At 54.1% G+C, this 121,667-nt stretch overlaps 6 protein-coding genes across 10 annotated transcripts; 2 read left to right on the top strand and 4 right to left on the bottom strand.

Annotated features, from left to right (window-relative positions):
* The first annotated feature begins 14,077 nt into the window (after positions 1–14,077).
* On the top strand, positions 14,078–75,396 carry Rfx2 (regulatory factor X2). 2 transcript variants are annotated; one of them, XM_041669905.1, is made up of 18 exons: positions 14,078–14,301; positions 44,922–45,013; positions 47,787–47,876; positions 49,347–49,417; positions 49,982–50,243; positions 55,395–55,469; positions 59,115–59,296; positions 60,165–60,284; positions 60,921–61,036; positions 61,343–61,461; positions 61,682–61,794; positions 62,276–62,430; positions 63,492–63,589; positions 64,962–65,111; positions 65,758–65,966; positions 72,766–72,919; positions 73,255–73,297; positions 74,178–75,396. In XM_041669905.1, the coding sequence occupies exons 2-18, from the start codon at positions 44,930–44,932 to the stop codon at positions 74,288–74,290; spliced, it is 2,154 nt and encodes a 717-aa protein (XP_041525839.1). In that variant the 5' UTR covers positions 14,078–14,301; positions 44,922–44,929; the 3' UTR covers positions 74,291–75,396. The 2 variants fall into 2 exon arrangements, with proteins under 2 accessions (XP_041525839.1, XP_041525838.1); XM_041669904.1 differs by lacking the exon at positions 55,395–55,469 and having other exon boundaries at positions 14,079–14,301.
* Positions 75,397–79,426: 4,030 nt separating this feature from the next.
* Positions 79,427–81,143, bottom strand: Prr22 (proline rich 22). The gene is made up of 3 exons (XM_041669973.1): positions 81,015–81,143; positions 80,872–80,934; positions 79,427–80,524 (listed from the first exon to the last, which is right to left on the bottom strand). The coding sequence occupies exons 1-3, from the start codon at positions 81,124–81,126 to the stop codon at positions 79,443–79,445; spliced, it is 1,257 nt and encodes a 418-aa protein (XP_041525907.1). The 5' UTR covers positions 81,127–81,143; the 3' UTR covers positions 79,427–79,442.
* A 382-nt stretch (positions 81,144–81,525) lies between these two features.
* On the bottom strand, positions 81,526–85,990 carry Dus3l (dihydrouridine synthase 3 like). 2 transcript variants are annotated; one of them, XM_041669223.1, is made up of 13 exons: positions 85,764–85,990; positions 85,031–85,316; positions 83,990–84,487; positions 83,642–83,683; positions 83,381–83,443; positions 83,134–83,250; positions 82,902–82,967; positions 82,710–82,820; positions 82,452–82,548; positions 82,262–82,337; positions 81,945–82,133; positions 81,725–81,853; positions 81,526–81,650 (listed from the first exon to the last, which is right to left on the bottom strand). In XM_041669223.1, the coding sequence occupies exons 1-13, from the start codon at positions 85,856–85,858 to the stop codon at positions 81,578–81,580; spliced, it is 1,842 nt and encodes a 613-aa protein (XP_041525157.1). In that variant the 5' UTR covers positions 85,859–85,990; the 3' UTR covers positions 81,526–81,577. The 2 variants fall into 2 exon arrangements, with proteins under 2 accessions (XP_041525157.1, XP_041525156.1); XM_041669222.1 differs by having other exon boundaries at positions 83,381–83,533; positions 85,764–85,986.
* Positions 85,991–88,880: 2,890 nt separating this feature from the next.
* On the top strand, positions 88,881–97,646 carry Nrtn (neurturin). Of its 2 annotated transcripts, none has more exons than XM_041669483.1 (3): positions 88,881–89,254; positions 96,530–96,711; positions 97,133–97,646. In XM_041669483.1, the coding sequence occupies exons 2-3, from the start codon at positions 96,543–96,545 to the stop codon at positions 97,555–97,557; spliced, it is 594 nt and encodes a 197-aa protein (XP_041525417.1). In that variant the 5' UTR covers positions 88,881–89,254; positions 96,530–96,542; the 3' UTR covers positions 97,558–97,646. The 2 variants fall into 2 exon arrangements, with proteins under 2 accessions (XP_041525417.1, XP_041525416.1); XM_041669482.1 differs by lacking the exon at positions 88,881–89,254 and adding an exon at positions 91,589–91,944.
* Positions 97,647–105,057: 7,411 nt separating this feature from the next.
* LOC121459599 (3-galactosyl-N-acetylglucosaminide 4-alpha-L-fucosyltransferase FUT3-like) lies at positions 105,058–106,239 on the bottom strand. Its single transcript, XM_041669491.1, has one exon. It carries the CDS (start codon positions 106,237–106,239, stop codon positions 105,058–105,060), a length of 1,182 nt encoding a protein of 393 aa, XP_041525425.1.
* A 3,960-nt stretch (positions 106,240–110,199) lies between these two features.
* On the bottom strand, positions 110,200–117,162 carry LOC121459471 (3-galactosyl-N-acetylglucosaminide 4-alpha-L-fucosyltransferase FUT3-like). Of its 2 annotated transcripts, none has more exons than XM_041669278.1 (2): positions 117,129–117,162; positions 110,200–114,490 (listed from the first exon to the last, which is right to left on the bottom strand). In XM_041669278.1, exon 2 carries the CDS (start codon positions 114,477–114,479, stop codon positions 113,391–113,393), a length of 1,089 nt encoding a protein of 362 aa, XP_041525212.1. In that variant the 5' UTR covers positions 114,480–114,490; positions 117,129–117,162; the 3' UTR covers positions 110,200–113,390. The 2 variants fall into 2 exon arrangements, with proteins under 2 accessions (XP_041525212.1, XP_041525213.1); XM_041669279.1 differs by lacking the exon at positions 117,129–117,162 and adding an exon at positions 114,824–114,862.
* Between the last annotated feature and the right edge of the window lie 4,505 nt (positions 117,163–121,667).

Below are 121,667 nucleotides of genomic sequence, written 5' to 3'. Positions count from 1 at the left end.
GTAGAAATCCCGACTCACCACACCTGCTATCTGCACCCCCAGGACGGGTCCACGGGGAGCATGGGGGAGGGGTGCTGAGCGCAAGCACAGCACCTATAACCCACTCTAAGTCAGCTGACGCCTTGTCTTGAGACTGAGGCGCGGACCGCCCAGGAAGGAACACCACAGCTGAGCCCCAGTCCACCTCCATACACGGACAGAGCTGTGTGTGTGTATTTTGAGATGGGGTCTCCCGCTAGCCTGGGATTTGCCAAGTAGGCTAAGTGGGCTAGAGAGCCAATGTGCGGGGGGGTACGAGTGTGCACCACAGGTAACTGGCTCCTAGCTCCTCTCCCCCGCCCCTCCCTCTCAAGTTTGCTGAGTCTTTACCCACTGAGCCACCTCATCTCCTCAGCCCTTTTTAAGGACACTGTCAGACTGGATTAGGGCTCACCCGCTGGTCATTTCCAAATAAGGTCAGTGTGAGACGGGGGCTCCGGCTGCACACTGGCCCACAGCACTCAGCCCTTAGGTTCGCTGCCAGGCAGAGCAGGGTGCAGGGTGCAGCTCACAGAGAGCTGCCGGGCAGAGAATAGGAGCTGCAGAGCGCAGCAGTGGCAGCCGGGGCTGTTCCCACCCACGTGCATGCGCAAACCCCTTCACCTTGAAAGGCTCAGCCTAAAGGTTTAAAGGGATAACCGAGGTCAATATTGGTCAAAGAGTGTGTGAGAGAGACGTGCAGGCCAGAGGGCTACATCAGGCGCCCTGCTCTTTCTCTGAGACTTTACTCCCTTGAGACTGAACTAGGCTGATGGCCTACAGCGCTCGTCACAGGCAGGAGCAGCCCTCCTACCCACAGAGTCATCTCCCTAGCCTGCCACTGGATTGTGACTGCAGACGGTGTCCACGGGTGTCCACGGTGTCCACATGGCTGTTCTCTCAGGGTCGATGGATGCTCTTTCCCTCCAGAGCAGTTACTGCCTAGAGCCTCAGGGTGTCCCACCAGGGACCCCACAGACTAACTCGGCTCCCTCCTCTCCAGCCTCCCCCAGGTAGACCTCATCTTAATGGGCGACTCCCCGCCTAGGAGCCCCCTCCTGTGCAGAAGAGGCCAGATGTCCCCCGCTTCTCTGTCGGTGCTGCCTTAGCTTCCGAAGCAGGACGCCCACAAAGGAGACACCCCAGATGACAAACCTTCCCGGCTGTGAGAGGCAGTGCGGCCACAGCAGGCTCTCCCTCCCCTAGGGCTGTGTATTCGGAAAAGAAATGCTTCAGAGGTGTGAAGAACCGGACCTCAAACACCTTCCGGAGAGCAGCATGGAAACCCTCAAATAAGTTGTGGTCAGGCTCCCCGCTGCCTTGAAGCCTCATTCTTCCGAGGTGCAAACGCCGCTCCACTTGGTGTGAAGAGCAGGGTGCTGCAGTCAGCTGTGGGCTCACCCTCCTGAGATTGGAGGCTTGGTTGCCTGGACTCCTTGTGTGGTGATTTTGGTGTCTGTTGTAAATATGTTTGTGTGTGTGCGGTGTAAGGTGTGTGTGTGGTGTGGTTTGTGTGGTGTGTGTGTGGTGTGGTTTGTGTGGTGTGTGTGTGTGTGGTGCAGTGTGTGTGTGGTGTGGTTTGTGGTGTGTGTGTGTGTGGTGTGGTATGTGTCATGTGTGTGGAGGCCAGAAGTCAGGTGCCTTGCCCTAGGGCTTTCCACTGCAGTGTTTAAGACAGAGCCCCTCACCCCTCTAGACTACCTATCACCCAGCCCCAAGGATACCTGTCTCTGCCCCACTGGTTGGATCAGAGAGACACATCCCCAGGTCCAGCTTTTTACAGGGTTGCCAGGGATTCGAACTCAAGGCCCTCACAGTACTGCTGCAGAGGACAATGCTACCCTGTTCTTCCTCACTTCCTTCGGTCAGAAATCGCTGGAAACACCACTGCTGGGTGTAATGGCACATGCCTGTCGTCCCAATAAGAGGTGCAGGACAGAGGGTCAGGAGTTCAAGGTTACCCTCCACAGCTTGAAGATTTGGGTCCAGCCTGGGCTATATGCATCCTTATCCTGAAGGAAGGAAAAAAAAATAAAGAGCACAGGGCAGTTTGAGGACTTGATAAGAGGCATAGCGGATCCTGTTAGCTCTGTTATCTTCTTGTTATGAGGTTGTCAAACTCCAAAGGGCAAAGTGGACGCAGAGACACTAGCCTGGCCAGAGTCACTGGATACTAAGCCTCTGGGACGCTGGTGTCTGCTTTGTGTGGACGGAGGTCGCAGGTGGTCTCTAGCGCCCTCTTCAGGTGCCCGTGTTTTGTATCCCAAAGGCTGACTCCAGCTTATTTCCTATATTTAAATATTTTAAATTTTACCTTGTAGATGGCCCAGCCTTCTGGAGAGTTTTTGAGACTATGTTTTCTGGCCTCCGGTATGTTGGTGTGTCTCTCGATTCTCAGACTGTCACAGCTGTCCACAGGGCCCCTTGATACTCTCAGGAATATGAGGGAGCCGGAGTACAGCCCCAGAGGTCACCGTTAGAGACCAGCCCCTGTCGGGCGGTGGTGCACGCTTTTAATCCCAGCACTCGGGAGGCAGAGGCAGGGGGGTCTCTCTGAGTTCCAGGCCAGTCTGATCTACAGAGCTAGTTCGAGGACAACCAGAGCTACACAGAGAAACGTTGTCTCGAAAAACAAAACATAAAAAAGGAAAAAAAGAAGAGGAAAAAAGAGAGAGAAAGAAAGAGGAAGGGAGGGAGGAAGAAACCTGTCCCGGATTAACCCGGATGCCAAGCCTACTGGGCACAGGCCCTGGGCAGTGGGCTTTGCGGGGACTCATGCCTGTCAGGCTGGCCTCCAGATCACTAGTGGATGATGACCTTGAACTGACCCTCCTGAATGCTAGGCTGACAGGGGGCCACACTCAGTTTATGGGGGGCTGGGGACAGACACAGCTTCATGAACCCCACAAGTGCTGAACCAATGGGCCACATTTCCCCCCACCCCAGGTGGTTTTGTTGGTCTTTCTCTTTCCTTGAGACAGTGTCTTGCGATGTAATCCAGGCTGGCCTTCAGCTTGCTACTCTCCTGCCTGAGTCTTCCAGGAACTGGGCAAACAGATCTGTGTCTCCATCCCTGGCTTGAGCTATTTACAGGTTACCTGGTCTCGTTTTCATATGAGACACAGTCTCAGGTAGCCCAGGCTGACCTAGAACTTGTTACGTAGCTGAGGATGACCCTGAATCTGTGGGGAGCCGTTCCCACATACTCCATTGCAAGATGACACTGACCATCAGCACCACCACTGTAATCAAGCCAGTGCGCATGTGCATGGTAAATGACAGTTTACCTTGTCAAGCCAGTGCGCATGCACATAGTAACTTTCCATCCCTTGCTCTCTGCCTCTCCCGTGGCGTCATAGGGTTTGGCAGGCTGCAGCCAGTCAGAGTTTGACACGTCCGAGGCAAGGACTGTTAAGCTATATAAGGGCCGGGTTTTTGACCCTTGAGGTCTTCGCTCCATAAGCTTATGCTCTCCCTCTCAAGACGCATAAAGCTTTTCTGCAGAAGGATCCTGAATGTGCCGCGTCGTTCTTGCTGGTGAGACAGTAGCGCAGGACATCTGGTGCCGAAACCTGGGAATCTTAACATCGTCAGCACCGCCGGAGACCCCTTGGACTCAAGGAGGATTCAGAACTGCAGGTGAGTACGTTCAGAGAGGCATGTCTTTTTTGGATTTCAGATTGGACCTTTCATTGCCCTGAAGAGTAGCGTGGAGGCCTTAGTGATCTTCTGAGAGCGCTTTTGATCATCATTTTGGGACCACCGTTATAACTGTTAGGTACGATAAGTCCTACGTAGATAAGCGGCAGTACCTTACTGTGCGCTTCAGTCTCTTGTAGATAAAAGAGCCGCGCGCAGATACTTTCGTTTTCGGATACTTTCGTTTTTGCCGCACTTGTAAGAGGGACGTAGATAAGCCGCGGGTGCCTGCTTGTCATCATGGGCTCCTCGCAGTCCGTTATCACAGCACTAGAGTCGGTGTTAAAACAAAGAGACATAAAAATTGCCCATCGGATGCTGAAAAACTAAGTAAAAGAGATTGGTCGAGTGGCTCCCTGGTATGTTTGCTCCGGATCGTTGACTTTTGCCTCGTGGAACAAACTAGGTAAAGACCTCGATAAAAAACTAATTGAGGGAGACTTAAGGCAAGGAACAAAGGCCATTTGGAAGTTGGTTAAACACTGGAGGATGAAGCCTGCAAGGCTATAGTGGCAGAGGGAAGAAACGTCCTAGAAGAAGTCCAGGACAGTATGTCAGAAACTGAACGTACTGAGAGGTTGGGCGCGCGCAGAAAAAAATTAGCCCCTATTAAGGAAAAAGACCTCCCTGGTAAGTCTAAGGATGAGGGGATGAATACTTCGGACCCTAATGGTCCACAATGCACCATGATAAAAAAAAAAGTAAGGAGAATGGCTCTAGCCGGTACCCTCTGCAGGAACTTAAGGCTTTAAGTATAGATAGCTCTAATGACTCTGATAGCTCTGGGGATGAAGATTTAGACCCCAAGAAAGAAGTTGAACTAGATGAGGAAGCAGCCAGATATGAGAAGGAGAGATGTTATCCCGATGATCGCTTACAAAACGACAGAGGACAGCTTTACACAGCCTCTTCACAGGTGGTTCCTTCGGCACCCCCTCCTTATGAGATGCGCCCGAGGGCCTTTTCCATCCTTCCTGAGAAGGTAAAGAGAAAATTGTGCTTGGCCTACCCTGTCTTTGAAGACGTGGAAGGAGGACGGGTGCACGCACCTGTGGAATATAGCCAAATAAAAGAATTGGCGGAATCGGTTAGAAAATAAGGCGTTACCGCTAATTTTACCCTAGCCCAATTAGACAGATTGGCTATGACTGCCATGACCCCGGTTGACTGGCAAACGGTCACCAAAGCATCACTTGTTAGTATGGGTCAATATATGGAATGGAAAGCCCTTTGGTATGAAGCGGCCCAGGAGCAAGCCAGAGCCAATGCCATGGCTCTGACTCCAGAACAACAACAATGGACGTTCGATCTCCTAACTGGCCAAGGGCGTTTTACAGCTAATCAGACTGATTATCATTGGGGTGCATATCTACAGATTGCTGACACGGCCATTAGGGCATGGAAAGCACTCTCTAGAAAAGGAGAAGTGAATAATCAGCTCACTAAGATCATTCAGGGCGTACAAGAACCTTTTTCAGACTTTGTGGCGCGAATGACAGAGGCAGCAGGACGTATCTTTGGCGATCCTGAAACGGCCGCACCTTTTATCGAACAGCTCATTTTTGAACAAGCCACCCAGGAATGTCGCACAGCCATAGCCCCCAGAAAAAGTAAGGGACTACAGGATTGGCTTAGAATTTGCAGAGAGTTGGGAGGTCCCCTCACCAATGCTGGGCTGGCCGCTGCTGTCTTACAAATACAAAAACCCCCCTTTAAGGAACCAGATAAAAGGGTCTGTTTTAACTGTGACAAGCCAGGACATTTAAAGAAAGATTGTAGATTGTCAGAAAAGGAGAGGGCTCCCTCTACCCTCTGTTCCAGGTGTGGTAAAGGCTACCACAAGGCTGAACTATGCCATTCAGTGAGGGATATAAAAGGCAGCATTCTTCCTCCATTAAGGGTACCTATTACTGAGAAATCAAAAAACGGGGCAGTGGGCCCCCGGTTCCAGGGCCCACAAAAATATGGGAACAGGTTCATCAAAATGACCGACGAGGTCTCTCTAGGGACGGAGCACGAATGGACTTGTGTGCCTCCTCTGACTTCATACTGATGCCCCAAATGGGAGTACAGCCCATCCCTGTTCGGGTGCCTGGGTTTTTACCCCAAGGAAGTGTGGGCCTTATCCTGGGGCAAGGATCGCTTACCTTACAGGGACTTACTGTCCACCCCGGTATTATTGATGACCAACATACTTCTGAAATTCAAGCATTGTGCTCCAATCCAAAAGGAGTCTTTTCTATTAGCAAAGGAGACAGAATAGCTCAGCTACTACTCCTTCCGGGTGAAGCCCATCAAAAACCAGGAGATGGGATCCTCAGGTCAGGACTCGGCCTATTTGGTTGTCAGTCTTCAGGACCGACCAAAACTATCCCTCTGGGTTAATGGCAAGCACTTTGAAGGGATTCTGGACACTGGAGCGGACAAGAGTATAATTTCCTCCCACTGGTGGCCAAAATCTTGGCCAATCACTGAGGCATCACATTCACTACAAGGTTTAGGATATAATGCTCACCCAACCATTAGCTCCTCGGTCCTTATCTGGAGAACCATGGAGGGACAACAAGGACGGTTTACCCCGTATGTGCTCCCCCTGCCGGTTAACCTATGGGGAAGGGACGTTATGCAAGACATTGGATTAACATTGTCTAATGAATATTCACCACAAGCTACTGATATAATGAGAAAGATGGGGTACGAAGCAGGAAAAGGGCTGGGTCGCCTAGGACAAGGACAGATAGAGCCGGTAGTGCCCAACCCCAACCAAGAAAGACAGGGCCTGGGTTTTTCCTAGGCGCCACTGGGGCAGCATGACCTATACCATGGAAAACAGAGACTCCAGTGTGGGTTCCCCAGTGGCCACTGACCTCTGAAAAATTGGAAGCGGTGACCAAGCTTATTACAGAACAATTAGCTTTAGGACATATAGAACCATCAACCTCCCCTTGGAATACTCCCATTTTTGTCATTAAAAAGAAGTCAGGAAAATGGCGTTTGCTACACGATTTAAGAGCTATCAATGAGCAAATGCATCCTCTCGGAGCAGTGCAATGGGGGCTCCCCGTACTTTCTGCCCTGCCCAAGAATTGGAGCCTAATAATAATAGATATTAAAGATTGTTTCTTTTCTATTCCATTGTACCCTGCTGATAGACCTCGCTTTGCATTTACTATCCCTTCAGTTAATCACATGGAGCCTGATAAACAATTTCAATGGAAAGTTTTACCCCAGGGTATGACCAACAGTCCTACTATGTGCCAATTGTATGTACAGGAGGCTCTAAGACCACTACGAGAGCGTTTTCCACAGTTGCTTATGGTCCATTATATGGACGATGTGCTTATGTGTCATGTGGATTTAAAGGTCCTCGAAAAGGCCTATCCATTACTACTTAAAAACTTACAGCTTTGGGGCCTCCAGATAGCTGCTGAAAAGGTTCAAATTGCTGATACTGGCCAATTTTTAGGTTCCATTGTTCTTCCAGATAAGATCCTCCCACAAAAATTAAAAATTTATAAAAAAGATTTACGAACATTAAATGATTTTCAAAAATTATTAGGAGACATTAATTGGCTACGACCTTTTTTAAAGATTTCCTCCGCTGATTTAAAACCCCTGTTTGACATCTTGGAGGGGGATGTTCATATTACTTCCCCTCGGGCATTGACACCAGCGGCAGAGGCAGCCTTAACACTAGTGGAAAAATCCATTGAGGAGGCACAATTGTGCCGTATTGATGTGACCCAACAATTTTCTCTTTGTGTGTTTAAAACAAGGAAATTGCCCACTGCTGTGTTATGGCAAAATGGACCGTTGCTGTGGATTCATCCACATGCTTCCCCTCAAAAAATTATTGACTGGTATCCAGCAGCTATAGCTCAGATTGCCCTTAAAGGACTGAAAACATATGTTAGTCATTTTGGTAAACATCCAATGGTTATGATCGTTCCCTATACTTCCCTTCAGATACAAACCTTAGCTGCCACTTCTGATGACTGGGCCATTTTGGTCACCACCTTTTCAGGGAAAATCGATAATCACTACCCCAAACACCCTTTGCTACAGTTTGCTGCATGTCATCCCATTGTGTTTCCCCGGGTAACATCTTCCATCCCGCTAAAAGACGGAATGGTGGTATACACAGATGGCTCCAAAAATGGCATGGGAGCTTATGTTATGGGTTCCAAAGTGTTTTCAAAAAATTTCCCTGCCACCTCACCCCAGGTGGTGGAATGCATGGTGGTATTAGAAGTTTTTCAAAAATTTCATTGCCCCCTCAACATCGTTTCCGACTCTGCCTATGTGGTCAATGCTGTCAAATTACTTGAGACAGCTGGAATTATAAGAACTACCAGCACAGTGGCATTTCTTTTCCACAAACTGCAAGAATGTTTATTAAACAGAAGAGCTCCATTTTTTTATTACACACATTAGAGCACATTCAGGCCTCCCGGGTCCTATGAGTTCGGGCAATGATTTGACTGATCGCGCTACACGACTAGCTGCGGTGGCCCTTGCCTCCCCATTACAAGCTGCAAAACTCTTTCATAATAACTTTCATGTTATAGCTGAAACCCTGCGTAGGCGCTTTTCTCTCACTAGAAAGGAGGCTTGTGACATTGTGACCCAGTGTCACAATTGCTGCCAGTTTCTCCCTATTAGACACACTGGGATAAATCCCAGAGGAATTTTGCCTTTACAGGTATGGCAAATGGATGTTACTCATATCACTGCTTTTGGAAGACTTCAATATGTGCATGTGTCAATTGACACATGCTCTGGCATTCTTCATGCCACACCTCTCACAGGAGAAAAGGCTTCTCATGTCATTCAGCATTGCCTTGAGGCATGGAGTGCTTGGGGCAAGCCCACATTTTTAAAAACTGATAATGGGCCTGCCTATACCTCTCAAAAGTTTAAGCAATTTTGTTTGCAAATGCAAGTTACACACAATACAGGCCTGCCCTATAATCCTCAGGGACAAGGCATTGTTGAGCGAGCACATCGCACACTTAAGTCTTATCTAATTAAACAAAAAAGAGGAATAATGAAGGAGTTGCCCCCAAAGCCAAGAGTGGCCATTGCCACTGCTTTGTTCACTATAAATTTTTAAAATTTGGATGACCATGATCAGACCGCGGCGGACCGACACTGTTCGCAGCCACGGCGGCCAAAGGAACTTGTAAAATGGAAAGATGTGTTGACTAATGAATGGAGAGGCCCGGATCCTATTTTAATAAGATCCAGGGGAGCTGTTTGTATTTTTCCACAGAATGAAGAAAATCCTTTCTGGGTCCCTGAACGGCTAACAAGAAAAATCTTGGAATGGAAGGATGGCGGGGATCACTCTCATGCTGATCGTGTCGACCTTTCTGTTGCTGATGCCGGTGATGTCTTCGCGAGTTGAGAGCCGCCATTGTCCAGATCAACTCTACCTGCCTTGATCTGTCCTTCACAGAGGGACTGTCTGCTGTTTCATACTTCAAGGAATGGGTGGGGGTGGAATTATTTGGTGCAGTCATTTGCTGTGGATTGGTGTTACTTCTCTGACTGGTCTGTAAGCTCAAAACCCAAAACAAAAGAGATAAGGTGATGATTGCACAGGCTCTGGTCGCCCTAGAACAAGGGGCTTCCACTGATATTTATGCTCAAGCAATAGGCCACCGACTGAACAGCTCTTGCACACCTGGAACTCAGGTTCACTGCACAAGGTAGAGTGTTCAGCCTGACCTCCCAAGAGGGGTGTTGAGCTAAGGGCATCGCACAGAGAGTGGTTCTCTCTGAGAGACATGTTGTCCTGCATAAGGGTTGCCTGCCTCATTTTCCCTTTCCCAGAAAAAATGGCAGAGGGCAGGTCGAAAGCAACCCGGGTTCAATGAATCTAGGGATAGATTTTGTACACGTCTTACATATTTTTACATTGGGAAGTACAACCACTGTCTCTACCCTCATAGCCTGGGAAAGCCTGATTGCTTTTAAAAATGATCCTCCTGTCTCCACCTCCTAAGTGCCAGGATGGCAAGTGCGGCCGACCACGCCCACTTTGCTCCCCCACCCCCATCCCTTTCTCTCTCGTTCCTATCTCCTTTCTTTCGTTTGCCTTTAGGTCTCCATCTTTCTTCCTTGGTCCTCCCAACCGTCCATCCTCCCTCTCATTTCCAGTCAGCTTTTCCTTATTTCCCCAGGTTGCCTGGAAGGGGTTAAGGCTGTCCGTGGCTGGGCAGGTCTTTGTCCACCTGCCACTGCCACTGCCGCCTCCTGCGGCTGGATCAGGTCACAGAGGACGGTGGGGACTGGTGGAGAGGAGATGCTGAGCCCCAAGTACCCTCTGTCCACACAGTGTGGGCCCTGGAGGGTCCAAGGCAGTTCATCAGACTAAGCCATCTCCCAGCCCTCAGGTAGCCCAGGCTGGCCTTGAAAACTGTCAGCAATCCTCCCGCCTCAGCTTATTCCCACTTTGGTAGCATCCTCTAATACCTGAGCATGTTCAGCTTTGGTGATGTCCGGTTCACTTTACTTTTGGTGTGTGCAGAGCCTGTGGAGCTCAGGACTGGGATCCCCTGCAGCGGGAGCTGCAGACAGTTGTGCGCTGACAGATGTAGGTGGTGGGAATTGAACCCTGAGCCATCTCCCTGGCCAGGGAGTCAAGCCCACCTGCCCACCAAAAACCCGCCCCATGGTGAACTTCCCAAATGCAGTCTGTCTAGGCAGCATCCTGAGTGCCCACCACCCTGAGTACCCACCACAGTGGGCAGAGCAGAGCCAACTAAGAAGGCACAGCCAGTTCACAGCCCACGCCTTTAATCCCAGCGCTCGGGAGGCAGAGGCAGGTGTACCTCTGTGAGTTCAAGGCCAGCCTGGTCTACAGAGCGAGATCCTGTCTCAAAACGAAGGAACAAAACAAAACCCAACTCACCAACAAACAAAATGAGTCTGCCCCAAGGGGATGGTTATTCAGATCAGACCTCACATTCAAGCTGGCCAGAAGAGCACATGGGCATCAACCTTGGTGAAACGGAAGCACGGCAGAAATCTGGCTGAGTGCATGGCCTTCTCCATTTTCTGATGCTGGCACGAAATCTCTGGGGCTGAGGAACAAAGTTCAATTAGCTCACAGTTATGGAGGCCGAATTCCAAGATCCTGTTGATGGAGCCCCCCTCCCCAGGAGTCACTGGCAAATGGCTAACAAGGGGCAGGAAGAGACAACTGGCCCGAGCTAGGCTTGGACTCAGGATCCTGCCTCAGTCTCCCCAGTGCTATTGTGGCAAGTGTGTCTCACCACCAGGCTTGACCTAAATCCTTTAGTTCCCTTACATCTGGTGCACTCTGTGTGTGTGTGTGTGTGTGTGTGTGTGTACTTGTATGTATATGTATAAGCCAGTGGACATTCCCCTTACCCTGGAGCCACTGTTTTGGCTAGGCTGGATGCTGGGAGCCTCTAGGATCTACTACCACCTACCACAGTGCTGGGTCACAGGCCAGTGTCGCCTCTCTGGGCTTTATCCATAAGCGCTGGGGGTGGGGCTTCCGTGCTCACTCACTAAGTCATCTCCAAACTCCTAAATTCCACTCTTTTCTTTTACTTGATTTGGGAGCGGTCTCCCTATGTAGGCCAAGATGACTTTTGCTTCCTGATTATAAGTAAAGTCCTATGCTCCCAGGGCTGGCCCACAACCTCACTTTTGAAGGTCTGTTGGCAGTAGTAGTGAGAGAGAACCCCAGCTCCATACAGCCACCACAGCAGCCTGAGCATTTTGCTTAATATTTGGGGGTGTTGGCTCAAGCACACCAAGACTCACTGGTCCAGAACAGAATTCCAGGATGAGGCAGCAGGCTGGTACTAGAAGACACTGGAAGGACGTCTGTTGATTGATCTATGTATTGGGGTACAGGTGGAGGTTGGAGGACAACGTGTGTAAGTCGTCTCCCTCCAGCATGAGAGTCCCAGGGATCGAACTCAGTTCTTCAGGCTTCGTGACAATCACTTTTACCTGCTGAGCCATCTTGTTGGCCCCTAAAAGATTTTTTTAATTTAAATTTAAATTTTTGAAAAAGACTTGTTTTTGTTTTCTGGGCATGTTTGTTTTTCTTGTATGTGTATTTGGGCACCAAATTCATGCCTGGGTGCCCACAGAAGGCAGAAGAGGGTATTGATCCCCTGGAACTGTATTTATTTTTGGTTGTGAGCCACCCTGCTGGGAATTGGACCTGAGTCCTCTGGAAGAGTCAGTGTTCTTAACTGCTGCCATCTCTCCAGCTGACACTTTAGAATAAGACTTTAAAGCTAGACATGGTGGTGCATGCCTTTAATCCCAGCACTGGGAAGGCAGAGGCAGGCGGATCTCTGTTCGAGGACAGCCTGGTCTACAGAATGAGTTCCAGGGCAACCAGGGCTACACAGAGAAACCCTGTCTTGATCCCGCACCGAAGACTTCAAGCACAGGGGTAAGAGAGAGAAAGCCAAGAGCATTCAGGGGCCAGCTTCTCTGATGTGGGCCATGGCTCCAAGTCTTCACAGGATCTGGTTGGGGTCGAAGCTCCTGAGTTCACAGGGGGATCCCGGGGCATCCACAGGAGAACAACCAGTAAAGAAAACACCTGGCTCCCGGCCACAGGCTGGTCTGACATCTTTATTCAACAAAGGTCCTCCTTGAGGTTCTCAGAAACTGTCCAGGCTGACCAGGGAAACGAGGCCCCGTTCAAGGTCACACACAATGAGGACTTCAGCCTGACATGAAATATGTATATGTGGACAGAGGGACTGGAGAGAGGGCTCAGAGGCCAAGCTAATGACCTGAGTTGCTCCTCAGAACACTTGAGACAAAAGGTAAAAAGTGACATCTAAAAAAAAAAAAAAAGTGACATCTTCAGGTTGACATCGATGTGTGTCGTGACATGTGTGTGCCACATTCTAAAGGATGTAAGAAATGTACTGACTGCCGTCTGCTAGCAAGGGGCCCCTCTGTCCTCCCTGCCCTCAAGTGTTTCGGGTCTTTCTATGCTTCTGAGGCACCATTTCCCAGAGTCCCCTTGCCAAACACCCGGCTTCCAACCATGGACCCTCGGGGATGCACCCTTAGTCTCCAAAGCCGTTGACTGGTGAGGGGCTCCGTTTGGTCGAAACACAGATTGTCGTTCTCGCCTGTGCAGCCATTTGCCTGCAAGAGCAGTTATAGGTGAGTTTGTGGGAACCGGGTCTCTCAGTAGGGTGTGCAGCCAACAACCTGGCACCATGGCCTCAGGCTTCCTGAGGAAGGGAAGCTTCAGTCCTGGGAACAGAGTCTGTGGTCTCTCTCAGGCTCACTTGTGTGAAAACGCTTGGCACACGTCTGTCACCCCAGCAGTCGTGGCTAAGGCAGGAAGATAATGAGTTTGAGGGGGATCTAGTCTAGCTCAGGCTACTTAGCCTCAGAGAAAAAGTAAAGCTTGATTGCTTTGGGCACGTAAACACAAGCGAGCCAGTGTTCACCAGCGCAATTACCTGTTCGGGGAACGAATGAATGAAGAGTGGAATTAAAATCGAAGGGGCCTCAACCTCCTGCCTGTCCCTGCTCACAGCTTGTGTCCCTGAGTTGTCGGTGTCACCAAAATAAAAGCTGTGACGGTCCCACGTTTTGACCTGTTCTTAACATGCATACATATACATAAATTGTGTGTGTGTGTGTGTGTGTGTGTGTGAGAGAGAGAGAGAGAGAGGGAGGGGGAGGGGGAGGGGGAGGGAGGGGGGGGAACGGGGGTTCAGTTTAGCGCGCACCCCTCATCCCAGCACTAGGGAGGTAGAGAGGCAGGAGGATTAGGAGTTGGAGGCCAGCTTCCGCCACATAATGAGTTTGGGTACAGAACACTCGTCTCCAAAAAACGAGGAGGCCGGAGAGGTGGCTCCAGGTGACCAGCAATTTCTGCTCTTGCCCAGGACCCGAGTTCCGGTGCCGACGGAGCCGACGCCCTCTTCGGGTCCCCGTGGGCATTGCACGCACACTCACCGACAAAAAACTATCCAAAAAGAAAAAGGTTTTCAGTTTGTGAGTCGTGGAAGAAGGGAGGAAAGCCGGAGTCCGCTGCTCCTCTTAGATGGTCAACGCCTTCGCGTCTGACCCAGTCACCGCAACTTGGAAAACGCGCGCTCCACCGCCGCGCTCAGCCCGCCGACCCTCGCGCGCCTCCTCGGAGACAATCCGGAGCCGCGCGCCTCCCGCCAGGCCCCGCCCTCCCCACAACGATTGGCCAGGCTTTTACTCGAGGGCCTACCGGTTCATCCCTGACGGGCATCACGAGCAGCCAATGGTAAGAGCGCCCGCCCTCTCAGAGGCCGTTGGAGGCGGGCCGTTGGAGGGGGCGGGGCGCGCAGCTTGGTAACCGTTGCCGGGCGCAACGCCCCGCCCTGCAAGTGCGGCGCGAGGCCGAAGCGGGCGGGCGCTAGGTGCGGGCGGGCGGGCGGCGGGAGCCGGAGGAGGAGCGGCCGGCGCCGCCACCGCCGCCGCCATAGAGACTGTAGCCGTGGAGACTGTTACTTGCCAACGCGGAGCGACACGCAGCGGCCGCCGCCGCGGGAGCCGCTACCAGAACTCCCCGCCGAACTCCAGGTGAGCGCTGCGGGCCCGGGAGGGGGGCAGCGACTGTCGGGGACCCCGCTGGGGGAGTCGCGGGGGCGGGCGCAGCGGGACCCAGCGCCCCAACTTTGCAGACGCCAACGTCGCCCACTTCTGGTCCTTACAAATGATTTGGGGATCCCTGGACTGAGGGGAACACCGCTCACACTCTTCAAAGTTTGTGAAGTGTAGCGATCTCTTCTTGCGTTTGACGCACTAAATCTAACTTTGAGGGGTGAGGACTCCAGAAGACCCCCTTGTCTCTTATTTTTTTATCCCGAAACTCCGGGAGCGCGGAGGCACCCCCCAAAGTATTCCTCACTCTCACTAACCCCAAAGCCTGGATTGGAGACTCCCCCAAGTCTGCTCCTCACTGTCATATCCCCGAAATCTGGGTTGAGGGCTCCCACAGAGCCAGCCATTCTCACCCAACTCTGAAAATCAGGGGCATCGTCTCCCTTTTACACTTCTGAAATCGGGGTACACTGGGACCCCGGCTGTCATCCCTGAACTTGACTCCCAGGGGATCCTTCTGTTTGCCCCCGAAATTCGGAGCATCCGGTTTCCTCCTTGACTCAGGCACACTGGTTTGGGGGACACCGCCCCCGGCACCCCTTTCTTGTGCTTTGCTTTGACCAAAATAGTCAGTGTGTTTCTTCTGGAAAGGATTCTTCTCCGCCCTTCGTACTCTATTGTCCATCCCAAACTCCTCGGCGCCCCAGATCCTCGGATCCCCTCCCCTGCCGCGTGGAACCCACAGTACGCGTTTGGGGGTATCTCGGGACCCACGGTCCTTTCCCACGCTGCCCCGGGATCTCACGCGCATCCGCAGCTTCCTCTTCGTCGCGGGGATCCGCAATCCAGAAAACTTTCCCGAAGGAAAACATTGTGTGACCCGTTTGCAGAAAGCCGGGAGGCCGGCCGGGAGAGTGCGAGTGCGTGCGCGCCGGTGCGTGTGGACCCCACCCGTGCACACGCACGCTCACTCCAAAACACCCGTGTTTCTCCTCGCCCCTCCCCATGGGCCGTGTCGGCAGTCGGGATTCGCTAGAACCTCTGTTGTCTCCTCCGCTCCCCCCTCCCCAGCTCAGCCGCCTCAGGACAGACCTCAGGGGGATGACGCCCGCGGGGGACGGGGCGGGAGGGGGGGGGGACACTGTTAAAGCAGCTGGCGGCTCCACTCCGGAGACCTCATCCCTACTTTAGCCCGTCTAGGGGACACTATAGTCCCCAGTCATTGCCTTGCTTTGCTCTCAGCTTAACACGGGAATCCTGTTCCGCCGAGAAAAATCCTACGATGATTGGGTGTTAAATAATTTTATGAGCTTGTATTACTTGTGCAAGTGTGGCCTCTGACCGTTACCTTCATGCATGTGTTCTGATCATACCCTCCACCACTCACCTCTCACTCCCGCCCACTCCTGATGATCCCTCCTCCCAGACCCTCCTCTACTTTTTGCCTTTTTTTCCTTGAAGAGAGTTGTAATGAGCATGGAAACAGATCCCTCTGAATGAGTAAAAAAAGGGGAATCTGTAGTGTAGGTAAAGTAAGAAATCTATAGTATAAGGATAAGTATAATATAGAAAATAGAAAATTAAGTAAGAAATTGTGTGAAGTAGAAAATTATTAAGGAGAAATATTAAGAGAACATTTTTTGCCCACTTAGAGGCTGCCACACCCATCTGGCCCTGCCAGATAGGAAGGCTGCATCCAGTAACCTTGGTAACAAAAGTAATCTTGCCACACGAGAAGGACCCCACCCTTCTGTGTCCAGTCGATACCAATAGCCTAGGACATCTGGCTATCAGAAGGATGGAAAGGGAGACAGGTTCAAAAGGGAGACAGGTTCAAAAGGGAGACAGGTTCAAACGGGGGACAATGGCTCCCTCTGCAGCAGCTGCGGTAACTGCCTAAATGTCCTCAGGGATCAGATGATTATTGTCAAGTGATTCACTTTTGTTTAACTTTTTACATGCATTTATTTATTGAGTGTGACTACACGCGTGCGCTCACACACATGTGGGTACATGGGTTCCGGGACCTCGGTTGAGCAGGCCTGGCCGCAAGAGCCCTTACCTGCCTAGCCACCTTCGGGCTGTGGAATGAGATTTAATTGAAAGTGAAGTAAAGATACTTCCAAGAGCAGTCATGGTATTAATAATAAAATAACGACACAGAACTTTTTAAAAATCTTTCCTGTCGTCCTTTTAACCTCTTTGGCCAGCCTGTGGAGTGTGCTTGTTTACTGGGAGGGCTCAGTGAGTCTGGCGGCTGACCTACCCTTCCTCCCGCTTGGGTTCAAGGACTGGAATGGACTGGAAAATCCACCCGGGCATGCCGCACCCAGGTGTTCTCCACTTCCACTGGAGAAGAGCGAGAGCTCGGCCTCAGGGAAAGGAATCTAAGGCTCCTACCACCAGGCAGCCATATCCAGGGGATTACACACTGAGTGGCAGGAGCCAGAGAGAGGATTTTGGATACTTTGAATCAGTGATGGTTTAACAATGCTACAATGTTCTACTGCCTGTCAGGTTGGTCTCTGTGTGGATCCCTGAGCCCTAGGGAAACAATAGGGTTATAAACGATGTCACCACTCTCAGCCTTTAAAATACAGCTTTTAATTCCCTTGCTGCATGAAGGGTCCCTGGTGCCTTAAACTGCATTAGTCGCCGGCTTTTTTCCTTCTTTTCTTTTTTTCTCTTTCTTTCTTTCTTTCTTTCTTTCTGACAGGGTTACTCTGTAGCTTTGGAGCATGTCGTCCTGGAACTAGCTCTTGTAGACCAGGCTGGCCTCAAACTCACAGAGATCCGCCTGCCTCTGCCTCCCGAGTGCTGGGATTAAGGGCGTGCGCCACCACCACCCGGCTGGTAGTGGTATTTTTAATCTTTATTGTTTAAGTGAGTGTGCAGCACCTGTTGTGCATACGTGCGGAAGTCTGAGGATCACTTATGAGAGTTTGCCCTTTCCTTCACTTGGGGATCAAACAAAGGTTATCAGGCTTGGCAGCAAGCCTCTCCCAGTCCCAGTGGTGATACAAATATTCATATATGCTTATTAGCACATGCTAATATATTCCTATATTCATTAGTTCATCTATAAACTAATGATTGCTTAGCTTGTTAAATCCTTAGCTAGAAGGAATCGCATGTTATATGTTTTGTTTTCTTTCTTTCTTTTTTTTTTTTTGCCCACTTATTTATTGAGGTGCTGGGCTTTGCATATGCTATGCAAGTATTCCCAGCTGTTCTTTTTATTTTTACTGTATTTTTTGAGACAGTGTCTCACTTTTAGACCAGGCTGTCCTAGAACTTGCTGTGTATACTAGACTGGCTTCGAATTCACCGAAATCTGCTTGCCTCTCTGCATCCCAAGTGCTCAAATTAAGGCATGTGCCACCACCCCAACCCTTTACCGGGATTTCAGTGCCCACCTACGTCCAGCATTAATCTGTGGATGGGTGGGTGACTGCTCCTTTGTAGATTGCTCCTGATACCTGAGGTGCCAAGTCCAGCTCCCCACGGTCCCCCAAGTCCATTCCTCCCATTCCTTACTCTTCTACTAGTGAGCAGCAGCTGGGTACTCAGGTTGTGAAGCCCTCCAGCTGACCTAGGGACCACCAGCTGCTCCCAAGACATGTCATCCCTCCAGTGCCATTTGTCTCCATACTGGAAAATGACAGTGTTTCATGTTGCTACGTCTCTCCGGGGTTCTGCGTGTGCACAGTTTATCTGCAGGGCTGAGGACTGAGTCAGGACCGCAAATGAGCCGGTCAGGTGCTCACCCCTGAGCCATGGCCCCAGCTACAAAAAAGCTACTGGAACTTAAACCTCACCACCAGTGCTGAGTGTCCTCCCCCCACCTTCCCCCCTGGCCTCGGGCATCATGGTGACCATAAGTTTGCTGGGTGGCCAGCCCACTCAGCAGGGCAGCTTTGACTTCTGAGTTTACCAGCTTTCAGTGCCAATACTGTGATGTCTGGAAGGGAGCCACGGCGAGGCAGGGTGGCTGGCTCATGCCAGGACTTGAACTCAGCCCCCAGGACCAGGCACCAAGCCTTGTGCACCTCAGCTCTTTCTTAAAGCCACATTCCTGTCATATGAGGTGTAGGCCTGGCAGGTTCTGCCACCCTGCCCAGCATCCTGGCAACTCTGGCTTCTTCTTTTGGACTCTAACGAATCCTGTGATTTCCTGCCAAGATGGCTGACTGGCCCCTAATTCCTTATAGAGTCAGGGCCTGCTGCTGCTGCCGTGCGCACCCAAGGATGCCCTGATTAACTCAAGGAGTAGTATACAGCCATTAGAACAGGAAGAATGGAGGACAGCTCGGGGTTAAGAGCACTCACGTACGTGCTGCCTTTGTGGAGGCCCTGGGTTTGGTCCCTGCTTCCACACACAACCCTTTACAGTCCCGGGGGTCTGATGCCCTCGTCTGCCCTCCCTGGGCACCAGGCATGCTCTTGATGCACAGATGCAGGCAGGCAAAGCGTCCATGCACATAAAGTAATAAAGTGTAAAGATAAAGTACCCAGTGGGGCTCAGTAGGGGGATCATTTACCTGCCATACACAAAGCCCCGGGCTCCAGAAACCAGGTGTGTGGAGCATGCCTGTTAACCGGCACTGTGGAGGCAGAGGCAGAAGAATCAGGGGTTCAGGATCAACTTTGATTAAATAATGAAGGCCAGCCTGGGCTACATGAGACCACCCCCAAGATAGAGGTTTTGTGGCCTCACATGATTAGATATTACACATTAGGTCATGAAGATCAGGAAGGGCAAAAGCCCTGGGGTAGTGCTGTGTTGGATCCACTGGGGGGCTGGGGACCACCTGCTGATTGGAGGCAGGTGGGGGAGGGGTGGAGCCATGGAGATCGGCTGGCATGTGTGAGGTGGGGGTGTTGAGCTGTGTCCCAGAAGGGCTCATCAGATGCCAGCCACCATTCTGCCTAGAGGACCAGGACAAGTGGGAAGGTAGCCAAGGCTTCAGCAAACCTCACAGTGGTTGCCAGTGGCTGATGGAGAGAGAGGACATAACCATGTTTTCAGGAAACTTCCCAAACTGCCTAAGCAGGAGTTGTTAATGATGACTCTTGGGTCAAAGCCTGGTGGTTATTTTTAAATTGTGTGTGTGGCAGGGTGGCTGTTGTATAGCAAGGTAGCCTCAGACTTGCTGTGTAGCTAAGGATGACCTTCGACTTCCTCATCACTTCCTGGGTGCCGGGATGACAGGCAATGCCACCACACCCTGTTTAGGGCTCCTTACGTGATAAGTACTCTACCACGGAGCCCCAGACCCCAGAATCCTTCATGTAAGAGGCAGTGACAGACATGAGCATCTGTGACACAGAAGAATGTGACCATCCGGCCCTTCGCTGTCTTTGTGTCTTGCTGGGCTGGAGGCCTCTGGGGTCAGAGCTCCTGCTATCCGCACTGGAGACTGCAGCCACAGTGGGAGAGGTGACAAGGACCAAGGTGTCAGTTCCCAAGGGCTCTCCAGGGTCTGGGTGCTCACCACGGTGTCCCAGACCCTGAGGAAAGTGACCTCCTGGGTGTTTGGATTCAGGGCCAGGCAAAGCCTATCAATTCAGTGACCTCAAATGTGGAGGGATGGGTTAGGAGCCAGCAGGGGCCATGCAGCCAGCTGTGTGCTCAGGACACTGAGGGGCAGCAGTGATATAGGGAGCTGGAAGGGGGGGAAGCATCTATAGGGTGAGGGATATCCAAGCCAGAGGTCAGGCTTCAGGGGTGTATGCTGATGTGCACGAGGTTCCAGAATGGGTGGACAATGAGAGAAACAAGGACGGAGGAATCAGTGACTGAAGTAATAAGGGCGGCGGCGGGGCTGCGTCCCCAACACCCCAGCCGCCTGCCCAGCTAGCTTATGCCCCGAAATAATTACACGGACACTGTATTCTTTTAAACACCGCTTGGCCCATTTCTCTCTAACCTCTTCTAGGCTAATTCTCACATATTAATTTAGCCCATTTCTAATCATCTGTGTTGCGCCCCTAGGTGCGCTTACCGGGAAGATTCTAGCCTATGTCCATCCTGGGTCGGAGCTTCTTAGCGTGCGTCTGCCCAGGAGCCAGGAGCATGGCGTCTCTCTCAGGCGTCTGCTCCCTAGAGGAAAGCGGTCGAGTCTCTGAGCTCACTTCCTCTTCCTCCCAGCATTTTGTTCTGTTTACTCCTCCCACCTATCCTCTAACCAATAAAATGGGCCAGGGCAGTGCCTTTATTAGCCAATGACCTTCCTCCATCAAGTGACGTCCACCCACCTCACGGCAGGCCCATGTCATCGCTGTGACCACCTTCATCCTCAGAGCCCCCTTCTGCCCTGATGAAGCTCGAAAGCTCAGCACCAGCTCTCAGCCCCTGTCTCTGTGGATCTGGGGATGTTGCCCCCCCCCCCCCCGAGGCAGGCTCCTGTGTCTGGCTCATTTTAAATGAGCATTGTGTCCTCAAGGTTCCTCTCTGCTGGCCGGATGGCTCGTCTTGTTAACTCGACTGCAGCTGAAGCTGATTAGAACCTGAGCAGCTGGGCACCTGTGAGCTCAGACCCACCCTGAATCTGGGCCAAATCTTCAGGTAGCACAACATGTGAAGGGACTTGGGGCAGAATGGCTGTTCTTTCTGTTGCTCACCCTCAGACTCGTTGGCAAGTTTATTTATCTTGATGGTTCCTCTGATGGTGTTGGAACCCACTTCTTCAGGATCCCATGGACTGAAACCTGGCAGCTCTGGGACCTCCCTGGCCTCCAGCACCAGATGTCCGGTCTCGGGGACCAAAGAACTACTGCGGCCACATCAGGAGACAGCACGGTTGGACGACTCGGACCACAGCCTGTGAGCAACTCTAATCAATCCCATGTATGTGTGTGTTCATTCTGTCAGCTCTGTTCCTTAGAGAACCCTGGGAAATCGGCTGGATCAAGTGTAAGACTTCTTCATTCTCATGGTTGAGTGTGGATGGGCTACATTATGCCTGTGCCTTCGTCCATCCACCCACCCTCTGCTCATCATTTCACAACCCACACATCCATCCATCAGTCATGCCCATCGGTCCACCCGTCCATCCACCACTGTTTCCACCCGGACACTGAGTCACGTTGAACCGAGGTCTCTGACCGGAAGGAACTGAGTAGAGTAGATGGCAGAGGAAGGAGGAGGAAATCTCTTCCTGGACTGAACACCAAGAAGACCAGAAAGATCAAAGCAGAGAAATCTCCAGAGGGGAAGGGGCTTTGTCCCAAAAGACAAGGTGGCTCGCTTGCCACAGCCCTGGCTCACTTGTGGAAGTCGCAGGTGTCAAGCTCCTCCTAGCCCTGCCATCTTGTTCCTGCAAACCGTTTACCTCTGAGAAACACCACATTGTCCAGAATACATTCGGTCCAAGAGGTGGTCTGTAGGCTAGGTTCTTGAAAGAAGTTTCTAGAAATGCGTGCTACTTTCTCCGTGTACCTGCCTCTTTCCTGTCCCTCCTCTTGGGGCGCCACCAGCAGATCAGAAATGCATAGGAGCTTTGGGTTCCCAGGACGGTAAAGTTCTGATTTGAACACATTTCCCCCCTACTTTTCTAGAAGACTCCTTCGGGCCTTTCTTTTCTGTCCAGTGTTCTGAAGCCAGTGTCTGTTCAGCAAATATTTGTGTGCCCAATCAGCCATCATCTGAGGTCCTTAAATTGAGTGACTGCCTGTGTTTCACCGTGTGGCAAGCTAAGGGCAGAAGGTGCTTGGGGAGGCGGTTGCGTGTTAGCAACCCCTGTGAGAGCCGGGCCTGTGCTACAGGAGTGCGTGCTGTGTGCGCCCTTAAAAGACCTGCAGAAGCCTAGTCTTCCCAGCCAGGGACTGCCAACCACGCTCCTAGCCTCTCATAGGCCAAACATGGTGCCCCCAGCAATTTCCTATCTGACCAGTCTTTCCGCCTCAAATGCGCGCATGAGTACCAGAGGCCAGCAGACCTGTGGGTCAGGGCACCTTCCACTCTGGGGACCAGGGATGGAACCCTGGGTGTGAGGCTTGGCGGCAGGCACCTTTATTGATGAGCCCTCAGTGGCATATGTGCTCATGCCCACACCGTGGAGGGCAGGCACCCAGAGTTACAAGTTCTTTTTCCAAAAAGTTCCCAGAGTCTCAAAGCGCGTATGAAGTCCTAGTATGCGAGTACAGAGGTCTGAGCATACAGTGGAGGCTATTAAGTGCTTGGTTATGCTTGGCCAATAGCAGTGCCCACATTCCACTTGGTCTAGGTTGGGAGTTTCCGGAGATTTCACTTTGTTTAAAAACTGAACGTGGGACAAATGCAGACCTTGGGCAGACAGAGCAGTTCTGTCTTCTGTCTGTCCACGCATCTGACATCCGTCCATTCCGAAACCAGGGGAGATTTTCTTTTGACTTGGAATCAAAAGAAGTTGGGAGGAAACTCCCAAGGATTTCAGTTTTATTTCTTCATTACATCTTTTCCATTTATTTGTTGACATTGTAATACTTTATTACATTTTGAAAGTTCTTTTGGTGTCTGTGTGTAGAAGTCAGAGACAGCTTTTAGGAATTGGATCTGTCCTTCCATCATGTGGGTCCCAAGGCCAGAACTCAGGTCGGCAGGCTTAGCATCAAGCGTCTTTCCCCCTGAGCCCTCTGGCAGGTTGGTAAGAGCTGCAGGGTCATCTCGGAAGTTGGTCCTGATTCAGGCAGTGTCCTGGGAGGAAGTAGCTGCTGGACTGGAGAGAGCTGTTTAAAGTTCTATTTGATTTTGTAAATCGGAGTTCTTGGGCTATGCTACCAGATCTTGCCCCTGGCTATGTACCCCTGGATCTGAACTCTCCCTCACCACTCAGCTCTCTCTTGCCCTGCAGTGTGGGTCTTGGGGACACACAGAGCCCCCCTCCCCACCTCTCTCTCTCTCTCTCTCTCTCTCTCTCTCTCTCTCTCTGTGACTCCCTGTAGAGCTAGATGTCCATTATGAAAGAAAAAATCTCTACCGAGTGTTCATATTGCTGTAAAGTTGCTTGAGTGTCTGGTTTGCTGCTGTTTATAGACCTCAAACCCCAGCATCTGCTGCCTAGTGAATGCCCACTCCAGATCATAGATAGCACACAGCCCAAGGCTGACCTCTGTATTGCTGAGGATGACCCTGAACTCTTTGCTTCCACCTCCCAAGGGCCAGACGTAATGCAAGGCGGTGCTGGGGATGGAAGCCAGGGTCACACACATGCTCGCACATTCTCTCCCCATGGGCCACAGCCTGTGATACTCAAAGTAGAAAACAGTTAAAGAGATGGGCTGAAGCTGGGCAGTGGTGTCACACAATTTTAATCCCAGCACTCAGGAGGCAGAGAGGCAGAAGGATCTCAGGGAGTTCAAGGCTACCCTGGTCTACAGAGTGAGTTCCAGGACAGCCAATGCTACAAAGAAAAACCAAAAAAGGTAGAGATGGGTTTAGTTCAGAAGTTGAGCAACACCCCTATAATCCCCCAGTGAGAGGCTAGGGGCGTGGTCAGGGTGGTGCCCCACCTAGAATCCCCCAGTGAGGGGCTGGGGGCGTGGCTCAGCAAGGTGGCCACCTAACAAGTGAGGCCTGAGTTCTGTCTATAAACACAGCAAAATAAACAAACAAGAAACCTCAGCAAGTTCAAGGATAGCACTGATTGTTTTCCAGTGGCGCAGGAGACAGACTCCTACAGCTGGCCCTTGGCACCCCTGTGCCTTGTGGCTCCTGGCGTCTTGTTGGTCTGGCTTCTTAAAGTCCTCCATGGCTGTTAGCAATGTTCCTGGGTCTTGGATGAGGTGCTGCAGCTGGGTATCTAAGACTGACTTTGTGACCCTCTGCCTCTTGAGCTGCTAACCAGAATGGAGGAAATTATCTTTTCATGGGGCAGTGTCTCACTAGGTTGCCCAGGCTGGCTTCAAATTCCTGTCCATCCTCCTGCCAGTGTCCACTGCCCATGGGCCATACCACTGCCACTGGTGTTTCTCAGTTGTAGCTAAAAGCAGTGTGTGTGGCACAGCCAGGGCCATGTGCCAATAAAACTTTATTTGTGGATGCTGAACTATGAGTTTCCTTTATTTGAACTTGTCACAAAACGTTTTGATTTTTGATGCCTTCCAACCACTTGAAAGAAATGTGAAACCCTAAGTAGCTGGCAGATGATACAGAAACAAACAGCTGGTGGCCAGATTTGTACAGCAGCCATGGCTCCATGGTGACCGTGTCCATGGTGACTGCGGATCAGACGGTGGGTGACTGTGTCCATATTGATGGTGGGTCAGACTGTGGATTATTGTGTCCATGGTGACGGTGGGTCAGACGGTGGGTGACCATGTCCATGGTGACAGTGGGTCAGACTGTGGATTATTGTGTCCATGGTGACGGTGGGTCAGATGGTGGGTGACCGTGTCCATGGTGACAGTGTGTCAGACGGTGGGTGACTGTGTCCATGGTGACAGTGGGTCAGATGGTGGGTGACTGTCTATGGTGATGGTGGGTCAGAATCTTGGATCAGAATTCATGATCTCCCTTAACTCCTGAGCCACATCCCAGGGAAACTTACACCTTTCCCCCTCTCCCTCCCTCCTTCCTTCCCTTCCTCCCTTCCTCCCAGGCTGGCTTCAAAGCCCCTCTGTGACTGAGGCTGACCTTGAACTCTGCCTCTGCCTCCCGAGTGCTGGATGACTGGCATGGGCCCCATCATTAAGTGGTGCCAGGGATGAACCTAAGAGTTCATGTGTGCAAGACTCTACCCACTAAGGGCCCTCGGCCTAACATTCCTGCTCTAGGCCCAGCTCAGTGGCTTTTGATATAGTCACAACAATTTTGTGTAACCATTACCACCATTTAATTCCAGAACATTCCATCACTCTCAAAGAAACCCCATCTCCTGAACAGCCCTCTCCATCCATCACCCCATGAATCCACTTCCTGTCTCTGGGTTTTCCTGGACATGTGTCGCAGACCCCCACACCCTCTGGCCTTTGGTATCTGAGTCTTCCTAAGCCGATGTCCTTGGGGTCACCAAAGGCTGAACTGATACTGCCTTGTTATTGTGCATGGAAAGAATGCACCTCTGGCAGCCTGGCGGCCGCATTCCTACCCTCTGTCCTGGCTGTTCTGCTGATTGTGCTCCAGCCTTGCTGCCTGTGTTTCTGCTGTGCGGATGTGCCCTGGGGTGGCCAACCAAGCTCCGGATCAGAGGCAGCTGTGGCACTACCTGTGTCCAGAAGGAAGCAACTGATTCCGGACCTTCTTGCCTTGGCCCACCTCCTCCTCCTGCCCTGCAGATGAGGTGACTCCACTGCTGCCTTGCCTCCATGCCCACTCTTATTCTTAAAAAATATCCCTGGGTGGGCTGGCGGAGCCCGCCATGAGAAAAAGCGCCGCGGGAGGGCCCGCGCTGCGCTGGCGGTGGCGGTGGCGGCAGTAACAGACATATAAACACAGGAAATAGCCATATAAGAATTTATTAACAAGGAGAGAAAGAAAGAAAGGGAAAGAGAGAGAGAAAGAGAGAGAGAGAGAGAGGAGAAAGAGAAGAAGGGAGAGAGAGGCAGAGAGGCAGAGCCCCCTGTGTACACAGGGGAGAACACAGGGAGAGAGACCAATGGTGGGCGAGGTCAGGGGTTAAAAGGAGTGGGCGTGGCCAGGGCAGGGACCGAAAGAACACATGTGTGTTCTTTCCCGTTCATGGCCTCCCTGCCCACCACATGTGTGTTCTTTCCCATTCATGGCCTCCCTGCCCACCACATGTGTGTTCTTTCCCGTTCATGGCTCCCTGCTTTCTTTTTTTGTTGTTGTTGTTTTTGTTTTTTGTTTTTTCGAGACAGGGTTTCTCTGTAGCTTTGGTGCCTGTCCTGGAACTAGCTCTTGTAGACCAGGCTGGCCTCGAATTCACAGAGATCCGCCTGCCTCTGCCTCCTGAGTGCAGGGATTAAAGGCGTGCGCCACCACCGCCTGGCTGGCTCGCTGCTTTCTACCTGTTCCAAAATGTCAGGTAACAAGTCCTGTGACCGGCTCGTGAAAACTTGTGCCATCCCCAGCAAGGCACAAGAGAAAGTTCTAGAGCCCTTGAGGCCCCTCCCTGAGGCACACCTCACCGTGTCAGGTCCACCCCACCCACTCATGGTCCCCACGTGCCTGGCTACATTCCTCAGTAGGAACTGCACCCCTGCCAGGCTGGTTCCACGCCACAGGCCTGTACTTGTCGCTTTGAGTACACCAGAGCTGGAGGAGCAGCCAGGCTTCCTGTCCCTCCAGTCCTCCTGTGAGTGCGGTCACCTGCAGCCTGCGGACCCTGCCACAGTGTCCTGCCCAGTGACGGGCTCTGCACAGATGCGCCTGCTGCCCCAGGTGACAGAAACACAGCCCTAGTGTCAACTGTCCCCTCTCGTTTTAAAAGTCAATTGATAATATTTTGAAAATACGTTCATTCTAAGACACTAATCTCAAATATTTTCTTCTGACTTGCCCATAAATAACCTAGAAACTTTTAGAATCTTCCAGAAACTTGTAGAATCTTCCAGAAACTACCAGTTTCAATCCCCCACCACTGCCACTCCAGTGGTAAGGTTCACTGCAGCTTGACCCAGAAGGCTGGAAATCGTGGCTTGTCTTGTTTTGGGATCCGCATTGTGCAGTACCCCCTCCCCCTCCACTCTCCTCCCCATTCACCCCTTGGGCTAGGCTATTTATGGGCCTTGCCTAAGCAAGTGTTTGGCAGCCCAAGTGGCCTTTCTAAAACAGGTCAGTCGCCCCCCTCCTCTCCCTCCTCTTCTGCAGGAGACCTCCCCCAAGACCTCTGCACTTGTTTGGTCCCCAGGTTCATTGCTGCAAAGGTCAGAAGGATTTTGACTCTGACTTCTCTGAGGAAAACAGCTGCTCTGGGGGTTAGAGATCCTCAACACTTAGTCAACATATGGAAATAAAAATCCATATAAAATAAAGTTAACCTTTAAATTATTTCTGCATTTGTGCATCCACATGTGTGCAGAGGTCAAATGACAACTTACTTCAATTCATTCTCTCTCCTACCATGGGGGTCCCAGGGATTGAACTCCCACCCCTCAGGCTTGGCAGCAAGCCTTTTATCCATTGAGTCAGTTCCCTGGTCCTTTTCCTGTTTTGTTCTGTGACAGGGTCTTACTATGATCCTCCAGTCTTTCTCTGCTTTCAGATGCCAAAGTTACAGGCATCTACCTCCTCTTTACATAAAAAGTACTGTGCACACAAATTTTTTAATTTTCGAAAGACATTTGAAATACAATCAGGTATTTAACACTGAATTAATAAGCTCGCTAATGCTTTGTGCTGTGATGATTTTACCGTGAATGTAATCACCCACATTAAAACACATAGCCGCCGTTGCTTCCATCTAAGTTCATGATTAGTTACTTCACCCTTAGCTGGCTGCCCTGTAGGATGCTGAGGGACAGGCCTTGGCGCCTGGTGGTGCAGGTGTGTGGCCTCACCTAGGAGACACTTGAGTGTGAATTTAGCCTCCTGAAGGCTTTCCTGGCCCTTCAGCATCTTTATTTTTTCCTGTGTTTACACTTCAGCTAGTAGATTTCCATATCTCAAGACAAACTGAATGAAGCTTCCAAAAATGCAATGCCAAGTGCAAATCCCTGACTCGTGAGGAACCACGGTTTTCCAGGTTTCCTCTAAACCAAGTTTTGCATTGTGTTTGTTTCCAGGGAAACTCCCAGACAAGATTCACTTAGGTATCTGTAACACAAAGGATGGATTAGGGGCTGGGTGCTGACTCCAGAGCTAGGCCAGCTATGGCCCAGCAGGGATTGTGGCTACTGGATAGAGAAAGAAGCTTGTTTACCCTCCAGCGCTAGCCCAGCAGGACTCTCTGTTACACTGGAGAATTCGGAAGACCAGCCTGGGCCAGGTGGTGGTGGCACACGCCTTTAATCCCAGCAGAGGCAAGCAGATCTCTGTGAGTTCGAGGCCACCTGGTCTACAAGAGCTAGTTCTGGAACAGGCTCCAAAGCTACAGAGAAACCCTGTCTCAAAAAAAAAAAAAAAAAAAAGACCATCCTGGGCCATTTGGTTAGATGCTATGTCATGATAAAAAGAAGTCTGGGGGCGTGGTCAGGGGTCCCACCTAGCACACTCAAAAACTTTTTTGTCGTTGTTTGTTTGTTTGTTTGTTTGAGATAGGGTTTCTCTTGTAGCCCTGGCTGTTCTGGAACTCTCTCTGTAGACTAGACTGAGCTAGAACTCAGAGATATTCTCCTGTCTCTGCCTCCCAAGTGCTGGAATTAAAGGTGTGCACCACCACTCCTGGGTCCCATATATGTATTTTTCAAAGCAGATTTGTTGCAGCCAGCAAAGTGTCTCAGTGTGTATGGGTGCTTGCCCACACTGGCTACCAGTTCAGCCCCAGGCTCCGCATGGTGGAGGCAGAGAGCCAGTTCCTGAAAGTTCCCATGCGCAGAGACACAGAAGCACACACATGCACACACAAAATATAACACAAAAAAAGACTTATGAGGTATATTTTAGACCACAAAATTCAGCCATTTGAAATATATTGCTCACTGGGCAGTGGAGGTTCATGCCTTTAATCCCAGCACTTGGGAGGCAGAGACAAGTAGATCTCTGTGAGTTCGAGGCCACCCTAGTCTACAGAGCAAGTTTTAGGACAGGCACCCAAGCTACACAGAGAAACTCTGTCTCAAAAAACAAAACAAAACAAAAAAAGAAATATATTGATCATTGCACTTTTGTATATTCACAAAGTCATGTGCAGTCTTCACCACTGACCAGAATATTCCATGATCTCCAAGGAAACTCCATCCCTATGAGCTGCACCTTCCTGCTCTCCTCTCTCCAGCCCCAGCCCTACAGGTCTACTTCCTGTTCTGAGGTTGGTCTTTTGTGTTTGGATCTCTCACTGAGTGTGGTGGCCTCAGTGTTGGCTGCCCGTAGCTGTGTATGTCAGGGCCTTGCTGTTCATGGCTGAGTGATATTCCAAGTGGGGATGGAGCATACTGGGTGCCCTTCCATCCTCCAGTATTGGCCCAGTGTGGAAAGGCACTCTGGTGAGCGTGGCCCACATCTCCTGGCCAGTGTGTTTCTTGGGGTGCATCCCTTCCAGCTGACTCCTCCCATCTGGCTTAGGGCAGCTCCTGAGTGGTGGAGTCATCCTGGCTCTTCTGGCAAAGGCTCTCTGATTCCACCTGGGATCAGTGGGGAGGCAGGGGCAGAATTCATTTGGAGAGAGGAAGTAAATCCTTGCTCTCCGTGGGCTCTAACTCCCTCTGCCCCGTGTGTTCTCCTCCCTCTGTTGCAGATGGGACAATGCATGCTGTCCTTCAGAAAAAGGGTCCCTCCAAGGACAGCTTGGTGCTCTGCACTTGAGTGGCTGCTGTGAGCCTGATGCTGGGTGAGAGAACGCTGAGGGAGTCCATGTGGATGATGAACTACACCAATATCCACTGGCCAACCCTTTATCAGGATGGTTTGTTTTTGAAATTGCCTTGTGGCTTCGAGAACACGTCCTGTGTGTGTTGGGGTGGGGTACAGTGGATGAGCTGGGTTCCAGCACTGAGGACTGAGTTTAGTTACCATTGGTGTCCCCAGCATGCACTCACTGGGCACCTGCTCTGTGCTGAGCCCGCAGGCAGCCTCTGTGCTGTGGTCATGTGCTCACCGCCTCCCATGCACTTCAACCCCCAACTCCAACCCCCAAAGCTGGCTTTATTTTCTCCACTAATCAGGAAAGAAGCCGAAGAGACAGGAGTTTTGAGACACTGGCCAAGGTCACCTAGCCGAAATGCAGATCAGGTGACCTTGAGCTGTGCATCCTCTGACCCAGGGTCCAGCTCCCCATGGCCATAGTTCTCCTTATTCCCTCCCATCTTCCACCTCCTCTTGTCAGTTTCTAGCCGCTGCGCCATTGGCTGGGAGGAACACTCTCTTCTGGGTCCTTTGCCTTATTCTTCTGGGGACCCCATGGCTCCCAAGAAGCAAACCGGCCTCTTCCTTAAGTTCAGCCTCTAACCTGGCTTGTACCCAAGTTCCAGACTCAGTGTCTACCCCTTGGGCAGCTACCCTTGAGTGTCAGCTGACAACACTCTAGGCTCTTGCTGCTGCATGGGTGCCTGGTCCCGCCTCATCTGTCTCTCCATCCCTCTAATGTCTGGTGTCAGGGTAGCCTCCCCTGCTTTCTCCCCCTGCCTGGGGCCTTGGAGTTCCTGGAACCAGAGTATGGCACTGCCAAGGTCCTGTGGGCTCTGGACCAGCCAGTGTTCTCCGCATGGCAGCTGCTGATACTTCTAAATGTGTACCACAGTGTTCAGTGGCTTCTCACCACACCCATGGCGGGGGGCGGGGGGAACTTTCATGGGGACCCATGTATGTCCTTCTATCTTATCCTCCATCTCCCTGTTCTCTCCTCCATCTCCTCGGTCTCCCCCATCTCCTCGGTCTCCCCCATCTCCTCCTCCTCCTCCTCCTCCTCCTCCTCCATCTCCTCCTCCTTCATCTCCTCCTCCATCTCCTCCTCCATCTCCTCCTCTCCTCCTCCTCCATCTCCTCCTCCTCCATCTCCTCCTCCTCCATCTCCTCCTCCTCCATCTCCTCCTCCATCTCCTCCTCCATCTCCTCCTCCTCCTCTTCCATCTCCTCCTCCTTAATCTCTTTCATCTCCTCCTCCATCTCCTTCTGTCTGCCATCTTTTTTTTTTTTTTTTTTTTTTGCAAAGCATGTATGTCACCTGACTTTCCATGACCTTGGTGTCACCTGCCTCCTCCCTGGAATATCACAAGTTCAGGATGGTCTGCTCTATTCCTATCAGGTTTCTGTAAACTTGGAGCAGCACATGGCAAATACCTGCCGAGTGTGATGTGCTGTGGGAGGTCTTAGGGCTCTGGACACGCAGGGACATAAGAAGGTTTTGCAATGACACGAGTGTGTGAGTGGCAGGTGCTGATGTTCTGCCTCCTGGTGAGCAAAGCACAGGGTAGAGGCAGGGAAAGATGACAGACTGCTCCTTGTGTCCCTTGTGTGTCCATCCCCATGTTGACTTCAGCGACAGTCTCGGGTGTCTGTGTGACCCACTGTCTTGCCATGCTCACTCCCTTCACTGCTGACCTTGACATGAGCAGTTGGCGTGACTGCAGCAACAGAGCCCAATGCCAGCTCCCTGGCCAGTGCTGTTGGAGATGCTACAGTGCTGAATTGTTATCCATGGCAACCCATGTGTCTGGACAAAACCCACACAGGCCATTAGGAGGTGGCAGGAGGATGGGCAGCCAACAGCCAGGTGAGAAGCCTTCAGCCCCAGTGAGTGTGAAGACAATCATGTGTCAGCCACAGTGCTGCCATTCTTGTGTGGTGCCTGGAATCGAACCCGGGCCCTGCATGCCAGTTGAGTGCTGAGCCCTAAGCTGCGTCCCCAGCACTGTGTTGTTGTTGTTGTTGTTGTTGTTAGAGACAGGGTCTCTCTTCACAACTCTGGCTGTCCTGGAACTCACTCTGTAGACCAGGCTGGCCTCAAACTCCTGCCTGGCTGTGTAAAGTTTTAAATGTGAACTGAACATGGTCAGTGGAGGAAGTTTAATGTGCATGTGCACACCTGTCATCCGGACACTTGGGAGGCAGGGGGTTGGTTCAGTGTCATCCCGGGCTATGTGGAGAGTTTGAGGCCAACCTGTGCTATGTGCGACACTGTCTCAACATGGAAACAAACAGCATTTTCCAGTTATATTTCTAAGAATCCCCATGTCTCTCTCTGACTTTCCAGAGGCTTAGAACATTTTATCCCATTTTCCCCAAATTATCCTGAGCTCCTCTTTGGGAGCTGACTTAATACAGAGCTAGAAATGGAGTCACCAAAAACAGAACAAAGCAGACCTGAGCCTGCCCTGGGCAGCACAAGGGTCACACAGTGTGTCCTGCTTGTCCTGGGGAAGGTGGAGCAGGGGAGATGTCTGTTCTCAGATCTACATGTAACCAGGTTCCTTTTAAAATAAAGTGTTTGTCGTGATCACATTCACTCCAACTCCTCACGGATTCACCCCCACACTAAGCTCACTGTCTTCTTGTGTGCTGCTCACGCATTCCTGGTGTGGGGCCGACTGCAGGGCATGCTGGCCTACTGGGTGTGGAGCTGGCCGCAGGACATGCTGGCCTACTGGTAGCCACATCCCTTAAGGAAGCTGTCTCTTGCTCCCTGCCATCAGCTGTCCATAGTTCCTCAGTCAGGAGTGTGGTCTTGAGCCCCTCTCCCCCACTGTGCTTCAAGGCTGACTGGCCTGATTCAGTGCAGCAACCACAGCTGCTGTAGGTCCCATCCTGTCCAGAACACATCAGTTTGCTCTGGTCCTACCGGACCCCTGGCTCTTGCTGTCTTCTGTGGTGGTCCCTAGAGGGGAGGGGTGTGGCATAGATGTCCCATCCCTAGCTGAGCACCCCTTGCTCTCTTGCTCTCTGTGCTTTGGCTGGTTGTGCTTTTCTGTGATGCCCACTGTCCGCTACATGAAGACACTTCTCCAATGAGGTCTGAGAACTGTCCTCATCTCTGGGCTCATGTCTGCAAAGAGAAGGCTGCTTGTTATGGTGCAGGTTGATACTACATCCATGTAGTAGCAAGATGATAGAAATAGCTTGCCCATGAGGCCTGTAGGCACCCAGCCATGGGTCTTTGGCCAGGTTTACCAGGTGTGAGTTGGTAAACTTTAAGGCCTGTAGAACTGGCCTTACAGCAAATCAGAGAGCAGGTGACTGCCCCTGTAAACCCCTGTGCCATTCCTGCCCCATGGGTGGTCTGCCTCCTTCATGGCCATCATTGTCCCTGCTCCTGGTCCCGTCCTCCTCCTGTCCCTGCTCCGGGGCCCGTCCTCCTCCGTCTCCTTCCATTAAGCTGTCAGCCTCGGGCTGCTTACGGTGCCAGTCACACCTGCTCACTTTGATTTCACCCTGAGTTGACCTGTGGTGACATTCTGATCCAATCTGCTCTGCTTAGTAGCCACAACCCTCCACCAGGGCCATCCCTCCCTCAGCTCCATCTCAGCTCTTGTGTCTGTTCCTGCTGCTCAGGAAGGCAGCAGGCCACCCTTTGGGCGCTGAACCCCAACAAGCCCACTATGCCCTACACCAGCTCCCTTCCCCTCTGCCACCTAGCACTGTGGCTTTTGTCACCTGCCTCAGTGTCTGCACCACACTGCACACAGAGGCACGTGCGTGTGCAGCTGTCTGTCTGTGTGTTCTCATCTCAAGTCAAAGCCTGGGTCATGCAGACATTCAGATTGTATTTATTGTAATTATTCGTGTATGCATGTACATGTGTGTCATGGTTCTGTGTGGAGGTCAGAAGACAACTCTCAGGAGCTGGCTCTCTTCTCCTGCCATGTACTTCTTCTGGTCAAACTCAGTTCCCAGGCGTGGCAGCAAACACCCCTACCCTCTGAGCCACCTTGCTGCTGCCCCAGTCCTGGTTTTGGTGGATGTCTAAGTACAACTTTGTTCCTCCTTTGGGTCAGAAGTTGAGGAGCCTCACCACTGCACTTCCAATGCCTCTTTCCCAGTGCAGAGCAGCAGTGACCCCCAGCCTGTGACCACCCCACATTCACTGAGCAGCGCTTCAGCCCAGATCTTTAAAGGGACAGCCATTCCTTCATGTATATTCATCTCCCAAGAGGAAACTTAAAGATACTTCTCTGTGCCGGGAGCCATAGGGATGCTCAATTGGCCCGTGTCTACTGGGGGGTGCCTGAGTCAGCCTCGGCCAGGAGGCGGGGTCCCTGCCTCTGTCTGACTGGAATGCTTTCAGGGATGCAGAGATGGCTCATGGGTAAAGACACTAAAAGACCAGAGTTTGATCCCCAGAATCCCCTTAGTGGAAGGAGAGAACAGACTCCAACAAGTTCTCTGAGTTCCACATGCAAATTGGATGCATGCATGTAAGTAAATGTAATTAACAGGGAACAAACAGGAGATTGCTTTAAAGCCTTGGCCCTGTCCCTGAAGACAAGCTCACTGGGCGTGGAGCATGGGTCAGGGCTGTCCCTCATGAGGACCTTCAAGACCGTGCCCTCGAGCCTCCTGTCCAGTGGGAGCTCTGAAGTCACCCAGTTCCTCTCTCTGGGAGGGTGGAAGGTGGAGTGACAGTCCCCACCCTCGTGGTGTCCCCTGGGGCAGGGCCACCCTGAGCCATGGGTGCTGAGTGACTTTTCCCACACTTTTGGGCTCCCATGGAGTCCTTCATGTTAGACAACTGCTCTGCTCTCACGCTTTTCTCAGATAGAAGCCTGGTTCTTTGCCTAGAGAACAGTTGTGTGTGATTTGCTTCCTCCCCCGTCCAGGGCTAGGCAGGGTGGCAGCCCGTTTGTCCCGGGATCCTTGGGAGCTGCCTTGGTCGGGTTCCTGGGTTTCTGGCCTCAGAACAGATCTGGTGAGCTGTCGGCCTTCCCTGGTTACTATAGAGAAGAAATTATTTGTCTTGCTGTTCAGGCCTCTGAAAATAATAGATTACATATTTGGAAGGGCTTTCTTTTTATTTATTTATTTTTTTATTTTAGATCTGGTTAACGTGAGATAGAGAAGTTGCCCTGGGGATGACATTGTTTGGTTTGGGAAGTATTCTCTTGGTTGCTGAGCAACGGGCGCTTGGAAACGGGAGTGGACTGCGTTGCCCCTGGCAACTGTTGTTACTCAGCAAACAATGAGGGCTGGGCACGCGGCGCCAGAAGCCTGCCCGGTTCCCATCCAGCATCTGCATGTGTTTTTCTCTGATTAGATGATGTGGGGGTTCGGGGGTGGCAGGTAGCTGGTGTCTGCCGGGGTCTGTGCTGATGTCCCTATGCACACTCGAGTTTTTGCCCTGCCCTGCTGACTTTGAAGTTAAGTTTTTGGTGGAATTTTAAAGAATATCTAATTCCTGGTGTTTCTAGAGCCTCCATCAGGGCCACCCCGATGGCAGGCAAGGCAGGTCCCACTCAGGACTGGCTGGTGTTGGAATCCGAACCCAGAGTGACCCCAGACGGCATGCTGAAATGCTGGGGACAGTCTCGCTGACAGGTGCCCCTTGCAGGCCACTTTCCAGCCCTGGCTAGATCAGGATCCGATCCTCCCACTCGCTCTAGCTGGATATGGGGACTATTTACCCGGCCCCGTTGCTGAGGTAAACACTCGCTGTCCCAGAGCTTGGGCTGGCGACACAGCTGCCGCCCTCCAGCCACTCTGCCCCCGAGGGGGGGGGGGGGGGCTATAAATCGATACTGCAGAGCAGGGCAGGGTGCGGGGCATTTACCTGCGTCTCAGCTGCTTCCACAGTATCCCCAGGGCCTGTCACCCCCTTCAAAAGACACCATTTGATGGCTAAGTGGGGGCTGTCCCCAACCTTTATGCAAGTGGCTCAGCTCCTGTCTTGGGACATTTAAAAGCAGCCTTGCAGGAGTTTCTCAGCTTTCAGGGTTGTTCTTACTGCTGAACATGGCAGTGTCCTATTAAAAACCCAAGCCAGCTTGTTGCATGAAAAACTAAAGGGCAAACCAGCACCTCTGTGTCATATACTATGGTTAAGGTCTAGTGGGCTGGGCTTGGTGGTGCGCCCCAGTCACCCCAGCACTTGGGAGGTGGAGTGGAGGTGGGGCACCTGGGGTCACACCCAGCCTCCCCTACATCATGAGTTTGGGGCCAGCCTGGGCTGTGTGAGCCTCAGTCTTAAGGAGGAACAGACAAACAAAACATCATCATTATTATTGTTATTATTGATTTTTTTTTTTTTTTGCATTTTGGGCTATGTGAGAGTCGGCCTTGAAGAGGAATAACCAAATAAAACATCATTATTATTATTGTTATTATTGATTTTTTTTACATTTTCTATTTATGGTAAGTGTGTGTGTGTGTGTGTGTGTGTGTGTGTGTGTGTGTGTACCCGGGCATTCCACAGTTCACCTGTAGGGGCCAGAGGGCCACTTTTGAAAGTTGGTTCCCTCCTTCCACCATGCAGGTCCCAGGGACTGAACTCAGGGTGTCAGGTCTGGGGAAAGTATTGAGCCATCCCACTGCGTTTGATTTTTGTTTTTCTATTCCCTGTGGAAATTCTTGTTCCTTGTGAGTCCGGCTTTGCCACTTGCATAGACCCTGGGTTGCAAAGTGTCCCCACGTGTTTAGTAGTGGAGTCCACGTGTCTAGTGGTGGAGCCCGCGTGTCTAGTGGTGGGGCCCGCGGGTCTAGTGGTGGGGCCCGCGTGTCTAGTGGTGGAGCCCACGTGTCTAGTGGTGGGGCCCGCGTGTCTAGTGGTGGGGCCCGCGTGTCTAGTGGTGGGGCCCGCGTGTCTAGTGGTGGAGCCCGCGTGTCTAGTGGTGGGGCCCGCGGGTCTAGTGGTGGAGTCCACATGTCTAGTGGTGGGGCCCGTGTGTCTAGTGGTGGGGCCCGCGTGTCTAGTGGTGGGGCCCGCGGGTCTAGTGGTGGAGCCCGCGTGTCTAGTGGTGGGGCCCGCGTGTCTAGTGGTGGAGTCCACATGTCTAGTGGTAGAGCCCGCGTGTCTAGTGGTGGGGCCCCCCGTGTCTAGTGGTGGGGCCCCCCGTGTCTAGTGGTGGGGCCCCCCGTGTCTAGTGGTGGAGCCCGCGTGTCTAGTGGTGGGGCCCGCGTGTCTAGTGGTGGGGCCCGCGTGTCTAGTGGTGGGGCCCCCCGTGTCTGGTGATGGAGTCCGTGTGTCTAGTGGTGGAGCCAGTGTTACAGGTGGTTGTGAGTCACAATGTGGGTGCTGAGAACTGAGTCTCTGCAAAAGTAGCCAGTGTTTTTTTAGCTAGGGTCTCATCTGCAATCCAGGCTGGCCTCAAACTTATTATGTAGCTCAAGCTGGCCTTGAACTCACAATCCTTGCAGGAATCCTCCTGTCTCAGCCTTTTGGGTATGGAGATGACAGATAGGAGCTACCACATTCCAAATAGCTTTTGTTCTTTCCAGGGTTGACCTGGACATCTCTATGTAGCCCAGGGTAACCCTGATTAGAGTTCCTTCTTGTCTCATCTCCTGAATGCTAGGAGGTGTACAGGTATCTCTCCACAGGTAGCTCTAGAAACTTCCAAAGGGAGCAACTAAGGTCACTGTTTTCCTTCAGGACAGGGTGGAAGCAGGAGCCAGAGTCAGCTCCACCAGCCCTACCTCATGTCCCTCAAGTTTTTCATCTGCCTCTCAGGTGTACGCAGTGGCACCAGGTTGTCATTTCTGCCTAGCAGGCTTTGCCCTGGCCCCATCCCTCTCACCATGACCACTCTCTGCCCCCACCCCACCCCTACTGCCACCTTGGCTCTGACCTCTGACCCCTATAGGGTCCTATAAAGCTCTCCCACCCAGGCTTGGGGCAGATTCCTTATGACACAATATTCCATGTCCTCATTGCCCTCCATCCTCTGTCCCCTCTCCAGCTGGCTCAGGGCTCCCAGCCTTGTCATTTGTGTTTTTTTGAAATGGTTTCTCACTATGTAGCTCATGCTGGCTTTAAATGGCAATCATCCTGCCTCAGCCTCCCCAGTGCTGGGACAACAGGAGTACACCACCATACCTGGCATGTAGGACTGCTATGTCTGTCACTGGGAAGGGCTGTTTGCCAAAGGCCACTGAGAGCATACTGCAGGTGACAGCTAGTATTTGTCAGGTGAGTAACTAACTGTCTGACGGAGCCCCATTGGGAAAGCCGTGGGGTCACTGAGTGTAGGTGACTATTTGTAACTTTTCTCACATGCCACTAAAAACAGCCATAGATTCCCCGCTGCCTGTGTGTTTATCTCCATCTGCTGGGCACACATGTAGCTGTGGGTGGTCAGGAAGATGACCTCTGCTTAACTGTGTAATTCTGATGGACAGAAACAACACTAGGATATCTTTCATGACTCAGACTGACATAGGAAAGTAATAGTCTTGCCGGGCGGTGGTGGCGCACGCCTTTAATCCCAGCACTCGGGAGGCAGAGGCAGGCGATCTCTGTGAGTTCGAGACCAGCCTGGTCTACAAGAGCTAGTTCCAGGACAGGCTCCAAAGCTACAGAGAAACCCTGTCTCGGAAAAACTAAAAAAAAAAAAAAAAAAAAAAAAAAGGAAAGTAATAGTCTTCTCCATCACTAAGACAGCTAATTTCAGACTTCAGAACAAATTCAAAGCAAATTGGTTGCCCCTGGAGATGGTTTATATGTTTATATGAGGTCAATTTCCCAGGTTTTTATTGCTGGTTCAAGGTCAGGCATGAAGCAACTTTAGTAGACATAACTTTCTTAGCAATGGACTTTCTGCACATACTCCCCAACCTCAAGGTTCAGCCAACTACCTGTTTATTGTTTAAGTCCTGAATTTCGATATCACTTCCTGTCGGGGAGCCCTGAGCACTCAGAGCTACATGCTTACTTTACTCTCTGGCCTAAGAGAGACTGTGTGATCAGTCTGACTATTTCCTATTGTTACTTTAGAAGTGACTCTGTGTGACCCTGCAGATGTGATCCATATTTGTCCAGAGGCTTTGCTGTGAGGGGAGTTGTGTGATGGGGAGGGTAGTGTGAGAGACATAGGAAGGTGGGAGATGTGAGAGCTATGTGAGTGTGCATGTGTGTGTGAGTGTGCATGTGTGTGTGTGCACGCACGTGCGCTGAATGAAGGTGCAGAGAGAAGTAGATTAGCTGAGTAGGTAGATTCAGGAGATGTAGCTGTATGGAAGAGAGATGCGTGTGGAGATGGAACTGTGTGTAGAAGTGCATGGCTATGCAGGAGAAAGATGCATGTATATGAGGAGATGTAGCTGTAGAGAGACTGTCAAGAGAGATTTTTCAAGATGAAGTAAAAGAGAAGGTTACCATCAGGAAGCATGCTTCCCTTATTTACTACTCAGATAGAAAAGTCTAGCCCTTGCCACATTGTGGATTTTTTGCACACTCTGGAGGCGGCCTTGACGCAAGCTCTCCAAAAGGCCACAGAATAGAGAAGAAATCTTTTTGAAGTTCCTCGCTGCTCTGAGAAGACGTTCTTCTCACTAGCTGGGTGCAGTCCTGGGTGCTAGCCTATCCTCCACCATCCCGCCAGGCTCTCCATCTCCTGAGTCTCCACAGAGCAATGGAGCTGGCAGGCATGGAGGGGAAGGGGCATGGCCATCCCAGGTCTAAAGAGGCCAGGCCTGCCTAAAGTGGCTGCCACGGTGATGGAGGTGGGAATAAGGGGACAGGATCGGGTGCCAGCCCAGAGATGCAGGAACTCCAGCACCAGGGCTTGGGGAAGCAGCGGGCTGGGAGAGGTGTCCCCCTCGGATGGTAGCTCTGTGGGCAGAGGTCTGGCAGGTAGTTGCCCAGCCATTGGGCAAGGTCAGAGGTCACCTCGGCTCAGTGCCCTGTTCAGCTTCCCAGCCCAGGGTCCAGCTCAAGTGTCTGCAGGTGGAAACAGCCATGTTTTGGAGTGCTCAACCACGTTAGGTGGAGAGCCTGTGTTCGAGCTTGTCCATGCGACATTTCTGCTACCCACTCTCTCAGGGCAAAACTCTGGTGTCCTCCAGCCCAACCCCAACCCCGTCACCAGCATGGTGGCCTTGGGGCACCCTGACCCAGGGGTGAGTTTACATTTCCCATGTTGACACAAAAACATGGCTCTCTACTCAGACAGGGGAGTTTATTCTGAAACCAAATGTGAGTGACCAAGGACCAGGTTACCTGGCGTTCCATGTTCAAATGTGGAAGCCATTCCAGGAAGCTTTGTGGTGACAGAACAAAGGGGATCCCAGCTGAGGGTCCCCACGCATACTGGCGGAGGCCTGAGTGGCGGCCACAGCTGTGGGCCTCGATGTTCTTAGCGACTCAGCCTGTGGGTTGGTGGGAATCAGGGTTCTGTTAAGTTGATACAGACCAAAGGTTTTCTAGTCTGGATGCTAAGTCTGATACAGAAAGGCTAAAAATGGCTTCTCAGGAGCTAAGTCTGGCACAAGAAAAACTGTAATTAGGACTTGCAGCACTCCAACTTCCCACAGTGTTGAAACCCGTCACTCACCTCTGCAGGTATGGCTTTTCCCTCATGGCAGACACACCACGCACACGCGCACACACACACACACACACACACACACACGCACACACACAAACATTTGTTTTTCTTTGAGACAGTGTTTCTCTGTGTAGCCCTGCCTATCCAGAACTCACTTTTTTTGTTTTCGTTTTTTGTTTTTTTTGAGACAAGGGTTCTTTGCAGCTTTGGAGCCTGTTTTGGAACTTGCTCTGTAGACCAGGCTGGCTTTGAACTCACAGATATCCACCTGGCTTTACCTCCCGAGCGCTGGGATTACAGGCATGCACCAATATTGCCTGGTTTGTTTGTTATATTTATATATTATGTGTGTGTTGGGGAGTGCCACACATACATGTCAAAAGATAGATCGCAGCTTTCAGTGGGCCCTGGGATTGAACTTGGGTTGTCAGGCTTGGAGGCAAGTGCCTTGAGCTACTGAGCCCTCTTGTGGGCTGGAAAGAAGAACGGGCTCTCCAGGTTCAGAGCGGAGGAATAGTTGTCACTTCCAGCTGGAAAACCCTGCTGGTGCCAAAGACAAAACAGCTGTGGCTCGGCGGGCAGTTCTACCCCCAGCGTGAGCCAGGTGTGGAGATGGATGTCACACACCTGCCCTTGCAGCCCTGGAGTAGTGGATGCTGGAGGGTCAGGAGTTCAAGGTCAGCCTCAGCAGGGCTCCTGGAGACACAGGCTCCAAAAATCGAAGAAACAAAAATCGAAGAAACAGAAAAGCTCAACTGAAGGAAAGATGATGGGGTGCCTGAGACAGACATTGGCTAGGGTACCCCAGCCCTCAGATCTGTCTCCCTCCCTCAGAGTGTGGGTCTCCATGTGGGTTTGGCCTCTGGCTATGGCAGGTAATGACTAGGAAAGGCTGAGTCTCTGGAGGTCTCATCTGAGGGACATGTGTGACTCACCCTGGTGTGAACGCCACTCAGCACTCTCAGCCCTGGATTCAGCTGGAGTCAGTTGAGGTGTGGGGGACAGAGCCCCAGAAAGAGAAAAGCCTAGGTCCACAGAGTGGAAGAAGACACACTCTCTGACAAGAAGGGACCACCAAGGCTACCTCCTCAAATCCAGCATGTCATCTGTGCTGAGGGGGCAGTTCCCCCCAACAGGCCGCCACTGTCCTGCCTCACATCTGGGCCACCAGCTCCTGAGACCTTACGTCAGGAGCATGGAGGAAGGCCTGATGGGGAGTTGGAGCCTGGGCCCACCTGGCTGGGTCTGTCCCCTCTTGCTGAGAGTGGGGGATACCGGCTGCATTCTTAGTGAGTGGGACCTCAAGTGCCATCTCTCCAGGTGCCAACCAGACCATACTAAGACCAACTGAGGCCTGGGTCCCCCAAGCAGAACTTAACCAGCCAGACTCCATCCCAGTGATTCCAGGTGAGGTGTGATGAGGTCACAGCTTCCCAGTCAGTGAACCGAGGGGTGGGGACAGAAGAGGGAGAGATTGCTTAAGGTCACAGTGAGTCAAGGCAGCCAGGAACCCAGCCCAGAAATGGCTTGCAGCCTCCCACCCTTCCTTGCCTGCCCATTGGTTGCTAGGCAACCGGAGAGTTTTCCTGTAAACAAAGGGCGCTTCCCCAGCAGATCCACCTGGCCCCCGTCCAGCCCCAGCCAGCTCACTGCAACCGGCTGGTGAGAGAGCCGCTGCCCCTGCAGTCGCCTGGAGACCGCACTATGGCCACTGTGACCTGCAGTGCAGTCGCTGCACTTGGCACTCTGTCAAGGTCAAGGAGAAATGCAAGGGTGGACTCGGGACTGGCTTGGGGCACTCCAGACTCCTCTTGGACCACTGACCAGTGCATGACAGAGCTGGGCCACCCGGGAACCGTGATCGAGACTCAGAGAGGCAGGATGGCAGGGTGCTCACAGCCCTTCCGGAGAGAAACCAGGGTCAAGACAAGCAGAGAAGCTGAGTACCTGTGCGGGAGACTCCATGCCTGCCTCACACTGGGGCTGAGTCCCTCAGACCCTCACACACATGCAAGGACAGACACACATACAGACACACAGAGGCACAGTCATGCAAACACACCTCATGTGTAGCCTGTCACCTGTGGTATGCATCCATGTCCTTCCCTTATTACATGCTGAGCTTGAACATACACACTCGAATCACACTCCTCGCCTGTCGTCTCCAGCATCACTCGTCCTGGGCCAGGAGAGAACCCAGTGACAGAGGGCTCCCACCCTGAGTCAGGGATGGAGCCATTCACCACCCTCTCCCCTTGTAGTGTTTGTTTCTGAGACAGGGACTCAGGAAAAGCCCTGCTGGCCTGGCACTCAGAGACCCGACCCCTTTGGTCCTTCCTTGTGCTGGGACCAGAGGCATGGTCCACTGTTAGACCTGCTGGGCTCAGCGGGTAGAGTATGCAAGGTGTGAAGTCCCAGCTTCAGTCCCTGCTTCACAGAAAGCAGGTGCTGTGGCTCACGCCTGCCATTCCAGCACTCAGGAGGTAGAGACAGGAAGGATTAGGGCTTGGTCAACCTCAGCTACATAGGGACTTGGTTTTTCCAAGACAGCGTTTCTCTGTGTAGTCCTGGCTGTCCTGGAACTCACTCTGTAGCCCAGGCTGGCTCCGAGCTCAGAGCTCCACCTGCCTCTGCCTCCTGAGTACTGGGATTAGAAGTGTGCCCACCATGCCTGGCCTACATAGGGTTTTGAAGCTGACGTAGGCTACAGGAGACCCTGGCTCAGAACTAAAGTTCTCAGTCCACAGTTCTCATCCATTTTCTGAGGAAGAACTCTGGAGTTTTTGTTCTTGGCCAGGGTGAGTAAGACACCCGCCTGGGTGGGCCCATGCTCACACACTGTCTCCAAGTCTCTCAGATGAACACCGCAAAGTAGCTGGAGGAAGAGGGAATTTCAGTAGGCCTGTCTGGAGAGCGGCTGAGGTGCCTGTCTGGAGAGCGGCTGAGGTGCCTGTCTGGAGAGCGGCTGAGGTGCCTGTCTGGAGAGCGGCTGAGGTGCCTGTCTGGAGAGCGGCTGAGGTGATTGGAGAGGCGCTGAGGTGTTTGTTACTCAGACATGGAAGTAGCCAGGTGATAGTCATTTCCTTCTTTTTTTGTTATTTTGTTTTTGTTTTCCGAGATAGGGTTTTTCTGTAGCTTTGGAGCTCTTGTAGACCAGATCTGCTTGCTTCTGCCTCCCCAGTCATTTCATTCTTGTGAGACTTTGGTGACAAGTTTTATTTGTTTGACTCAGTAGCCCAGGCTGGCTATTAACTCCAGCCCTCCCCCGCATCTCATCCCCCACCCCCACCTCCGCCCCAGTCGCTGGGAAGCTAAGCACGTGCTTTCTCCTTGGTTCTTGAATGCACGGAACTCGGGTCCCCCTGCCTTCAGGGGAACGCTTCGCCGACTCATTCATTCAGCACTTCTTAAAGCTTCTTACTCCTGCGGATGTATATACAAGAGATTTTTCTTACAAAATGTTTTGTTTCGATTTTCTAGCCCAGGGTCTGATGCAGCCCAGGCTAGCTTCAGACCCCTTATCTTGACCGCCTCACGCTTCTGTCTCCATCTCCTCGGGCCTCCGTGGCTGTGCCCCTGCTCTGCGTGGCTCTGGCGCCATCTAGTGTTGGCACTGGGGCAGCGCACTGGAACCCGGCGGGTTTATCATGGGGGCACACTCTTTTAATCTGTTATGTCTTTAAACATTTAAAAAAAAAAAAAGCATTAGGATTAGGGACTGAGAGACGACGGCTCAGCGGTTACAAGCGCCGTCTGCTCTTCAAGAGGATCTGGTTCCATTCACACCCAACTCAGATTGGTGCGTACACACATGCACGCAAACACCCGCACACGTGAAATAAATAAGATTTTTTTGTTGTTTTTGTTTTTCGAGACAGGGTTTCTCTGTAGCTTTGGAACCTGTCCTGGCACTAGCTCTTGTAGGCCAGGCTGGCCTCGAACTCACAGAGATCCGCCTGCCTCTGTCTCCCAAGTGCTGGGATTAAAGGCATGTGCCATCACCGCCCAGCATAAATAAGATTTTTTAAAGATAAAAATTAAATAATCAACTTTAGGCAGGCAAAGTACAAGCGCCGACACTGCAGAACTCGGTACAGGGACAGTGGATGCGGCCTGGCGGAGACTCTGCGGTAGAGTTCGGGACTGACCAGGAGCCTCAGGAACAAGGAAGGCTGTGGGCGGGATGTCCAGACAGAAAGGCACTGGCCCTGAGACCTGGGATCAACCGCGGAAGGGGAGGACCGGCTCCTGCAGGTGCCCTCCCCCCACACTCACAGGCACCCCACCCCATGCACAACACACGCATGTGCATGCACACGCAAATGAGTGTAAGTGTATTGGTTAGTTGTACATTCGTGTGGCCCAGGAGCCAACCTCTGCTGTCTTCTTTGAGACAGCATCTCACTAAGCCTGGACTCCAGGTCACCTATTCATCCAGGGCTGGGCTGCAACCGCAAAGTCCAGGCCTGTTGAATACATGGGTTCTGAGATTTGAACTCAGGTTCAGTTGGGGTAGGTGCTCTATCCATGGAGCGTCTCAGTGGCCAGGGTCCTTCAGCTTCAACTCTGGTTTAGAAGCAACTGCAGAGGTCAGTTCCTGGGGAACCCCAGGGGTGTGGCTGCCTCCTCACCATGGTTCTCCTCCACTCTAGGTCCGAGCATGCAGAACTCCGAGGGTGGAGCAGACTCACCAGCATCCGTGGCTCTGCGGCCTACAGCCCAGCCGGTCCCAGCCTCCCCACAGGTGACTGTGCCTGCCCCACCACCTCCACGCTCCCCCCTGGGGTTTGGAAGGTGCCACCAAAGGAACCAGGACACAGATCAGAAGAGGCCGACCCCAGCCATCAACTGTTTCTCCTGCACTGGAAGCTTGTGTGCCTTAGGAAAAAACCTGAAAACACAGCTGTGAACAGACTCTTGGGGATGGCACCTTCCCTCCTTCTTTCCACCTTCTTCCTCCTCCTTCATTCTTCTCCTCCAACCCCTCCCCATCTCCTTCCCAAACTCCTCCTCCCCATCCCCACCCCATCTCCTTCCCAAACTCCTCCTCCCCATCCCCACCCCATCTCCTCCTCCCCATCCCCACCCCATCTCCTCCTCCCCATCCCCACCCCATCTCCTCCTCCCCATCTCCTTTCTAAACTCCTCCTCCCCATCTCCTCCCCATCTCTTCCTCCCCCATCCCCTCCCCCTCTTTTCCCTATCTCCTCCCCATCCCTTCCTTCCCATCTCCTCCTTCATCACCTCCTTCTCCTCCCTCTCTAGCCCCCTCCCACATAGGCATAGAGCCCAAGGTCTTGAGTGTTTTTCAACCCATCATCTCCTCCCCAAGCCCCACCTCTTCACTTCCCTAGTCTCCTCCTCTCCCCAGTTCCCACACCTCCCTAGTCCTCTCACCTCCCCAGTCCCCTCCCCTCTCCAGTCCCTCCCCTGCCCAGTCCCCTCCCCTCCCCTCCCCAGTCCCTCACCTCCTCACCTCCCCAGTTCCCTCCCCTCCTCAGGTCTTGGGCTTTTCAGACAGAATTTCAATCTGTAACCCAGCCCTGCCTCCACAGTTCCTAGGGCCTGGAATTGTGGGTCTCCACCAGCACTGTGCCCCGCAGCTTTCTCTTCTGAGGGCAGCAGAGGTGGAGGGCTCCTGTGCATGTGGCCCTTGGTGCTCTCAGGGGCTGTCACTCAGCTTGCTCTCAAAGCTGCCCCAGGCCATGGCCACTCCCCGCAGCTCAGGTCCCTGGTTCCTGGCGCAGAGGAAAGCTCGCCCTAGATGTGAGCCTGTGAGCCGCCTGTCTCACCCCGGTTCTGAGTCAATGGCCATTCCCTGCCAGGCTCTAACTGCCCAACTGTGGGTACAAACTCTGGGATTCTGTTCTGTTACTTTGTTGAGATGAGATCTCACTATGTAACCAGGGCTGACCTGGGACTGTCAGCAATCCTCCTGCCTCAGCCTCACTCCTTCTCTGACCCTGAATACTGGGGTCACAGGGTCACCATCACACCACCCTATCCCTATTATTTGTGGTTTCTGGGTTTTGAGACAGGGCCTGACGGTGCCTGAGCCCCATTTGTACGGTGTTGCAAATGGTGGCCAGAGCATTCTTCATGTTAGACAAGTGTGGCCACCATACTTTGTGGGGCTTTAAGTGAGTTCCCACTCTTTAGTGCGGACTTGCTTCAAATTCGCAGCTAATTCTCCTGCCTCTGTTTCTTGGGTGCTGAATTACAGGTGCTTGCCTTGGTGGGAGGGAGTGTTCTGGACACGGGCACACGTGTGTGTAGCGTGTGTCTGCCATAGTAGGAGGGAGTGTGCTGGACACGGGCACACACATGTGTGTAGTGTGTGGCTGCCAGGTGGAGAGTGTGGGGCTTCGTTCCCTCTCCACCTTATTCCCCTGAGACACAGTCTGTCACAGGAGCTAGGCTGGAGGCAGCCTGCGAGTCCCAGTCCCTGTAGTCTCTACCTCCTGTGTCCTGAGGTCACACTGGCTTTTTGTGGGGGTACTAGGATTTGAACTCATGTCCTCACTGGACAGCAAGGGCTCTTACCCAGAGCCCTCTCCAAGCCCTTCCTAATTCCTCTTCCTTGTAAAGATTTAGGTATTTGTTTTGTGTGAGTGCTCTGCGTGTGTGCCTGAGGGCCAGAAGAGGGCATCAAGTTCTATTAGACATGGTTGGGAACCACCTTGTGTCAGGACTCCTGACAGAGCAGCCAGTGCTCTTAACTGCTGAACCATCTCTCCAGCCCCCACCCCACCCTATGCTTTACTTGAGGTGGAACTGGCACAATATAAAATGAACCACTTGAGAGTAGACTGGTTTTTATTGTATTCACAGAAGTCAGCCATCCTTTCTCTCTAGTTCCAGAATATTCCATCACTCTCCCCCATCAGCAGCTGTGCCTCCCTTCCCTGTCCCAAATGACTTCCTGTCTCTGGGTTCTGTCCTGGAGCCCCACGTCCGTCCTCAGGTTCTCTCCATGCTATGGTGGGTGTCAGAGCCCCGCCTCCTCCAGCAGTGAGGACAGACACCATGTGTGCCTGCATTCATGTGCTGGGGTCCTACGAGGCCTGTGTCCCTGTGGGGTTGTCTGACTGTCGCTCATAATGGCTGCCCCTCACCCACTGGCCTAGCCAGTCCTGACAGGACCTTGTTTGCACCCCAGAGAGCAACAAGTCCTCCTTCTCTCAGCACTACTTAGAAAGTGTGTGGGGGCCCCTCCCCTGCTGCCTCTGCCCCTATATCTGCTCTAAAGCCAAGCTACTGCTCTGGTCAGTGAGGGACAGGGTCAGGACAGGGTTCCTTGCAGGAAAGATCCACCTCCTACCCCAGCTCCTGGGCCTGAACTTCATATTCCCAAAGGGATGTTTCTGTGTGTGTCCATACATATGTGGCTTGTGTGCCTACCTGTGCCTGCATTCCTGTGGGTCCCAGTAGGAGTGGGACAGCCGAGCCATGGTTCTGAGTGGGTCTTCCACAGTGCTGATCTCCAGCAAGTCTGACTGTCCCATTGTCTGTTTCAGAGGGTGCTGGTCCAAGCCACGGGCTCAACTCCCAAGGGTGCCCCGATGCAGCCACTCACACTCCCCAGAGTCCAGCCAGTGCCACCCCAGGTAAGGACCTTTGGCACCTAGCAGTTGTGAGCAGCCTCTGGCTTGTGAGCTGTTTCCTGTTGTTACTAGTGTCTAGGGTCACCAGGAAGCTCTGGAAGCCGTGTTAAAGAGAAAAAAATTCACCACTGGGTGGTTGTGATGCACGCATTTAATCCCAGTACTTGGGCGGCAGAGGCAGGTGGATCTCTGAGAGTTCAAGACCAGCCTGGTCTAGAGAGAGAATTCTAGGACAGCCATGGCTATATAGAGAAACCCTGTCTCAAAAAGAAAAAAAAAAAAAGAAGAAGGAAAACCCACTTACCATGCAGTAAGTGAAGGAAAGTGGTTTCTCCTTTGTTCTCAGAGGCACTTGCCCACCGCAGCAGGCCAGGCTGGCCTCGGTCCACCAGAAGCTCTGTAAAAGGCACAGGGCTTGCCGGGCAGTGGCGCACACCTTTAATCCCAACATTCGGGAGGCAGAGGCAGGAGGATCTCTGCATTCGAGGCCAGCCTGGTCTACAGAGCTAGTTCCAGGACAGCCAGAGAAACCCCCATCTAGAAAAACAAAACAAAAAGTCCCAGGGTTAAGTGGCCTTTGCTTCTGAGGGGCTGCCTGGCCGTAGGCAGGGAGTGGATAACCGTGACCTTGTCAAAGACTGGGGAACAAGTACAGATTCCCAGAAAGCACCAAGCACCAGGGGTCTACAGGATCACCAGGACCTGGCCAGTGGCACTGTAGGAGGAGGGCACACCAACACCAGCACAAGCCTAGAGGCCCCACCCCCCCAGGTCTGGACTGCCCCAGCCAGGCTTCCTCTCCCTCCCTCTCCCTGGGGATTCCACTTAGAGCTCAGAGCTCCCAAGTTGTGTGTGGGCATTGTACTCTGGGACCCCAGAAAGTCACCACCAAGCCCGCTGAGATGGTTCCCCATAGACTGGCTGGGGAAGAGGCTGAAGTTTGGGCCACAGCACATTGGACATCTACTCTAAGGCCTCTGCCCTGGGCTGGGCTGCCCACCACAGGGGAGAGGAGGTTATGGGGATGGGGCAGTAGAAGGGGGGATGTGGAGGGTAGGGGAAAAGGGGAGGAGAGGCAGGATGTGGGGGGCAGTGGGGTGGTATCACAGGTGCCTCTGTCCCTCTTCAACCCCTCTCCAGACTTGCCTCTGTTTCCAGCCCAGTCCTCATCTTCCCCATCTCCCACCCCTGCAGGGGACCACACACCCTCTGCCATACCTGAAACAGGTAGCTTTCCTCCATGACAGCCACAGTGTCCCTAGTCCAACCCACATGGGACAGAGGCTGCTTAGCTGCTGCCTAAACCAGGCACAGCACTGCACTTAGGAGGTGGAGGGTCAGGAGTTCAAGGTCATCCTCAGCTACATTAGGTACTTAGGTACATGCATACATGACTAAGCTCTGTGTCCATGGACCCGAGCAGCATCACCCGTGGCGAGGCCCTGTGTGACTTGCACCTACATGTCGTTGCAGGTGCAGCATGTGTACCCGGCGCAGGTGCAGTACGTGGAGGGCGGGGATGCAGTCTATGCCAATGGAGCCATGTACGTGTCTCCCGTGGGACTGGGACACCACAGATTCTCGACTCCAGTGTTCTCTATGGGGCTCGTGTGGAATCATGTCCCCAGGGTCATGTCCCTCCCTGTCCTGAGATCTGAGTTCAGAACCACTGGCCTTATGCTCTTGGCTTCTAGAAAACTCTATAAAAATATCAAACCAAAGCCACAGTCCCCTGGAGAACAATAGCCTGGGAACTTTCCCTCTAGGCCATTTACAAAGCTTATTTTCCAATTTTTAAGCTGTTCTGAAACTTTCTAGAATTTTCTTTCTTTTATCTCTCTTTTGTGTATGTGCATACTCGTGTGTGTGTGTGTGTGTGTGTGTGTGAGAGAGAGAGAGAGAGAGAGAGAGAGAGAGAGAATGAGTGCAGTGCCCATTGAGACCAGCAGGGGTGTCACGTCTCCTGGGGCTGGAGTCACAGGTGGCTGTGAGCTGCGGAGTGGGTGCTGGGACCAAACCTGGGTCCTCTGCAGGAGCAGCAAGCCCTCCAGCCCTGTGTCTTCTTGGCATATATTTGTTATAAAATGGTGGCACTTTCTGTCCCACAGTCGAGCGGCCTATGCCTACAACCCAGACCCTCAGCTCTACGCCCCCAGCAGTGCAGCGTCTTACTTTGAGACTCCAGGTGGTGCTCAGGTGACAGTGGCAGCCTCGTCCCCACCGGCAGTCCCCTCCCACGGCATGGTGGGCATCACGATGGATGTTGCAGGGACTCCCATCGTGTCTGGAGCAGGAGCCTACCTCATCCATGGGGGCATGGACAGCACAAGACACTCCCTGGCCCACACTGCACGCTCCTCACCTGCCACGGTATGTACAGAGGCCCTGCGGGCAGCTGTAGCCCTGCTAGCCTAGGCATCCAATGTGCGGGGAGGTGAGCAGGAAGGACCAGGCTGTGAGAATGTTGGGGAGCAGAGCCGCTGCTGGTGGTTCTCACTGGCAGCCTCTCAGCCCCCCCCCCACACGCGCGCACACACACACACACACACACACACACACACACACGGCTGTGCCGCGGCAGGTTACAGCCTCCTGATGCAATTCAGTTCACTGCTCTCCTGCTTTATATAAAACTTCATTTGGACTTTGGGGTTTTATAGGAAAGGGGAGCTGAGACAGGGTTTTGCTGTGTCCCAGGCTGGTCCAGAACTTCCCCTGAAGTGTAGGCTGACCTCAGACCCCATGCTCTGCCTCAGCCTCCCAGGTATCCAGCTGCATCTCTGCTTTTGATGTTTATTGCCATTTTATCATTTTTTTAAATCGCCACACACTCATACCCGCTCTCTGACGCAGAGCCCTGTGGGACTCGGTGTGTGTAGGTTCCTGGATTCCTGTGGCACATCCTCCACCAACCCCACAAACACCCTGGCCTAGATGCTGGCAGCTGTGGGTCTGTTGTGTCTGCTCTGACACTTACGGCTGTCAGAAGCAGAGTTGCAGCTGCCCTGGGGCTGGCTTCCTGCCCTCACCATGCGGCCATCAGACCCCTGACTTGAGTCCACAGTTCCACAGTTCCTTATGTGCCCAGCTGGAGGCCTCTGGCTGGGAGCACAGTGAGCAAATCAGGCTGAGCAGTCAGGGTGCTGTCTTTGCTCCTGGGGGGCGGGGGTGGGAAATGCCTCCAAGTGGGGTTGCTGTGCAATCTGCCTCTTACAAAGCTACCAGTCTACCTCCCACTGGTCAGCGGTGCTTTCAGTCACCTTGTCAGGGAGTCAGAGTTGCTCCTTGCTGCACTTGGAGCTCTTGACATTTCTTTTCATTCTCTCTATCCTGGCAGGCGAGTCATAGAGCCTCTCTGTGGTGATAATTTGGGTTTTCTAGCTGGGGATGATAGCCAGCCAGGCGCTTGCCCTGTGGTTGAGCGTCACTTGAATAGTCTGCTTAAGGTTCAGCTGGTGTCTTCCTGCTCCTGAGTGTGGAGAAGTCTTTATGTCCCAGAAACAAATTCCCGTCAGACACATGATTTGTAAACATTTCCTGTGTCTGTGCTTTCTTTTCTAAATTGTTTAAATTGAGGGTCTTGGGAGACGGCTCAGTGCTTAAATGTGCAAGCACAGGGACCTGAGTTTGGCTCCCCAAATGCTTGTGAGTGCTGGGGAGGCACATCTGTAACTCCAGGGTCCCTGGGGCAAGCTCTCTAAGGATTAGCCATATCCGTGAGCTCTGAGTTTGATTGAAAGAGCCTGCCTCATTGAAGACAGTGGAAGAGCAACCTAAAGCATCATTCCTACTATGGACCTGTCCTAACCGTGTGCGCACACACGTGCAAATGTACATACCACACATGTGCAAATATTCACGCCAGTTCCATATATTCTCTCTTCCTATATCCATCGAGACCCCAACAGCCAGCCCCGAGGACAGGTGTGAGACCAGGCCACTTGCTTTCTGAGGGCTGTGAGGTTCCAGTGCTGTGCTTGCTGCTCCGGCCGACACCTGAGCCTGGCAGCATGGGACACATAGGACCCTGTCCCTCAGTGGGCGGGCTGAGGAACTTGCTGTGGAGTTCTCACAGCCTAGAGCATTTCTATAAGATGCCGTCGGCTTGGGCAGCCTGTCCCACACGCTGGTCATCGTGTCACAGACCCCCCAGGAACTGCAGTGTCCACCGTGTGTCTCGAATGTGCAAGCATGAGCACTTGAATCTGGGTCCCCAGAACCCATGAAAGTGCCAGATGGACTGATGGGCATGGAGCCCACCAGTCGTTTCTGCCTCTGGAGGGGGAGACGGGATGCTCGGAGCAGCTGCGGTTGACACTGACATCAAAAGCACATACTTTAAAGGGGTAGACAGTATTTCAAGTTAACAGTTCTTTTTGTTTCCTTGTATCTTTTTTATCTTTCAAGTCTTTTATTGTTGTTATCATTATCATTGGCAGTTTGACATGGAGGAAACTTTGAATGTGTGGACTGGTGTCTTTCCTCAAGTCTGGGATGTTTTCAGATATTATTTCTTCAGATTCCAAGTTGCTCTCCTTCCCCTGCTCTGGAACTATTGGTGGGGTCTTTGTTTTATGGGACCCCGTCCTTGTTTGTCCTTTTGCTCTTAGCTCCTTGGCCATAGAAAGTTGACCTAGGTCATAAGCCCACTGTGTTGCCCTGGGCCCTCAGGATGGCCCTGTGTGCAGACTCATCTGTCCGTATTTGGATGTGTCATCATTTTCTGTAGCAAAGAGTTTCTTTAGCACCATTGTGTGGAAGCCCTAGCTGCCCCATCCTTCCGTCCTCCCAGGGCTTGCTGTTGGAGCAGTTGTCGCTGATCAATTGTTTGATTACCTTTCTGGGCCACAGTGAAATCTGTATTCTTTGTCATGGTGAGCCCTGCAATCTGTTGGGAGCTGAGAGCCAGCCGGGGCCATGTGGATCGTCTGGGTTCTCTTGCTGCCGCCGTCTTGTTGTTGGATGAGGTGTCAGCCGGTGACTGCACACTAGTCACTTGAATGAGGTCTCCTGTGTATCCACTGCTCTCCTGGGAGGGGAGGTGGTCCCAACTTTGCCCTCGCTCCAGATGTGGTTATTTTACATGCCGAGTGGGGAGCTCACAGATGTGGCAAGACTCCATGTTGCAGCTAAGTTTAGAGACTGCCAGCCCTGCAGTGTGAGTGTGACATTAGGTACGGCGATTCGCAGTGAGGAAGGACAGCTGCTTGCTTTTGTGAGGATAGGGTTCTTTCCACACAGTCCCTGTAAGCTGGAAGAGCAGGTGGGGACATAGAGCAGAGGCCTCGCCACGCTCCAGACCCAGAGATAGAGGAGATCCGCACAGATGTACACTTTCAAGTCCTCTAGTTTTTTGATAACTAGAGAAGATAGTTATCTTTATTTTTAATACTATTAATGGTGACTTATAATGGGCCAATTACTTTTAAAAGAGTGAATACATAGATTTAATTGTTCCACCATAAATTCTGTGGGAAACATTGTTAGGTTTAATTCCTTCTTGTTGCTTGAGAGGTTTGGGTTTTGTTTTGGGAGAGACACATTCGCCATCTTCCTGCCTCATCCTCCCAAGCACTGACGTTCCTCCCCCACATCTGGCCTGATAAATATAACCCTTAAAAACAAAATTTGGGCCAGGTGTGGTGGTGCACACTTTTAATTCCAGTGCTCAGGAGACAGAGGTAGGAGGATCTTTGTGAGTTCCAGGCCAGCCAGCGCTGTACAGTGAGACCCTGTCTCAAATTTAAAAAGACAGACAGACAGACAGACAGACAGACATAGGGCCTGGGGAGTGGATGGTAAGGTGCCTACTGCGCAAGTATGGGGCCTGTGAAAGCAAGGCATGGAGGTGCACAGGTGTCATCCCAACCGGGGACAGGAGCGTCCCTGGGGCCCGCGGGCAAGCCCAGCAGAGTTAGCAGGCTGTAGGTTCCCCGCCGCAATCCCCCCAGCTCTCTTTCATTGGAGCCTCAGCAGTTTTAATAGTGTACCGAGTCATCAGCTCAGGTTCAAACCTGCTGTCGCTCACTGTCCCCCTCCTGGACGCCACCTGGAAGGGCTCCTCCACATTCAAATACTCACCCAGTCACCCCTGCTGCCCTCTGCTGCTGGCATGCCCACCTGTACCCAACACTGACAGGAGCAGAAGTTGCCCACAGTGCCTTCTGTGCGGTGTGACAGCTCATGTCCTGGCTCATCCAGTGTCACTGTGGGCGATCACAGGGCCATCATGACTCCAGGGCCTCCAAAACCGTGGCCTCACTTTTTCTTGTCACACTGTGTTTATTGTGTGTGTGCATGCACGTGCTAGTGCACACTTGTGGAGGTCAGAAGGTCAGAGGGCCGCTTGTGGGAGTGGACTCTCTCCTTCCATGGGGATCCTAGGGATTGAACTCAGGTCACCAGGCTGAGGCCTGGCCCCCCTCTCCTGAACATGGTTCTAGGGAGCCTGGTGAACGAAACCCAGCAGGAGCCTCTGCTGTCCCGGATGTTAGCTCCTGCTGCAGGGCCAGCTCATGCTCCACAGTCACATGGCACTGCCACAGCCAGGCATCGTAAGTGCGGCTCGCCCCCGCTCCACCCCACCCAGGGCCTCAGCCCAGGTCACAGCTCCCGGAAGCCTACTCTGTCCCCACTGTGTCCCCCAGCTCCTCATCAGGCATGACCCCCAGTCCCTCAGCAGGGCTCAGTGTCACCTGCTGTCCCCAGCAATGGGGTGGTTTGGGATGTGTAGCTCTGGCCTGGCTCACATCTGAGTTCACACAACTGTGCAGAAGTTTGGTTCTCAGGGCCTGGGGAGAGGGCTTAGTGGTGACGTTTCTGGCCCCTTCAGCCCCCACCTAAGAAACTGGGCATGGTGGGGTCTGCCTGTGGCCCCAATGCTGAGGAGGATCCCAGGAGCTTGCTAGCGAGTCAGCGAGCCCCAGGTCAGGAGAGAGACCCTGTGTCAAAAGATAAGGGGGAAAAGGGACTCAGTGGCCCTCACAGAGGACCAGGCCTGCAGTGGCTCACAGCCATCTGAAACTCCAGTTGCAGGGCATCTGACACCCTCTCTGACCTCTGCAGGCACCAGGCACATGCACTTACTGCACTGACAGACAGACACGCAAGCCAAACACCCACATACATAAAGAGCAACACGAGTGAGTGAGGAGACCCACTGAGGAGGACCCTGTTTCCTCGGCCTGCAGAGAGATGCTCAAGCTGGGCTCCTGGTGCCTTGTGTCCTGTGCTGGGATGTGATGTCAGTCACCAGTGGCCGTCCCATCTGCTGCTGTCTTGGGCTCTGGGCTCAGGAGCATGGTGCAGGGCCTTGCGCCTGCCACAGCTTCACTCGTGCTAACGCCTGCCTCTCGCTGCTGCTGTTGTTTAGCTGCTAATACAGGCTGGGGCTGGTGTGGCTGCCTGCCGCTAACCATCTGATCTCCTTCTCTCCCCACCCCACCCACCCCACCCCACCCACCCACCCACCCCCCCCACCACCTCTTTGGTTTTGTCCTGTCTCTGTACACATCTGCGTAGCTTGAAATGGCGATTGAGACTCTCCAAAAAAGCGAAGGCCTCGCCCCCCACAAAGGCGGCCTACTCAACAGCCACGTAAGTGCGCTGGGGCCCCGGACACCCTGCTCTGTCTGGAGTGCTCACAGATGTTAGAAAAGCCAGGGCTGTGACAGAAGGCTAAGGTGGTTAGCCTTGCAGAGGCTAACGGGAGAGAGAAAAACACTAGCCAAAGATCCCAGAAGCCTTAGCTGGTGAGGAAGACCCCATGCCCGCCCTCACACTGCTGCATGGGTTTTAGACTTGAGGATGACCCCCATGTCCCAGGCTTGTCCCTGCCAACCCAGACAAAAGCCTGGCAGGTCTTCTGCTAAACTGTGCTGCATAACAATATCCTGTCTTAAAATGGAAAAGATGGACCAAGCGTAAGACCTGGGGATCCATTCTTGCTACTATCACAAAGCAGGTGTTGGCAGCTCATACCTCACACTGTCACCAGCACCCTCCACAGCACAGCAGGTCTGGGGTCAGGGGTCAAGGTCACCCTCCACAGCACAGCAGCTTCTGAGGCTAGCCAACTGACTCCATTTCCAGGGCATCTCATGCCCTCTTCTGGCCTTTGAGGGCAATGCATGCACATGGTACACAGACTTACATGCAAGCAAACACCTGTACACATGAAATAAGATACATCTAAAAACAGTGATGATAAAAATTAAATAATGAAGCAAAAATACAACTTTCTAAAGGGGGAAGGTGGTTTGGGACTGGGTGGCCATGAAGGCCCTCAGCTGTGTAGTTTGGAAATGTAAGACAGGCGGCAGACATTCTTGGCTTTGCTCTGTGATGGAGGCCTCTCAGGGAGCTGAGCGCCCTGGTTCAGACTCAGCATGGCCGGATGGGACTAGAACACCGTAGGGCTCGGTGTTTGGGGGGCTGAGAGGGAATGTTCAGCTCTCTAACACCCCAAATGCCTCCTGTCCAGCGGGTGGGCCTCTCGTGCTTTGGTATTTATTTACTCAGAAGCAGGACCTTGCTATGTACTCCAAACTCCACATACTCCTACCCAGAGCCGGGTGTAGCTGCTGGGACCACGGGCCTGACTGTTAGGTATTTGATTTTTTGTTTATTGAGACAGACTTCCTGTGGCCCAGGCTGGCCTGGGTTTCACTATGTGTCTGAGGCTGGCTTTGTACTTGCAAGCTTCCTGTCCCAGACTCCTGAGGGCTGGGATGACAGGAGTGTGCCACCATTTCCCTGAGGCTTCTAACATCTGCTTTTTGTCCAGCTTGATCCTGTGAAACCTCCCCCCCCAATACATTCTTGATGGCCCAGGTTCCCAGTGGAGTGGTGTAGGAGGCTGTGACTCTCTGGGAAGAGGGGCAGATGCTGATCTAGAGAAAGGTCTAGAAGTCTTGAGGGTTTATAAGGTTGGTGCTGTCCCAGGCAGTGTGGTTCTGTCTCAGGAGGCAATGACAAGGACATTTCCTTCCTGTGGGGTTGGCTCGACCCCTCCAGGATGAACAGCCCCTCCACTGCTAGACGGTGTCCTCCTGGGGACAGCGTCCAAGGAGCCTTTGGCATGTTCCAGGGAAGGGCCACACACCACCCAGGTTACACCTTGAGGGGAAGCCTGGGATTGGCCACAGGCTTAGGCTGAAGGCAAATGACTGTGACCACCAACAGCCAGAGGAGGCACTCCGGGAAAGCCATCTGGGGGGACAGAGCCCTTAAGGTGTTGTGTCTGTAGGACATTCAAAACGTTTGCGGGGACACCTGCAGCCTCCACCCCAGAGATTCCCTGCAGGCTCCTATGGACAAGTGTCCCCTCCTTTCTACGACCCCTTACCTTGGACTTTGGTCCTTAAGTGTCCTTCGTGCCAAGGTGCTGGGCGCCTGCATGAACAACTCACGGAGCTGTGAGGAGGTCAAGGGCCCTGATGTGTGAGAGCAAAGTTCTCGCTGGATCCTTGTGCAGCTATGGGCCCTGTGGCATCGGGCTGCGCTCGGGCCGGATCATGCTCCCAGAGGAGTGAAATGACTGCATAGCTAGCACTGGGCTAGCGCTGGCCTGGCGGTCCTCAGTGTTCTAGCAAGTGGGAGGCCCATGGATGGCCCTGAAGTACTGGGTTCTGCATCAGGATGGGGAGGAGAAAAGGACACTGTCCCCAACCGGTCAGAGGTGGGCAGTGAAGCCAACTGTTAGGCGTCAGGATGAAATGAGAGCCCTAGCACTCTGTCCCCAGGACCTCTACTCCTGAGGCGCAGCACAGCTGAGAGCCTGGCACCTTGATCAGTACCAGCCATGTCAGACTTGTGACAGGAGGGCTGGGTGTAGCTGCTGGCCTGGGCGAGCAGGGTGGCAGTATGGCCGGGAGCCCTAGCTCAGTGCTTGGAGATCTGCATGCCTCTGATGAGTGAGCAGCCTTGGAGGCCAACTCCTACTCAGCCCCTTAAGTTCACCTGGTTTACCCAGAGGTAGAGCCAGGCCTCCACCTCTCTCCCAGACTGTGGCCTGCCATCTCCAGAGAGCCAACTCTTGGTTCTGTAGTGCCAGAAAAACATGCCTGGGCCTTCTGAGCTCTCCAGACACAGATGGCTCCAGCCTTCCGTCCACTCTGCCAGCTGCCCTGCAAGCATGGCACCAGCATTTTTGTTTGGAACCTCTGCTGTGTCCCCAGGGCAGCCCTTTAACTTGGGTTTCTGATCTACGATGAGCATGTTCCCAGGGTGAGGGAGGAGGGACACGGGAGGAAGGAGGCCAGGGGGAGGCCACATGGGTGTGCAGCGGTTGTCCCAGGGACACTTGCCTGACCCCAGAGTACACCCCCTGTTTAGAGAGGATCACAACCTGCTCCCCTCTGCAGTGGGGACCCAGCCATGTAGCAATGCACCTGCCAGCCTGTTCCCTGACAGTGATTCCCCTTGGAGATGCTGCCCAGTCTGGGTCCAAGGGGATGCGTACGCATGGACACAGGGGCCACCAGGCTGGGAGGGACCATTCACAAGCCACAGTGGCCTCACGTGGAGAAGGACTCGCCCTCCTTGACAGCATCGTAGCTCGCACACACATAGTCACAGGATAGCCACTGGGTCAGGTCACATGACTGACTCCTGAGACAGAATCAAGACAGGAGGGCGCAGCACCCACAGGGAGCAGGTGGTAGAGTCTGGCGCCTCCCGAAGCTGCTGCCTCTGTACACAGCCTCAGCCTGTGCCTTTCACTGACCCTCCGAGCCACCCCTAGGTGTGGGTCTTACCCAGAGCCCTCTGACTTTGGGAGTTGGGGCAGCAGGCCATCAGTGACCCCTGTGGCCTGGAGCGCAAGAACTCCATGTCCACTGTCCTGTTTCTGCATCGAATATGTCACTGTACTGTGGGTCCTCGAGACTTTGGTGTTCCTGGGTATGTGGTACTGTGTCTGTTTCGGCCTGGAGACATAGCCGATGTGTCTCCATCATATGGGGGCTCATAAAATATGACAGAGAACACAGAGGCCAAAGTGTACATGCATAGAATCAATGAGTGGATGGATGTGTGGATGCATGCATTGGTGGGTGGGTGCACAGATGCATGTATTGATGGATGGGTGGGTGGGTGGGCAGATGGATGGACAGAAGTGATTGACATATGTGTTCAGGGGACAGACATGAGTACCGGTGGCTCTGTCACTACCCTTGCCAGCACAAGGAAGTGAGCCGCTGTCCTGGAGCTCCAGGCCTTTGATGCCCATCTGTCCTCCAGCTCCAGTGGCTTCTGGATAATTACGAGACAGCGGAGGGCGTGAGCCTGCCCCGCAGCTCCCTGTACAACCACTACCTGCGCCACTGCCAGGAGCACAAGCTGGAGCCTGTCAATGCAGCGTCCTTCGGCAAGCTTATCCGCTCTGTATTCATGGGCCTGCGCACGCGGCGCCTGGGGACCAGGTGGGTGACAGCGACCAGGGCTCCCCAGAGCCCACAGGCCCAGTTCCAGTGGAAGCTTCTTGACTTGCAGTTGCCCAGAGTGGGGGTGGGGTACGCTAGGAGGAGATGGGTTTCACTCTCGTTTTGTAAAATTTTGTTGTTGGGTTTTTTGCTTGTTTGTTTGTATTGTGGTTTTTTTTTTTTTTTGATGTTTTGTTTTGTTTTTGAGACAGGATCTCACTAAGTAGCCCAGGCTGGCCTTGAACTCCCAGAGATCCACCCATTCCTGCCTCCTGAGTACTGGGATTAAAGGTGTGCACCACCACCACCCAGCTTCACAGCTCTTTTTGAAACCGGCAGTCATTCTGCCTTGCCCTCCTGAGTGCTGCGGTAGCCAGCCTGCATGCTGTCCAGTCACGGGGTCACTGTGCACTAGCAAAAGTGGGTTCTCCTTGGGAACAGATGAAGGAGGGAGGCACTGGGGGACAGTGGCAAAGGACAGCCATCTCTGCCATGAAGGCCAGCTTCCAGGCTGGGGCTCATCTGCCCGTGTGTTGCCCGAGCGTGGCAGGGTCACCTCCTCCTGCCTAGTGTGGTGCTGCACAGCTGCCTCCCAGCACTCAGGACCTGTGGGCAGGTTCCTGGGCTACAGTGCATTCAAGCCAGCTGGGAGACAGGGGTTTGGGGAAGATTCGGGAGACTGGGGAGATTGGGGAAGAATCGTCAGCCATAAACATAGTCGGCAGATCTGGGCTAGACACAGCTGGCCTTTCCTACAGTGCCAGCTGCCTCCCCATCAGTGGCTGCTGCGTGTAGAATGTCCCCATGAGCGCCAAACCTAAGAAGAATGTCCCCACACAGTGCCTACCTTTTGCTGATTTGTTTCCAGGGGCAACTCGAAGTACCATTACTATGGGATCCGCCTGAAGCCGGACTCCCCTCTGAACCGACTGCAGGATGACACACAGTACATGGCCATGAGGCAGCAGCCCACACACCAGAAGCCCAGGTAGGTGACGCCGGCCACGCTGCCGGACCCGCAGCCCAGACCTAGGGTGCCACCACAGTGTCTCCCAAACATGGCAGGCAAGACAGGCCATTCTCCAAGTCTCCTGCTCTGCCTCTTGTGTGTTTGGGCAAATACACAGTGGCGTGTGCTGTCAGATGCGGGGATCCTGTCCTTCGCCTGTGCTGCCTCCCACCCAGACCTTGCCAACACTAAATTTTCATTTATTTTCTTTTTGGGTGTCTATATTTCTGATATTTTCTAGAAGACCACATAGTTGAAACCACAGACCCTAATTGTCTTGTTTTATTGAGGTGTTGAGGACCTCAAATATTCTAGGAGGGGGCAGAGCTCCCCAGCTCCTCACAGGAGGATTCAAGACAAGGGCTACACCTGTGACCACACCCCAACCCCTCCCTGGGGATTCTAGGCGGGGCTCCACCCTGACCACTTCCCCAGCCCCTCATTGGTTCCTTCCAGAACCAGCAAGACAGAAGCAAGCCTTCACCCTTGTCAAGGGACCTTCCAGATAGCTCATGTGCACCTCCGAGTACATTTTCCCTCCCCCAGGAGGCCTCAGCACATCCATCCCACATAGTGCTGCTAGGCCTCAAGGTGGCACATATGTCCCCTGACTAGGTACCGACCAACCCAGAAGTCAGACAGCCTTGGGGACAGCGGCGCTCATGGCAGCCTGCATGGCACACCTGAGCAGGCCATGGCCACTCAGGGCCAGCATCACCAGCAGTACATAGGTGAGCATGGGACCTGTTCCGCCATGTAGGAACTTCTAGATGAACCGTCTTCCTGATATCACTGGGATTCCGGAATGATGGCTGTGTGCCCAAACAACAGCTAATTATTAGTGACCCTTCTGTACCCCATGCTGACTGTGAACCCCCAGTCCTCCCGAGTGCTGGGGTGACGGGTCTGTGGTACTGCGGGTGGGACCCAGGGCCCCATGCATCGCAGCAAGTGCTCTAGCCAGGATCCAAGCCCAGCCTGTGTCGTCCCCTGGAGCCTGTATGTGTGACATGACATGCATGTGTTGTCTCTTCCAGATGTGTCCCACGTCTTCCCAGAGTTCCCAGTCCCTGACCTGAGCAGTGCGCTGCTGCAGGAGAGTATCACCCCTCATGATGTGAAGGCCCTGCAGCTGGTGTATCGCAGGCACTGTGAGGTGACGCCCTACTTGGCCAGACCCACCCCCCACCTGCAGCTCCCAGGCACCACTGCCAGATCTGGGTCCCGTAACCCCCTCCAACAGGGCCCTCTCCTGGGCACCGCCTCTGCCCACTCTCTTTCACTAGCCCCTTTGTGGACCTCAGAAAGTCCCACTGCTTCCCAGCGCACCAGGCATGTGACTGGGCCTATCCCCTGACAGGCCGTTCTGCTCCTAGGCCACCTTAGACGTCGTCATGAACCTCCAGTTTCAGTACATTGAGAAGCTGTGGTTATCCTTTTGGAACTGCAAGGCCACCTCCAACGATGGCCGTGCCTCGCTGCCTTCCAGGTGACACCCCAACCTCAGGACAGGGCAGGAAAATGTTCAGGCTGTATGCTCCCCAGTTTAACCCCAAGTCAATCTCCTGATCCCTTCCCTGTGTCTAAGCTGCCTGAGACATCGCCTAGACACCCCTTCTCCCACGTCCTGCCAGCGCCTTCCTTCTCCAGCACCCTGTTCTGCTGCTGGACTGGGGAGCCAGGGCCTTGGCACATGCTGGGCAGGGCGTCTTACCCCGAGTCATGCCCCCAGCTCTCTTGCCATAGCCCAGATTGGGGATGGCTTTTTCATCCTCCTGCCTCGGGTTCCTGAGAGTCAGGATAATGGCCTTGGGCTACCATGTTGTGAGCTGGTGTAGCAACTGCAGTGACTGTGTTACCCGAGCCACAGGCAGAGAGGGAGCAGTGCTGCTTCATGGGGAACCAGAGGCCCCGATCCTGGTCCCTGCCCTGTCACTTTGTGCTCACCGTGTCCTCTCCCCCTCCCACAGCGACGAGGAGCCAGAAGTCACCCTCCTCCCAAAGGACAAGCTCATCTGTCTGTGTAGGTGCGAGCCAATCCTGCAGTGGATGCGCAGCTGCGACCACATCCTATACCAGGCGCTGGTGGAGACCCTTATCCCAGACGTGCTGCGGCCTGTCCCCAGTAAGCCACCCCGTCCTCAGGCCCTGTCCCCAGAGCCACCACTCAGCCCTGTGGTTCCCTCACCTGCTGACTCCTCCCCATTCCTGACCCCCGGGGACTCTGCCAGGCAGCAGGGTGCCAAGAGCTGGCCAGGGCAGGTGCCCGGGCTTTCCAGAAGGTTCTCTGAAGGGCAGGTAAGAGCAGCCAAGAGTTACCTATTAGGAAAGCCATTGTGGCCACCTCATTTTTAAGGGCATTGCCAGGCCACCATGGGCACAAGGGATGTTTGCTAGAGACAGCCAGGACCTGCACAGGCCCTTCCGGGCTCAGTGCCACAACCCCAGAGTGGGCAAGGAGCCCGGCTTCAGCTTTGAACACCTTCTCTGCAGGCAAGCTGTGTGTATGTGGGGCTTGGCCAGGGTGCCATTCTGCCTCTCAGTAAGTTGAACACATATTTTCTTTAAATAAAATAAATTAAATTCTTTAAATAAAATAAATTAAAATTTAAAAAAACCCACTAAAATCAGTCTGAAAATAAATTAAAATCAAAAGAAAAACAAAATTGAAAATATAAATTGCCTGATAATCCAGGCATGGTGGCACACACCTGTTATCCCAGCACTCAGGAGGCAGAGGCAGGAGGATCTCTGCATTCGAGACAGCCTGGGTTACAGAGTGAGTTCCAGGATAGCCAGTAGAGAGATCCTCTCCCAAAAACAAAAATAGGAAGTCCAGTTTTCTTCTTACAGCAGGTCAGGATAAAATAAATTTGGATATTGACAGAATACACTTTGTATATTCGTGTGTGCGTGTGTATGTCTGTATGCACTGTGCCTATGAGTGAGTGTGCGTGCATGTGCGTGCGTGTGTGTGCGTGCGTGCGTGTGTGTGTGTGTGTGTGTGCATGCGTGTCTGACCCTGAGGCCGTGATACTGGGAACGTGTGCATCTTGATTGCAGGGCAGCTCAGGCAGTGCTGGGTGCTGGGCAAGTGTCCCTGGTCTCCATGCCAGGAGCTCCATAACCGTGACCGCCATGTGTGCTCTACCCCACTTACCCTGAGCCTCTGATTCCCACCTCCAGGTTCTCTGACCCAGGCCATCAGGAACTTCGCCAAGAGCTTAGAGGGCTGGCTCATCAGTGCCATGAGCGGCTTCCCTCAGCAGGTCATCCAGACTAAGGTACCAGCACAAATGGGTCCATGGGGCCCCTCGGCCTTTATGGTGACAGGAATACCCCTGTGCCCCTCAGGTCACCTCCCCTGTGTGTCTGGGGATGTTGTGAGGGTGGAGGAGCTGGCGGGGAGAGGGCCATGGAGGCAACAGAGGTGACGCTCCTGGGTCACTGCAGAGTGGACAGCTCCGACTTACATCTCCTCCCAGCCCTAAATCAGAGTCTTCACTATAAACCTGGGCCTCGGCGTGAAGTGCAAGTGAGGCCCTGGCAGTCCAGGATGTGTAGACAGGGCCGCGGGGACCCGGGGCTGAGGAGGCAGCTCAGGAAATAACGTGTTTGCCACACAAATGTGAGGACCTGAGTTTGAGCCCCGGCACCACAAGAGCTGGGAGGCAGAGACGGTTCCCGGGGGGCTCGCCGGGCCAGCTTCAGGGAGATTTGCTCAGAAAATACAATGCAGGGGCCGGCGAGATGACTCAGTGGGTAAAAGCACTTGCCACCAAGTCTGATGACCTGCATGCAATTCCTGGGACTCACATGGTAGAAGAAGAGAACCAGCTCCTCACGCTCTGACCTCTACACGCATACCATTACATGTGTGCACCCGAACACACATAAGAAAAACTAGGGTGGAGAGAGAAGACCCCCAGCCTCTGACCACCACACACACACACACACACACACACACACACGCACGCACGCACACGCATGGTGGGCCTGAGGGTTCTAGGCCCCCGCCTCTCCTTAGCCCAAAAGTTCTTCCGACTCATGATCCTCCTGCCTCAGTTCCCTGAGTGCTAGGACATCCCACTGCACCAGGATCTGCATCTTTACCATCTACTGAGGCTTCTAGAAGCAGGGACAACCACACCACCAGGAAGGAAAGCCCTTAGAGGTTCCCCATGATGAGCCAGCTGGCGGCAGTTGAGACCTTCATGCATGCCTCCCTCCCCCAGTCCTTATGTATGGGTCCCTTGCCTGTCGTAGCAGTGCCGTGGAGGAAGGGCTTATCATGGAGTGTTACTGGAGGCACAGTGGGTCATGCACTGAGCAGTGCCTGGAGACAGTCTGCCACGGTGGAGCTGCTCTGCTCACAGTAGGATAGGTTTTTTTCGTCTCAGTTTTGCAATTCCTCAAGGGCAGAATGAAGTGTGTCTCTGTTAGGCCAACATGTAAGATAGCCCACACAGGTGGTGTCACAGGCCCCCTTACCTACAGGTTCCTCTGCCCCGCCCCTTCCTCCCTCTGACATCCCGAGTCCTACAGGCCTGCCGGAAGCAGGGTGATGAGGTGAACACAGGTGTGCCAGCGTTTGCTGCCTGCTCCCACATCCCTCATGCAGGGCCTCTGCTGACTGTGTTACCGCGTCCCTCACAGGTGGGCGTCGTGAGCGCCTTTGCACAGACCCTGCGGCGCTACACATCCCTCAACCACCTGGCTCAGGCGGCGCGTGCTGTGCTGCAGAACACGTCGCAGATCAACCAGATGCTGAGCGACCTCAACCGCGTGGACTTTGCCAACGTTCAGGTGACTTGGCAGTGCTGTCTGCTGTGCTCCACTGGGTGCTCACTGCGCAGGCTGGCCCACAAACCCACAGCTGCGCTGCAGTGGGCGGCCATCCCTCCCTGGCCTGTACATCGGCAGTGGAAAGCCTGAGGCTGGCTTGTGCCCCACCTGCCCGCCTTGCTGTGGTGCAGATCCGCTTTGTAGCTGGCTTAGCCAGCAGCACTCCTGTCTGCTCACATTCCAAACACTCCCAGCTGCTGGCCCTTGTGTGCCTGACTCTGTCTTGCCAGAAAAGTGCACACCGTGGCAAGGCTGACGCCAGTCTGTCAGCACACACATCTGTGCCCTTGAGGAAGGACCCCTGTGAGGCTCAGTGACACACTCCTGTCGTCACAGCACTCAGGAGACTGAGACAGAAGGTTGGAAGTCTTAGGCCAACCTCTGGGCTTCCTCTTGAGACTCTGTTGATAAGTAAGGAAAGCTGGAGTGAGGTTCAGCGGGCAGAGTCCCGCCTAGCACGCAGGGCTCTATCAGCCCATCAGGTCAGGAGTTCAGGGTCACCCTCGGCTACACCCACAGTGTAAGGCCAGCCTGGGCTACGTGAGAGCCAGCCTCAAGTAAACACAGCAGAGAATCCCCCAGAGCCTCACACACTACTCCTTTCCAGGAGCAGGCCTCGTGGGTGTGCCAGTGTGAGGAGAGCCTGGTGCAGCGTCTGGAGCATGACTTCAAGGTGACCCTGCAGCAGCAGAGCTCGCTGGACCAGTGGGCCAGCTGGCTGGACAACGTGGTCACCCAGGTGCTGAAGCAGCATGCAGGCAGTCCCAGCTTCCCCAAGGCCGCCCGCCAGTTCCTGCTCAAGTGGTCCTTCTACAGGTGAGCTGGGTAGTGGGAGGTGCCACCCCTGAAGTCCACACACCTTCTGGGCCCCTGAGCCTGTAGCAGATAGGGCCGTGTGGGCTGAGGGAGGACTGGAACCCAGCATAGCCTCAGACAACACTGTCTCCTATGGGACCATAGAAAACAACACCTGAAACTTCTGGATGGTGAGCTGGCTTTAGGGCCTTGAAGACTCTAAGATGCAGGGAGAGAGAGCCGGGGAGGGCGGGGACACCTGAGTTCCACTGTCCCCTCAGAGTCACCCTGCCAGGTCTGGCACACCAGGTGCACATCTGTGACAATTAGCCTCAAATACATTAAAACCCTGTGGAAACACAAGAGATGAGACTGGGGGCCAGCAGATCAGAGAACCCCAGGGATGGCGGCGTCCTGGTCAGGGACTAGTGCTGCGACAACATGCTGTGACCACAGCAACTGCGGGGACAGGGTTTCTGTGTCTTAGACATCCAGGTCCATCACTGAGGGAAGTCAGGACAAGAAGTCACACAGAGCAGGAACCTGGAGGAGCTGGTACAGAGACCATGGAGGGTGCCACTTACTGGCTTGCTCAGCCTGCTTTCTTTTCTTGTTTTCTTTTTTTTTTTAAAGTTCATTTATTTATATTTTATGTATGAGTGCTCTGTATGTCTGCCTGCACACCAGAAGAGGGCACCAGATCTCATTATAAATGGTTATGAGTCACCATGTGGTTGCTGGGAACTGAACTCAGGACCTCTGGAAGAGCAGCCAGTGCTCTTAACCACTGAGCCATCTCCAGGCCAAGCCTGCTTTCTTATAGAACCTAGGACCACCAGCCCAGGGATGGCACCACCCACCATGGGCTGGACCCTCCCCCATCAATCACTAAATGAGAAAATGCCCTACAGCTGGATCCCACGGAGGCATTTCCTCAGCGGAGGCTCCTTCCTCTCTGATGACTCCAGCTTGTGTCAGATTGACATGAAATGAGTCAGCAGGGCGGGGCAGAAACTCAGGCTGGGGTTAGAATTGCAGCTCAGGGGAAACGGCTGTTTCTGTGTGAGCTTTTCCTAGGGCGGGTGAGATGCAGCACCAGACTGCTCCCTCAGTCACAGCTACAGGGCCCCTCAACCACATGAGCCACGGGAAACTGGGAAAGTCAACAGGGAAGGGTTCATGGAGTAAAACATGAACTGGCCAAGGTGCTGTTTGCAAGGCTGAGGCAGGGGGATCTAAGTTCAACATGAGCCTGGGCCACAGAATAAGACACTGCCCTTTCCCTAAAAAAGAAAGAAAGAGGCGGGGATGTGAAAGAAGAGAAAAACAGTAGGCGAAGGAGGGGCCTCTGAGCAAGCGTGACCCCAAGCGAGCAGCCGGCACAACAGCCCGCGCCTGTAATGTCCGTGCTGAGGTGGGATGGAAGGTACCCCAGGGCTCCCTGACCACCAAGTCACCAAGCCCAGGTGCAGACAAACCCATCTCAAACGAGGCAGACGGAGCTGGAGAGATGCCCAGCAGCAGCTGCTCTGGAGTCCCAGCACGCACATGGGGCTCCCAGCTGTAACTGCAGTTCCAGGCAGTGGCCTCCTGGGGCGCTGCATCCTCAGGGTGCGCTTACAGGCAGGCAACATGATTTAAAAAAAAAAAAAAAGAGGTGTCTGTCAATCACCATAGGAGGACAAAACAAGATAGTCCATGACAAATCTAGATTTCACCAATACCTAGCCACAAGCCCAGCCCTACAAAAATACTAGAAGGAAAACTCCACCCCAAGGAAGATGGCTACACCAACAAAAACACAATTGGTGATCTCATAAAGCAAATCCTGAAGAAGAAAAAAATGCACACATTAACATCACCAACGATGAAAACTAAGTTAACAGGAGACAGCAACCACTGGTCATTAACATCCCTTAAATGTAAATGGACCCAACTCACCCATAAAAAAGCACAGGCTAACAGATTGGATACGAAAACAGAATCCATCCCTCTTCTGCATACAAGAAATGCATCTCAACCTCAAAGACAGACATCGTCTCAGAGTAAAAGGTTGGGAAAAATATACCAATCAAATGGACCTAAGAAACAAGCTGGTGTAGCTATCCTAATATCTAACAAAATAGACTTCAAGCTAAAATCAGTCAAAAGAGACAAAGAAGGACATTTCATATTAGTCACAGGAAAAATCCATCAGGAGGAAATTTCAATACTGAACATCTATGCCCCAAATACAAGGGCACCCTCATATGTCAAAGAAACACTTCTAAAGCTTAAATCATACATTAAACCACACACACTAATAGTGGGAGACTTCAACACTCCCCTCTCACCACTGGACAGGTCAAGCAGACAAAAAATGAACAGAGAAATAAGAGGACTAACAGATGTTATGACTCCAATGGACTTAACAGACATCTATAGAGTATTCCATCCAAACAGAAAAGAATATACCTTCTTCTCAGCACCTCATGGAACCTTCTCAAAAACTGACCACATACTCGGTAACAAAACAAGCCTCAACAAATACAAAAAAATTGGAATAACCCAATGTACCTTATCAGATCACCATGATTTAAAACTAGAAGTCAACAGCAATACCAATTCCAGAAAACCAACAAACACATGGAAATTAAACAATGCTCACCTGGATCAAGAGAGAAATAAAGGGGGAAATTAAAGACTTCTTGAAATTCAGTGAAAATGACCACACAACATACCCAAATATATGGGACACAATGAAATCAATGTTAAGAAGCAAGTTCATAGCACTAAATGCCTACATAAAGAAGCTGGAAAAATTCCACACTAGTGAATTAATAGAACGTTTGAAAACTTTAGAACAAAAAGAAGCAAACTCACCTAAGAGAACTAACTAGATGTCAGTAAATAACCAACTTGAGAGCTAAAATCAACAAAACAGAAACAAAGAAAACAATACAAAAAATCAATGAGACAAAGAGTGGGTTCTTCCAGAAAATCAACAAAATAGACAAACCTTTATCCAAACTAACCAAAAGGCAGAGAGAGAATATCCAAATTAACAAAATCAGAAATAAAAAGGGGGACATAACAACAGACACGGAGGAAATACAGGGGATATTCAGGTCATATTTTGAAAACCTGTACTCCACAAAATTGGAAAACTTAAAGGAAATGGACAACTTTCTGGATAAATATCACCAAAATTAAGTCAAGATCAGATAAGCAAATTAAACCTATAAGTGCTGAAGAAATAGAAACAGTCATCAAAAGTCTCCCAACAAAAAAAAGCCCACGACCAGATGGTTTCAGGTCAGAATTCTAAAAGACTTTCAAAGAAGAACTAATACCAATACTCCTCAAATTATTCCACACCATAGAAACAGAGGGAACACTGCCAAACTCTTTTTATGAGGCCACAATTACCCTGATACCCAAACCACAGAAAGACAATACTAAGAAAGAGAATCACAGACCAATCTCACTCAAAAACATTGATGTAAAAATACTAAATAAATAAATGGGCTGGAGAGATGGCTCAACGGTTAAGAGCATTGCCTACTCTTCCAAAGGTCCTGAGTTCAATTCCCAGCAACCACATGGTGGCTCACAACCATCTGTAATGAGGTCTGGTGCCCTCTTCTGGCCTTCAGGCATACACGCAGAAAAAATATAATAAATAAATATATATTTTTAAAAAAATACTAAATAAAATACTGGCAAATCAAATCCAAGAACACATCAGAACCATCACCCACCATGATCAAGTCGGCTTCATCCCACAGAAGCAGGGATAGTTCAACATACGAAAATCTGTCACCATAATCCACCACAGAAATGAGCTGAAAAATAAAAACCACATGATCATCTCACTAGATGCCGAAAAACCATTTGATAAAATACAATATCCCTTCATGATAAAGGCCATGGAGAGAGCAGGGATACAAGGAACATACCTAGACATAATTAAGGCAATATACAGCAAGCCAACAACCAACATCAAACTAAATGGAGAGAAACTCCCAGTGATTCCACTGAAATCAGGAACAAGACAAGGTTGTCCACTCTCTCCATACCTATTCAATATAGTTCTTAAGGTCCTAGCTAGAGCAATAAGACACCAAAGGGGATACAAATTGGAAAAGAAGTCAAACTCTCACTGTTTGCTGATGATATGATAGTTTACATAAGTGATCCCAAAAATTCTACCAAGGAACTTCTACAACTCATAAACACTTTCAGCAATGTAGTAGGATATGAGGTTAACTCAAAAAAATCAGTAGCCCTCCTGTACACAGTTGATCAAAGGGCTAGGAAGAAATCAGAGAATTAACACCCTTCACAATAGCCACAAATAGCATAAAATATCTCAGAGTAACTTTAACCAAACAAGTGGAAGACTTGTATGACAAGAACTTTAAATCTTTGAAGAAGACACCAGAAAGTGAAAAGATCTCCCATGCTCTTGGGTAGGCAGAATTAACATAGTAAAAATGGCAATCTTACCAAAATCAATTTACAGATTCAATGCAATGCCCATCAAAATCCCAGCAAAATTCTTCAAAGACCTCGAAAGAAGGGTACTCAACTTCATTTGGAAAAATCAAAACACCCAGGATAGCCAGAACAATCCTGGGCAATAAAAGAACTTCTGGAGGCATCACAATCCCTGACTTCAAACTCTACTACAGAGCTACAGTACTGAAAACAACCTGGTATTGGCATAAGAACAGACAGGAGGACCAATGGAATTGAATAGAAGACCCAGATATCAATCCACACATCTTCAAACACCTGATATTTAATAAAAAAGCAAAACATATCAAATGGAAAAAGAAAGCATATTTAACAAGTGGTGTTGGCATAACTGGATATCAACATGTAGAAGAATGAAAATAGACCCATATCTATCACCATGCACAGAACTCAAGTCCAAATGGATCAAAGACCTCAACATAAAGCCAGCCACACTGAACCTTATAGAAGAGAAAGTGGGAAGTACACTTGAATGCATTGGCGCAGGGAACCACTTCCAAAATAGAACCCCAGCAGCACAGACACTGAGAGAAACAATTAATAAATGGGACCTCCTGAAACTGAAAAGCTTCTGTAAAGCAAAGGACATGGTCAACAAGACAAAACGACAGCCTACAGAATGGGAAAAGATCTTCACTAACCCCACATCAGACAGAGGTCTGATCTCCAAAATATACAAAAAATTCAAGAAATTGGACACCAATAGATCACATAATCCAATAAAACAAATGGAGTACAGACCTAAACAGAGAACTCTCAACAGAGGAATCTAAAATGGCTGAAAGACACTTAAGGAAATGTTCAACATCCTTAGTCATCAGAGAAATGCAAATCAAAACAACTCTGAGATTCCATCTTACACCCATAAGAATGGCCAAGGTCAAAAACACTGATGACAACTTATGCTGGAGAGGTTGTGGGGAAAAGGGAACACTTCTGCATTGCTGGTGGGAGTGCAAGCTGGTACAGCCCCTTTGGATGTCAGTGTGGCAATTTCTCAAAAAAATTGGAAACAACCTTCCTCAAGACCCAAAATTAAACAAATGCAACAGGGACTGGAGAGATGGCTCAGTGGTTAAAAGCATTGCCTTCTCTTCCAGAGGTCCTGAGTTCAATTCCCAGGAACCACATGGTGGCTCACAACCATCTATAATGAGGTTGGTGCCCTCTTCAGTCATACACGCAGGAAGAATATTGTGTACATAATAAATAAATAATTTTTTTTAAAAAAAAGACTCACTTTTGGGTATCCAAAGGATGCTCAATCGTGCCACAAGGACATGTGCTCAACTATGTTCATAGCAGCTTTGTTTGTCATAGCCAGAACCTGGAAACAACCTAAATTCCCCTCAATCAAAGAATGGATAAGAACAATGTGGTACATTTATACAATGGAGTACTACGCAGCAGAAAAAAATAACGACAGCTTGAATTTGGCAGGAAAATGGATGGAGCTAGAAAACATTATTTCGAGTGAGGTAACCCAGACACAGAAAGACAGTTATCGCATGTACTCACTCATAAGTGGTTTTTAAACATAAAACAAAGAAAGCCAGCCCACAAACCACATTTCCAGAGAACTTAGACAACAATGTGGACACTAAGAGAGACTTACATAGATCTAATCTATATGGGAAGTAGAGAGTATAAAAAGACAAGATCTCCTGAAATTGGGAGCATAGGGACCTTGGGGGATGATGAAGGGGGAAGGGGAGAGGCAGGGAGGGGAGCAGAGAAAAATGCAGAGCTCAATAAATATTAATTTAAAAAGTAGGTGCCTATGTGTGGCGCAAGCCTTTAATCCCAGCACTTAGGAGGCAGGAGAATCTCTGAGTTTGAAGCCTGCCTGGTCTACGGAGCGAGAGAGAGAGACAGACAGACAGATGTATTATTTATTTATTTGTTTGTTTGTTTATTTATTTATTTATTTTGGTTTTTCGAGACAGGGTTTCTCTGTGGCTTTGGAGCCTGTCCCGGAACTAGCTCTGTAGACCAGGCTGGCCTCGAACTCACAGAGATCTGCCTGCCTCTGCCTCCCTAGTGCTGGCATTAAAGTGTGCGCCACCACCGCCCGGTGTAAATATATTTTTTAAAAAAGTTAAAAACAAAGCAGAAAGGTGACAGTGAAGCACTGGGGTTGCTGCCTTCTACCCACCCATGTCCCCCTCCTTCCCTGTGTGTTTTTGGGGGTGGGCAGGCATCCCCCGCCTGTGGAGGCTCTCCTGGGGACCTTGAGACCTCCTGGGGCCGTCCTTACAGTGCTTGGCTCCAGGCTCAGAGCTTTCTCTGTCTCTGCCCCCAGCTCCATGGTGATCCGGGACCTGACCCTTCGCAGTGCCGCCAGCTTTGGCTCCTTCCACCTCATCCGGCTGCTGTATGATGAGTACATGTTCTACCTGGTGGAGCACCGTGTGGCTCAGGCCACTGGGGAGACGCCCATTGCTGTCATGGGCGAGGTGAGACAGATCCAACCAGATCCCCTCATGCTGGCTCAGGTCTTGCAAAGCCCCTGGAATTCTCCACAAAGTAGCTCACGCCTGTCTGTAACTCCATCTGCCGGGCATCCAGCATCCTCTTCTGGCCTCTGTAGGTATTGCACACACACACACATAGTCTAAAGGCAAAGAAATGAAGCCATGCTTGTAGTTTGTTCAGGCCGGCATCAGGACCCCCAAGAACACTGTGTCACTCTGCCCAGTAGTCTCGAGTCACCCCCAGGACCCGGCAGAGGCAGCTCTGGCTATGTCACGGGGGGTTGACTGACATCTCAGGCCCCTCCCTTCTCTTACAGTTTAATGATCTGGCCTCCCTGTCGCTGACCCTGCTGGACAAAGGTGGGTGTGTGCCCTGGCTCGCTCCCTTGCACGTGACTATGAGCAGAGCAACTGTGACAGCCTCTGGGGTGGGTTGGGGACCCCAGGAACTGGAGTGCAGGTGATGGGAATCCTGGCCATTTGTTGTGGCCCCTGTGGCGCCCTGTAATAGCTCAATGGGGTGTGAGAAGAGTTCATTGCTGGCCAGACTGGGTAGCACCCAGGAGACCCTGGTGCGCCTAGATGGTCAGGCAGGACGTGGGGGTGCACCCGGTTGGTCAGGCAGGACATGGGGTGCACCCGCATGGTCAGGCAGGATGTGGGGTGCACCCGCATGGTCAGGCATTATGTGGGGTGCACCCGCATGGTCAGGCATTACATGGGGTGCACCCAGATGGTCAGGCAGGATGCAGGGTACACCCGGATGGTCAGGCAGGACGCGGGGTACACCCAGATGGTCAGGCAGGACGTGGGGGTGCACCCGCATGGTCAGGCAGGATGTGGGGTGCACCTGCATGGTCAGGCATTACATGGGGTGCACCCGCATGGTCAGGCATTACATGGGGTGCACCCGCATGGTCAGGCATTACGTGGGGTGCACCCGGATGGTCAGGCATTACGTGGGGTGCACCCGCATGGTCAGGCATTACGTGGGGTGCACCTGCATGGTCAGGCATTACGTGGAGTGCACCCGGATGGTCAGGCAGGACGCGGGGTGCCCCCGGATGGTCAGGCAGGATGCGGGGTACACCCGGATGGTCAGGCAGGACGTGGGGGTACACCCGCATGGTCAGGCAGGATGTGGGGTGCACCCGCATGGTCAGGCAGGATGTGGGGGTAGGTGGAAAGTCTTACAGGCCACTGTGTTCTTACTGTCCCTTCTGTCCCCTCACCCCTGCAGAGGACATTGGGGATGGACGCAGCAGTGAGGCAAATGTGGATGGCCGCAGCCTGGGCGAACCTCTGGTGAAACGGGAACGGAGTGACCCCAATCACCCACTACAGGGCATCTAGCCCCTTCCCTGGCACCTTCCACGCGCTTCCGGAAGGCGTCGCCTGGCCCTCCAGGGATCTGGACTCAGCCTCTCACACTAGTGCCTCTTAGACAATGCCATGTTTACTGTGACCCACGGTGCCCACCCCAGAGGCCAGAGACTGTGGGGAATGCTGGTGGCCGCTCAAGCTGCCCACACCCTGCTAAGGTATCCCCAGGAGATACAGGGATCCATCTGTCCCTTGTCCCAGCACCTTCCCTGCTCCATGTACAAGTTGTGAGGCATATCCCTCCAAATAGACCCAGCCGCCCCCATGGCTTTTCCACTCAGCTGCTCTCAACTTAGACCACCATTTCAAAGAAAACCTAACCCTCGCTGGGCACTGACCCCGTGCTCTGTTCCATGCACCTCATGGCCTCTCGTGGACAGGCGAGGCCTCAGGTGCAGGCCCTGGCCCTAGATGGATCACAGATGCTAAGACATCCTGTCTTACCCTGGACAGGTCCAAGTCCAAGAAGAAAACAGGCTCCGTGTTCGGCCCACCTGTGTCAGCCTGTCAAACTGTCCAGCTCAAGGTCGACACCACACTAGCCCAGGGCCGGGTCTAGGCTGGGTTTGCCCAATTGGCCGCAGCGGTCAGCACCATGTCCACACCTCCCGGCAGCATCCTGCAACCTGTGTACACCACAGTGCCTGGGTCCCTGAAGTCTTCCAGACAACACCCCAAACAAGTTATGCTGCCTTCTCTGGCCTGTGGCTGACCCCTTCTCAACCCCAGACCCCAAAATCTCTGGGGACGAATGCTCACCAAGGCTGTGTGGGCCCTGAGTTCTAGACGCCCAGCACGTGGCCGTGCCACCTCACCACAGTTGCCATGATGGGAATTCTGCCCCAAACACAAGCTCCTCCCACAACCTAGGAAGCGCCTCGTGAAATACAATAGTTTTCCTCTTTTTGAAAAAAATGTTTCCCCAATAGTTTTGTGCCGTAATTGTTCTTGGAAAGTTCTTGTGAATGTGTCCATTACAACACACCCAGAGTCTGTCTGTCTTCATTCACGCGGCGCTGGTCACGTGGAGCCTTCAGAGTGGCTCTCAAGGACGGTATCCTGGGGACATGGTGCTGGCCAGGCCCGCCCTCTTGTGGAAACCAATACACACCGGTGTTTTGCCTTGCACTGTGTTGTCCTTTGTCGGGTAGGTGGGTCACCTGTGCTCCAGTCTCAGGGGATCATGTAGGTACCCCCAAAACACCTTGCTTTGGGCAACCAGCCCCCTGCACTGGCCAGCTGGCTCGCCAGAGAGAGGAGGCCGAGCCCTTTGACCACTGGGTCTCTTGCTTCCAGGAGTGACAGGCTGGTGACCCTAGCAAGGTCAGCCCCGAGCTGGTGACAGCAGGACACAAGCTTGCATGGGGTGGCCCTTCCAGACACAACAGAATAAATACACGCTCTTGTCCCCGGCACCGGACAGGAACCTCTTAGGGCTTTGTCTGTGCTGTGGTGGGCTCAAATGTCGGCTCTCCTAGGGATTTGGGGTGAGTATGTATCCCAGAAGTGGCTCTGTCCATGGAGAGCTTTTCAGGGTGGAACTTAGGCTCCTGGGGTGGCCCCTGTTCCTTACAGGACACCCCAGGAAGGTAGACATATGACCCCCAAACCGCTGCTCAGGGGCCAGGTCCACACATCTGAGACAGCATGCTTCAGCCAGCCCAGACCCTCTAGTCCAGGAAGGGAGCCCTGGGGAATCCCCAATGGGGACAGAGGTGACATCTTAGTCCCTTCTCTGGCTGCTGTGACAAAACCAACCAGCAAAAGTGACCGAAGGCTGGGTTTGATGTGGCTCACAGAATGCAGCCAGGCATGCAGGAAGGCGTGGTGGCAGGCAGGAGCATGAGGTGGCATCTGGGCTCTCAGCTGGCTGAAGCCTGCTTCACACTTAGTGTGTGCGCGTGTGCGTTGTGTGTGCGGTGTGTGAAGGTTCAAGGATAGTTTTTGGGAGTCAGTCTCTCATCCTCATGTGGGTCTCAGGAATTGAACTTAGGTCATCTGGCCTGGCAGCAAGCACCCTTACCCACTGAGCCATCTCGCCGGCCCATTTCACACCAGAACTCTCCAGACTGTCCAGCAGGAACCCATACAGCCCTTCATTCCTCCTGGGGAACAGGCTCAGACCATCCTCGTCTCCCACTGAAGCGGCAAAGCCAAGTCAGAAACTCGATGTGGCCCGAGGAGAGCGGCTCCCAGTCTCCCCTGAGGAGAGCGGGCCCCTAGCCTCCCCTGAGGAAAGCAGCTCCCAGCCTCTCGGCCCCCAGCCTCCCCTGAGGAAAGCTGCCCCCAGCCTCCCCTGAGGAAAGCAGCTCCCAGCCTCCCCTGAGGAGAGCGGCCCCCAGCCTCCCTCAGAGTCAGGCGTGCTCTGTGAGCGGTAAGGGAATGGAGGCTTCTGAGACAGGGTCACACTGGGGTCCACGACCCATCAGGACCCAGGCAGGGACACTGGCAAGACTGAGGGTGCTGGGACCTCATACAGAAAGCCTCTGGGAGGCCCTGTGAGCACAGCAGGCTGCACACCATTTCCATGCTGTCCCAAGAAGGACGGGCTCACTGGAATGAAGATACGATGGCTGGAATACCAACAGCCACCTTGGGCCTCTAGACGGAAGTCCCTTGGTAGGGATAAGATGGAAGCCTGGCTCTTCTGTGTCTTAGTCACTGTGTGGTCACTCGGAGACACCGTGACAAAGGCAGCTTTACTCAGGAGGCAGAGGCAGGCGAATTTCTGTGAGTTCGAGGCCAGCCTGGTCTACAACAGCTAGTTCCAGCACAGGTTCCAAGGCTACAGAGAAACCCCGTCTCGAAGGGGGGAAAAAAAAAAAAACAGAAAAAAAACTTGATTAATAAACAAGATGCACACTCCCAGGGAAACATTCTTTTCCTGAAGCATGCCCTTGCCCCTGGTTCTCCTCCCATCTCTGGCTGGTGTGTGTCTCCATCCCTGGGTCCCACTCCAGGCCCTGCCCCACCCCCACCCCCTTTAGGGATAGCGGTATCCACTCTCAGGAAAGCTGGGCTTGCCAGCACCTGGCTCTCAGCAGCAGCACACAGAAATTCAAAAATGCCAGATGCCGGGCGGTGGTGGCGCACGCCTTTAATCCCAGCACTCGGGAGGCAGAGGCAGGCGGATCTCTGTGAGTTCGAGACCAGCCTGGTCTACAAGAGATAGTTCCAGGACAGGCTCCAAAGCCACAGAGAAACCCTGTCTCGAAAAAAAAAAAAAAAGAAAGAAAGAAAAGAAATGCCAGAGACTCTTGGAGTGGTGGAAGGGGTGGGGTGGCACGGGTGTGGCATTGCCATTCAGACACTCAAAGGACCGGCAGCTGGGCATCGCCCTTCAGCCGAGTGTCTCCCCTTCCTGTTTTGTGGGGCAAGCTCACGGGGAGTTTAAAGCACTAATCGGCCCCGAATGGTGTGTGATGTGGAAGGCACAGGAGGACGTTGGAGGAGGTCTCTGGCTGAAACTGGAAGTAGGTGATGCCCACCGAGCCCCACCCCCACCGGCACTGTCTCCATCCCTGTGGTGCTGGAATCATCTGGCTGCAGCTTTTATCTTCAAAGAGAGGGACTCACTATGTAGCTGGAACTATGTAGCTCAGGCTGGCCTCAAACTCCCAGAGCGCCACCAGTCCCTGCCTCCCGCGTGCTGGTCTTGAAGCTGCAGATTTCCTTGAGTTCCTGACCTCCTGCTCCCACTTAGCTCTGTGGTGCTGGGGGTGCCTGCCAGTCAAAGGTCTCCCCACTGCGCCCCAGCCCCTTCATCTTTTATCTCAACTGGCACTTCATTGGGGGAGCTTCCTGGGGGTCCCCCAGCCCAATGAGAAGCACTTCCATGCCTTACGGTGTTCCCCACCCAGGATTCCCAGCTCTTGTGCGCCATCGCTCTACAGTCAAACAGCCATATCTCCCAATCCCGTCACCCCTGTGCTTAGCCAGCACTGGAGGCGGGGAGGTGCCAGGAGATGGCGGTCTCTCTTCACAGCGGAATTAAGGTGGGCTGCTCAGCGGGCAGAACGTTTACCCATACCCAGGACCCCCGGAGCTCAGGCACAGGACCTGTCAACCCAGCACTCCACAGGTAGAGGCAGAAAGATTAGGAGTTCAAGGCCATTCTCAACTCAGGAGGTCTGAGGCCAGTCTGGGCTACAAGAGACCTGTCTGAAAAAAGAAAAGCAAACTGGGCATGGTGGTACATGCCTTGGGGAGTCTAATCCCTGTAAATTCCAGGCCAAGCCAGGGCTACACACTGAGACCCTATCTCAAGAGAGAATGACAGCCATGTGGGACAGCAGTCTCGGGCTTGAGCACAACAGAGCAGGGGGTATGGAGTCAGAGGACTGCTCTGTAGAGCTGGCTCTCTCCACCTTCACACAGGTCTGGTCTGGGGATTCCTGGAGACAGACACTCTTCTGGCACCCTCAGCTTTTTGGGAAAAGCTCCCACAGCGCAGCACCCTCCCCCACAGCCTATGCCTGCCCCACAAACAAGCCAGTGGCTCTGGCAGTCATGTCCCCCATGACACGGATGTCAGCAATCACACCGAGGTTGAACCCAGCTCCCCAGATACTCCATAGCCCCAAATAGCAGCAATAACCTCCCCGTGATCCCTCATGGGGACACGAGGTGTGGACAACTGGCGGGAGTGGGGGAGAGCCACCTTCCAGGACCTCCCTTGCGCACTGTGTGGCTCTGGGCAGGTGTCCACCGCTCTCTGGACTACCAAGGGAACATACAAGGGACACCTCCGCAGCACTAGGGTTACAGCAGTGAACCACCACGAGTGCTTCATGTAACACTGTGGGTGGAGCTCAGGGCCTGTGTGTAGCAACTGAGCCCAAGCTACTGAGCCCTAAGTACTTTACCAACTGAACCCCAACACCCCACCCTACTGAGGTACAGTCCAACCCCTATGTCCTCATTTCTTTTAGACTGGGCTGTCCTTTGTGGCCCCGAATGACCTCCATCTCCCCTGTCCCAGCCTCCTGAATGCAGGGTAAGAGTTCAGGGTCAACCCTGACCTGAGGTTCCCGGCTGAACTCCGAAGGCATCTGGCAACTGCCAGGTCCTCCTGGCCTCGCCGTGCAGTCTGAGCAGCACACACAGCAGAGATCAAATCGCTTTAATTGGGGGCAGCTCCCGGGTCCAGCCTGGGTCCTGTGGCAGCAGGGCCAGCGGGTCCAGCCAGGCCCGCGGTCTGCCTGTGTCTGCCACCTGGTTTCCCTTTCTTGGTGGATGCGGTAGTCTTCTTCCCCAACTGATCAGACTGCAGGCTGGGGGCCACGTCAGTGACAGGGACCCCCACATGGGGCAGCGGCTCATCATCTAGGGCCTTGAAGCTGAAAACATAATCCACACTCGCCACAGCATCCAAGACCTCAGGGACGCCATAGTCGAAGGACAGTAGCTCATCCGGCAGGTGCAGGGAGCGGATGTCAGCTGAGCAATCGTCCCCACCGCCACCACTGTCTCGTGGGCCAGGCCCAGAGCCCCTGCGCAGGGCTGCCTCTGGCTCAGTGCCACCAGGGAGACAATCGAAAAGTTTCATGGCATCTTCTAGAAGGACCTTGTCCGGAAGGAAGAACGCTCGGGCCACCTCAGGAGGCATGGTCCCACCCGAGCCCACTGGGGTGTCATCCTCCGTCCCGACCACCTTGGGCTCCACAGGCCCAGAAGGGAACTGCAGACCCGGCCTGGCCACAGCATTGCCCTGCAGCTCCCTGGGGGCTTCGATGGGCCTCACGGTCACCTGGGGCCCTGGGAACTGGCTGGCATGGCCACTGAGATGGCCATAGGGCCCAGGTGGCAGGCCAGGTGCTGTGGGGACAGTGATGAGCAAGGAAGACGGCTTAGTCTCTTTGGGGGCTGGGAGGGGTGCCAGGCCGTCTCTAAGCATCTCCATGAAATTGAGGGGCCCTCCGTCCCCCACAAAGCCCAGTGCCTCGGGACCAGGCTCCTCAGGTGGAAGGTAGTGTGTGAGGTACTGCGGCCCGCCAGGAGCCGGCTGGTAGTGGGGGTAGAGAGGAGGCGGAGGCCCTGGAGCCTTGAGGTAGGATGGGGCCTCCAGCACGTAGCCGCCAGACAAGGTGGGACCCCCAGCCACTGCCACCTTGTACAGAGATGACTGGCCGAAGTCAGAGGGGGCCCACTCGATCCGGTAGATGCGAGGGTCGAAGAAGCAGCCACAGGGAGCCATCTGGAAACCTGTAGGCAGTAGACACCCTGAGTGTCCATGTGGAAACCAGGCCATGGCATGGGGGCACAGAGGACATAGCCCTCACCTCGAAAGTGCCTTGCATATATACTGGCTTTGATCAGTAGTCATCTGGGGACTTGTGGGGGCACGACACTCTGGAACTGTTGGGGTGACTTCTATTCTTAGGGGACCCGCGACCTGAGCTTGTGAGTGGCTGGGCCTTGCGGAAAGCCTTACCTAGGTGCAGCTGTTGTCACCAAGGCAAGCTTCGGCCTGGTCTCTAGTGTCACAGGGGTTAGTATGGGGGGATGTCTGGGGTACAGAGGCGGCCCAAGGTCGGGGCGCTGGCCAGTACCTGCTGGAGGCCCTGAAAGAGCATCCTGGTCTGCGGGAGTCTGATAGAGCAAGCTGGCGCTGCCTGTGGACAAAAGCAGCCGGTGGGTGGGACGGAGCCGGGCCCCAGGGCCATCAATGCCCCGCCCACCACTATCATCATACCTATGGTGGGAAGGGGTTCAGGGACAGCTGGCACCTCGGTGCCCTCCAGGCCCCGTGGGCCGAAGCCTTCCTGGGGTATGGATGGGGGGTAAAGGGTTTTGGGTTGCTGCATGGGGGAGACAGGCCACCCCGGGGGGCGCCGGGTGGCAGCAGAGGCACCTTGGGGACAGAGTCCCACTGGGTTCTGTTTGCCCTGTTGCTAAGTGGAGGGTTCCAGGTCAGGGTGGGCACACCACCCAGGTTCCAGGGTGGGGGTGGACAGGACGGTGACTCCCTCCACTCCCTGGGCAGACACACCCTGGGCCAGGTCACCCCAATTCACAACTACAAGGGCACTGGCCAGCAGAACAGGATAACCAGGAGTCAGGAAACAGGGCAAACGGAGACCTGCAGGAAGAGGGAAGGACGCTGCCTCAGACATGTAAAGAAAGCTGAGCATGGTGGCGGGTGCCTGCCCAGGGTTCCAGGAGTTCAAGGCTACCCCCGGAAACTCGAAGCTTTATCTCAAAAACACAATACAGAAAAACAAGTTGTAGAAGAATAAAATTTATTGTCTCAGTTGGCTACTTGTAGGCGTTGGCTTTGTGTTTGGGCAGGAAGGCGAAGCCAGGTGGGACTGGTCCAAGCAGCATCTCACTGTGAGGAGGGTGACAGACAGGTCAGGTCCGGGCCTCCTAGCATCACCCCGCAGAACCCTGGCCAGTGGGTACCTGATGCGAATCCAGTCAGCAGCCTGTTGGCTGGCCATGAGTGTCTCTAGGTGGTCACGGCCTAGGTAGTAGGGTGGCCTCTCATTGATCCTCTGTGGGAGTCGCTCCAGCAGGCCCACGGGCACATACCTGCGGGTCAGGGAGGACAGAGGAGGCCATAGGCCGGGAAGGCCTGAGCCCATAACCCCCAGCCTGAGCCCGCTCTCTGGCTGATGCCCACCTGCAAAGGAAGGACAGCCACTCGAGAAGGAAGCGCCGGGTCCGTTCCACTCCTTGCGTGTCGGAGCCCCAGTGTTCCAGGCCATAGTGTGTGAAGTCCCTCAGGATGTCCAGGCGCTCAGAGGACGAAATGTCCCAGTGCCTCTGTTCCTTGATCTCCGTGAACAGCCAGGGCTTGAGCAAGGCGCCACTGAGAAGGGACGCGGTCAGTGGGGACCCGCTGCCTCCTGCCAGCCACCTCAGCACCCGCCTCGTCCACCCAGCAGCCCCAGGTGTAGAAACTTCTAGCATCCCTATCCAAGCTCAGCTGTCACTCACCGGGCGATCATGACCCCTGCGACCCCTGTCTGCATGGCACAGTTGGCATCCTCGAACGAAAGGATATCTCCATTTCCTTAAGAGACAGTGGGGTCTTGGCAGTGGGATTTCCCAGGGACCCAATGTCCCCCCGTCTTTCTAGCTCAGAGACACAGCAGGGTGAGTGGCCCCGGAAGCTCTGGGCACCTACCAAACAGGGGCATGGGGCTGGCCACCTTGGCGCACTGCTCGATGTAGGGCCAGTCAGCCAGCCTGGTGTAGCGCTGCTCCCGGGAGCGGCCATGGAGCTGGGAGGGAGGTGCCGTGATGAGGAGGGAAGGTGGAGGGGCCAAGGGTGGAGGGGGGGGGGGGCAAGGGAGACAGTGAGGAACCAAAGAGAGACAGAGAGCAAGGGACCAGGAGAGCCATAGTGACTCCAAGACAGGACCACACTGCCCCTGACACCCACCGTGACCAGTGCGACACCCCAGTCCCGCAGCTCAGGCAGCAGACGGTGCGCTAGGCTCACACGTTCCTGGACACCTGTGCGCATCTTCACAGTCAAAGGCACATCCAGCACCTGTGGGCACAGGGCAGAGGGGGAGCACGCGGCAGGACCCTGTGGGAAGGAGGAGGGGCACATCCCAAGAGCCCAGGTTACCTCGTTCACGCCCCGCACGATCTGCTGGAACTTGGCCGAACGATTCATGAGTGCACAGCCGCCACCCTGTGGGACACGGACACCCTGGTGACTCCCTGAGAAACGCAGACTCTCCCAATGGGCATCTGTACATAGCTGAATCGCCTGCCATCTGGCTCAATGTGCTCCACGTCCAGATAGGGACAGGAGGACAGGGTCCTCGGCTCAGGCCACACCCTCCCCGGTTCATCACCTTCTTGTAGACAAGGTCGATGGGGCAGCCCACATTGATGTCCACAAAGTCCACGTCAATGGTGCGGTTCAGGAGCTCAGCACATTTGGTCATGGTGTCGGGGAAGGCGCCCTCCAGCTGCCCCAGGCAAAGTGTAGTTAGTGACCAGCCCACTAGGGTCAGCACGCAGCCCATGGACACCAGAACGGGGAGGCATTGTTTTCCAACATTCCAGCGCCTTCCAACCTCCCTCAGGGCAAACACTGACTTGCACTCCAAAGATGTCCTCACAGGGGTGGCGCTTGAGCAAGGCCCACTCGGACATCTGTCCCTGCAAGAGGTTCGTGCACACGGCCATCTCACCGCAGGTCACATCCGCACCGAAGCGCTTGCAGATGCGGCGAAAGGGCAGGTTCCCACACTGCCAGGACAGGGGCAGGTTCAGGCCTCAGAAGTCAGCAAAGCCAGGACACCAGCCACCGGCAATGCCCAGAAAACCCCTGAGCCACCCCCCATAGCCACCTCCTACCGTGGTGAGCGGAGCAAGGTACAGCTTCCCACTAATGTCCAGCTGGAGGGGAGGAGAGTGTCTGTTGGAGTCAGGCCTCCCCTCCTCCCCCTCCCCGCCGTCCACGACGATGCTCCCTCCACACCCGGGCCTCCTGCTACTGCTCCCTCTGTGCACACCATGTCCGTGTCTCTCAGGAGACAAGTTCGCCAGCGCCCAGGCTCCTATACTGGAGGGCTCTATTCAACCTTTAAAACCCCAGTCTCAATGGCCTCCCTTCAGGAGCCTTCCATGCTGTTCCCTTCACCCCTCAGGTTCCTTCCAGAGACAGGATTATGGACAATCCAGCTCCCATGCTGGCATCCTTACCCGCTTCTTCTCACAGGGTCGCAGCCGAATGACGTCCTCGTCCGTCAAGGGGCCACAGGTGGACACAGGGCTGCCATGCGGGGTGCTGGCCCCTCCCGCAGTGTCCAGCTGGGCATGGCAACTGTTCTGCTCTGGGGTAACCGTGGCTACAGAGGTCTCAGGGATGGGCATGGGGCCCTGGGTGAGGCGGCGCAGAGCCTGCTCCGCCCGCTCGAAGCACACTTGGCGCTTCCTCAGCTGCTGCTGCAGGGCCCTGTTGAGGCCATTGCGCACTGGCGGGAGGTCCGCACAGCGGGCCACTACCTCCTCTTGCACCAGGTTCTGGCCCTCGGGCCCAAGGTGTGCCCCGGCAAAGCGACAGGTCACGCTGTAGGGGCACCGGCCGAAGGTGTCGAAGAGCACACAGCGGGGGCCCAGGTCTGCTGGCTTGGTCTCCAGATAGTGCTCCACATCGTGCAGGAAGCGGCACCGGTCACCAAAGGCACACGTGGCCGACTCCTGTGAGGGACATGAGGGAGGGGCCGGGAGAGGAGAAAGTGGCCAGGGTGGTTGTGAGGATTATTCTCCCAGCTGTGTGTGTGAGCAACCCTAGCGTGCCTGTGTCACCAACTCTAAAGCTGGAACCGTGTCAGGCTCACGTGAGCTGGAGATCACATCGGCTCAGCAGTGACCAAGAGCCCCGGCTGCTCTTGTACACGACCGGGTTTGATTCCCACACTGTGTGGCAACTCACAACAGCCTGTAACTCGGGTACCAGGGTGGCCAAAGCCCTCTTTAAAGGACAGGTAAGTTTTAGGTCTCTTTAGAAACAGCATCATGGTAAACTTGAAACAGATTCATCAGACCAGCACGGGCCACAGAAGACACAAAAAGGCCAGTGTGGCCTCAGATGCCAGCGTGGCAGCGAGCAGGCTAAGGGCAGGAGTTCCTGAAGGCAACACTCTGCCCCCGCGAGAAGGCGAGAAGCCAAGGGCCTGTGTGCATGTTACAGCACAGCGGCAGCAGGCTTTGAGATGACAGGCCCATAGTGCACCCTCTCACCTGGAGGAGGGACGGGCAAAGCCGCTCCTTGTCATAGTGCGTTGGCTTCACGTGGGGCCGGCTTTTGTTTTGGCCTCGGGCCCTCTTGGGCACCTGTCGTTGCTCGGGAGGCTCAGGGGCCTCCTCTGTCTTCCCGTTCTCCTGCCCATCTTCCAGGCGTATCCTCTTGGCCTTGGGCTCGGCTGGGTCACTGCCATCAGGGTCTCCGGCGGGCGTTTCCTGGCACACATCCTCCGGCTTGTCTGCATCCAGGTATTGGTGGAACTGTTCCTTGGTGGTGCGGTACCTGCCAGAGAGGGAGAGGTTTGGTTGGCATAGGGAATTGCACTATTACAGGTTGTAATGCATAAACACCAACAAATCACGTTAGACTACAGAGAAACTACAAGTCCCAGAACGCTTGGCCGTTAGGCTCGAGCTGCCACGCTTCCCAGGTAGCCTTTCGGCCCGCTTACAGAGACGCAGTCTATAACCGCATCGGGAAGTGGCAATACAGCGCGTCATTTTTTTTTTTGGCCCGCGCCCAGAAACTACAAGCCCCAGCATGCACCGCGGCCTCGAGTCTGCGTCCTCACACTACGCACGCGCACAGCCGTCTCTAAGGCGTGTGACAGCCAACGTGTACTCTGTCAAAACAGTGGGGCCGCCACACCTCCCGGCATGCACCGCGTTCGCCGCGCTAAGGACGCCGGGATGGCCCCATCGGCTTCGCCGTCCCGCACCAATGACTCACTGAGCTTTAATGGGCGCTACGCCCCGTTCGCACGCGCCAGCTCCGGAGTCACCGCCACCACCTCTCTCGGCTGCCGCTTCTGCATTCTCCGCCATCGACGCCCCTTACGGCAGCTCTGGAGTGTGGCACGAAAGTCTTCCGGGTCGCGCGTGTCCGCCAAAGCCTACCGAGCGGAGTGCGCATGTTCAGACCGCACCAATGGCGCTAAGGGGCGCGTGCGCAGGCCGTCCAGGGGGCGGGGCCTCGGCTCGTAGGCTCGCGCAGGAACCGGAAGTGCCCGAGGGTTCCCGCGGGGTTCGCACACCGATCACAGGTGGACCTCGAACTCTCAGATATCCTCCTGTCTCTGTCCCCGGAGTGTTGGGAGTAAAGACGGGCGCCACTGTCGCCTTTCCTTTCCCCCCTGTGTCACGTGTGTATGGTGGGCTTCTCAGCTCTTCCGCGCGGGGTGCAGCAGGCGCTCCTCCCAACTGATCTCGGGATGGAGACCACTGCGCACGAGGCCCTGTGCCCCCCCATCCGGATACCTGGGGGAGGGGGTTCAAAGGTCATCCCGGGTTTGGTAGTGTTCGAGACCAGCCTGAGCTACACGTCTCAAAAACCGAAGCCAAGTCCAACAAATCGATAGGTATATTCATTTAATTCTTGGAGTCAGGGGGTCTCACTCTGTAGCCCAGGCTGGCCCTCAACGCACGAAACAGACACAAGGGGAAACTGAGGCCCAGAGAGAGAAAGGTATTAATAAGCCTGAGACCTCGGTGGTGGCCTGTTGCTCTCTGCCTCTCCCTGCAGGACGACGTGGGGATAACACGATGCGCTTGGAAAGGCTGGGGCTCCTTGTAGTGTCCCTTGGATTGCGACGAGGACACAGTGGGGGAAACTGAGGCCCGCAGAGGGCGACCCCTCCTTCCGCGCAAGGCAGCCCGCGGCCGCGGTACGGTACCGACGTTAACCGCGGCGACGGCGCCGTTGGCGAGCGCTTACCGCGTACCGGGCCTCGATTTCCTACCCCGGCCAGAGCCGCCATCGCCGCCCCGCCCCGCCCCGCAGCACGGCCAGAGTCCTCGCCACCCCTCGCTTATGATGTTCCCTCCTCCAGGGACACCGCACACCCGCCCCTTTCTCCCTGGCAGTTTCCACATCCAGGGGCACCCCGGCGTCGCCTTTGGGGAGTCCGTGCTCCCTGAACAGTGGGATCCGGATAATCCCCCGGAGCTGTGGAAAGCCGTACCCAGGCCTGAACTCGGCTCACACCGGGAAACAAGGGGGTCAGGAGGGAGACAGAGGCACCAAGTGGGCGCAGGGAAGACTCCGGGTCCCAGCTGCTGCGTCCTTCCACCTTCCTCTCTGCCTGTCTCTCCTACTCTTCCTGTTTAGCCTCAATGATTTTCTTTCTTTCTTTCTTTCTTTCTTTCTTTTTTTTTTTTTTTTTTTGAGGTAAGGTCTCACATAGCCAATGCTAGCCTTTACCTGTGGCTGAAAATGACCTTGAACTGATTCTGGCATTCTCTTATTTTTGTCTTTTGTGACAAAGGCTCACTTTCTATCCCACGGCAACCCCAAACTCACGGCAGTCCCCCTGTCCGCGTCTGGCTCCCTTCTTTTCTATCTCTCTCCAGGTCTGTGCCTGCCTGGGTTTCCCCCCGCCCCTCCCCCAGGTCTAGCAGGTGCAGCCCGGGCCGAGTGCCCACGGCTGGCCTCCCGGATTTGTGTGGCAGCGATTCTTTTATCTGAGTCTGCAGCTGGGTCCTTATCTCCGGGCTGCAGGTCGGGAGCAGGGGGATTAAAGCAGCCGGGGCCAAGCAGGCGGCAGAGAGCTCGCGCCCGTGCAAGTGTGCTGTGCGCGTGCGCAGAACGGCCCACCCGGGAGTAAGCCCGCCCCTTTCCCCGCTCCCTCCGCGGGAGTCGCTCGCTGCCCAGGTGGCCGGCCTGATGTGTTTCCCACCTTCCTGACCCCGGACCCGTGGGGACCAGGCCTTGACCTCTGACCCTGGGCTGTCGATGGCCCCCAGGAGAACTGCCCGGTCCTGTTTTTACCATCCCCGCCTGGATCTGCAGTCCCGTTCCTTCCTACCGCCCACGGGCCCCCAGGGTCCCTGCCTGACCTCTGTTTGCCCGAGACTCCCCACCCCCACCAGAGTATCAGGTGAAGTCGGAGGCCCAGTTGCGGCTCCCACATTGAAATGACAATCACCCCAAAGTCCCAGAAGCCAATGCTGCAAACTGAGGCAGGACAGGATGGGGGAGCGCCAGGCCAGCCTGGGCTATGCACACAGTACACAGCAAAGCCTTGTCAGGGTCAGCCTGGGGTTGGGCCCTCAGTGGGTAGAGCCCTCGTTGGAACAGCTGAAGTTCTGGTTCCATCCGGGCATGGGAACGAACATACCCGGAGGATCAGAAGTTAAGTTTAAGCTAGCCTGGGCTACGGTATGGGAGCCTTTCTCAAAAGGAAAGCCCATACTAGAAGGAAAGCCCAAGGACACTCCTGTCATACAGGGGGTATCCAAGACTAGGTCCACAACACACCTAGGAGCTATTTCACAAATGAGGAAACAGATCGAGCAATCTCTCACCGTGACTCCACACACTTTGCAGGATGGTGCTTGTGAAGTTCCCAGTCACATAGAGGTGGCCTAGGGGAAGAGAGGACACACTTAGTTCCCAGGCACTTCCAACCCAACTGGGCTAGTCCCTCAGGGGTCCCCCGAGGGTCTAGCCCCCAGCCGGTTGAACCCGGACCAACTCTTGACGCTAAGATGGAAACTTCCCCACCAGCCAAGTTCATGTTTTGGCCAGAGGCCACCAGCCGCCCAAGCCTTGGCCTGGGTCTCCACCCAAGAACAGAGTGCTTTCCCTTGGGAATGGTGGCCTCCAGGAGGTCAGGCCCACTCCGGAGCAGGGGGAGATGGGTGGGTGGACAGGGCAGGACGTTTTGCAAAGTCCCCAAGCCACAGCCTCTTGCTGTGTGACCGGGTCTGCTGCATGATCTCTCTGAGCCCCAAGTTTCACAACCACCCAGTTGGTCACCAAACAGGCTGTGTGGCAGGGCAGGGGGTGTTGCCTGGCGATGTGGGACACCAAAGAGGAACAAAGTCCAGGCAAACACGGGATGGGGGCCACAATTCAGGTCCCATATCTTCACTGAAATGGATCAAAGGGCCTGCATACAGCTGTGTCTCAGTTTCCCCATGTCTAGGCTCTGGTAGGACACCGAGTTCACCTCAGTTGTCCCCCTGGCATGGGAAGTTCAGATGTTGACACCGGTCCCTGGTCCTACATGGCCTGCATCTGGACAAGAGGACTTAGCACTGTAAACACCCCCAGCCTAGCCCTGAGCTCAGCCTCCCGGATAGGAACACGGCTGTGGCTGTGACCCTTCTCTGAAGGGGGTGGCACCAACAGTGTCGGTCTCCATGGAGCGTCTCCCTCACCCAACAAGATCCCAGTGGGGGATCGGCCTCCACTGGGGGTGGAGAATGCTGGAAAGAGAGGTATGTGCCTGTGTGCATGCGTGTGTGCCCCGGTTCCCAGCTGAAGCGTGACTCAGAGCACGACAGGCATCTGTCTTGGGGGGCTGTCGGGATAGATGGCACCTGAGTTTCTGGTGTGACCTCTTCCAGCCCTGAGCGTGGCAGCCATTTTGTGTCTCTGATGAGATCCCCGTGGGTGTTTAGAACAAACCACGTGTCCCAGAAATGGGGTCATAGGTGGGTGCGGGTCCTGTGTCCCCACCTTCTGCTCTTGTCCTGCCTGCTGATGTTAGCTCCACCCCTGCACCCCTATCTATCCCAGAGGAAGAGCCTGGTCTTTCAAGTTGCTGTTGCCAGGGCAACCATTTTATGAGTGTCCACATGGTGGGCACATGTGTGTGTCCTGCTCCCCATGTGTCTGCCTGCCCCACCCCCAGTCACTGCTGGGTCGGGGGAGCAGAGGTGGCCACAAGGTGACTGGTGACAGCTTCATGGTGGCTGGCCCAGTGGGGGTGGGCTCTGGCCAGCTGTGTGTGCAAGGGGGACCTGGTCTGCCATACCAGCCCCCCATGTGTGTCATGTGTGTGTCTGCTGGAGCTTTTCTTGCATGTGTTGCATGTTGTGCTAGTGTGTCAGTGTGGGCCTTTGCACCAGTGATGAATGTGACAGAGGACACAGACAGGGAGCATCTGTATTGTTCGTGTGAGTCTGTGTGTGTCAACCAGCACCTGGCTGTACCGGAATGGGGTGTCTGTAAATGAGCTGAGCCTCAGGGGAGATCCTCTGTGCGGGCCAAGAAGAGCGTGTGTGTGTGTGTGTGTGTGTGTGTGTGTGTAAAGTTAGTGTGGGTGTGTGCGTCCAGTGTCTATGGGACCTACAGCTGAGTGCCCTGCCACCAAACATGCATGTGCATGTACAGCTAGCGTGCTATTCACCGGTGTCTAACATCCTTTCCCATCTTCCCAACCCATACCCTCACCCTATCTCCTCAGTGCCAGGTCTTCACCTATCTCCCCCACCCACACCCTCGCCCCATTTCCCCTGTGCCACACCCTCACCCCATCTCCTCTGGTGCCAGTTCCTCGCCCATGTCCCTTTTGCCATGCCCTCGCCCCATCTCCCCGTGTCACACCCTCACCCCATCTCCCCAGTGCCACGCCCTGACCCTATCTCCCCCATAACAGGCCTTCACCCCATCTCCCCCTTACCAGGCCCTTGCCCATCTCCCCGCTCCTGCGGCATACCCTTCACCACTTGGAAGCCAAAGACACAGGGAGGAGTCGCTGCCTCAGGTCTCAGAGCACAGGTGACTTTAGAAGTCTGCTGTTCTGACCCATGGAGTCAAACCCACATTACCCTCTGTACCCCACACGCACATGCGCACACACTCCACCGGCATGGGGGATCCCCAGCACAGGCCCTGGGCAAGAGGTAGAATTGTTTTGGGGCTTGGTCATGAAAAGGCTTCTGGGATAAGTTGACTTTAAGTCAGCCCACCTACCCACATCAAGTGGTGGCAGCCAAGGGTGCTGTGAAGGAGCCGGCTCTGAATGTCGAGGGCGGGACCTTAGGGCAGTGGTTTCTCGGCAACTGGGTGTGGAGGGGCGTGGTCACAGCATCCTTCACCCCGCCCCCGCCTGCCCTGCCCCTGAGTGATCAGGCTCCACTAGGAAGCGCTCACGAGTCGCAGGTGGTGGAGTAGGGTGTGGTAGACTTCAGTGATGGGGTCCGGGATGGGGTGGTGGGGTGCTTTGGGGTAAACCGTCCCAAATGGGTTCTTCACGGGACTCTGAGGCGCAGGGTGACGGGAAGCGACGATGGGTGTGGTTCACTGAGGACCACGGACTCTTGGGCAGTACTACATAATCCAGGGTGCCTGAGCAGAAACCTTGAACCCAGTTTCCCTGGGAAGGCTCCTTGGGGCAGACAGAGGGATGGGAAGGACTCGTGGAGGATCATGAGTGGGTGCAGAGTGGCCTTTGGCTGACCAGACGGGCGTCCAGGGACTCTAGGTTACAACGTAGATGGCCACAGAGCACTGGGAACAGCAATTTGGGGGGCATCCGATACTCTAGGGGTTCATCCTCGTGGGGAGTCTAGGTGGGGGGTTTGGGAACATGGGGAAGGGGTGCGCAAAGTTAGTGTGTACTAGATTTGGGGCACAAAGTCTCGGATGAAGGAGAGTCCCGGGAAAGTCGATAGATCGATCGGTGTGGCCGTCTAGGGCCTCCCGCGTTCCTGCCACCTGCTCTCCCGGCGCGCCCCTCCGGCTGTGGGCAGGACGAGGGCGGCTCCCAAGCCCGGGAAACCTTACGCCACGCCCACATCCACGCCTCCGGGAAGACCACGCCCCCTCTAGCCCAGCCGGCCTGAGCGGTGCGCGGCGGGAGCGGAGGGAGAGCGCGCGGTGGCTCCGTCCGTGCGCCCCGCGCTCCCCGCGTGGCCCCGCGTCCCGAGCGCGCTCCAGCCTCCCACGCGTGCCTCCCCGGGGTTCACTGAGCCCGGGGAAACCAGAGAGAGAGAGGACAGGGGGGGAAACCCCATGGCCCGGCCCGCGTCCCGCACCCTGCGCGGTGGCCTCCTCCGGCACGGGGTCCCCGGGTTGCCTTGGGTCCCCGCGATCCGGATGGCGCACGCGGTGGCTGGGGCCGGGCCGGGCTCGGGTGGTCGGAGAAGTCACCACTGACCGGGTCATCTGGAGACCCCTACAGGTAAGCTGAGTCCCGGGACGCAGTGCGGTGGGGGGGAGTCCCTAAGGTCCCCCTCCCGGGTTACCGCGGGGTTCCGTACCCGACGGGGCGCGTTCTTGGCTCCTGCGTCCGCGGTTCCTGTGCTAAGCTGCTGGACCCCCGGACCCCCGTGAGCGCTCCGTCAATCAGGGAGGATGGAGAGGTGACATCGAGGTCGCAGTGAGTCCCAGGAGGGGGCCCAGCCGTGGCGCAGCCCCGCGGCGCACAGAAGTAAACACGTCAGGGGCGCGTTCGCTGCGTGCCCGGGGACACCGTGTCCTCCCCGGTAAGGGCCGGGCTTCTGGGCTCCTGAGTCGCTGTTCAGCCACAAGAGGGCGTGGGGCTCTTTGGAGGAGGGGGGTCCCTTAAGGGCAAAGCTCAGATTGGAAACCATGTATGTGTTCCCCACTTTCCGAGTTCTTGCTCCAGATTACTCCGGATAATTCGGTTTATGGGTGAGAAGTCATCAGGTCCAGGGTTGCTGCAGAGTGGGCAGACTTCAGGTGGGACCAGAGGCAGAAATCGTGAAGCCCAGGCTGGATGCTGAGATGCGGATTTGGGGGGCTTGGTGGGGAGGTTGCCACTTGCCTGACACAGTGGTTGGGTGGGGGCTGTGCTGGGCACTGGACGCCTGGGTTTCCGTCCCGCCTCCTTCGCTGAGCCTCACATCCCTGATGTTCTGGGACACCCTTTGTGTGTCAGCGCCCCCGGCTGAGGAAGCCCCATGGGGCGTGACGGGCAGGATGTCAGTGGCGGGTGGATTCCAGCCTGACCAGCTCGTCCCACTCCAGCCCCTTGCCCCGGGCAGGACACCCCTTCCCGCTCTTTCATCCGGGGGACTTCTGAGGGTCCCAGTCCCTAGCCAGCTCCAAACCCCTAGGCAACCACAAAGGGCTGACTGTGGCAGTGCGGTGAAAATCAAATGCTCCCCCTCAGTCGGATATCCCCCCCAGCCAAATACATACACCCTAGCCGAGCACCCCTCAGCAGGGCACCCCCCTCAACCGCGCACATCCCACAGCTAGACACCCCCTCAGCCGGATATCCCCCCGGCCAAATACACACACCCTAGCAGAGCACCCCTCAGCAGGGCACACCCCGCAGCCAGGCACCCCTCAGTTGGGCACCCCCAACTAGATATTCCCCCCAGCCAAATACACACACTCTAGCTGAGCACCCCACAGCTAAGTACCCCTCTCAACTGCGGACATCCCACAGCCAGGCACCCCTCCCTAGTCGGACACCCCCCTCAACTCAGCACTCCCCAGTCGGGCATCCTTAAGCCAGGAACCCCCCTCAACCAAGCACACCCCACAGCCAGACACCATCAGCCAGGCACCACCCAAGCCGGGTACACCTCACAGCCAGGCAGCCCCCATCCGGGTACACCTCACAGCCAGAACACCCACCTCAGCCGGGCACACCCCACAGCCAGACACCATCAGCCAGGCACCCCTCAGCTGGGCACATCGCACAGCCATGCACCCCTCAGTCGGGCACACCCCACAGGCATCCCCCTTCAGCTGGGAACACCCCCAGTCGGGCACAGCCCCAAGCCCGGTATCCCTTCATCCGGGCATCCTGTCCGAAACGCCACCACCATGTTCTCAGAATTAAATAAAACCCAACAAAGCTAGGCACCAAAACAAAACCCAGAGATGCTCCGACAGATGTCAGTCCCATGGGCTGTCCTTAGAAGCAGCAACACTGCCTTCCACGGACACAGGCACTCTGGACAGGTGGGAGGCTCAGGGAAGATTTCCTGAAGGAGGGCACTACATCTGGGAAAGCTTGGTTCGCGTGGGGACAATCAGGATGAGCCAGTGACGGATGAGGAGAAAATGTTCTGGAAGGTTGGCCGGGGAAGCATGGGGAGCAGGTGTGGCGCCTTGAGCCTGTCCTCACCGCTGCTACTCAGGAACTGGAGGCAGAGGATCAGGGGCTCAAGGTAAGCCTTAGCCACACAAGGTCCAGCCTGGGCTACATTGACTCAAACGAGAAGAAACACTGAGAAAATGTTAGAATAAGTCAATGAAGGCAGAGTGCTTCCTGGGGACCCCGTGCCAGGGGTCGACGCCCCTTGCACCCGCCTTGCGCAAATACGTGCATTTAAAGTAATGAGGCTAATTCAAGACGATAAAGCTCCTAGCGCCGGCTCCGGTGTTGGGAAACTGAGGTTCGGCGATGCCTTCATCTAGGACGTGAGGCCGAACTTTGGATTTGGGAAGAAGGGAGAGGGCAGGTAGCCGCGGAGCCTGCCTCAGTTTCCTTTCCAAGCCAGATGGTCAGACTGGGACGGGGGAGGGGGGTTCCTGCCGTCTTTGCGCCCTGCTCCAGCTGCTCAGCCCGTATTAGCCTGATCCGGTTATCCGCGGGGCATGCGCACAGCCAGGCCTGGGGGACGGGGGCGGGGGGCGCTGTGTGTCCTGCGGTGACAGTCCACCTCTCTGGCCCTGCCTGCGTGGTGTCGGGGGTGGGGTGGCGCACTACCCAGAAGTCGCAGTCACCGAGGGCCCCCTCCCACACGTTTAAACCCATCTGCTGTGTGACGCTGAGCGGTCAGTGTCCTGCGCTGACACTTACCACTAGCTTGGTCACCTGAACCCATAGACTGACTCCACAGTTGCCCTCTGACCTACGCACTCACGCTTCTGCGGCGCGTGCTCCCGCAGACCACAATAAGATAAAATCTCGAAAATGTGTGTGGGGGGGGACGGGACGTGTTGAAATTGGGGCTTTAAGGTACGAGCAGGAGTTTGAACAAATCAGGCCTCACTCAGTCCCTGGGGCTGCCAGTGGCCCTGAGTTCTTGCCTGCGCCCCCCAACCCACCAAACCCCAAAAGGCACCCCAGGCCGCGGCCCCCACAGCTCATCGGAACCAGCTGCGCTCTGCAGATGTTGTTGCTTTGCCCCCAGATGTGCGTCCCGCCGGCGGGTGGGGCCCTCAGAGGGAGGTGAGAACCCGAGCTCCGGGAGGCTTCAGTTTCCTCACAGACCAGAGGAAAAACTGTCAGTGCTGACGGGGAAACTGAGGCACGGACTTTGCCTAAAGCATATGTATAGAACCCCCCTCCCCCGGGGCCCCAATGATTTTCTAAAATTGAATAACCCCCCCAGACCGGAAGCGGTGCCACGCCACCCCCAGCACTCAGGAGGTGGAGGCAGGAGGCCAACCTGGGTTACCTGAGACCCTATGGATCATAGGGGACTGAGGAGGCTGAGCGCCATGGGGCCCCGGGTCGTGTGCATGAGTGGGTCTGCTGGACACCACTGCAGATGGGGAAACAGGGCGGGGACAGGAGGACGCGGTGACCACTGGGCCTCTGCGTATTCACCTCGTCCCCCAGTACCCCCTTCCGTGGCAGACAAACCAGTCGGGTGACCCGGGACAGACAGGCCATTGTTGACGGGTTCGGAGCTCGGCTGGGGGTCCACGGTCTTCTCGGCCATCATGCTTCCTCATAGAGTCCACAGGGGGAAACAGGCGCAGCCCACCTTGTGGGAGAGGGGGGACGGAGGCACAGGCCACGGGAGGGAGGTGAGGGTGAACGGAGGAACAGCCCTTGGGGCTTGGGATGCTTAGTCCGGAGTTAGCGGGAAGGAGGTGGGGGTAATGGAGGTACAGTGGGGGTGGGGGTGAGGCAGGCATGCCAGGACAGAGACTCCACCGCTGTAGACCATGGACAGTTTAATTCCCGCCTGTGGGCGCCGGAGGACCCGGGTTTGGTTCCCAGCACCTGCACTCAGCGCTCGGGCCCTGGCATTCGGCCCCGGAGACCTGGGCTACTGGGCGATAGCCGGGTCCTAGCAGTGGCGTAGCCCGGACTTACTATAGTAACGTGCCCACCCTCCCTCCTCCTGCTCCCGGGCCTTTGCACTGCGGTGCAGGGATGTGCGCAAGTACGGGCACCTTGTGCGGCTGTCCATCCGGCACACACTCCTCCCGCTCAATAAATGTCAGCCGTGGACAAACTCACGCGTCGTTTACTGAGAGGATGGATAGTGTACAGTCAGTGCTCAATAACGGGGGGCAGAGTTCGGGGTCAGCAGGCCTCCGCCTGTTCTGTGCCTCAGTTTCCCCAGCTTGACACAGACACAGACGCCTCCTGGTGTGTGCAGGGTCAGGCCTGGCACACACTTGGGGCTCCGTGTAGTGGCCTGTGCTGTGGTGGGGCCATGCAAACCGAATGCAAGGGACTTCAGGCCGAAGCAGGGGATTCTGGGTAACCTAGAGGGTGGCAGATTATTACACACCTACTGTGTGCGGTAAGCAGGAAGTATGGGTGCCCTGATGGAGGGACATCTCCGAGGGGCTGGGATGGGCAACCTTTCCGGAAGATGTGGCTTGGTATCTGAGGCACGCAGATGAGATGCAGGACAGCCCCTCTCGCTAGCCACCTGCTGGGGGCATCTCCTGCTGTCTACCTCTCCCTGCTTGGCCTGGTATTCGTTGCTAGGATACGCCAGGCGCCATCAGCCTCAGGACCTTTGCACCCACTGCTGCCCCGGAGATGGCCGCACACCCTCGCCCCACCTGCCGGCGCCCACCACCCCGTGTCCCCGCAGGTCGAGGCCCAGGATGAGGCGCTGGAAGGCGGCGGCCCTGGTGTCGCTCGTCTGCAGCTCCCTGCTGTCGGTCTGGATGTGCCAGGAGGGTCTGCTGCTGGGCCACCGCCTGGGACCTGCGCTCGCGCCGCTGCGACGCCCGCCACGCACCCTGGACGCTCGCCTCGCCCGCCTGGCACAGTGTAAGCCCCGCCCCAGAGAGGCCAGGGGGCGGGAACCGGGAGGGACCGGCCACTTAGCTTGGGGGTGTGGTCTCATGTAGCCCAGGCTGGCCTCAGACTCTCGGAGTAGATGAAGATGCCCCTGACGTGATTCCCCTTGCCTCTGCCTCCTGAACCCCGTCCTGTCCGCACACCCCTCAACTACAGATGGAGTGGGGAGCAATGGCAGCCAAGGCCAGGCTGGGACCACTCGGGTGCCTCGTGCAGCGAGGGGCGGAGCCCTCACCGGCCAATCGTCTATCTCCTGGCCGCAGCCCGAGCTCCAGCTGTCACGCGTCCCTTGCCACGTCTCCTCCGCAGCCCCAGGCGTGCGCGGGGCGGAGGGAAAGGGGCGGGGCCAGCTCTCACGGTCCAATCCTCTGTCTTCCTTTTCCCGCCACAGACCGAGCTCTGCTGCAGGGCGCCCCGGACGCGGTGGAGCTTCGAGAACTTTCCCCCTGGGCCGCACGCGCTCCGGGCCCGCGCCGTCGAGCGGGTCCCCGGCGACGGCGTGCGCGTGCGCGGTCGGGCGCGCGCCCCTGCGGGCTGCGCGAGCTCGAGGTGCGTGTGAGCGAGTTGGGCCTGGGCTACACGTCGGATGAGACGGTGCTGTTCCGCTACTGCGCAGGCGCGTGCGAGGCGGCCCTGCGCATCTACGACTTGGGCCTGCGGCGCCTGCGCCAGCGGAGGCGCGTGCGCAAGGAGCGGGTGCGCGCGCACCCGTGCTGCCGCCCGACGGCCTACGAGGACGAGGTCTCCTTTCTGGACGTGCACAGCCGCTACCACACGCTGCAAGAGCTGTCGGCGCGGGAGTGCGCGTGCGTGTGACGCTACCTCACGCCCCAGCCCTGGGCGCCTGCCCGGAGGCCACGCCGACCCTCGCGAAAACTGAATTCACATAAAGTGTGGGAACTGCCCTGGTCGCTGCTCATTCACTCTGCGCGAAGTGGGTTGCCAGCTGTGGGAGGTCGCGGTTCCCGATGGCCTGGGAGAGACGGGGAAAATAGATGCGATGAAAGAAAGCCCAGTTGTGGGAGATGGCGTTTCTGGAGGAGCCCATGGGAGGAGCCATCTGCGCCAATGGACAGATAGAAGAGGCCCAGGGCGGAGTTCAGTACCCACGCCTGGCTATACCACACACACACAAAGGCACTGGTGGGGGCTGGAGGGTGGCCCAGTGGTCAGAGCAACAGGTTCGTTTCCCAGCACCCAGGCTCGACCTGTGACTCCAGCTCAGATGCTCCCTCCCCACACCGTGGGAGCAGCTTGCTTGTGCACAGACACAGAGACAAAGCACCACACACAGTGTCGAGAGAGAGGAAAAGGGTGGGTAGGGAATAAGGAGAGAATAGGAAGATAGCCCATGTGGTAGGTGAAGCTAGTTCTCCCAGCTCTGGAGATGCTGAGGCAGGAGGATGGTGAGTTGGAGGCTAACCTGTGTCACAGAGTGACTGACTGGATCCCTGGGGGCCACTCTGTTGTCTAGAAAGAGCCGGAGCCATATCTCCTTCCACAAGCTTAAAAATAACTTGTTGCCCACCTCCCGGCGGGGACAGGTCTGGGGCTGGTGCCAGCCCCATCCAGCCCAAGCTGGCGCCTGCCTGGCACAGCTGGGTCCCCAAGGACCCTTGGAACCTTGACTGTATGTGGAAAGCTGGGAGCACCAGGGATTGGGATGCTGGTGTCTGTGCCGTGGTATCACTTTGACCCCTGGCAGGCCTGGAGGTGCTGGTAGTTTTGGGTTCCTAGAGATGGGGGTGTGGGTCTCAAGGTGGGAGATAGGTGGGTGATAACAAAGACTTTCCTTGGGGTGGCTCAACACACAGTCCACCCGCCGCAGGGAAGGAGCCTACAAGGTACAGACCTCAGGTATGGACACCATCAATGTTCTCTTTGGTGAACCATGAGTTTTACTGGGGTTATTGGCATATGGGTGAGGTGACAATTGTCACCAAGGCCACCCCAGTGTGGGTGACAGCTCACAGAGCTGGGTACCTGGAGCACAGCCTGCAGGCCACAACAGGCTGGAGAGCATCCTTTGCAGATGCCTTGGCTGCTCTGAGCCTCCCCAGGCAGCTCGGCTTCCCGAGGGGACTGACCTTCAGCTTTTATTGAAGCTCTCTGGGAATGAGACACAAATACACGCAAAACTGGTCAGCTTCAGGGATTTTCTGAAGCTGTTTTGTTCACCTTCCTATTTAAAGAGCCTCCCTGCAGGATGGAATGCTTCAGCATTGGAGGAAACAGTTATACAACGTGCTACCCCTTTCTCCACTCATATATCCTTTGCACCCCATCTTCTGCAGTGGTTGCTGAGCCATGGAAGGGGTGACTGTAGACGTCCACCTGTGGCCATGAATCAGGCCATGGCACAGTAGCGGTCACATGTTGAGGAACGTCTCCAGTGGTTATGATTTGAGGCTGACCATGACCATCTATGGTCAGGGTGTCGAGACACTGTTTACTCTGACTGGGAGAGAGGCCTAGTGAATCTGGTCCGTTTCAGGGACTTCCTAAAGGTTTTGTTTTTTTTGTTTTGTTTTGTTTACTTTCCTGCTTAAGGAGCTTCCTGCAGGATAGGATGCTTCAGTATCAGAGGAAACTAATACTGAGGATGTTTTGACAGGCACATTACATCTATATAGAAAAACCATAGATGCTCTCCTGTTGGGTCCTAGGACCTCCCCAGCTGCAGGTGCTGTCCTGGCGTACAGGACCAGATGGGAGCTCATTTTGTGGAACAGTCCTTAAGCCCAATCTAAAGGCTGTTAGTCTTGCCCACGACAGCTGAGCCACTATTGCACATCAGGCACACCCTGCCTGGAGTGTGGTGTCTCAGCATGGACGGTCCATAGCCAAGCAGATAGTGTGACAGTTCTCCACCAGGAACCCAAGTGGCCCCCACCAGCTGTGGAAGCCAGCTGTCAAGGTGGGGATTTCCTGGTCAGTCCTGTCTGGTAGGCACAGTGTGTCTCACCATCTAGTCCTGGCATAAAAGCAAGGGCAGCAGCCACAGCCTTGATGTTTGTGGGACCTTGGGGTCTTTCCAGGCCAACAGCTCACAGGGAGGGAGCCCCCAGCACTGGGGTCTGCAGGCAGATCCTTTTGTTCCACCCGTCAGCCCCCAAATAACCACACAGGGACTTCTTATTAATTATAAAAGCTTGTCCAATAACTCAGGCTTCTTACTAACTAGCTCTTATAACTGAACCCATTTTTACCAATCTGCTGTCTCCTGGCTTTATTACCTTTACTCTGTACTGCCCTTGCTGCTTCCTCTCCTTCTGGCTGTTGACTGCCTGAATCTCTGCCCTTTCTCTTCCCAGTGTCCCCTGCCCAGAAGAGCCTGTCTAGCTATTGGCTGTTCAGCTTTTTATTAAACCAATATGAGTGGCAAATCTTCATAGTGTACAAAAAGATTATTCCACAACAGGGGTCTCCATTCAGGAACCTTACTTCAGGGAACATCTCATTCCACCCGTAGAGGGTGCTTTCTGGATTTAAATTCTTAGCTATTCTCTTAAAGAGCATTTTTCCTTCCAGTTAACCGAGCCCTGGCAGGACTGTGAGACAGGCAGAGGCACCATTAACCCTGGGTGTCTCTGCGATGGTTTTCCAAGTCCACAAGACATTCGGGTTGCTGTTATGGCTCCTATGATAGCCGTGTCCAGGATGAGTAGGACACCACAAAGTCCCATAATAAACAGTGGGGTCACAAGCAGAAACTCAGTGAGGTGCCATCGAATTCCCATCATCTGTTATCAGCAGTGTCAGGTGACCCCGGGAGCTCACATCTGAGGAGATTCTAAAGTGGAACAAGAACTAATATGGCACAGACCTCGGCTGTTCTCTGAGCCTTTGTGTTCTGGAGCCTCCCTGCATTTATCCGTCTGTTGAGCTGAGGAGGGCCTGACTGAATCCACTCACATCTGCCCAGGGCCAAGGGGACTAAGGCTCTGCTGTCCCCCAAGGCTGGCACAGGTTGGCACAGTGGACATAGCTTAATTGTCTTAACCCGTGTGGTCCTATCAGAATGTCTTCCGCAAGCCTTCCAGAGGCTCCTCAGCACACAGTGTTGCTCTGTCTCTCAGTTCTTCCGTAGGAGCTCCAGCAGACACAGGACAGACCTTCCTCGGCATTACCATTTTCGCATCTCTGCTAGACTGCTCTCAATATGCAGATGCTCTTTACCTGCTAGTGAGTCACTGAGAGCTGTCAAAGCCTTCCCTCCTCTATAAAGACATTGCTCCCCCGTCTGGCTCAGCAAAGCCACTAAAGCTGCAAATGGGCTCCGAGGTCCCCACTGTGAACACAGTTCAAACACAGCTCCTCTTGTCCCTGGTTCCCTCAATAGCGTCTGCCCCTGCTCTATGCTCCCCTGATATTTGTGGGGACTCCAGTTCAGGTGTTTCTAAGGATCTAAAAAGCCAGTCCATCTGGGACTAATTAATTCCCTCACAATGGCTCAAGGCAGCCTTTGCCTTAAGGGGAAGTCATATGACTCAGTTTCCCTGTCCACACCACAGTCAGAGCGGTCCATCCTCTCCTGCGGCCCGTGGTCAGGCTGCCACAGAGTCTTCCAGTGGAGATGCTGAGCTTTCCCTGGTCACCGAAGCTTCTGGACTGTGGTTGACGCCCCATCTGCACACTGGATGACAGGCTTCCCCTGTTTTTCTGTTAAAGGGTGTCTTCTGGTGCTTTTTCCATGTTCTCCTCATTCTGCATCTCCACACAGCTTCCAAGGATCCCAGGAAGGGACTTTGAGCATGGGTCTGACTTGTGCTCTTTCCCTTCTGTCTGCTAAGCCATAAGAAGCTGTGAGCATCGTCACCTCCATCTCATCCTCTCCTTCATGTAATGCACTTGCCAGGTCCGGGGCTAACAGAGAATGCTGCTGCATCTCCCTTGCTGCAACTGGTCCTTTACACAAACGATTTCCCACTTGGCGCCATTTCGGCCCGAGGTGCATTTCTGGCACTTATAATAGCAACCTGGCGCCCTGCTGCCGCTGCCGAGCCTGACCCTCCTGTGCTAATCTTAGGACTACAAAATGGCCTCTAAACCTTGAAGTGTCTTCAGGGCATCTCCGTATTCCTGTGGAGAACCTCACTCATCAAGTAGGCCGCCACCTCATGCCACCCAGAGGAAGACTTGTCTGTCATGCTGGGATTCCTCCTGCAGACACTCCTGATCATGGTGGTTCAGCCTCAGGTCTACATCTCACTACCCACAGGAAAAACCATGCAGCCGCCACCACAGCACACCAACATACAGAACCCAGAGGAGGACAGCTCTCTCAGAGTCTCCTCCGCCATGTCCACCTCTCAGGCTGACGGACCTCAGCAGAATGCCTTGCCACCCACATCCTGGACCATGCACTCACTCCTCCTCAACTCATCTTTGGTTCTGGTGTGGCAGAACCTCGTCAGGTGCCAATGTTGTGTGACCAGAAAGACTTTTCCCGAGGAGGTGCAGCACTCAGGGCCACTCACCAGGTAGAGAGCCCACAGCAGACAGAGTACAGACACCACCCAAGTCCCACTTGGTGGACTGTGAGCTTTACTGGGGTCACTGACAGGCCTGTGGGTGAGGAGAGACAGCTGTACCCCCAAGGACACCCCAGCGTGGGTGACAGCTCACAGAGTTAGACACTTGGAACACACCACACAGCCTGCAGGCCACAACAGGCTGGAGAGCATCCTTTGCAGACACCTCAGCTGCTCTGAGCCTCCTCCAGGCAGCTCAGCTTCCCGAGGAGATGACTCGCAGCTTTTATTGCTCACTCTGGTGAGGAGGGGCCTGGTGAAACTGGTGGGTTTCAGGGACACCCTGAAGCTGTTTTGTTTATGTTCCATTTCGGGGAGCCTCCCTGCAGGATGGATTGTTTCATCTGGGAGGGAATTACTGCCCAGAAAAGAGCAAAGTCACTTTACTCTCAGGTTGCCATGACCCTGGCATCTTCAGACTCTCAGGTTGGGGGTTTAGGGAATGTCTGTCCCTGTCCAGCTTCCAATGGAAGACAGATGCACCCCTGACCCAGGCACCAGAGTGGGGAATCTCAGGGGCACCCATATTCACCCAGATAATTTCAGCAAGACTTCCTGGTGCCCTGCAGGACATGGTGCTGGCCCCAGCCCATGGGTATTCTCTATTGGAGAAAAAGTTCTAAAGACCCCAGAACCAAGGTTAGACTCAGACACCTGCCCCTGAGCTCTGTCCAGCACCCCAGCTTCCAGAGACACCAGGAGTGAGGAGATGAATTTCCCATTCCCTTTCATCTGAATCAGCTAGTGGTGGCTGAAAGGCCAGAACCACCATGTGCCGTGGAACCCAGTAACTGGTAGTGATTGTTCCTGGCCTCAGTTTCCCCAGTGTGGTCAGACTATGGAGCCTCAGAGTTGGTCTGGGAGTCCAAAGCTGTGCTCCCCAAGGCTCCCTTGCCCAGGTGGGTGTGTGTCCCTGTGTTCAGGGAAGCAGCTCCCACCCAGGCCCGCGGGGACCTTGGCGTCCTGTCTCCCACCCACTTCCAGCATGCCAGCCGCAGAGCAGGGTGGAACCTACTGGAGATGGAAACGTAAACAGAGCGTCTCCGCAGCCTCAGCTCTGCACCCAGGCTGAGGAGCCACACAGGGCCACCCACAGGGCTGAGCCTCCCGATCACACTAGTTCCCACCTTGTGTCACATTGGCAGCAGTCTCCGGGAACCCAGGATAGCCTCCAGCTCTCTGTGAAGTCCTTGTCATCCTGCCTCTGCCTCCCAGATGCTGAAGAGAGCTTTACTCGATTGCTCCCAGCTGACTGGGTACCCCGTTCTTTGAAGTCCTGTGCACTTCCTCCCTGAAGGTGGACACACAGGCCTGACCTTCGTGTCTCATCTGCTTTCCTGCCCGAACACCTTGGCCACATCGTTCACCTAGTGTGTGAGGCAGCCTGTCCCCTCACCCATGCCATCTCAGCCTGACCTATGCATCTTCCTGGAATTCACCAAGGGGACATCAGCCTTGAGAGGTGGCAAAGCTGGCAGCTGACTGACCAGTCTTATGCATGGACACATACATGTAGGTCATGAGTCTCTCCCCCGTGTGTCTGGAGGCCATGAAGCTCTCCCCCCTGTGTGTGGAGGCCATGAAGCTCTCCCCCATGTGTGTGGAGGCCATGAAGCTCTCCCCCATGTGTGTGGAGGTGATGCGGCTCTCCCCTATGTGTGTGGAGGTGATGCGACTCTTCCCCGTGTGTGCGGAGGCCATGAGGCTCTCCCCCATGTGTGTGGAGGCCATGAGGCTCTCCCCTATGTGTGTGGAGGCCATGAGGCTCTCCCCCATGTGTGTGGAGGTGATGCGGCTCTTCCCCGTGTGTGTGGAGGCCATGAGGCTCTCCCCCATGTGTGTGGAGGTGATGCGGCTCTTCCCCGTGTGTGTGGAGGCCATGAGGCTCTCCCCTGTGTGTGTGGAGGCCATGAGGCTCTCCCCCGTGTGTGTGGAGGCCATGAGGCTCTCCCCCGCGTGTGTGGAGGCGATGAAGCTCTCCCCCGTGTGTTTTGAGGCAGGGTGTCTCACTAACAGTGCAGCTGCTGGTTCAGCAGGACTCACTGACCAGTGAGCACCGGGGACCGTCTTGTCTCCAACTCCCAGCACAGGGGTTCATGGCATTTTACATGGGTGCTGGGGATCTGAACTCAGACCCCTCTGTGTGTAATAGTGTTTACAATGTCTATGATGGCCCCCAGTCCCCTCTCCTCTAGAGTGAAAAGCCACAGTTATCCCCACGCATTGTCTGACCATCACCAGGGAAAGGACACCGTCACCCAGGATGAGAGTCACAGAATAAAGTCTCAAGTCAGTTCTTTCAACGGTCCCATCTGGACATCTGTGATAGTGCCACACCGCCAATGCCGCAGGGATAGCAGTGTCGTATGCACCACAAGCAACTGAGGCAGACCCCCACCCACCAGTGCGAGGCTGGGAGGGACCCTGGGGAGTCAGTGGCTGGAACGGAGTGTGTGTGTGCGAGGACCACGTATTCTTAGTCAGACTGTCTGCAGCTGCGGTGAACACTGTAGGGGGCCAGCAATCTGGAGGGAAGGGTTACTTCAGCTTACACGTCTCAGTGACACTCCATCATCCAGGGAATCAGCTGATGCAGAGGCCGTGGAGGGTGCTACTCACTGGCTTGCTCAACCTGCTTTCTTATAGAACCCAGGACCACCAGCCTGGGGATGGCACCGCCCACAGTGGGTTGAGTCCTCCCCGTCAATCACTAATTGAGAAAACACAGGACAGTCTGGTGGTGACATTCTCTCAATTGCGGGCCCCGTCTACCCATGTGACTCTAGCTTCTATCAAGTTGAAATAAACTAGCCAGCACAAGGTGCCTGTCACCCAGGGGCCACAGTCGCTGACTTTTGGGTGGGACACCACCTGCAAGACTCTGGCCAGCCACCACACTGGGGACCATCTGGTACCTCTGGTCCCATTGCAGCTGCCTGCACGCCTTGCAAAAGGCCAGGGCCATGCTCCACAGGCAAGGCCTGAGCGTCTTCCTCCAGCGAAAGTAACGCTGGTAGCTCAGGCTATCCCTGTCCAGCTCCTGCAGGTACCGAGCCAGGTCCCCTGGGCTCTTGAAGTCATCCACGTGGATGAAGGCGTCAGGGGGCAGGAACCGTTCATAGTTCTCCCTGCTGGGCCCCAGGACCACAGGCACGGCCCAGGCTTCCAGAGCATTCCTCCACAGCTTCTCTGTGATGTAATCTGGGTGGAGGGAGTTTTCAAACGCCAGGTAAAACTTGTATCTGGCCAGTGTCTCTATCATGTTGCCTTGGGGAAGCGGTTTATGCCCTCGGCCATACACATCGACACGGAGGTGACTCTTAAGGTTCTCATAGTACTGCACCCGGGCCGACTTGGAGTTCCAGTTGGACACAGCCCAGGCCACTAGGTCAGTCTTGGCAGACAGGTTGACCTGGATTTGGCCTGGAGGCTCCGGCCACGGCTCCAGCCAGCCATAGGGCGTGAAGATGTCAGAGTCACTGCGATAGGACATGGTGAGGTTGAAGTAACCATCCAGGGCTGACAGATGGCTGCAATGGCTGGGCGACTCCAAGCTGAACCACACCCAGCGCTGGCCTGGTGGTCTCGGCTGAGGTGGCAGCTGTGACCCAGGGTTGGCGCTGACTTCGCGGTGGTGGACGATGACCGCGTCTGCTTGGGGGTACAAGCTCCTGTTGGCGGTCAGCTGGCAGTCGACGGTGCCCGGGAGCATCTTGGAACAGGGTGACAGAGCCACTGGTGTGTGGAAGGGCCATGTCCACAGTAAGATGAGGAGGGGTCTGGGGGCAGGGGGAGTCGGGGTGGAGGCTGGTCCTGGGGAGCGACCAGGAGCTGGGGGTCCAGGTTGGTCATAGGACACTCGGGTGTAGGAGAAGAAACCTAGAGCAAAGAGGAGCTGCAGCAGCAGGCCGAAGAGGCATGGGCGCCAGGGACACTGCGTCTTTACTGCTCGGGGCATATCCATGGCCTGGGGACCTGGGAAGAGAGGGAAGGCAGAGTAAGTCACGGGTCATCTCTGTGGAAAATGGTCAAGTTAATCACTCCACAATTTTTTTTTCGAGACAGGGTTTCTCTGTGCAGCCCTGACTGTCCTGGAGCTCGCTCTATAGACCAGGCTGTCCTCAAACTCACAGAGATCCACCTGCCTCTGCCTCCCGAGTGCTGGGATGACAGGCATGTGCCACCATGTCCAACACTACATTTTTTAAAAAATGTTTCAGTCAAGGTATCTTGTAGCCCAGGCTAGCCTCCATATTTGTATGTAGCTTAATATGACGTTTGCCTCAGTTTTCTGTCTCTTAGAATGGCACTTGGTTGGATGTGGTGTGGACACCTGTATATTTCCAGCACCTGAGAGGCAGAGGCAGACCAACCTCTGGTCCACAGAGTGAGTTCCAGGCTCACCTGGACTATAGAGTAAAACCCTGTCTCTAAAAGCAGAATCAAGAAATTCTTATGCTTTCATTGTGTTCTGAAAAACATTTAGAAGTAAAAGCAAGAATATTATATTTTTTGATCCTTGTGCAATAGAGTTTTTAAAACCCTGGGTGCTATAGACATGCATCAAGACCCCTCGCTGCTGCTGGCTCTCTCCCGGCACCGAGGGCTGGCTGCACATTGCTGATGCATGTCACTAATGCTGCAAGTGTGAACAGGCCTATGGCCAGAACAGACTTGAAGTGGCCCATCTTGGGCCGACCCTGGGGGTGGGGCTCAGTGGGCAGAGAGTTCACAGAGCTTTCAAGGAGCCCTGGGTCCATTCCCAGCTCCTCAGACCCAGCGTTCCAGAGAATGAAACATCTCTGGCCATGGGGACTGCTCACATATCCAGGGCTTAAACCCAAACCAGAGTGACCTGAGACTTCCTGAATGCGGATGTCTTCCAGCGGGGACATCGGGACATCGTCCACAGAGAGGGAGCTGCGAGGGTAGGCCTGCGTTCCCTGGGGACCTCCAGAGGTGCAAGACTGAACCCTATTTTCTAGAAAAGCCAACCTGTATTACTTCCTCCTAGTCATATGATATGTGGATTGCCTGGTGGGCTGGAGATGTGGCTCAGTGGCCAAGAGCACGACGGCTCTTCCAGAGGATCCGGGTTCCGTTTCCGGCACCCACACGGCAGCTCACAGTTTTTTGTAACTCCAGCTCCAGGGGATCCAACAGAGACATAAATGCAGACAAAACACCAATGCGGGTGGAGCAAACGAATCTTTAAACAGAAAAGAAGAAATATAATTGCCAAACCCCAAACCCAGAATTGCAGCAGGGGACTTGTGGAGCAGTTGTTGCGCGTGGGCAAGCATCCTGAGTCCAAACCTCAGCACCCCACACACCACAGCACGATGAGGACAAACCCACAACCCCCAAGGTGGCACACCGCACCCAGCATTTGTAATGGCAGTACATAGATCTGACCCAAAAGCATCCTTAGCTACAGAGTGGGTTGGAGGCCAGACCCAGACTCAAAGACAACTGGGAAACCAATTTTAAAAACCAGGGAAAAGAGGAAGAAAAGAGGGAATGATGTCACACCCTTATTAGCAAGAAGTTGCCGGTGGAGGGTGGATGATACTGGAGCCTGGTTTCTGTCTTTGGATCCTGTGTGGGGCAGGAGCAGCGAGCTGGCTTAGCCTCACTCTCTACAAAGACTGATTGACTAACTGTAGTTGACCTGCCATGCCACGTAGCCCAGGGCATTTTCTGTCTTTTCTTTCTCTCTTTTTATTTTTACTTATTTATTTATTTAGTTTTTCGAGACAGAGTTTCTCAGTAGCTAGATAGCCAGTCCTGGAACTTACTTTGTAACTCTACCAGGCTGGTCTCAAACTCACAGAGATCCGCCTGCCTCTGCCTCCTGAATATTGGGATTTTAGGCCCACCATCATGCCAAACTGCCTGGTAGCCCAGGATGGCCTTGAACTCCTATTCTTCTTGCCTTGGGCTCCCAAGTACAGGACAAACCATGTGCACCCCCCCACAATCAGAGCCTCGTGTTGAAAAAAAAATTTTTTTAATTAAAAATTGAAACTTCACAAACTCAAAATGCTTCCCCATAAAACCAAATTTTGCTGGTTTTGTATGAGCCGGTTTATTCTAACAAAGGAAACTATCACCTAGAGACGTTTTCTAGAGCATAAAAATGCAGAACCTGAGCCTGGGGAGAGAGGGTGATCCTTTGGATCCACGCGGGGGGGTGGGGGGGAGAAGAGAACCAACAGCTGACTCTGCCCTCCATGTGTGTGTATGCATACACAATACATACTTATATACAGGTGCACAAACACACACACATACACGCTTACACATACATATACAATCACACACTCATACACCAGTACACACAAATACACACACGCAAACACATACAAATGCACACACACAGCTGGGCGGTGGTGGCGCACGCCTTTAATCCCAACACTCGGGAAGCAGAGTTCGAGGAGTTCAAGGCCAGCCTGGTCTACAACTACAGCTACGATTTTACACAGGGAAACCCTGTCTCAAAAAAAAAAAACAAAGCAAAACAAAAAAAAATACACACATAAATGAACAGACACATGCACACAATAAATAAACATACTTAAAAAAAACCCAAAGGCGTGTGCACTTACAGGTAAATAACTTTCTCCATGGCTCACACGTGGGAATATCGTGGGCCTGGTGAACTGTGGTGCAACTGGGGAGAGGAGAACGTTCTTGTGACAGCCAGCCAGGGACGGCTGCTGGTAGCAACCTCATTGCCATCTCCTTCCTAAAGCTGTCCTTTCCTTCTGTCAGGGATGGAACCCAGGGTTTGGGGCAAGTAATGGGGGGCTGAGCCCCTCCTCCAGCCCCTCACTGGGGGATTCTAGGGAGGGGCTCCACCCTGACCACGCCCCCAGCCCCTCACTGGGGAATTCTGGTCGGGGTTCGACCCTGACCATGCCTCTAGGCCCACACAGGGTTCTGTGGTAGGCTACTCTTAAGTTACTCACATGGTGAACCCTCATTCTTATGGATATGGAATTTTTGCCTTTAAAAAATTTTGCGTTCCCAGCACTCGGGAGGCAGAGGCTGGCAGATCTCTGTGAGTTCGAGACCAGCCTGGTCTACAAGAGCTAGTTCCAGGACAGGCTTCAAAACCACAGAGAAACCCTGTCTCGAAAAACCAAAAAAAAAAAAATTTTTTTTGCGTGCACGTGCCTTCACTGGTGTGTGCACGTGATCATGGGAACCCACGGATCACAAAGCTTTTGGGTCTCTGGAGTTATGGGCAGCTGTCTGTGCTGGGACCAAACACAAGTCCTCTGCAGGAGCATTATGAGTACCCAGCCCCTGATATATTAACTTTGCCAGGTCGGCTCTGTGGGGCAGGCTTGAACTACAGATCCTCCTCAAGTGTGGGGTGTGTGTGTGTGACAGATGTGCGCCACCACCTGACACCACCACACACACACACACCCCGCACTCGCACACGCACGCGAACTCTCTCCCTCACACACACACACACACGCACATGCACCCGCACATGTATGCGCACCGTGTACGCACGCACACGTACTCACACTCTCACCAGACACACACACACATGCACCCGCACTCACACGCTCTCTCTCTCTCTCTCTCTCTCTCTCTCTCTCTCTCACACACACACACACACACACACGCACCCGCACTCACACGCTCGCGCTCTCTCTCTCTCTCTCACACACACACACACATACACACACACATGCACCCGCACTCACACGCTCGCGCTCTCTCTCTCTCACACACACACACACACACACACGCACATGCACCCGCACATGTATGCGCACCGTGTACGCACGCACACGTACTCACACTCTCACCAGACACACACACACATGCACCCGCACTCACACGCTCGCGCTCTCTCTCTCTCTCTCTCTCTCTCTCTCTCTCTCTCACACACACACACACACACACACACGCACCCGCACTCACACGCTCGCGCTCTCTCTCTCTCTCTCTCTCTCTCTCTCACACACACACACACACACACACACACACACACACAGAGGCACGCACTTGCCTTTTCTGTCTCTCAGTGCCAGCGCCAGCGGCACTTCTGCTGTGTGTCCCTTCATCACCATGACAATGGACTCGGTCTCTGAACTGTAAACCAGCCCCAACTACATGTTTGTTTTTATAAGAGTCGCTATGGCCATGGTGTTGTTACAGCAACACCTAAGGCACATGGTATCTGTCAGTAGTCAAGGCTAGACTTCAGCAAGTGTTGGTGTGCTGGCACACGGCACACACCTCTACTGCCAGCACTCGGGAGGCAGAGGCCAGCCTGGGCTACAGAGAGAGTTCCAGGTTAGCCTGGGCTACCCTGCCTTAAGTGTCTTGGCCCACCGAGCCACCTGGAGGCCCCACATGTCTTCTTTTTTTCTTTTTTAAAACAGGGTTTCTTTATTTTTGTAGCTCGACTGACCTGGAACTCACTGTGTAGACCTGGCTGGACTTGAGCTCATGGAGATCCGCCTGACTCAACTTTTTTTGGAGGATTAAAAACAAAACACAAAAGGTCGCTCCATTCCAAACTGCCCTTGGCAAACTTCCCCCAATTCCCAATTCTCCTGCCTCAAATTTTCAAGTGTCAGGGTGAGGGACACGTGCTACTGGGTCCCTTTATTTCTACAAAAGTGAAATAGAGCGGGCACACTGTGCCCAACTAGACGGATCTGGAGAGAGGGAAGGGGCAATGGGGCCCAGATACAGGGAGGTCAACATCCGGGATGGGAGGGTGAAGAGCCCACTGGGGGCAGGGGTCTAGGCATGGCCCTAAGGGCACGTGCGCACTGCAGCAGGGTGGGGGTAGGGTGCGATGTGGGGATCCCTCACCCCTGAACCATCTGTCTCTCTAGATCCTCCGCAGGCTGAACGATAAATTCGAAGCTGCAGATCTTTGAGAATTTCTCAGGCCGGCAGTGTCAGCACAGACAGGCAATGCATGTGCAGGGGGTGAGTGCACGTGCAAGCCCACGTCCACGTGCATGTGGGTTTCCTTCCTGGGCGTGGCAGACAGTGCCGCCATACCCATGTGCACTTGCCTGCAGGCCTCGCCCGATGGCGGACGTGGGAGGCTTCCTAGTGTCCTGGGAGAAAAGGGAGACCAGAAGGCTGGGACGGTGCCCCAGTGCGTGCCGCATCTGCTTTGCGAGCACGAGGACCTGACTTGGATCTTAAGGGCCCACGTGAAAAGCTGCAGGAGGCTGGGGACCTGGAAATGACGGGATCCGGGGACTGAGGAGCTCCAGGAAACCCAGCATCCCGGAAGGAGAGCGCACCAGGTGCAGCCAGAGACCCTATTCCCCAAAGGCAATGCCATTGGCTTCTACCCCAGCAGGGACTGGCATGCGTGCATGCGCGGATTGCACACGCTAGAGACCACAAAGGCAGAGGACAGCGAAAGCTGAGGCTGGGTGTAGTGGCACCGGTGTGGGCTGGCACAGGCCTGTCATCTAAGCATTCGGGAGGCGCGCAAGGATCAGGGGTTTGAGACCAAGCTTGGCCATGTCTCGAGTTCTAGACTCACCCGAGACTCTCGAACCAAACCCCTACAGAGAAAATAAGTTGAGGGGACAGTGATGTCGTCCTTTCCTGTGCTCATTCGAGCCACTTGTGACAGATACGGGTTGGGGCCCACGAGTGGAGGCCAGGACCGTTCTGCCGCTGTCTGAGTGCACCCCGGACCCCATGGCACTGACTGTCTCCTTCCACCGGCAGGGGACAGGTCTGGGATGGGTGTCAGCCCCCATCCAGTCCAAGCTGGCATCTACTGGGCACAGCTGGGTCCCCAAGGACCCAGATCCTGTACCCTAAAACCTTGGCTGGGTGTGGAAGAACAGGGGTACCATGGCCTGGGGTGCAAGTGTCTTTGCCTTGGTGTCACATTGACCCTCGGAAGGCCTGAAGGGTGCCAAGCAGTATTGTGTTCCCAGAGATGAGGTTCTGTGGGTACCACAAAGGGTGAGGACACTTTGATCCCAGCTTGCTATGACCATGGCATCTACAGACTCTCAGGTTGGCGTTTAGGGAATTCTGTCCCTGTCCAGCTTCCACAGTGGTCAGTGGGATGAAGATACACCTCTGCCCCGTGCTCCAGAGTGGGGGCTCCAAGGGGCACCCCTCTTCACCCAGATATTTGCAGCAAGACCTCCCGCTGCCCTGCAGGACGTGGTGCTGGCCCCAGCCTACGGGTGTTCTCTATTGGAGAAAAAGTTCTTGATAAAGACCCCAGAACCAAGGTTAGACTCAGACACCTGCCCCTGAGCTCTGTCCAGCACCCCAGCTTCCAGAGACACCAGGAGTGAGGAGATGGATTTCCCATTCCGTTTCATCTGAATCAGCTAGTGGTGGCTGAAAGGCCAGAACCACCATGTGCCGTGGAACCCAGTAACTGGTAGTGATTGTTCCTGGCCTCAGTTTCCCCAGTGTGGTCAGACTATGAAGCCTCAGAGTTGGTCTGGGAGTCCAAAGCTGTGCTCCCCAGGGCTCCCTTGCCCAGGTGGGTGTGTGTCCCTGTGTTCAGGGAAGCAGCTCCCACCCAGGCCCGCGGGGACCTTGGCGTCCTGTCTCCCACCCACTTCCAGCATGCCAGCCGCAGAGCAGGGTGGAACCTACCAGAGATGGAAACGTAAACAGAGCGTCTCCACAGCCTCAGCTCTGCAGCCAGGCTGAGGAGCCACACAGGGCCACCCACAGGGCTGAGGCTCCTGATCACACCAACTCCCACCCTGAGTGAGACTCATAGAATAAGGTCTCATGTAGATGGCTGTGTCCGTTCCACACCCACAGCAGCCACAGGGATAGCTGCTTCATAAACACAGCAAGCAATTGGGGCAGACCCCCTACCCACGAGTGGGCGGGACCTGGGAAGTCGTGGCCTAGAGCGGAGTGTGTCAGCAGCAGGTTCTCTTCCTATGGCTCAGGCTTCTAGCTACCCACACCCACAGTGGACAAAGTTCTAGATGAAGACCCCAAAACCAAGGTTCTGAGAAGCTAAGGTGCCCATTAAGGGGTCCCAGGTAAAGGGGGGTGTCTGTCACGTAGGTGCTACAGACAGTGACTTTGGGTTGGACACTGCCTGCAGGACTCTGGCCAGCCACCTCAGTGGAACCAAGAGGCCACACTGGGGACCGTCTGGTACTTCTGGTCCCATTGCAGCTGCCTGCACGCCTTGCAGAAGGCCAGGGCCATGCTCCCCAAGCGAGGCCTGAGCGTCTTCCTCCAGCGAAAGTAACGCTGGTAGCTCAGGCTATCCCTGTCCAGCTCCTGCAGGTACCGAGCCAGGTCCCCTGGGCTCTTGAAGTCATCCACGTGGATGAAGGCATCAGGGGGCAGGAACCGTTCATAGTTCTTCCTGCTGGGCCCCAGGACCACAGGCACGGCCCAGGCTTCCAGAGCATTCCTCCACAGCTTCTCTGTGATGTAATCTGGGTGAAGGGAGTTTTCAAACGCCAGGTAAAACTTGTATCTGGCCAGTGTCTCTGTCATGTTGCCTTGGGGAAGCGGTTTATGCCCTCGGCCATACACATCGACACGGAGGTGACTCTTAAGGTTCTCATAGTACTGCACCCGGGCCGACTTGGAGTTCCAGTTGGACACAGCCCAGGCCACTAGGTCAGTCTTGGCAGACAGGTTGACCTGGATTTGGCCTGGAGGCTCTGGCCACGGCTCCAGCCAGCCATAGGGCGTGAAGATGTCAGAGTCACTGCGATAGGACATGGTGAGGTTGAAGTAACCATCCAGGGCTGACAGATGGCTGCAATGGCTGGGCGACTCCAAGCTGAACCACACCCAGCGCTGGCCTGGTGGTCTCGGCTGAGGTGGCAGTTGTGACCCGGGGTTGGCGCTGACTTCGCGGTGGTGGACGATGACCGCGTCTGCTTGGGGGTACAAGCTCCTGTTGGCGGTCAGCTGGCAGTCGACGGTGCCCGGGAGCATCTTGGAACAGGGCGACAGAGCCACTGGTGTGTGGAAGGGCCATGTCCATAGTAAGATGAGGAGGGGTTTGGGGGCAGGGGGAGTCGGGGTGGAGGCTGGTCCTGGGGAGCGATCAGGAGCTGGGGGTCCAGGTTGGTCATAGGACACTCGGGTGTAGGAGAAGAAACCCAGAGCAAAGAGGAGCTGCAGGAGCAGGCCGAAGAGGCATGGGCGCCAGGGACACTGCGTCTTTACTGCTCGGGGCATATCCATGGCCTGGGGACCTGGGAAGAGAGGGAAGGATAGGAACATGAGGCCCAACGTTATTATTCACGGTCATTAGACATTTTCAAAAGGGTCTCATGTGAGTTCGAGACCAGCCTGGTCTACAAGAGCTAGTTCCAGGACAGGCTCCAAAAAACTACAGAGAAACCCTGTCTCAAAAAAACCAAAACCAAATAAATAAATAAATAAAAAATCCAGAGACCCAAGGTCTTGCCCCCGTGGGTCCCCCTCCTTCTTAATTCTGGAGAAATGACCTTCTCTCTACTCTGGTCCCACCTGGGTTCCACCTCTTCCCAGTTTCAGGGAAGTTAGACCCGAACAGAAAATCTCACAGACGTCTCTGGAGTTTCGGTTCCAGGATTCTGGCTGGAAGGGTGAGATGGTAAGGCTTGAGGCTGTGGAAGAGGGTCCCACATTCATTCACCCAGGAGATGATGCTCTTCAGAAACCTCTGCTCTCAGAGACATACTGTCTCTGACCTATGCACCCTGGAACCGTCCATCTAACAAAAGGGGAAACTGAGGCTCAGAGAATGGCATTCCTCTACCCCAACTGCCCCCCACTTATCAGTTGTCAGCCCAATCCACAGACAGTTCGGGTCTATAGGTGCCTTCTAACGAGGGACCCACAGAGCCCTTTCAGCGTGGCTGTTGGGGGCTGCATAGGTCCCTGTCAGACATCTTCCTCAATTGTTTCCTGCCTTCTATTTAGAGACGGAGTCGTCTTTGGCCATACCACCCTGAACGTGCCCCATCTCGTCTGATCTCGGAAGCTAAGCAGGGTTGGGCCGGTTAATACTTAGTACTTGGATGGGAGGCGGAGTCCTGATGGTTCTCCTGATTGGGACCCCAGCGTTCCTCTCCACCTCCCCAGCCTTGGGATTTGAGGTGTATACTGGCTTTTTTATATAAGCACCGGGGATTTGAATTCAGGTCCTAATTTCAGGGTGGCAAGTACTTTATAGACTCAGCCAGCTCCCCAGCCTTTATATCTTGGATTTTTCCGATAAGGCCTCACGTATCCCAGGGTTAACGTCAAACCCATTGTGATCTCCCTATTTTGGCCACCTTTGGTGCTGTGCGGTTCCTCCCTGCCTGCATTACAAATCCTGTAAATATTGATACTTGGAACTAGAGATTTCTGAACCGCAGGGCTCCATCCTGACCACGCCCCAACCCCTCACTGGGGATTCTAGGTGGGGCTCCACCCTGACCACGCCCCAGTCCCTCACTGGGGATTCTAGGCGGGGCTCCACCCTGACCACCCCCCAACCCCTCACTGGGGATTCTAGGCAGGGGCTTCACCCCTGACCACGCCCCAGCCCCTCACTGGGGATTCTAGGCAGGGGCTTCACCCCTGACCACGCCCCAACCCCTCACTGGGGGGATTCTAGGTGGGGCTCCACCCTGACCACGCCCCAAACCCTCACTATGGGGTCCTGGGGGTGCTCCATCCCATAGTGATCTTGTTGACATTTCCTGCCATATATAATTTGAATTGGAGGTTTGTGCGCTGTAAACCCTGGCAGGTGGGTGGGTGGTGTTCCCATCTGGGCCCCAGCAAGGTGTCTGGAAAGAAAGCAGCGTGACAAGTTGGCCCAGCTTTGAATTTGGGTGGATCCCCTCAAATCTACTGTTTTTTACTCTGAGGGATTATGTGCCTCAGATTACAATGTTTGGTTTTTACGCCAGTGTCACGTGGTTCTGGTGTGGGCAGCCCTAAGGGACAGGCAGTGACGACTTACACAGCCACCTGAAGAGGACAAAGGAGGGTGACTTCCTGTATCAGTAGAAATGCCAGGTGGTGGTGGCGCACACCTTTAATCCCAGCACTCAGGAGGCAGAGGCAGGTGGGCTTCAGTGAGTTCGATCAAGGCCAGCCTGGTCTACAGAGTGAGTTCCAGGACAGCCAGGGCTACACAGAAAAACCCTGTCTCAAAAACCAACAGTGTGGGGGGAGATCGCCGTAAATTCTCACCCTGGCATGGCAACACACTGATCCCAGCACTCACTCCAGACACTGAGGCTGGAAAGTGGAGCATTCGGGCTAACCTGGACCCCATCTCGGTCCAAACAAAACAGAGAATGAGGGGTAGGGATTGTGGGCAGTGCTCACCCAGCACAGGGAGCCCTGGGTTCTGTCCCCCAAAACAAGCATGGTGGAGACAGAGGCAGGACAATCAAGAGTTAGGGTCATCCTTGGTTACGTAAGGAGTTTGAGGCCAGCCTGGGCTATGTGAGACCCTCAGAAAGAAAATAAAAACAACGGCAACAACTTAAGACACAAATGGACACAGCCCACGTCTGGGATCGTCCCTTCTTTGTCATGTGAAAACAAACGGGGCGAGGGCTGGGATGGCCCGTGGATGGTATGACTTCCAGACCAGCCCTGGGTCAGCATGAAGTCAAGGACCCACTTCCTGCTCCACAAACCCAGATCCCCGCCACTGCTAAGCCCCTGCCCGTGGGTATGAACTGCTGGCTCTGGGCCATCAGTCCTGGGCCAGTCCCGGCTTTACTGGGAATAAAATGTAAGCCAGCTAAGGGTAGACAAGAGGAAGGACTGGCTAAAGAGGTTTCTCCCAAGAGAAGTGCTCCCAAGTAGGCTAGGTGAAATGGTCTTCCCAAATGGCCTTACCTGGAGCAGGAAGCAGCCGCAGCCCAGACCTGGTCAGCGCAGGATCCTTCTCAGAATGATGATGATCCGAAAGAAAGGAAGGAGGAAGTGTATTACAATTGTTTTCTTTATGACCCAGCCCACAGCTTCCAGATGAACAGTGCTCTAAGTTTAAGGTCCAACCTCTATCTTTGGTCCGGGTTGCTTGGCTAAGAGCCAGCCTCTGAGCTACCACTCCTGAGGTGCCTGGTCTGTTAAGGCTGATCAGTGCAGCTGTTTTACTCTCTGAACTTCAGGTAAGCTTTACTTATTAAAATACAAATGAACACAAACTGAGTAAGCAGAAAGTGCAAGCAAGCGACTTCCAAAAAATGTGAGAAATGACAGAATCAGCTGGCTGCCTGGACACACACCCAAGGTTCCTCTGCAATGTTGGGGCATCCATCTTCGCTCTACAGGCCTAGCATATCCGATAGACTTTTCTGTGAAGCAGGACATTCTGAAGGACTGTCCCTCATTGTCTTGACAATATTTGGCAGTCACTTTCTTCTGTGTCCTGCTTGCCCTATTAGGACAGCATACCGTCAGCAGTTAAGGCAAGGGCATTTTCTTGCTCAGTGATTTACTTTTTTTTTTTTTAAATAAGATTTATTTATTATGTATACAATATTCCTTCCATGTATGCTTGCATGCCAGAAGAGGGCACCAGATCTCATTATAGCTGGGCTGTGAACCACCATGTGGTTGCTGGGAATTGAACTCAGGACCTCTGGAAGAGCAGTCAGTACTCTTAACCTCTGAGCCATCTCTCCAGCCCCTAGTGATTTACTTTTGCCACAAAGAAAGTAAACTCCCCATGGAGTTTCTTTGATGTCCGTTATTTTCTCTGAAGTAGGTTGGTGCTGCCAGGAGCAGACCTGTCTCTTTGTCACAAAAGAGAACATAGGTTATTAAAACATCTTAAATGCCATATTCTTTTTTTTTTTTTTTTTTTTTTTTTTTTTTGGTTTTTCGAGACAGGGTTTCTCTGTAGCTTTGGAGCCTGTCCTGGAACTCCCTTTGTAGACCAGGCTGGTCTCGAACTCACAAAGATCCGCCTGTCTCTGCCTCCCGAGTGCTGGGATTAAAGGCGTGCGCCACCACCGCCCGGCTTTAAATGCCATATTCTGTAGATCTCTGAAGCATTTGAAGATGACTTGTCCAGGACAGGCTCCAAAACCACAGAGAAACCCTGTCTCAAAAAACCAAAAAAAAAAAGATGACTTGTCTATCTAAAATATATATTTGTTTGACCTTGAAAGCATACCTAAATGTGACCATAAGTTCAATTATACTAGGTGACTAATTACTAACCCTGTATTTCCTTATTACCCTAAACAGTTTGTAATAATAATTTTCAAGGTCTAGAAATTTGCATTACATTTTTGAATGAGTTGCATAGGTATAACACCTTGAACAAGAGTAGAAATGTATGTACAGAATGTTCTAACAAAATTAATCTCAAATTTGTAACAATATACAAAATTTGTATACAACATACAAAAGTCCAATCCAATGTAGGACATTTAAAACTACTAGTAGTTGCTTTTTAAAAGTAGATTCTGGGGGGCTGGAGAGATGGCTCAGTAGTTAAGAGCATTGCCTGCTCTTCCAAAGGTCCTGAGTTCAATTCCCAGCAACCACATGGTGGCTCACAACCATCTGTAATGAGGTCTGGTGCCCTCTTCTGGCCTGCAGACATACACACAGACAGAATATTGTATACATAATAAATAAATAAAATAAAAGTAGATTCTGTAATCTGTCTTTTTGTCTTATCGTACCTATATCCTCCCTTTTTCTTTTCAGAGTAGATTCAATAATCTGCCCTTTTATCCTATAAGGCCTGTGGTGTCAGTGGCTGTCCCTGGCAGAGGCAGGGGCTCTGGCACAGGAAGGTCACGTACTTGTGACTGTAAAACCAGTGTCTCCTTCCACGAGCTCTGGCTATCTGGGAAAACCTTTTCCCTCTCCTGGTGGATGGAGACATGTTCTGGACGGTTGGTTTTTTAATCAGAATCTGTCTTCTCCAGGGACAGGATATCTCCACTCTACTGAGTTGCTCCGCTTTGTGTCACCCCGAGTCTCACCGTGCCAGGTGGGTGGGATCCCAGGACTTGGTTTGCTGAAGGAAGTGACGGCTCTCTTGCCCTCTCTCTGGCTGGATTAGTCAGACTTCTGGGCATGATTTCTGAGCTGTCAATCTTAATGTCACGGTGACATAGGCCCGTGGTCAGGCACTGGATGGGTGAGCTTTGGACTCTGCAGTCTCCGTGGGTAGGCACCTCTTCCAGGAAACCTCCTCAGCCTATAACTCCCCTGTCCTTCCAGTTTTCTGAGTTCCCTGGGTGTAGGATGGCTCAGCCTGCTTTTTCTGCCTGGGCTAAGGAGGATAAGACAGAAGGGCTGGGAAATACTCGATCATTATTTCACAGAATAAAATGAATTATTTACTTATCTGGGGTTTGTTGTTGATAATTGTTGCTTGTTTGTTCATTTTTGAGACAGGCAGGGTTTCTCTGTGTAGTGCTGGCTGTCCTGGAACTCACTCTGTAGACCAGGCTGGCCTCGAACTCACAAAGATCCGTCTGCTTCTGCCTCCCGAGTGCTGGGATAAAAGGCGTGCGCCACCACCGCCCAGCATGAATGCAACGAGCCCTAATCACTATTCTCCAGTGGAGGCCAAAGGGCTCTTGTCATTTAAGATGGGCGTGTAGTCTGTGCACGCGGTTGTGACTTTTGGTCACAGAGGCGGCCTGAGCTGGGCTCTGTTTCCAGGTTCTTCAACACAGCCTGCCGACCCAAAGAATAGCAGCAGGGGATGTTTGATTGCTGGATGTCCCAAAAGCCACAAGGGGAGCTTGGACTTCCCAGCAGGCCTTTCTGCCTCAGAGGAGGTCTGTGGTGGCCTCCGGGTATCCCACCTGCCTCTGGCAGAAAGAGACTCTCTCATTTGACCCATGGCCAGATGGATTGTGGGGGTGCTGGCATCACACACCAGCACCCAGGTGTGAGGGCCCCTAAAGTCCCTGGAGCGAGAGGCATCCATCAGCAGGTCACTGTGGGGTGTGGGCTACAGTGGGTGAGATCCAGCAGGCCCCAGGGCTGGCAGGAATTTTCCACGCTCCTAAACCCGACCTGCTGAGCCTGGAAGCCCCTGGGTGCCGCCTAGCACGGTGGTGAAGGCCAGGCTACCAGGACGGTGGAATGGTGATGTGCCCAAGGACAGTACCAGAATACTAGGCTGAACCCTGATCCCCGGGCTGAGTCTCTGACCCCAGGCTGAGCCTTGATCATCGTTTGACTCCTAGGCTGAGCCCAGGTCCTAGTTGAGCCCCAACTCTGAATCTCAACTGTAGATAAGGGAGGCTTGGGGTTCAGAACCTCTGTTCCATCAGGCCCTTTCTGACCCGTCCCAGAGAATGCCATCTGTCCATAGGGACTAGAAATGGCCCTGCAGCCCTGTTTGTGCACACACGAGTGCATGTGTGTGCACATGTGTGTACGTGTGTGTGTGTGTACATGACTAAAAATTAATCTGAAATCCTATGTATGCATGTATGTGTGCCTGAGTGCCTGGAAATGACCTGTATTCCTGTGTGTACGTGTGTGTGTGTGTGTGTGTACGTGCACAAATGCATATATGAGTGTGTGAGCATGACTGAAAATGAGCCAGCAGCCGTGTGTGTGTGTGTGTGTGTGTGTGTGTATGTGTGTGTGTGTGCACGCACACGCATGAAGACCAGATGTCAGCCTTGGCTGTCCACCTAGTTGTTCTGTCTTGTTTTCTGAGGGTCTCACTGGCCTGAGCTGAGCCAGTGGTCGACAAGCCCCGAGATCCTCCTGTGTCTACCCCAGGGCTGGGTTACAGGTGCACACACCACTAAGTGTAGCTTTCTCCGTGGGTTCTGGAGATTCTAACTCAGGTCCTCATGGTGTGGATGGTAAGCACCCTGCCTGGAGTCGTCCACTAGCTCCCCCCCCCCTTTTTTTTTGAGACAGGGTTTCTCTGTAGCTTTAGAGCCTGTCCTAGAACTAGCTCTTGTAGACCAGGCTGGTCTCGAACTCACAGAGATCCGCCTGCCTCTGCCTCCCGAGTGCTGGGATTAAAGGTGTGCGCCACCACTGCCCTGCTTGCCCTAGCCCTTTGACGGCAGGAGGCACCTCTCTGCTGAGCACCCTGCCCCATCCTTCAAGCCGCCACCCAACACCATTGCGGCTTTATGCCTGCACACCACCTGTACAGTTTCCTTTACAGAAATGTTTGTTCTGCCTGATCTTCCTGGTCCCCACCTTAGTCACACAGCTGGGCAAAGTGGTCAAGAACCTGAGAGAGGCAGAGGGACCAGCCACTGACGTGACAGGGCCAGTCCTTGGGGTCAGGGGACGCCTGTTCAGCAACTGGGGGCCAGCATTCCTCCCCAGAGTGCTGTGAGCCCAGAGGCTTCCTCTGACCCTCTCTGAGTGAAAGGTGCCAATGTACAGAGTAGGGCCCCTGGAAGTCCCTCCCCCAGGCTCAGG

The sequence above is a fragment of the Microtus oregoni genome, unplaced genomic scaffold (genome assembly GCF_018167655.1).
Source record: "Microtus oregoni isolate MIOR12 unplaced genomic scaffold, Mior012 000019F_ref0000042, whole genome shotgun sequence".
In the NCBI taxonomy this organism is placed as follows: Eukaryota; Metazoa; Chordata; class Mammalia; order Rodentia; family Cricetidae; genus Microtus; species Microtus oregoni.
The sequence above is the reverse complement of the archived record's forward strand: the minus strand, read 5'-3'. Positions and strand labels throughout refer to the sequence as shown.

Bases quoted from the DNA above. Each gene is read 5' to 3' on its own strand.
- LOC121459599 (XM_041669491.1), bottom strand. From the start codon at position 106,239: ATGGATATGCCCCGAGCAGTAAAGACGCAGTGTCCCTGGCGCCCATGC.
- LOC121459471 (XM_041669278.1), bottom strand. From the start codon at position 114,479: ATGGATATGCCCCGAGCAGTAAAGACGCAGTGTCCCTGGCGCCCATGC.
- Nrtn (XM_041669483.1), top strand. From the start codon at position 96,543: ATGAGGCGCTGGAAGGCGGCGGCCCTGGTGTCGCTCGTCTGCAGCTCC. The intron at 96,712-97,132 runs GTAAGCCCCGCC...TTCCCGCCACAG, and splicing joins CCTCGCCCGCCTGGCACAGT to ACCGAGCTCTGCTGCAGGGC.
- Dus3l (XM_041669222.1), bottom strand. From the start codon at position 85,858: ATGGCGGAGAATGCAGAAGCGGCAGCCGAGAGAGGTGGTGGCGGTGAC. The intron at 83,251-83,380 runs GTCAGTGTTTGC...TGCCTGGGGCAG, and splicing joins AGGACATCTTTGGAGTGCAA to CTGGAGGGCGCCTTCCCCGA. The intron at 82,821-82,901 runs GTAACCTGGGCT...CTGTGCCCACAG, and splicing joins TCGTGCGGGGCGTGAACGAG to GTGCTGGATGTGCCTTTGAC.
- Prr22 (XM_041669973.1), bottom strand. From the start codon at position 81,126: ATGCAGCAACCCAAAACCCTTTACCCCCCATCCATACCCCAGGAAGGC. The intron at 80,935-81,014 runs GTATGATGATAG...TTTTGTCCACAG, and splicing joins TGAACCCCTTCCCACCATAG to GCAGCGCCAGCTTGCTCTAT. The intron at 80,525-80,871 runs GTACTGGCCAGC...TACTGCCTACAG, and splicing joins TCTTTCAGGGCCTCCAGCAG to GTTTCCAGATGGCTCCCTGT.
- Rfx2 (XM_041669905.1), top strand. From the start codon at position 44,930: ATGCAGAACTCCGAGGGTGGAGCAGACTCACCAGCATCCGTGGCTCTG. The intron at 55,470-59,114 runs GTAAGTGCGCTG...TCTGTCCTCCAG, and splicing joins GCGGCCTACTCAACAGCCAC to CTCCAGTGGCTTCTGGATAA. The intron at 72,920-73,254 runs GTGAGACAGATC...CTTCTCTTACAG, and splicing joins CCATTGCTGTCATGGGCGAG to TTTAATGATCTGGCCTCCCT.